This window comes from Phalacrocorax carbo, chromosome 1 (genome assembly GCF_963921805.1).
Source record: "Phalacrocorax carbo chromosome 1, bPhaCar2.1, whole genome shotgun sequence".
NCBI lineage: Eukaryota > Metazoa > Chordata > Aves > Suliformes > Phalacrocoracidae > Phalacrocorax > Phalacrocorax carbo.
The window spans coordinates 40,902,770-41,046,948 of record NC_087513.1 but is presented as its reverse complement, the minus strand read 5'-3'; the positions used below and the strand labels follow the sequence as shown (position 1 = coordinate 41,046,948).

The 144,179-nt window shown below is 40.7% G+C and overlaps 2 protein-coding genes across 4 annotated transcripts; both read right to left on the bottom strand.

Annotated features, from left to right (window-relative positions):
• Nucleotides 1–43,257: 43,257 nt before the first annotated feature.
• Nucleotides 43,258–94,828, bottom strand: TPH2 (tryptophan hydroxylase 2). Its single transcript, XM_064449699.1, has 11 exons — nt 94,422–94,828; nt 91,027–91,179; nt 88,418–88,601; nt 88,209–88,309; nt 85,014–85,081; nt 79,051–79,247; nt 77,488–77,623; nt 71,985–72,111; nt 52,936–53,031; nt 45,470–45,603; nt 43,258–45,384 (listed from the first exon to the last, which is right to left on the bottom strand). The coding sequence occupies exons 1-11, from the start codon at nt 94,524–94,526 to the stop codon at nt 45,210–45,212; spliced, it is 1,476 nt and encodes a 491-aa protein (XP_064305769.1). The 5' UTR covers nt 94,527–94,828; the 3' UTR covers nt 43,258–45,209.
• Nucleotides 94,829–106,641: 11,813 nt separating this feature from the next.
• Nucleotides 106,642–140,500, bottom strand: TBC1D15 (TBC1 domain family member 15). 3 transcript variants are annotated; one of them, XM_064449672.1, is made up of 18 exons: nt 140,346–140,500; nt 129,984–130,082; nt 129,671–129,745; nt 128,801–128,939; nt 127,757–127,813; nt 126,990–127,200; nt 123,622–123,724; nt 122,486–122,683; nt 120,822–120,950; nt 118,882–118,985; nt 118,493–118,587; nt 117,620–117,736; nt 114,927–115,027; nt 114,116–114,215; nt 113,652–113,749; nt 109,339–109,455; nt 108,671–108,757; nt 106,642–108,007 (listed from the first exon to the last, which is right to left on the bottom strand). In XM_064449672.1, exons 1-18 carry the CDS (start codon nt 140,367–140,369, stop codon nt 107,801–107,803), a joined length of 2,061 nt encoding a protein of 686 aa, XP_064305742.1. In that variant the 5' UTR covers nt 140,370–140,500; the 3' UTR covers nt 106,642–107,800. The 3 variants fall into 3 exon arrangements, with proteins under 3 accessions (XP_064305742.1, XP_064305748.1, XP_064305755.1); XM_064449678.1 differs by lacking the exon at nt 140,346–140,500 and adding an exon at nt 139,752–140,033; XM_064449685.1 differs by lacking the exon at nt 127,757–127,813.
• Between the last annotated feature and the right edge of the window lie 3,679 nt (nt 140,501–144,179).

Sequence of the window (144,179 nt, the reverse complement as noted above, 5' to 3'; positions counted from 1 at the left end):
TCCCCAGTACAGGAAAGGCACCAATAAACTGGAGTGAGTCCAGGGGAGGGCCACCATGATGGTAGGCGCTGGAGCACGTGCCCTATGAGGACCAACAGAGAGACTGGGGCTTGTTCACCTGGAGAAAGAATGGCTTTGGGGGGACCACACAGAAGCCCCCAGCACCTACAAGCATCTTATCAAGGAACTGCAGGCAGGATTTTCCCAGCAACCTGTGTCTGGAGGCTGAGACTCAACAGATACAAGGTCAAACCACAGAGGTTCAGACTGGACAGAAGAAAGGTTTTCCCACAAGGACAATCAAGCAGTGGAGCAAACTGCCCAGAAAGGCTCTGCAATCTCTGTCCCTGGAGGTTTTGAAGCCCACACTCTGGGTACAGCCTGGAGCAACCTGGTCTGACCTTGTAGCTGATGCTGCTGTGAGAAAGAGGTTGGGCGAGAGGCCTCCTGAGGCGCCTTCCAACCCGGATTAGCCCATAATCCTATATGTGTCAGAGAGGAATTAAGCTATGCAATATATTCCCTTTGTGATTGGGGCAATATGAAATGTCACTGATGTCCTTCTACCCCTCACGATATATATTGTTGTTTCAAATCTTGCAGGTGTATCATAAAGCTTACCTAAGAAAATCTTGGAAATAAACGGAAAAAAAATATTCCTTTTTTTTTTTTTTTATTCTGGAAGTTATGAAACATGAGCCTAAGATGAAATAATGCTTCACTAAAAGCAGAATAATTTACAACAGCACTCAATCAGATAGTTTAGGATGAAATAAAGCCCTAGTATTAGGTTATGCTAAATATAAAGAGCCAAACCAAGTCTGGGTGTAACTCTTTAGGGTTTTAATTCAATTACTTGGGATCTGAATGGAATACGAGAGTACTTTTGAGTTTTCCTACTACATACCTAATGCACTGAGACCTGGAAAAAAGGATTAGAAATTGAACGACATAGAGAGAATTGTGCCACAGCAAGAGTTTGGCTGTGGAGGAACCTCAGAGCATTTCATAGATGCTTTCACTTAGCGATCTGTCTACAACTAAATGTCTCCTCCAAACATACAGAACACAGAGGACATTGAATTAAGTATAAATGTCTGGCTGCCTTGGATATTTAGGCCATAAATTTCAGGTACACAACTTAGCACAATGGAGTCAGTGCTTGTAGATTCAATTTCTGAAGACTTATCACCAGACAAACAGTTAATTATTATTTATTGGTATTATTAGCATTCTGCAACACTACTACTAATTCTTTTCAGCTGACCTTTAGCTGTCTCTTAGCAGAATCTGGTAAGAACCCTGAATCTCAATAGCACCAGCTATTGAGAAGGTATGGAACCAGAGCTATGTAATCGCAGTATAATCTCGTTACTCTCCCAGCAAAATAATCATTCAGTATAAGCTATTGGAAGCAGAGATCCTCTCCTGTTAGCTAATATTAGCATTATCACTACTTAGCAAAAATATTAAAACAGGTATAAAAGAACCTTAGCCTGAAGTGAGAAAAAACAATATTTAACAAAACCCAATCTTTTCAGGTTCCGAACATGTGAAAAATAGTTAAATGCTCAGCAGTGCCAGCCCTAACTGCTAATGGGATAAATCTAAAACCTCATTGTCAATTAATTAACTTATCCCTGCTTCTCAAATTAAGAAATCAAATAAAGATAAACATGTAATTTTCTTTCTTTCCATGCTTCAATTCCCAAAAGTGCTGCAAGTATATTTTCTACAAACAGCCTCAAATGATGTAAAAAATGCAAAAGGTACAGTCGATAAATACAGCCAGAAAAAAACCTTTAAAATACTGTTCTCCATTTGTTTAAAAGAAGAAAATGGAAGTGTTGAAGTGCAGAGGTGCACAAGAGCAGGTGAATAAGACTCTGTCCCTGACAATTGTCACTGCAAAATTCCCACTGAAGTTATTTCTGCACAGAGAATGAGCCAAGTACAGAGGGCAGCCCCTGCCTAATAAAATGTCAAACAGTGCTTCTCCTGCCATTCACTTCTAACATAAAAAGCCACTTGCTATCCTCCTCCTCCAAATCCTTATCATCTCAGGACCTCCTCACCCGGAAGGGGCTTGAGCCCACATCTGCTGCAGGAGTCCAAACCAAGAGTTGTCCAGGAAGGTTGACAAAGAAATAGTGAAACTGGGACACTCTCACCCAAAAGGGAGAAGAATAACTGTTGCTATCAGTGGATGTTCTGCTACTCTTCCCACGCAGGTGGGTCTCGGAGCCAGTGGGAAGAAAGGCAGTCTCAGGGGTCTTTGTGATGGTGATGCCCAACCAGGGCTGCAACCCTGTGCTCGGGACTTTCACCGTGGAAACAAAGCCATAAATTTGACTCCTGCTCGTGGGACTGGGGTTATTTTTACACAGATCTCTCTCATTAATTCCAAATTTCAAGGAAAGAGAAGCTGTCAATCCCATTCTTTGATCAAATGGGTGTCAGGGACTATCCAAGAGAGACAAATTTAAGCTCAGAAAGGTAGTGCCTTTCTATCACCTTGAGTTCAGCACTGGAGCTCCAGGCTGGTGTTGAAAAAGTAGCTTTGAACTGGTTCCTCTTGAGTAACTCTGAACTGTTCCTGTAACTTTGTACCTGTACTCTGTTCCTGTAACTCTGAACAGAGTTCCTGTGAGTAACTCTTCTTGGTTTTCCAGTTCAGTGGGGGGGCTTTTCGGTTACCACTCTGGGGCACAGCGCGTGGGTGAGTTAAGCATTGCACTTCAGCAGCCGGGAACAAGATATCAAAAAAATTGCAATGTGGCACCTGACCCTTTGCCAGTCGTGTCCACTACCAACAAATAATTTATATCCTCCCGGTTAATTCCGTACCTAAAACTCAAAGATCGTAATTTGGCACAAGGGAGTTCAAATATTGTGAGATTTTTTTTCTGAGAAGCCAGAAAGGAAGATTATGGAAAGGAAAAGGACTTACGGGGGGAAAGTATTTGCTTATGAATGAATACATAATCAAACAGAATGGATTTAAATGTGAAAATCCATCTGAAGAAAATACATTCTTAATCTGCCTAATTTTGACAAGATGTTGATAGGTGGTGTAGATTTTTTTCTCTTCAGGGAGCCCATTTGCCATTTCTTCTGTTCACCAGAAGCCTCCATCAACCAGGGGTTGTTCTTGAGATATCTCCCTATCGCAGGGAGATCCCCCGTTGCCATTTAAGCCATCTTCTTTTCTAACATGCAGAGGACAAATCTGAAGATGCAACTCCTCTATTTTTCAGGGTAAGATAAAGATATAACTAATTCGCATCAGCGGTCACTATATGGAACAGAAGTTATTTCAGGTTCCTTTAGGAATTCTCTAAGCCTAAGCCTATCAGCCCAGCAAGGTATTTGGACATCCTACCTTAAAGCATATGAGCTACCCTAGGATTTCATGTGATTTAGGTAACTTGAATTCACTTACTGAATTAGGTTGGCATATAACGTTAATCCTTCTCTTGCCTCCCTCCGACAGGTATTACTGTGGACGGCAGGCACTCTGTTTCATAACTGGGCACAGAATTGCAACAGTAGTTGTGGTTTTCAAAGAAAATAGCATTAAAATTCACACTCAGGAACATTTTTACCTGTTGATGCATTTAAGAAAGGAACATACAATTAATACCTAGTGAAAAATTGTACATGCATTACATGTTTGTAGAAGAGATCATATTCTCTAGCTATTCAGTTATTTGTCACATCAGAAGAGGTGATCCCCAGTGTGAACTGACTCCCTCAAGGTATCCTTGGAGATAGCTTCAGTTTATGTCTGGAGTAACTCCTAAAGCCCCACTTTTTTGGAAGATCCCTTAGACCTCAGCCTTGCTACCATTCTTCATTGCTTTTTTCTTTTTTTTTTTTCTTTTTTTTTTTTTCCACCGAGACTTCACTTTACTGACACCCACAGAAAGAAGCTGTGCTGATGGGCACAGGCTGGGTGTGCCAGCTGCTGGGCTGTGGTTTCTGCAGCCATGGCATGCTTGGGGCACTAGGCTGACATCTGAAAGGTGAATGATGATGCTGCCTGGGCAACTGCTGCCTCCCCACCTGGCCTGGGTGTCAGACAGGCTCCTCTGGGTGCTCAGGCTGGGGCAGGCTGTCTGACCAAAGGTGTAGTTAAGCAGAGATTTGGGTTGGGTTTTGTGGGTTTTTTTTCAGGGGTGAGTGGCCCTCTCTTATCACCGTATTTAGGCACCTGTTTCTAATCAGTTTTTGGCTGTAGCCTGTGCCTGCCTAAAGGTGTGATCTGCAGGATATTCTTGATGTCATTAATTACATTAATTATTAGCTTTGCTTGTGCCCACTTACACCCACTTACCAGCCCCTGGGTACTACCATGTTGTTAGAAACAGACATGCAAACTAACATTCTCCCTGTGTGGTGTTTTTATACAATGTTTATCAGAGCATAATAGCTGAAATAATACTAAGAAAAATGAGGAAGAATCACAGTACACCTGCTCAATCTCTCTTTGTGCATTAAAGTATAAGAACAATACCCCTGAAAAGGCAAACCACCACTGATGGGTACCTCACTGTGCATCGGAGCTAGCAACCACCAGTCCCTATGAATGGTCTGTTCAATCATGACAACTGATTTCGGCCCAAGACCTGATCCTGTCCCCTCTCTTGGGATATTGAATTGTTTTGCCAGCCATGCTGCCCTCTTTCCCCATAGCCCCACACCACGTCTTCACATGGCCAGAAGGAAGTACCTTCTCCATATAATCAAAGTACCGAGGCTGGCTGGTAGGTGCCAGCTGCATGCTGCATTCTGTGGCCAGGACTGCTTGGTGCCCTCTCACCTGGCTGGAAACACAACACTTACATTAAGATGAGTACATGGGTGAGTTTCAGGGACCTTCCCATCACAGGGGGAGATGACCACCAATCTGCCATCCTGATGGAAACACATCCTGGCCTGTGATGACAAGGGGTTGGAGTATACCCCAGAAAACCTTATCCGACCTGCTCCAGTTGAAAGTTTCCTGCCAGTGATGCATAACCTGATGTATTTTTTTATTCTGTTGTCAGCTGCTTCTGAGTCACTGCTTACCACATACTTTTAGTGTAAGTTCATCAGCTTGATCCTGCACACAAAAATACATTCTTACCTTAAAAGTCTTGTTTAGCCATATGGGAATCACTCACATGCTTGGTTCCTTGGGTGAATGAGACCAGGTTATTCATAGAATGGTATGATCAAGCCCTACAGACATAGTCAAAGTCACCCTTTCTAGCCCTCCTCCTCCACCCACTTCTCCACAGAAAGGAGGTTGCATGTTTGCGCTGTAAGTGGATGGGAGCCTCTTCTCTTTTCATCAATGGGCGTAGCACTTAAGCAGAATTCCACACAGGCCACATACTTCACGCCATTCCCTTAACAAGTGCAGACCACTTAATGGGAGAGTTTGAAGGATCAAGTAACTGAAGTGAATTTGTGAAAGCAAAGGCAGAGATATTCCAATTAATGATGGTTGGCATCACACAAATTGCTCCTTTTCTGAAATACATGCTAAAAAGTATCTTCAAAGGAATTATTTGATAGCTTCATTTATACATTTCTATAATTATAGCCCCCAGACTTACGTTTCAACCTTCTTTATTTCCATTCACAAAAAAAAAAACCAAAAAGTTGTAGAGCTTTTATTTTCTGCAGACAGATGTAGTTTATATCTCACAATTTATTTTGACCAAGTAAGAATCAGGGCGAGCCTAGTAAACAGTACAAAAGAGCCTTGGGTTTTGTCCCTACAAGGGGAGGAGGTTCCCTTGCTAAAAACTGACAATTATATAGCACATGAATATATTGATTCAGGACACACTATGTCACGTACATCTTCCTTGTCAGATACAAGTAAGTGCCTGCTTCTTCATGCATATGAAAATCTTAAAATGTTCTCTTTTAGCAAAAGAACATAATCTTTCTTCCAAAGCAAGTGGGCTGTGGTAGCCTAAAGTCATCTGCAAAGCAGAAAACCCTTCAGTATGAAGTCTTCTGTTATTCCATGCATGTGCACAGTTTACAATATGTACTAAGTGCATAAATATTTATTATAGCTTTATAATTGTGCTTTTACTGTGTGGTTCACTGACATGGAGCTTAGAAGCTTTCTGTTTCTGTTTTGCATTTAACAAAATGCAAACCTCAAATCAAATAGTGCCGAATGAATTGAGATGTACAGACAGTTATGTCTGGTTTTCCATGCACTACATAAAATCACCAAAGTCTATTTACAAGACAGAAAGAGAGCATCTGTGCTGGTTTTGGCAGGGATAGAGTTAATTTTGTTCACAGTAGCTCATATGGGGTTGTATTTTGGATTTGTGCTGAAAACAGCATTGATAACACAGGCATGTTTTAGTTGCTGTTGAGCAGTGCTTACACAGAGTCAAGGCCTTTTCTGCTTCTCACCCCACCCCACCAGTGAGCAGGCTGGGGGTGCACAAGAAGCTGGGAGGGGACACAGCTGGGACAGCTGACCCCAACTGACCAAAGGGATGTCCCACACCATAGGATGTCATGGTCAGCAATAAAAGCTGGGGGAAGAAGAAGGAAGGGTGGGATATTCGGAGTGATGGCGTTTGTCTTCCCGAGTAGCTGCTACATGTGACGGAGCCCTGCTTTCCTGGAGATGGCTGAACACCTGCCTGCTGATGGGAAGTACTGAACAAATTCCTTGTTTTGCTTTGCTTGTGTGTGTGGCTTTTGCTTTGCCTATTAAACTGTCTTTATTTCAACCTACATGTTTTCCCAGTTTTACCCTTCTGATTCTCTCCCCCATCCTACTATGGGGGCAGTGAGCGAGCGGCTGTGTGGGGTTTAGTTGCCCTCTGGGGTTTAAACCCCCACAGTATCTCAGAGGAGCTACTCTCTCATGTCTCCTAATAACACTGCAGATTTGTTTCAAGTTGAAACCTTCCTCACCTGATACTTCTTCAAGAACTGTATATATAAGCAAACAAGTTTAGTAATGACAAATGTTGCCTTCCAAATTCCAATCATATCTGTTCTCAGTTACAGCAATTTCTACCAAAAAAAAAAAGTGCACAAACCATTGGAGCTATTTAGACACTTATCATTTTTAAGACTTAGAGATACAGACCTGGAGTAAAGCCAGTCACTTGAATTGTTGAGATGTCCATTCCAAGTATATCTTTTATAGTGATCATTGCTGACTTGTCGTCAAGATCTATTGGCCTTCTCCAGTTTCTTTACTGCTGAAAAATAATTTTATTTTTCAGTATTTATCCTGATCCTTTTATAAGCTTTCTGCTTTGTTCACAGTATTATTTAACTTGTTCTCCTATATAAATCTGGAGGAACCTTAGCCTCAAAATCACAATGCCAACTTTATATCCTTTATCATCCTTGCAGCCAGAATATCGTCTTTCAGACCCAGTGACTCAGATTCCAAAGTTTCTTGTGGCACATTGAACCATTAGTTCTTAATGAATCTCTTCACCAGCAGTGAAAAAAGGACTTTAATGCAATTCGCTCTGACACATATTCAGAGAATAGTGACTGCATGCACTCACTCAGCTCAGAACTGGTCTGAAAAGGGAACCTGAAACGCATTAAGCAGTTTCCAATCTTTATATCTGAGTCTGACAGTTCATGATTAATGACCAGTTGAAAAAAGGTCTGTGCTTTGCACCTGTGAAATGGCAGCGAATAGGGAGGTGTCCAGGCATCTGGCTGCCACTGCAGTAGCAGGAATGCCTGCCTTCACATGCAAGTTATAAATCGCTAAACAGTTAAGTCCCAAAAATACTCAGTGAACAAGAGAAAGGATGAGGAAATGCAAGCAGGCGCTGTGGCAGAGGATTGATGGAGATTGGGACTCCTGGAATGTGAAGTCCATGTGGATGTTTAAAAATGAGAGGCTTACATTTGCTGTAAGGCAAACCTGTGCCTGGAAATTGCTGTTTGCCAAATAAAAAGACTATATCTTCATCCTCTGCTTTGATTTTCTTTAAAATTAATGGAATACATTAAGCAAAAAAGAAAAAGAACTGAAGTCTTAGGGGCAAAACACATATACTGCCTCCAGAATGCTCTTAAAATTTAAAGCTATACGAAAAACAAAATCATAGCAATGCACAGCAACAAAAACTCTTAAGTAATTTTGAAAAATTTATTGACCATGGTATCTCTTTCCCTGCAAATTCATCTACTCCTCCTGAGAGGGGTCCTGTGTCAGTGAAGGAACCATCTTCTTCGACAAGCCAGCTGTATTTTTGACAACAGTGTATCAATGAACATAGCTTCCTCAACTGTCTTTAAATATTTCTATACAAAGATTTATATTTAGGCACTGTGTAGACAGTGCAAATGAATGATTCATCTGCAGAAAGATGCTGTGATACTGCTGGAAGTAGTAACTTCTTTTGCTCTGCAGCCCAAAATCCATTGATTTCACAGAGGGACATGAACATGAAGTAGCCACTGATCTAAAGCACATAACTGTTACTTGCTCATTAAACAAAATCCATCTCGGATGTTGCCCACAACCCAGAAAAATCTCCAAGTATTTCTGAAGGGTAAATGGAGACACTCTGGATGTTGTAAGGTCTGTTGGGCCAGAAAGAAGGTACAAGATGGGCTGTGACAGTGGAGCCACGCAGTAAGGCCACTGCCAGAGGAAATGCATGGGTTTCATGGGCTTCCTTCTCTCTGGCTATAGCTGACAATATTTATAACAGTTTGCAACACTAATTTCCTGCAGATCCACCTGGATTTTATCAGCCTTTATTTTTCCCCCCAAAGCATTATTTAATTTATCCATTTTACTAAAATTATGATTTGCAGCAATTGGCTTTGTTTTGATCTTGGGATTTCTTAAGTCTTAACTTCTCATGCTTCCTCAGATATAGATTTAGTTCTACAACTGAACATACACGGAGTGCAGCTTGTGGTCTGGTGATTGTATTGTCACAAAACTATTTTTAAAGGCAACAAGTAATCATTGAAATCATCTTTTCCTTTCAGAACCACTTATTCTTTCAGCTCTGCTCAACCCAACAAAGACAGCTTTTTTATTTAACATGAATAAAGTACATGCAAACAACACGAGCTGCCAATGTTACCTATGTTTTTACTGACGTGTGATTACAGAGGACATTTTCATCCGTTCCTTCTTTCCTTACTGTTCTTTAGAAGTCGTGTGCAAGAATAGCACCAACTTTACTTCAGTAACATTTACTACACTGGGAAGTAAATGAGAGTCCCACTCAGCAGTAGAAAATTGATGTGAAATACCATCTGACATGTTTATAGCAGCATTTAATTATTTAATCAATTTAATAACAGAATATTTAAACCAGCATAAAAAAAAATCACCGGGCATAACCAATTCAGTCTATAAATCAGACATTTTGCTCTTCTATTTTCATTCTTCAATTACATTCTGCAAACTAATCGGCAACACTTGATGGGAATATAGGATGTAGGCAGACTATTAGAGGTGAAGCAATCAGATCTTCACAAGAAAATTAATTTGTACAGCCACTATTACTGTCTCATACACACACATTCAGATTTGCACACACAGCCAAGCAAACAGCCCTGAGTATTGCTAATTGTGATTACAGCCAAATGTCATAAAACACATTTCACAATATTCAAGGGGATGGTAGCTGTGCTCATTCTTTTATCTTTTTATTTGCTTTGACACTATCTTTGCAATCTTCAGATAGGCTTTTGCTTGTTTTTCCCCTTGATTTGTGAAAAAAAATTGTCTTGTATCCCAGTATTCATACCGGGTTTATTTGAACTTCATTAAAACCACTCTGTTAATTTCTGAATCGAATAGAAAGTATGTCAAAATGTCTAACAATGGTTCTCATGAGACATAACGAGACACTTCAGTGCAAAAACTAATAATAAAATGTTTATAAGGATATTCCATCAAAATGAAATTTCTCCTATCATGTATCCTCATTTCAACCAGCTAAAATTCTTACTTTCAGAAAAGCAAGTAATTCTGGCTCTGGGAAACTCTACTACACATTAAGATTACCTCTCTGGGTGGGATGTTGTCTTTCTGAAGCCCCCAGGTACTTCTTTGCACTCATCACACGTGCACTGCTGGAGCTGGTGACTCTTCCATGGACTGGGCCTCCTCCAGCAAACACTAAAATCTGGCAGACCCTGGCTGTAAATGGAGGTTGGGAGGATTCATGCAGCTCAGAAGAAAGCCTCTCCCAAGGCAAACTGTAATTGAACCTCTTTTTCAGAGAGCTGTTAAAATCAGCATACAAAAGATAGTCCTACATACAAGGTATACTGAGCTGTGTTTGCTGCTCCCCAGGGCTGCACACTTCTTAATGAGCTGAAGTGGGAATTGAAGGATTGTCTGGATTACTTAAATTTTAGGGATGACTTCAGGAGCACTTGTTTAGTTAAAGCACCTTGAGCACCTGCTGTGGGCTGGCTTCTCATAAGTTCAGCACAAGGAGCTGCCAAACAGACGTTCAATGTGGAATTAGACAGGAATGCTAAAATATCTGTATCCTGAATAAAAACTAGATTTCTCCTTTGTGCAGCATCACTAAGCTGGAGAAGGGCTGCAACAGAACTCTTGAGATCCTCAGAGGAAAGAACAGGTACAATTTGTATGATTGCAGCCCAAACGAAAGGACTGGAAGCCACTCATGGTACCTAACATGCACTGTCTCTTGTGCACCCGACATCCCTTCTCAGCTCATCCATGCTGCACGCCTCCTGCCCGCGCAGGGACTCTCTGGCAGGAGGGCTTGGTGGGACTTTCAGACACCTGGAGGGACAAAATCCTCTGCATCCTGTGTTTGAACTGTCTGGTCCCCTGCACCACCCAAATATGTCTTGTCTTCAATTTATCATCACTGTACAAGAAAGAAGAAAGCATTTACCTTATAATCGGCTGATTGGGGAACAAAAAAACACACCAGGCATCAGTTTTGTATTTTGTATTCCAGCATAGTTTGAATCACAAGACATCCAATTACCCAGACACTCTGGGGCTGCCTTTATTGGGGTTTATCTTTCATTCTTCCTACTTGCCATTAAGAAAAAGAAAATGGGAGGGGTACTCTAATACTCTATGGGTAGAAGGAAAAAAAGGAAAGAAACAGAAGGTGATCAGCACTCCTCTGATGCAGCAGGAGGAGCAGGAAATAATTCTCAACAGAGCTGAGAAAAAACCAGCTCTTTACCATAGGTATGTGTCTATCCAAGTTCCCAGCAGAGCAGGGATGTGTCACCAGGAAAGTTGTATAAAGGGGTGCATGCACTTTCCACTCAACTGTGAAAGCTGTGCTAGTAGGCAGTGGTAACTCACATTCGGCCACAAATTTGTTATCGCCGTAGCTCAGCAAGATGCTCTGCCTTCCTCTCTTACAAGCCTCCCATTTTGGCTGACATTACTGACATTTCCAAAGCAGTCAGAGCTGCAGACAGAGCCTGGCTGGTAGTCAGCTCCAGTTCCAAGAAATACCTGCACTGCTGAGCACTGGCTCCCAGAAGGCACTTCCAGCAGGGCCTTCTCAGCATCAAGCATCGCTCTCCCATCATTTGGTGGTCAATAGTTCATTGTCCTCCAAAGCATAAAGTGAAGCCCATATGTCTGCTGTCAGGGAAAACAAAAAAAAAAAAAGAAAAAAAAAAAGGCAGAATTCTCTGGTAATACCATCCAGATCACATCCATCCTCGTGGCTATGTTATAATACGCACAGCTTATTTGTTAAGAAGTAATCAGTTTTTATAACCACATTTATAACAAGTGTTGGAGCACCTACAGCAGAGAATCGAGGCTGCCTTTTTTCATTTTATGAGTGTGCAAACGCAAAGGAATACATTTGGAACCTGAATTTACAGCAGCTGCAATAAAGGCCTTTTGTTTTCACTTTCGACTAAGCTCAAAAGGGGATGCAGCACAGCCAAGCTAACTTACTAAAATTACTTTTGTACTTAATTAATAGCAAACAGAACGGCTGCAAGTGATAAATCATCCAGAGCCAGGAAAGCAGAGTGAAGTCTGACATGGTGTCTCTGCTTCACACCATTAAGTTTTTGTCACAGCTTTGGAGGTTAGAGACAGACCATCAGTCTTAGCTTTAAGATAGGAAATATGTCTCAACCTTCACATTGTTTCAGTTTAGCCTTTATATTTAATTGTAGATTACCCTTCTTATGCAGAGAGCTTATTACAGTTTTCATTTTCTCTTGTTTACATTTTCATATCAATTTTTTCCCACCAATCTGCAATTTAGAGACTGCTCAATGACACTAATGTTAATGGCATATATTACGCTTCTGTTCCACAACAGTGCATGTTTTTTAAAAACATGAAGTGCTCATTTTGCAGATGCTCTGACAGTCTCATACTCTTATCCCTGCCTCCACTCTGCAGTTATACAGAACCTTGACTTACCCAAAAGGTACATCAACAGACCAAAAATATCTAAATTAATTCCATCCAAGGTCTTCCTTCACAATCTAACCATTCGGAGGGTGGTTATCTGTAGTCTTGTCGTTGCAAGCAAACGGCATCCAAAAAGCTAAGCAAACAAGAAAAAGCAGATGTCAACAAGAGGAATTGTTCCCCAATTTATCACTGGGGAACAGTCCTGTGTCAGGATGTCATTGGAGACCATGGTAGGGACCATGAAGGGAACAAGATCCAGGCAGCACATGTGTCTTCATAGCTTAACATTCAAGCAAGGCCAGGTGGGGAGGGCTGTGGTGTTTTCAAGAATAAGGTCTTCCCTACTCAAACCCAGGTGAGGGTTTTTCCTAAACAAGCCTCTGAAAACACACAGCTGTCAATCACACTGCGCTTTATACACCAGAGTGAGAGCTTTTGTCAGGCACTCACAAAGCTTTCTGAGAATTTGTAGAAGTCATTTCAGAAAAGATCCTCATTACATGGGATATTTTTAAACTTCCATATGAGGCCAATACAAAGGGCTTACCCGCTGCTTGCTGCAAACAATAACAAGGACAAATGTAGATCTGTCGTGCTAGCAATGATGGGAGAGCTGTTGCTGTTCTTACTGCTGAGCAGCAAGGTTGGGTCTGCTCACACTGAGAAAGTATTCAGAACCTGTTCCAAGGAAGATGGATGTTCACCCTTATTGCTCTTCTCCTGGAAAAGTAACTTCTTGGTTTCTCCGGCAGGACTGGTCATAACTTTTGGTCAAGCCTTTTGTTCCTCTACAGAAACTTGAGTTTCCAAATAGGTTTGTGTAAAAGAGAGTGGGAGGGAGATGTTAGGAGCTATTGTGAGGAAGAACGGGCCAATAGTTTCGTAAAACTGTTTTTTTCATTACAAACTGGAACTCCAAAACATTGAAATATTTTGTATCCAAAGCACTAAAATAAAAAGTCCATTCTTCTGCCCATCCCTTCCATAATCTCTTTCTTTTTTGTCTTATCTTTTTCAATATAGACTACATAGATTCCTTCCCTTGTCTCCTGATGCTCATCAGAATAAGCAGGTCTACAAGAGACAGATTTATCCCTTGGCAGAGGAGGTGGGATTCCATTTTTTCTCCTGCTGAATCTGGAAAACAGTTTGCTTCATGTCATTTGTGCATGTCACTACTAATAGGAGGTACTTTGGCTAATTGTAGATACTTACTTTTTCAGAAATATGATTTTTGTTTCCCTCCCATGAGGAAAACTAGTGGACTACCTCAGTGGTTCAGACTGCAGTGTAGAACAATGTGGGGAAAGGATTGCAGGGTGCATGGACAGACTAAATGTTCTCCAAAGACTTGGTCTCACCTCTCATGAATGAAAATACGAGATCCCAGCTGTGCTAGCACTGACCAGGTCAAGCAGGAGAAATGGTATTTGCTGGTTTACTGATCCAGTTGCAGATTTTTCAAGATGTTCCTTAAAGTATGAACAGCTGCCTGCATACACTCACAGAGGGCTTGACTTTCTCAGTTTTCATAGCTACCTGCAGCCCTGGAGCACCAAACTACTGATTTTACTGTAACTTTGCACTAAACTACACCTTTCATCCAGGTTAGTTTTGAGCTAGATGAGGCCCATTAGAGGCAATAATTAAAACAGTCTTATTTTAAGGTTACTCCAGATACAGGTAACTGGGAGGATTTTTGTTCTTTTAAAGCACAATTCAATTCCTACTACTACTACCGTAAAAAAAATTGTTTACTGCCCCACATTTTTTCATCATTTTTCTTGTAAATCTAGTAAAGGCAAAGACAGGAAAGTGATATAGTCTGGTCCACCCACTACAGCAAGATATAAACACTTGATTGTGTCCTACCAAGAGGGCTATTTTAGGCTTTAATTATATGAGCTGTCCTTGCTCATTAGCTGTATACTAGTGAAGTGCAACAAAAGTAAGTGATTCATTGCTGACACATGGCATTTCATGAGCAGACATTAATTAGCAAAGTAGCACTTGGATATAAATTGGTGAAGAGCATCGGTAAATGGAACTTTAATCAGGATCTCCCTCAACCCTTGTTCTCTCATGTGCCTCCGTGGCGTTCAGAGGCTGAGCTGAAGTGGAATACTGTGCTTCCCCGCAGCAGCAGAGCACTCATCTCCAGCAGAGCCAGTCACGTAAACCACCACTGATCCAGCTGCAGCTCTGCTGATTTACACCAGCCAGGGCTGAAAACCTAATGGGATGGAGAAAGCCCACTGAAGAAGGAATCAGAGTGTTTTCTTCTTGAAATCAATGAAATTTGCTGCTAGTCTGACACCCTGCATCAGCAAAGTTTGCAGGCTGGAGGGGAAGAGGTGCAGTGGGTTAGCCTGCTGCACGCAATCCTTTGCTCCTTGCAAATCCATCTGAAGACTGGCAAATGTTTTCGTTCCACAACACTTAGTGTATTTGCAATTTTGACATAAAGTGCATTGAGTTCAATGGGCGAGAACAAGTAGAAGGGTTCATAATCTACCTTTCTAGGTTCTTTACAAGGCACATAAGAGTGCTTTAAAAAAAAATGTCGAAGTATAAAAGCAAGAGCGCAAGAAGAGGGCTTTCCATGCCATGGCATGTAACCTTTTTTGTTAATACAAATGGATTTCAGTTTGATAAATTTCACTGCCATGAGAATCAATGGAATGAATTATTTGTCAATTCTGCCGCAAGGCTAGGGCAAACCTGTATTTTATTTTCCAGTCCCAAGAATTAGAAAATCAAACTTTTACAACAACAAAGCTTTGTGGTCCCCTCCCGATTGGTAAATGAGGCATTTATCCACATGACAGATTACAAATTGGGACAATGTCATTTACTTGAAAGCACTACCCTTTAAAGGTACATTTTCAGAGCACTTCATAAGTTCCTGTGCTGATTTCTGTGTATTCCTGTAGCACAAGTACCCTTCTTAGGAGTTGTATTACAAGAGATATGTGAAACTTGTGCTGGCTTCAGCATAGGCTGATTATGTATTCAGGATATATTTGCAGATACCTAAGGCTGCTGGCTATTAAACCAGAAGAGTATAAAAATCAAATTCTCTTTCGAAAGTTACTGTTATTTTTCTCAGCTGGAACATCAATTTAACATTTTAGGGGAACTGCTTTCTTTTTAAAGTGATGCTGCGAAGAGAAATTTCTACTGGTAGGTGACTGAAAGCAATTTACTCATCCTGTCCTGGTGTGCTAAGTTCTATGACAGATGAAGAGTTATTAGACAGCAGATCCAGGTGACCCCTTTTCTGGAATGGTCCTACAGTCTCTCCAGGAACATACCTGAAATACTTTATCAACTTCACTCATAAAGATATTTTAGAGACAACTTATCACATAGAAGATCTCAGGGGGATTTTTGAGAGGAGTCATGAGGAGCAGGCATTCCCTTAGAAGAAACTACAGGTTCCACTAAAACAACAACGAACACAGGAGAGAGCCCCTAATTTGAGATGGGACTTTTGGTGATTCCTGCCCTGAGCCTACCTGTATATGCTACAGTATTATTCTGGACTCACAGGGGCAAGAAGAAAGTATTTATCACAGAATCACAGAATCACAGAATCACAGAATCACAGAATCACAGGTTGGAAGGGACCTCAGGGATCATCTAGGCCAACCTTTCTGGGAAGAGCACAGTCTAGACAAGATGGCCCAGCACCCTGTCCAGACAACTCTTGAAGGTGTGCAACGTGGCCGAGTCAACCACTTCCCTGGGGAGATTATTCCAATGGTTGACTGTCCTCACTGTGAAAAATTTCCCTCTGGTGCCCAATCGGAATCTCCCCAAGAGCAACTTGTCTCCATTCCCCCTTGTCCTCTCCATGTGACTCCTTGTAAAAAGGGAGTCTCCATCTTCTTTGTAGCTACCCCGTAAGTACTGATACACGGTGATGAGATCCCCTCTGAGCCTCCTTTTCTCAAGGCTGACCAAACCCAGTTCTCCCAGCCTATCCTCTCATGGCTGGCTTCCCAGTCCTTTGATCATCTTGGTGGCCCTTCTCTGGACCCCTTCCAGCCTGTCCACATTCTTATGGTACAGCAGGGACCAGAACTGTACACAGTACAGTACTCCAGATACTCCAGATACAGTACTACAGATGCCACAGCATACTGAGACTGCAGGGAAAGAAAACTTCTGTTTGTTATTTGAGAATTCACATTTGTAATGCTAGGGCTGTAAATGTAAGATGAGGGCTCTAAAGCAGGGATACTTAAAAAGGACCTATGCAATAAGCACTGGATCACGGGTTTCAGCAAAGGCAGCCTCGGGTGCAGCTCGGAGGAGACTGCCCAGTCCAGTCCGACAGGGATGACCAAAAAAGGTCAGAGGTGGTGAGGCCTAGATCCATCAGCTAGATCAGTTCAGATCCATAGCAAAGTTTAACATTCACCATGAGATGTGGCCCAGCCTGGGGGGCTCAGGGGATCAATAAGCAAATACAAAACCCTTTGCCCTCAGGCAACCAGTTAAATTCTTGTTCCAAATATTGCCAGCAGTTGACCCAAGCCCTTCATTTGCCTTCTGAGCCAGAGTGACGGTAATTGGAATTCAGCTTCACAGACAGCTGCAATGTCATGGCTGCAGACCCTGAATGGCAATTGTAAGACCAAGGCCAACAATTTAACAATTGCAAAGACACTTCACCCTCTATAGTGGATAATGAAGAATAAAGGTGAAGTTTACACAGCCAGGCATGGATTCAAATTGGGCTTCCTTGCACTGTTACCTTTCTTTCCTAAACTGTGTTGCAGTACAATTCTTCTTTTATGGCTCAGGAGAACAAACAAGCCCCTGTTACTAACTCTCCAGTATCCCCTACAAAAGCCAAAGGTAGATAGGAAACACTGGTAAGGAACTATGTAAGACTTTTATTTAAAACAAGCCTACTGAAGAGTGAAATTGAATTACTACACACGGCGCAATGATTCATCAAATAGTTGCTATTTACTTCAATGCAAGAAAGGAAATCTTAATCTTCTTGTGTATTATCAACTTTCAAAACTAAATAACATGCAAGAAAGATAGGGTTTTTTCCCACATGCTGACCAATCCTATGAAAACCTGGTAAGTCTTATGATTGCAGTTCCACATTAACTGAAAAGTGTACTGTCCTTTGATATAGCCTGAGACACATTTAAGACATCAGAATAACAGAAGATATCATTAGCCTCACCGCTAAAATGGACCACGAATATGATCAGGCCACTAATTATTTAGACAAAGTAATAAAAAATATAGAATTTAGTAGACAACAGAATAGATAATTTCTAAATTTGCATTAAAATTTTGACTAACAGCTAAGTTCAAACCACTGTGTCTTCTGAGAAGGACATAGAGCAACCTTTGCAAATTAGTAAGAAATACACTACATACTGAGTAAATTTTTGTGCACATACATTACAAAGGCTGTTAGTTTATGAATCCATCATTTACAATCATCCTTAGAACAGCTCTAAGAATATTTTTACCATTCAGACAAACAAATCAATTCCAGACCTTTTAGAGGTGACATCTGACTTACTTGCTTCTAGTTTATATGAGCTTCTAATTCATGCTGCTAAATTACATTTGCGTTCTGTTTGATGTTTTTATGTATTTCTGTGTCACAAGAACCAGGTAACATTTCACAAAATAAAGACCAGAGAAATTCAGCTCCTCAAGCTGTAATTGAGGCTAAGCCTATATGACAGTTCAAAATATATTCTTCTATGAGTATGTAAGACCATTGCTTTAAGGTCATCCAGATCTCTATGCGAGACTCGGATGAGATATAGAGTGGGACCCAAGCCCTCCACCTGCTTGCTGCAGAATTGCTTCACCTGCTTTTGAGACACAGAAGACAGGACAGAGGACTGTAAGTCTGCTCCGATGCTCTTATGATCCTATGAAACGTATTGTTTCCATAAGTTGGATTATCTTGTCCTAAACCAGTCTTCAAACACACACAAATGCGAAACCACAATCACTCTCATGTTCTGCCCTGGCTGGCTGCTACCCTGTTCTGGCAAAGACATGGCAGGACAGTCTCACATTTGATGATCTACTGGAGAAGTTCAGTGCAGCTCCTGTTCCTATTGCAAACATCACATGTCACCTCAGGGAATTCGCTTACTCCATCTGAGCTTCAGTTCTGTTTGTGAGACTGAACAGAACATCCCACACTGACACCTGGAGACTACAGTCACTCAAGTGCTGCGTATATTACGAATACAAACAAGAAACAGGAAATGGGTAGATTGCAGTGTGAGTTTGTATCTGGTTTCAGTTAGAGGTGACTGTCCATTGCTCTAAAAACCATGATATATTTTAATAAAACTTATTAGAATTGTGAGTTTTAGGTAAAGTAGGATATGCAGAAATTATCGGCTTGATTCGTTTTTCTTTTACGGTAAAATTTTATTATTTTAAGATTCAGTGCATCAGTGTCTAATGAAATGCTGTAAGTTTTAAATCTGTGCATTACATCATTCTTCTTTCTTGACTACACGCAGTGACAGTATTGCTGCACTAAAGGTGAGTGTGCTGAGATGGTATAACTGAGCTGCAGCAGCGCTTGCCTAATTTTTGGAGGTGCCTCTAGCAAGAGCTGTGAATGCTGCCTCAATTTAGGATTTCTTTGCACTTCAGGGTTTGTGGTTTTGTCAAGAAATATACTTGGGCATCCTTAATTCTCAGGTAAAACTGTGTGTACTCCTCATCTGTCTGCAGCAGTTAGATCACGGATGAGGTTACGGGGGACCCAGCTCTCTGTCTGCAGTCCTACCAAAGGCATCAGTGCACAGAGGGACTACTTCTCAGAAGATCAAACGAAACAAAACTAAAAGCTGCCCATATCTAAATGTGGCACTTATCTAAGTACATAAGCCACTGAGGCCACCCTCCTGAAGTTAGCCAATAATAAATATAAACTGGCAGATAGACAAGAGCCACACTTTGATTTCTAGACAAATGGCTTTAAAAGACAACTCCTTCATAAAACTTCAAAACATATCATGCCTGTCTTTGCTGAAAAACTGGGCCAAGCTTCTTGTACTCCTCGATGACATGTCTCCCCCCACCCTGTGGAGGATGAAATGATGTATTAGCTCTGCACTCGCCGTGTCTTGAACACAGTGAACTCTGCAGCTACTCAGCCCAAGCTCAAGCCAGAAGTCACAGCAGGCAGAGAACGAGACTGAAAATGTGAAATGGGATGAAATTGTAACATAGGCAAAAATTCTGCCTAGAGTTCTGCCTCTGAAATGTTCCTTATCCCTACATCTCAGCTAAGGATGGTGAATTTCAAAGGGAAAAGCATGGCTACTATGAAATCAAATCAGAGTAAACCCCAAAGAAAGGAAATATGAAACCAGCACTGATACATTATAGATATATCTATTTTATTTCTCTGATGGAAAGCTGTATTCCCTGAATGTATAAAGCATTTTTTAACTCTCTTGCAGACAACTGATTTGGATTATACAGAGATCTCACGGGTATATGTATTGTTCCTCTTCTATATTTTTGATGTTTATGTCCTTATTTTCATCTGTGATATAGGAACTAATGTTCTGAGAAGCCAGATTTGCCACTAAGGGTCTATATATTTACTGGCCATATCCTAAGGAACTAGCATATATTCCCCCAGTCTCATATTTAAGAGTGATAGAGTATGTGTTGTAATTCATTGATCCATTTTGGTTTTTTCTTGTTTGCCTATTTTTATTACATTGGTTTTTTAAAAGAAAAAGGGGATACCACATTCTTCCAGCAGTAAATCATCAGTTACCATTTACGTATACATAGTATAGCTGCAAATATGGCTTTCTTTCCTTTCTGGGTTTCAGATTTTATCTTTATATAATGTCTGTACATTCTGAATTCAAGATGCAACGTGACCTTTATTTTCATAGTCTGCTGTGACCTCTGGGATAGAACCAATACCCTCTTTTTCATGAAAGCAAATTCAGATGTTAATTGAGCTGGATACAGCAATTGGCTGACTCATATAAGCGAAGTAAAAAGACATAGCTCTCAGTCAGGCTTATTTTATGAGTTTACAAAAGAAGAAACTATGAAAAAAATTACACGTCATCTACTACTAAACCCAGAACTGCAGTCAAGCAAATGAACACAATTAGCAGGTTGGATCCCAGCTTTAGGAAATGTCCAGATCTAAATCCACCAGCCACGACAGTCTATCTGGAAGCTCTCACAACTGCCCCATGAAAAAAATGACAGATGCTCATCAGAATCATTACAAAATTTCCTGGCTAATCCCTAACAATTTCAAAACAGATGCTAAAGCTCCTCCTTTAACTCACTCTGAATTCAACAACTGAGGATGTAATAAAACTGGATCAGGTGGGTATTTTAAAGTATAAATCATAAAATGGTATGTCAAAGTGCTGTTTTCCCAGTGATAAGAGAGTAGGAAAATATAATAGCAGATAAATGGGCTGTGTGGGAAGAAGATACAACACATTGCAGCCAGCTCCCCATAGATGTTAAAAATGAAGGGCATCAAATTTAAAGGAGAGGCAGCAGAAAATACATCTTAGAGGATTTAAATGGCACAGTCCAGAGACCATTTCATTAGCAGTTCTGAATTATCCACAGTTCCTTTTGCCAAAGTTTATGACTATAAAAAAATCAAAATCATTTACGAAACCATTATTAAAACATTTCAGCTCCTGAAAACTGCTTTTCTAGGGTATCTTTTTTTTTATTATTTTATTAGACCATAAATATGTCAATACAACTTCATTAAAGGCATAATGAAAGACATTACCAGCAACAGTGGGAAATGGGTTCATGTGACAATCTGCAAAATGAAAACTGTCAGTGTTCCTCTAGATTTTCCTGATGCCACTCTGGGCTTTGGACTACATCCCCAGGGGAAAAAGCAGATAAAATGAATAAATGGCTTCCCCCCAGTGATGTGAGAAGTCTGTTAAAGGGCCCTGTGACTGTGTGCTTTCTAGGAAAAGGCATTTGGCATAGCAGAAGGCACTGACTGCTGAACTAAAGCGGGTAGAATTCAGGCCAAAAAAGGGGCTTAGTTTCTGCCTCCGCCCTCAGTGCTGCCCTTCAAGGGGGAAGCACAGCAACACATTTCCAAAGGCACACAAAGCTCCTGGGTAAGGCCCCCGCATCAGCAGAGGAAAGGGGGGTTGGTGAGGGACGGCAGACCCGAAGGGCAGGTGCGCGCAGAGGCATTGCCCCGGGAGCTGGGCCACCAGCGCTGGGTGCTGGCAAGACTCCCTCAGGACTTGCCTGTTTTTTTTTTTACTCTCTCCCTGAGGACCCACTGCCAGGCATCAGCAGACACAGGATATTTGGCAGTCTTCATTTCTTACAACACCGTGGCTCGGTAAGGCAGACTATTTTTTCTGCCTCTGAATCTGGAAGCTATAGGGTGCAGCAAAAGAAGCACAGAATTGCTAGACAACATATTTGAAATCATCTCTACCAAATCTGTTGCATTTCAGGGGTCTTGTTTTGACAAAAATGTTCTTTAGTTCTTGACAAACTATCTCCTTTTCTAAATATACTCCTTCTCCCCACTTCCACTATGTCCCGGCGGGGAACCAGTCTAGGATATTAAACCACAAGGACTGAAACTACAGTATGGATATACTTTCTACTACCAACAGAAGAAAATGAGAGGAAAAGAGAGGAACACATATTAATTCACAATTCCTTCAGGAGAAATAGCTCCAGCCCCAGCCTCCCCCATATATACTATTACTTCAAGGGTTGTCTTCATTAAAGAATATTCCCAGTGTAAACAAGGAAGCCTATATTTCTTCAACATTGAAAAGAGACATTTTGGTTTAGTTGCATTCTTCTGCCCACGTCTAACCTAAGGAAAATGAAGCAAGAATACAGCAAACAAACAAACAAATCATCCTACTGCCACCCTTTAGACTACACATTTTAATCTTTCAATCACCAATTTTTTGAAACCTGCCACATCATTAAACACCACAAAAAGCCATGGAGAAAAAAATACTGTATCACTAGAGATACACAGCTCAAGCACAGTCTCACAAAGGAAAATGTTTTTACAATGTTTCCTGAAAAATCCACATAATTGGATAGACTCTGCAGTCAGGCTGCCTCTTCCCCTGCTGGGACTGAACAAACCTCTTCCAGCAAGGAATTACTTAGTGCCCGGCAGTAGGACTGGCAATAGTATCTCTCTGTGTCATTATGACTGAGATGGACAAGTCATTCATATTGACACATCTTGGGTTTGAACTCCTGCAGACTGCAGGCAGGCAGGTTTTGGGTTTGAATACATTCATGGAAAGAGTAGTTTGGGATGGTTTAGGGTTTTCTTTATGAAAGTTTTCTATTCCACTTACTATGAAATATATAGGAATTGCCTCAGTGCTGGTCAGACTATTAAAGAATTGACTGTTGTTCCTGCATGACCTTAAAAATGGACCTATTTCTGAGAGCTTTTCTGGTCACATGCAGGCTGGATATTAAATTAAATTGGAGAGCCTATTTGAAGTGCTGGCAAAGAGGGAATGTGAGCACTTAGATTGTGGGAATTCCTGAGATGGACCTCAGAATTGTTTGAACGTGCTGTCAAAATAAAGATTAGTCAAAAAATACCACATTCTGCAGCCTGGAATGTGACAGTCAATGCCTCTCAAGCTTTTGCTTAATCCAAGACAGCCCTCTGAGATCAGTCATCCTGATTGCTGGCACACCTGCCCCAGGCTGGAGATGCTGGAAGCTGTGTGGTCCCTCCTCTGGACCTAGTCTGCTGGTGGATCCCCCCAGAGTCCCATATGGTGGCAAGTGCCAACAGCTGCTCGGGGAAATTGGCATCACTGCCCGTTCGTGCTGGAGGTGGCAGTAAAAGTGACAAGAACATCCGTCTCACCGAGCTGAGATGCCCTGTCCTGGGAGCTTGTCATTTGGCAGAAATTTCAAAATCAGAAAAATGCTTCTGCCCCAAGTAACACCGAGATCAAACCCAGAGAGGGAGGGAAGGAGAGGTTATTTCATATTATGGAAGCTTCTCTTCTAGGCCAGATCTTCTCAAGGGTGACAAATAGCTCCACAGCACCTGTGGTTCATCAACATGCCCTTTGCCTGGCCCCACAACTGCCATAAGCGTCTTTCAGTTCCACATCACTTCTCTCCTCCAAGGATTCAAGAGTTTTCCAATATGTCATAAAATCAGTCTTGGCTCTTCCGAATTAGTTTGGACACAATGCATTTCAATTAAACACAGCTTCCAATAATGTATTTCAAACACTTCCCATTGAACACTACAATAAGTAAAAATGGCTGGGAGGAACGACAGAGATCTACTTGGGGAATTTCTCCTGCAAAGGAAATAAATAGAAGGTTGTTAGATACTTTTGCACTGCATAATCAGTTTGCACTGTTAGTATCCCCAGAGAGTGATATATGTATAGAGGGTACTGCAGTTGGGATCATTCCTCCTCACCAGCAACAGCTGCAGCAGCATCTTTCTGACACCAGTTTCCTGCAAGAGACCCAAAGGAAAGAACAGCGGTAGATAATGAAATTGCTGTGAGCATAAAGTTACTGTCCTCTCCCCAGAGCCTGAGCTCCGCAAGCAAAAGCTCCCTCCCCAGGCCCTGAAGGCACAGTTAATAAACTTCAGGTGTCTGTCCTGCCAGTGAGAGTGGTCTCCTGGAAATGTGGACCTCGGTCCTACTCCAACTCTAAGGACCATCCACAGATTTTACATGAAACAATCATTGAGTAAAACACAGAAACAGCCGGCGGGCAGAATGACGAGGTGCTGCCAGCAGTCGTCTCTTCCCATGCATCTCCCTCCTGCCCTGCAGAGTAACAGGGATCTCCCTGCTGCTTCCTCCCTGTTTCAGTACCAGCTTTGAGCCTCCTCCTACCTGGGGCTCTCTTCTGTGCCCTCTGTGGGGAGGTCTCTCCTGCCATCATACACCCTTGTGCTGGACTCCTCTGGGAGCAGAAGGAGGTTCTACAATGAACATGTGCATCCTGAGTCCATAGGAAAAGTATCTATATGCTGCAGCACAGCCTGCGATTTCAAAGCAGAAGCTCTTTCTGCATCAGAGTTGAAGCAAAGCTTTGGAGGCTTTTTGTAGTGCAAGGTCTCCCACGAACTGGAAAGTGCAGAATGGGTAGGAGCCGGGTCCAAGCGTTTCCCCAACATGCAGCAAAACAAAGCCTCTGCAAAAATATTCCAGATCTACGATGTCATTTACCTACATTGGGAAACTACTCCTATTTCATGACATTTGAACCAAGTCTGTCTTTAGAACAGAGACTTCCCATCTTCCACATCAATACAGTTAATTCTTCAGTGTTCTGGTGTCAGTAAGGACATTGTTTAAAACTGTTATAAAACACATCAGTAAAACATATGCCCATTACGTAAACTTACATGAATGCAGCGGAACTAAAAGCTGTGCCATTATGTTAATACTATTGAAAACACGTATGTATATGTATAGATCTGTTTGTGTGAGTAGCTATAATGATACAGTAAGTGTACGTGTGAAATCCAGCCCACTGCTGTCAGTAGCAGCACTCCCTGCAGATTCAAAATTGTATAGAATTTCATCTCCTATATAATAAACAGATTTACAGGTATTCTAGCTGAGACTTTGAAGACCACCAGGAGGCTTTGGCATCCAAATTCCATATGCAACTTCAGAAGTCCTTGCTTTGGTTTGAAAATGTGTATCTGTGTAGTCAACTGCATTAATTAGTTGCCATATACAACTGCAGGTTGTTATCAAATTATTGTTTATTAGCTGCAAATAATTGCATGGGCACATTTGTATGAACTTTATTTATGAACACGTTTTCCCAAGAAGGACACCTGTGAGTGTAAAAGTACACGTCCCATCCTGACAATTCAGTCCTTATCTGCTACTTGCTCTTTAGTCCCTAAAAAAAACCCACAAAACACAAACAAACAAACACAAAAGGATTAAAAAGCTTTTCCCCAGACTTCCCCTGGAGCAATATCCAAAATATATGGTTGGCTTTTTCCCTGATGAAATCTTGAAATAAAACAAGCAAAACCCTCAGATGAACTCCCCAGGCCTGAGTGGATTTAGTTTAATTTGCCACAGTCCTTTGTGGAGCTGCTGTTCCAGGGAAAGCAGCAGGTCTTGATCTTGGGCTCTAACAGATGGCCCCAACAATATGACAGTAATAGCATCTGACATGTGTTGTTTCAGTGATCTCTTTAACTCTCGGAGAAGTATGCAAGCGTTACATACCGTGTGCTGCTTCAGATTGTTATTTTTGGCATGCTTCTGCTGGCATATGTTATGATGAACCATTCACAACATCTTAAATTTCCATCAAAAAATAAAGGGGAAAAAAGAGAGTAGGTCTGTAAGCCGATCATTTAACCTTGTTCCCAAGGTAACATTTCCTTTGCATATGGGTCAGCTCCACAGAAACCAAAACCCAACTGTATTTTGAGGGATTAGCTGTATTGCAGGAAGTGGAGTCCTGGTGATGACAAAGAGACAAGTTGATGGAAATATTTATGGCCCAGCTCTTGGAGTGTTTCACAATGACACGTAATCAGACTTTTCTATAATATGCATTAAATGGTGGCAATCTACAATCTGAGTGGCACCTGCTGATTAGGGACCCGTGAGGAGGGGAATCAGAAGGGACCGAGTGCCCTGTTGAGCTGGAGTTTTCCTGCTAATTGCAGGGGTAATGAACACGGCCCTTTCAAGCCCAGAGGATTTTCTTAAGGAACTTGTGATTTTACTCACTGCCAGGTTTAACAAAATGGGATTTCAGGCAGTGAAATGCTTTCAACTGAAAGCAACAAAATCTAGCTAAAGCAGAAACATCAATGATTTTCACTGAGTGCAAGTCATTGAAATGTCTTAGCATCATAAACTACTCTTGATTGCTTTTTTCACAAATGAGCTGCTGCCAAATAAAGGACAGACAGCAAAAGGGAAACCCATCTCAGCTGCTTTCCTCCTCAATTTGCAGTTACACCCCCTACCATTTTTTCCCTTAAAAGCTTATCTAGCTCCTCATAAAATTATTTATTGTTGTTGCTCTGTGGGTTGTTTATTCAGTCCATGAAGGACAGGCTCCAGCAGCCCTCCCTCCCCTATCCCTCCAGGCCCTTACCTCTCCTTGACTTTAGCCGATGCTGCCTTTTCCCCTGGCTTGGCTCAGCCTCGCTCAGCTCCCATAGCCCCATCACAGTCCTGTGCCTTTTTAACCACCTCCCCTCCAAAGAAGCAGGGACTCCGTTTAGTGCATCTGAAGGGGCCCTTAAGTGGAGAGATGTGAAAAACTACAGCACAGAGAGAAAGGTGAAAAAAATCATGAGGTTTGGTTGTTAGGTTTAAAAGAAGAAAGCCAAACATTTCACAGCACAGCCTTGAATTTTCCTCTACATGAAGAGGAACGTTGTGTACATCTGTAACAAAGCTACCAAAGCTCGAGCACACAAAGCTACAGTGTTCAGAAGCATTAGAGAAGAGACATTTCAGGAGTCATAGCCCTCAAAAGTGGCCACTTCTCTCTCATTCTGGCTTTAGACCATGAGAGGGGCTTAGAAAAAAATGGAAAATAAAAATGGAGAGTCCCATCCCAGTGACAAGGGGAAGAGCGTCTGACTGCTGTGTATTGAAAACCTACTGGGAAAAGGCAAAGGGGAGAGCAGGGAAGGTCTTCTGCAAAAGCACCTGAGCAGAGAAGGAGCCGCAGTGATGGAGAAAAGGTCAAACCAGACTGGTGCTCTTTGGATACAGGGCTGACAGAAGACTTGAGCCCCCATGGAGCCACTGGGTTGTCAGTGCCAATGCCAACATCTCCAGTTAACAACGCTCAGGACATTTACGCATACTGGCACCAGTCTCCATGATGGCTTGGATTACTACACCAGAAAGTTGCACCAGGCAGAAGGACAAGAGGCAATCAGCCTGCTTTGCAGGAGGGACAATCTCAGCTGGCTTTGGGGAAAGATTTCCACCTTTGGCAGCAGTGCAACACACGAAGGGGCTGCCCTCTAGGGAGGTTGCAACGGGTGAGCTGGCCAGAGCTCCAGCTCCTATTTGCTCTGCAACCACCACAGGGGCTCAATCCATCACCCACATGCAGAGAATGGTTAATGCCTTTTTCTTCCTTTCTGTATAATTGCTCTTCTTTCCTGTATTTTCCTTCCCTGCATGTCCCAGCATGCCCCTTCCAAACCTTCAGATAAAACACTCAGCAATAAAGCAAGTGGCACATCGAGTGAAACCAAGGAGTGTGAAGCTGGCACTTCACTGAGATGAATGGGGTGGAAAGGTTCATGCTTTTCTGTTAAGCCTGTCTGCAGACTCAGACAGACAACATTACGGTAATTAGACTGTGGGAAGATTTTTTTTCTTGGCAAACAAAACAGTTAGAAATTCACTTGTTTTAACAGAAGCTTAGATTTGGTGCTCTATGACGCAGTCACGCCAGTCTTGTTAACTCATCAAATAGCTGAGTCTTGGACACAAAGAAGTTATTTTACAGGCAGTTACAGAGAAAAACTGCGATTTCTCCCTAAACAAAAGGAACTTTTCTAGACAGCTCCAGTCCATGCTTTTGTCTTTACAGTTCAGTACTCATTTAAGGGCAGTTCTAGTCTGAGGATTATCTTTGGAGAAAATAGCACAGTCAGACTCCATATTGGCAATTTTTCCAGAGACTTCCAGATCAACCCACCTTGTTAAAAGTAAAAAGAACATAATTTCTTTTTCCCAGAGTACTTGTCCTCCAAATTCAGCCTGGTACCTAAAATTCAAAAAAGGCTATTTTAGCTTTGCTCTTCCACTATTTCAGGAATCATCAATAATAAGGATCTAAAATGTAGTCAGGAGCTTTAACCATCTTAGTCATTGCTGTGGTGCCCCCAGGGTATGTGGGAGGACTACAACCAGCCTGTAGGTCCTTTCTGTACGGTTGCAAGGGCACACGCGTGGTCCTGCTGTCGCTGTGCCCACCTGCTGCTGCTCACGTGTGAGCACACGTGGTGCCCGGCACAGGTAGTGCCGCGGAGCCTGCCATATTGACAGCCACACGCTTTTTCCCTGACCCTCAAAATAAGGGGTTACCTCTTCCTCCTTCATTCCTGGCTGGTCACAAAGTAGGCTCATCCAGCTGCCAAACTGCCAATATCTCCATGAAAAAAACATACAGAACTCATTTTTTTTTTTAAATCAGGGTAAGATAGCTTTCATACTAATTCAAATTCCCACTGTACTACTGAGAGGAATACTCACTCTAAGCAGTGACAGTTAAGCTAAAGGAAAATAAATCAAACCCAAGTAACTATGTCCTAACACCAGGCTTCATCTTGCCCCCTCCAGTGCTTGATGCACAGAGCCAGAGTTCTTGGCAGAGATGGACCATGCATTGGTGGCTGGGATGTCCAGCCCAGACAAGAGGTGCTGGGCTCACTTCTTCCAGGCAGAAAACCTCTTATGCCTCTGGTCAGTTCTATTTCCAGCTGGCTACTGTTATTTGGAGGAGGAGGGAAGGGACTTTCCCTGCTTGAGTTTTAAAAGGAAAAGATCACACACTCCTGATTTTGTGAAATTAGTCCTCCTCATTCCAATCAACTTGTTAATGACTTTCAGGAGTCTTGCTCAGTGAAATGTCTGACCAGAAATCACAGTTGGACTTAGGCAGTCACCTAGTCCTGGAAACAGCACTTCTGGGTCTTTCTAGAGACTTAGGCACCAGGAAATGCTAGAGTCAAGCTTCGTGGCACTTAAGGAATTCAAATACCTCTAGAGTGTAAGCGGGAAAGGAGCTGGCATTTTCCATGCTTTTCGACTGAGGTGTCTATACTTTGCCCGAACTACACTTTCACTCCCTCTGTTTTGGTACTGATGCCTAAATTCAGGAAAAGACCTGCTGAAGACACAGATATTCTCCTGCCAACTGGCTACTACTTTAATTAACTCCTACATGAACAGAAAACTGACAGCCTGATGTCATGCCTGATCTCAGTGGTGGTGACATTAAGGTTGACAGTAAGTGCCTCTTCATTCCATAATGAGACTGATACTTTATTCAGTGCCTGGTGAGAGCTAGAGAACAGGCAAGATTAGGCTGGTGGAAGATGAAAATGTTACTGGGAGAAGCAATCAAGAAACATTATAAACAGCCTTTGGATAGAAGGAGCATTACTTTAGTTTGCAACTGAAAGGCCTGGTTAGATGCCTAGCCATCACCTGACAACCATGTAGCTGCATTGGCCGGCATGGGGTCTTTCAACTCCAGCTGGTCAGGAGCTTGCAAAACTACCATCCATTACATTTATTATCTCCTGATCATTCTATTAACAACACATTCTCCCCAAGGAGTCCCCTGGAGTCCCCGCGACGAGCTGCTGCAGAATCATCGAATGCAGCAGTTGTACTGTGGAGGTTCCTACTGCAAGCACGCACCTTGGGCACTCAAGAATCCGCACTGGCAAGCTGTTAGTTTTCACCTATAATAATCAAAATGCCTTGGGATCTGCCTGTCTGCAAGATGCTTCTCTCCCCAGGTGATCAGACTTGTCACAGTGGCACTCAGCGGATGCGCTCAAGCTGTCGCCAATTTAAGACAGAGCAGTACCTGCTTGCAATAATTTTGCTGAAGAGGGCTCCAAGCTTCAAGATATTTTCCTTTAGCCTGAACAGAAAGGTAAATTTCTCTGGGATCTCTTGACTTTTACAAATACCCCATAAAATCTAACAAAGCTTTTGCAGTGATGATAGCAGTGGTAAAGAAGGGGTGTGCAATCAGTATTTGTGAGTTGAACAGGCTATTGTTTAGCTACATTTCACTACTCAGCACTTAGTCTGTAAATAAAAAGGACACCACTGGATTATGCATCCAAATCAGCAAAAATGAAGGACTGTATCTTTTTGGAGAACTGTAAGGAGAGTGGGGGAGGAAGAGAACATAAGTCACTGACAGAAATAAATCAAATTGTGGTGGGTTGACCCTGGCTGGATGCCAGGTGCCCACCAAAGCTGCTCTATCACTACCCCTCCTCAGATGGACAGAGGAGAGAAAATATAACAAGAGGCTTGTGGGCCAAGAAAAGGACAGGGAGACATCACTTGGCAGTTACCATCATGGGCAAAATAGACTCAACTTGGGGAAATTAGCTTAATTTATTAACAACCAAATCAGAGTTGGGTAATGAGAAATAAAACCAAGTCTTAAAACACCTCCCCCCACCCCCACCTTCTTGCCAGGCTCAATTTCATTCCCAATTTTTCTCCACCTCCTCCCCACAAGCAGCGTGGAATGGGGGCTGCAGTCAGTCCACCACATGTTGTCTCTGCCTCTCTTTCCTCCTCACACTCTTCCCCTGCTCCAGCGTGGGATCCCTTCCACAGGAGACAGTCCTCCACAAACTTCTCCAATGTGAGTCCTCCCCATGCACAAACTGCTCCAGTTTGTGAGTCCCTTCCACAGGGCGCAGTCCTTCAGGAACAGCCTGCTCCAGCGTGGGTCCCCCATGGGGTCACACGTCCTGCCAGCAAACCTGCTCCAGCCTGGGCTCCTCTCTCCATGGGGCCACAGGCCCTGCCGGGAGTCTGCTCCAGCACAGGCTCTCCCTGGGGTCACAGCCCTCTTTGGGTGCACCCACCTGCTACAGCAAGGGGTCCTCCACGGGCTGCAGGTGGATATCTGCTCCACTGTTAATCTCCCTGGGCTGCAGGGGGACAGCCTGCCTCACCATGGTCTTCACTACGGGCTGCAGGGGAATCTCTGCTCTGGTGCCTGGAGCACCTCCTCCCCCTCCTTCTTCACTGACCTTGGTGTATGCAGGGTTGTTTCTCTCACATAGTCTCACTCCTCTCTCCAGCTGCAATTGCGCAGGGTTTTCTTTTTGGTTCCTCCTTAAATATGCTATCACTGTCACTGATGTGCTCAGCCTTGACAAGCAGCGGGTCCATCTTGGAGCCGGCTGGTATTGGCTCTATGGGATACGGGAGAAGCTTCTAGCAGCTTCTCACGGAAGCCACCCCTGTTGCCCCCCCACTAACAAAACCTTAGCAGGCAAACCCAATACACAAATTAACGGTAAGATTTGCACTGGTAAAGAGATTTTACATTTTAGAGTGGGACATGACAGCCGTCCACATTTTCATTAACAAAAGATCTCACGACCTACTATTTCCAAACAACCCGCCCACAACGTTCAGATCAAACACCCAAACTATCAACACTGTTAGAACAAAAAATGTAGCTTGAGCTGAATTTGGTTATTTTTTATCTTTGTAAAACACCACATATCTTAGCCTGATACTCATTTTGCCTACACCTCTCTACCTGATTTACATTCACATGGCAATATACCTGCTATCAAATTTGCTCACACCATTTCCTTGTAGACTTCAAGAACTGAGCATAGAAAGTTAATGTTGGTAGAGAGGGAGAATTAAAAGCTGTTCTCCTGGCATCAAATTAACCTCAGCTTGTTTGAATATAAAGTATATAGCAAGGGGTGAGTCCCTTGATCCTTATCAGACAGGTGAGCTACGCCCATATGTAAAGAGATTGAGATTAGCATGAATTTACATAAAACAGTATGGCCCTGTGTGGAAGAGTGGGCTGAATGAGGAGATACAAGCGCACACACACTGCCCATGGGCAATCACTATTCAGCAGGAGTGGTCACGTTTTTTCCGTGTGATGGATGAACAACAGATTAACTGACTGTCTTGACACTAATTTTGGAACAGAACGTTGAAATTAGCTGAAGTTCAGATAATGGGGTCAAAGAGATTGAGGATATGAACTTATTGACTCCAGATAACAATTTTCTCAGTTTTTACCCTGTTCATAAAGCCATATCCTTGGTGTATGTCCTGCTTTACCACCTCCAGAAGTTCAAGAGAACACAGTCCCATCTGTGGCTTTCTGGAAGCTCCCCTAATCCAAGAGATTTCCAACAACTTCAGAGCAGGGAAAAGTGACCTGGCCTTTGGAGTTTGGACTTTGACACCCAAAGCACTAAGGAAATTCTTCTGATCTTTGTCCACAGTGGGAGGATTTTCACAGGATTTCTTTGCTGAGCTGTAGGGGCTGTGAGACTCTTAACTCAAAGCTGCAGCTCACTCTGAGTTCTTAGAGGAATAAGCCAGCAACAGGCTTACAAACTAAATGAGCTACAAGTTGCTGCCTTCTTTTGCAACATTTCATTCCTCCATGCAAAACTTTATTTTACTTTACATGCTTAAGTTTGCTTTGGCCCATTTATTGGAGATCAGATGAGATTTTACTCTGTCAGGAACAGAGCTTACTAGTTAATAATCAGTGATTAATGTCTCAAGCAAAAGCATGGAAGATAGGAATAGAAGAAAACATTGAGCAGACTGCACTGTGGACCCTACTGCAAAAATAAGATGCAATCTGCAACATTATCCATGTTTGGCTTATAAAAGAGATGGCAAAGCTTCCAACTGAATTATTACAATGTATTAGCAGCATTTGTGAAATGTCCTGGTCACAGTGTCTGAGGATGGAAGGGATGCCTGGACATTGACTAGTTCAACCCCCATCCCAGAGCAGGATCAGCTAAAGCAAGTTGCTCTGGGTTGGGTCCTGCCAGGTTTTGAGTACCTCTAAGGACACAGACTCCACAGCCTCTCAGGACAACCCATGCCAGTGTTTGGCCACCCTCACAGTAAAAATGTTTGTCTTCTGTTCAGGTTCCATTTCCTGTACAGCAGCTTGTGCCCATTGCTGTCACTGGGCACCCCGAAGAGGAGTCTGGCTTCTTCTTCTTCTTCATCCCCATCTCCCATCAGGCATGCATACCTAACAATAAATCCCCGCAGAGCCTTTTCTTCTCAAGCTCTCTTGGCCTCTCCTTGGCCACCAGATACTCCAACCCTTCATTGTGTACCGATGCCACAGCAGTGTCACCACTCTGGACAAGCACAAGATCATTTGACAAGGCCAGTGTCTCTGTTACACTTGCCCCGTGCGCCGCTTTGCTCCACTGTGTGCAGCACCAGCCGATCCAGCCCTCCGTGCCCCGCTGTGCCCCTGCCCCACGCGGGCCCTCCCTGCTCCCGAGATGGGCTTTCCTCCTCCTCCCTCTGGGACCACATGGCTGCCAGCCACCAAAGCAGGGCTGTCACCTTGACAGGGTCAGTGAGTGCTGGGAGACACCCTGTGCTGGAGTACGAGGGCAACTGCATGAGAGGGAGGAGAGGAGAAGGAAGTCCTGGTGCCACCAGTGCTATGGCACCTACCACAGGTGTAATATCCAGCTTCTCCTTCCCCCCCCTGCCTGACCACACCAGACAGGGAGCAGGAATTAAACTCCACCCATCCTTTGCGTGGGTATGGCTGTATTTGGTGGTTTCACGACACCAAAACACAGCCTGCGACTTTTCCTCCTCATGCTCCCGCACACAGGAGTATTTTCCTGGCCCTACCCCAAGTGAGCGACTGACGTCCAGGGACTGCCCCTGGGAGAGCCCCCCGAGCACAGCCCAAGGACATGTCATCAGTGGTTCCCTCAGGTTAGTTACCCCACTTTAACATAGTAGCTGTAATTTTTTCAGGATTATACAAACAATGCCTATCTCCTTACCTATTGAAGTTCCAATCTAGCCCCTCGTCACCATACTTTCTGAGCTGTAATTACAACATTATTAGTGGTTATCTATCCTCTGTGAAGTAAACTAAACTTGACTACACCAGTTAATCAATACTTGGACAAATGAACTGAGCTTTTCCCTGGGCTAGGACAAGTAATTGTGAGACGTGATCAGCTGGTGAAGTACGGTAACTAACACACACATCTGGCAGAGAAGTGAAGTTTTAAGTATCTGTCAGAAGGCTCTGGTTTCACAGAGGCAGTATTTCTTTAAGTCTAGTTAAGCACTTGTCAGAAACCATTAGCTTTAGCTAATCAGTTATCATCCTTCTGAGGAATGACAAGCAAGAGTCCAGTGGACTGACTATTGAGATCCCTTGCTGGCACCATTGTCCATCTGTCTGTGTGAGCACTGAGCAGAAGGCATCGCATTCGCAAGGAGGTCACAGGGCATCGAAGGGAAAAACATCAGAAGGCAGAGTGGATACAGACCAAAGAAAACAGTAATTTTCTGCAAGTCTTAAACACTTTGAGGCATCTGGTAGTCAATATGGGTTAGTTACGCTATGTTTGCTCTGTTTTCTGCATGAGAACCACACGTGCAACTTTGCAGAACCCTGGGCAGCAATTACAACATAGGACACCATGGAAAAATCTGCTCAGAAAATAATCTGGCCTTTTTTAAATTTACGCATACATACATACATACGTACATCCGAACGCTGAAAAACCGCATTACCTAACCGAGGAGCCACGCACAAGATTAATTAGGGCAAATGGTAATTTAAACACAGAAGGGAAGGGGGGCAACAAAGTATCAGCTTGCTTGTTTGCTTTAATCTTTTAAGAAGACTGGAATAGGTTAGTTTTTATTTAGGGCTTTACAGATCCCAGTACTGGGAAATGTCCAACAGTGAAGGACGTGTGCAGGCTGCAAGCACTTGGGCAAATGTGTGAAAGTAGATGTACTGTCTGTCATCTTACCACAAGACATTTTCAGGAATCTGCAAGAAATAAAGGTCCTTTCTGCAGTAGCAAAGATGAAGCCATCTTCTGAAAGGGAAACATGAGTCACCTTTCAACATGCTGTAGTGCCCCAGGAAACTGAAAATAAAGTTGCAAGAAGGAATCACAGGGAACAAATGCTGCCTACAACAGCTTCTGGTGTGAGAGTGCCAGGGAGGCTGGAAGTGGAGCAGTCACTCTCTTGAACTTGGTGGTGCCGGAAAGGGAAAGTTTCTGTTTGCACCACTTGCTTACCAACAGACGAAAAACATTTTTATTCCCAGATTGTCATTTCTTTCCCTTATGCTATGCCCAGTAGAAAGCAAAAACTCAGGAATTTAAGGGAACCCAGAGAAATCTGCTGTAGCTCCCCAGCCACAGCAACGGCTTTGTGTAAATTCTGCCCAGACTTCCTTTAAAACAGCCCTGGGGCCACCATGATCTATACTTCTTATCTCAGAGTTACCTAAATGCAAAGGGCCATCACAGCATGGTAACTCTTCGGGCAGATTCCTCCTCCTCCTCCAGATATGTGATTTATTCCAGAGCTAAACAAAATGGCAGGTTTCATTTAGATTCAGACCACTGCCAAGGTTTGCCTGGAGCTGCTAAGGTCAGAAAGATACGGGGCGAGAGCCACCCAACCGAATGGACACACCTAGTAATGCTACATTTGCAGTAGCTACCCAAGGCTACCTTTACAGAGAAAAGCACTCACAGGTTACATTTCACATCATCCTGAAGTAAACACTTCACAGGACAAATTTGACTCTGTTGCTCCATATTCACTCCTGCAATCCAAAGGGAATGCTGCATTTCTCCATTTTACAGGGAGTGGATTAATTTTACTAGTGCAAATCCCAGCCATGAAGCCAGTACTGCCAGCGTACCCAGCACACCCAGGCCCAGTGTACTGCTTCCAGAAAGGGCAGCAGTAAAATCACCCAGAGACTCAGCATTAATTTAACCGGGCACCTCTATCCCAGTGTCATTGAGGGAGGTAGCCCTGGAACTGAGGATGCTCTTAAGGTGCACAGACAGACGTACTTATATCTTAGGATTTATAAGAAACTAACAAAAACAGGCATTTTTTTTCCCCTTAATATGCTAAGATTAGATTAGGTAACTCCAGCCCTTCTGCTCTAGATAATCTTAAATCTCTCTCCCCTATCAAAGTCATGGAAGCTGTTTTTGTGTAACCTTCTGTCCCTTTTCCATTATATCCATAGGAAAAAGGCAGACACTTACCTTCTGCTATGCAGAGTTCCCCCTTGGGTCACCAGGAACAATGGGCAAAATGGGTGCTATGAAATTCATGCTCTTCAGTTGCTCTGAAGCCACGGACGGGTGCCATTCCCAACAAGGCAGGTCCCCTCTGCTGCCTGCCCTACCTCCTCAGCAAGATCCTAGATTTCAGCACCCACATTGCTGCTGCTGCCATCAATTTAAGCAGCTCTCAGGCTAAAAGCATTTTTAGCATCAACTTTATACTTGTTGTTTATGGTTAGCATAAGGGGTAGGCTCAGATTCTCCCATGAAGGGAGTGTCTCATCACCACCTAGCAGATGGGGCTGCAACAGGTAATTGCTGCTACTGACTTCTAATATTTTTATATTTTAGCGATGTAATTTGAAATAAGACTCCTAAATCCTCAACTATGCAGTCTGCTACCCTTATTAATAGGCTTCATAGCCATCTTTATAGCCATCGCCTTCTTCTACCCCACCCATTAACTCTCATTGGATTTTAAAAGCTCTACTGAATTTATACTTTGGAACAGGGATTGACCTTTTACAATATATTTGTCCAGAATCTCCTTCCAAATAGCCCTGATAAGCACTAACGTATCATAAATAGTCAATATTAACAAGCAACTAATTACACTCTTCCGGAAGCCTGTTCCTAGATTTTCCCTGATTCAAACACTCTGATTCTACAAGCAAGAAATGTATGCAGCTAGGGCTGGCTCACAAACATTTCCAGATTAAAAACTGAAGCTCCTTATAGCCCAAGTCATTTCTATTCTCAATAAAACTGGGGTTAAAGGCAGGAAAATGTCATCCTGTCTTGTAAAGCAGCTTAGCACATTTACCAAACGCCTCTGGGAGAAGCATCCCGTTTTCACCACAGTTTTATGTGGCCAATTCAGCTGTAACAGTTCTGGCTACTTTACTATCAACTACTGGCTACTTTACTATCAAATGTTTTGCGATTTCCTTTCACAAACCTGGATGGGGAAAACATTAAATAGAAACTGAAAACTGAGTTCCATTGGCATTTTTCTTTTGGACCTATTTTCCCAGGGAATTTAACTTCATTTTTAGAAGAGTGTTCCAACAGACCACTGGAAAGGTAACACTTGCTTTATTTCCCTTCCCTCCAGCCTTAAACAACCAGGATTTATACAGTTATTTTTATTCTTTTTAGACACCGCAGCCTTGCCTGTTTATAAAATGTAAGAGGTAGACAGATAATTGTACTATTTCACGAGTAAACAGGGAGCTGAATATGAAACTGAACTCAGAATTGGAAACCCTGTCAGAGTGTTGGTGAATCATTGTAAGAAACAAATTGTTCACTTTCTGCTCAGTCCATTAGCTACAAGGATGGAAAGAATTGCTCTCACAACGCATAATGCTGCAATTTCCTATATTCACTTAGCACTTCCCCTTTCCCTTCTGCAAATCAGAGGCATTACATTTGAGATTTAATTCACTCCCTTTAACCATGTTCTTATTCCCAACTCAGACAAACCAAACTATCACTCAGTGAAAATGCAACAGCTTTTACATAGCATTCATGAATACAGTGCCCTTCCTCTCTTTCGGAAATAAGGTAATGGCAGGAAAACACAGAGAATTAGATAGAGGCCCCTGTGCCTATCCAGCTGTAGAAGCCCCGTTTTGATTCTCCTGAGCTTTTTTGAGAGATGGCGTATCAAAACCAAGTTCACGTGAACCCTGTGCCATTTGTATGCCAGATTTCATGTCGACATTGTGATGAAAAAACCAATACTTGCCTACAGGTACCACATGGTTGCCCATGCCCTTTCCTCGTGTTTGTAAGTCTGGGGGAGCTGCTAACATTTTTAATAGTACCCAAGTGTTAGGCATCCTAAGCAAGCTATTTAAAGCGATTCTTCCTCTGACATGGGCCAAGGAAGATCGTACTGGTACAACTGAGAGCCCTAACTACCCTGCAGGGCTTCACTCCAGCAATGAGACAGGGCTTACCATCCCCAGTAGAACCGTGTGCTACCACGCTATATTCATCCCGAGACCTGCACTAGGCTGCCCACCTCTGCATGGCAATGTCCTGCGGGGAAACAGCCCTGGGTGTGTACAGCAGCGAGAGCTCAAAGAGCCCTTCAGATCCACTGTTCGCACTTACTGGCCTCAGAAAAGAGGGGTGCTACACTGGATGGCTGAGAATACCCACCTGCACAGTTTCTGCAGGACGACTGCAATTGGACGGAGGCCTGGAAAGGATGACTTTTCATTTATGCTCAGTATTTATAGGTACAGTGCTGGTGGGCCTCTACTGTGCACTTTTTACAAGCAGAAGGAAAGGTTCGAGAGGAGAGCTATGAAATAAAATTCTTGGCACTTTTCAGCCTCTTTACTAACTTTCCTGCACACATGACAGCACACGTTAATTGATCCTGCTATACACCCTCCACAGACAAAGCCTGGGGAGTTGCTCTGTAAAGACATGTCACAGAAGACAAACAGTGGTCATCTGAGGCCCCAAGAGCAGCTAGAGGTGGGAGTTCTTCTCTGGGACTTGGGTGGCCTCTTAACTTCTGCCCCTGTCAATTTGCATGGTCCAACAGTCCTCTCTTGACTGCATGAACTGTGCTGACCAACACTGGGAGGAAGACAGGAGATCTCAGAAAAGAACAGACCTCATTGCCTCTGCATCTTCTGCGTGCTGCATTTTTATTCTGGAGATAACATTGCAAAAGAGGCTTTTAAAAAATGCCTGCAAATGAAATAAGGAGCAGGCCTTGCGTGACTTACGGCTCTAGCTCCTGCTCTAGCAGACACAGATCTATCTCAGAAAAGAGTGGCTGGATTGAGACCTGGAGGTAAAATGTAGCCTTTCAGTCCAGCAACTATGAAATCTATTTTGAGCTGCTTCTAATTGAACTGACTGGCACCGGCACTAAAATGCCTCTTGGAACATGTGCTGCTTTTGCAGCAGTTGAGATTTCAACTTCCCGGTTCCCATCTGATGCAAGATGCTTGCTTTTTCATAACTTTACCTGCAAGTAATCTATCAGGGATAATCATTAAAAGGGAATTCAACCAAATTGATCCTCCAGACAAATTCTGCCACAGTGGCAAATCCACTCTGTGCATAACCTTAAACTCATTGACCGTTAACTGTCCTCATTCACATCTCTGAGGTTAGCAATTCACAAGGAGGGATGGTGAAGGAGGGTAGCATTTTAGGTGTACCCATCAGCTGTCAAGGCCTGGGAAATGACAGCATCACATCTTCAGCATCATTCTAGTTTCATTTAAAGTAGCAAGACAGGGTAGGGAGTTTGGTGGCAACAAGAAAAGCTTGAGGCAGAAAGTACTAAGAACATCAACCATTCCATAATCAACATACCTCTTTATAATCCTTATGGAAAATAAAATAGTAACACATTTCAAAAGGTATTTTGCAAAAGAAACAGAAAAAAACCACCCTGATTTAATAGGAAATAAAAGTGATTTTATTTGTGCCATGCTGGTCTCAAATCACCCACTTTGTCTCCTGTGGGGAAGCAGGGCTGTTTGGCTCCGGAATGCTTTATTGCTGCTCTGTTATCAGAATTGTGTTCACGCTGGAGCCCACGCAGAAGCCAGTGATGTACGCGTATTTGGGTTGTGTTTCAGGACATGTGCCAGTTTAACATGGACTGAAATCTACCTCCTGCTGCTTTGCAAACTCAACTGTTTTCCTCCAAAGGTGGAGAGCGGCAACCGCAGCTTCTTCCCCATATTTTCCTGGACATCTGAAATTTCTGATTAACGTTAAAAAATGTCCACCTGAATATCCTTCACCCACTTGCATTTTAAAGTACGTGACTATGTAACCCATTTCACACTTATTCCACCTGAATAGTCCACTCCGGGCCAAATCCCAAGAAGATGCCAGCACTTATTTTTAGCCTCACCTTAACGTCTCAGCTGTTGGCAAAGAAATAGGAGTTGTTACTCTAAGGTGTCGGAGGGCCTTTTTAAACTAACTGTAGTTGTTGCAAAATGTTTTGGAGAGACATCATTGAATTCTGATTATTTTGTGTTTACTTACCTTTTCTCTAGGACCAGATACAAAATGAAACGACACAGGTTTCAGGGAGTATTTAAACTGAGGAGGGCATTATTTAGCTCAGTTAAGTTACAGGAAATTGCCAGTAAGGGTGCCAAGGACATCTCTATAGCCTTCACTATGTCAAGTAGAGGGACTCATTACTAATAACTATTTGCTAGTATAACCAGAATCTATTTCTTAGCTCCACATCTCAAATGTACTTTGAAGCCCAGACGAGGAATATGTCACTGTTGGCCTATTCTTCACTGAGAAGGCAAGAATTTGTCTGTGAAACATCTCCAGGGTTGGAGTGATTGATACCTTGGAGCATAGCCATTATATAACAATACCAGAATTAACTCCTTCGCAAATCATTTGGAAATACAACAATAGTTCCTCCTGAGATAGAAGGGAAGCTGCCATACTTCTAAAAATGTATAGACTGTCCTGCTGAAACAAGAAGAGAAGTTTCCAGGTTGGGATGGAAAGCTCACTTCCTGAATGGAAGGGCATTGCCTTGATCCTTACCTGGCCCTTTATGTGGCACTGGGCTGAGGAGCAGGTGTGGTCCCCAAGTTCCCTGGCCAGCTACGTCAGGGGCCTGAACCAAATCTCCCTTCTGGACTATACCAGTGGGTTTCTTTCCCTTGGAAACCAGGGAGTTAGGGAGAACAGGCTGCTCTGTGCCCAGATTTCTCCAAGACACAAGGTTGATGTGTGGCTGGAGCACTCGAGCCCAGGAGCTTGGAAGAGCTCCATGTTCTCCAGATTGTTCAAGGGAGTACAGTCTTCCTGACAGCCCAAATGCAGGCACAGCTAGGATGAAATATGTATTTCTATTTTGTTTATAAAGTTGAGCAGCTTTAAACCTTGTTTACAAAAAGGACAAGCGCTGGTTGCTCACTATCAGTTTTGTGCCTCTGGGTAGCTGTAACTAGCAGGTTACTCATACACAGAGCTCTCTCAGATGGCCTAAGAAAACAGAGCACCACAGTCAGCATTCGGGGCTACACTCAGGCTAGGGATCCTATTCATTCCTATTCATCATTCCCCATGGAAAGATGAAGAACCACTTCTTAGGGTTATTCAATGACCGAGAGAGGAGGCAGAGGCGCAGATGATGTACAAATGCTCAGTGGTGACTGTTGGCCATTAGTACTTTTGTGTGCCGGCTGGAGGCCTTTCGTGAGCAGGCTGAAGCCTTTCCCAGGCAGTCGCTCTAAGGGACTTCAAGACGTCCTATAGCCTCTCTCCTGGTCTCACGATGGGACTGACTGTGCTAACATCACTCCTGAGACAGCAGCCTAACCTGTGCTCTTAAAAAATGGTGGAGGCTCTGCCATCTCCCTAGACAATCTGTCCCCCATGTTTTACTGTTACATAACTTAATGCTCCTTTCCTGCAATTTAAGTCCATTAGTTCTTAAGCCCAGAGAACAGTTTGTCCCTTCCATTTTGCAGCTATTTCTATGTGTTTGAAAAAGGTTATCACATCTCCCTTCAGTCTCCTCTACTCCAAACTAAGCAATCCCAACTTCCCAGTTCATCACACAGAAGCCAGGCTGCTGCTGGCTGGTGATAGCTTTCAGTAACTGCTGACTGGGCTGGATTTGTACCAGCAGCCTGTGGGTGAAAGTCCTCAGCAGCTTTAGCTCTCTGAGCCAGGCTGTCCTTTCAAAGATGTGAAACTTTCTTCTGTAATCCATTACAGCGCATCAGTAAATATACATTACGGTATGGTAAATGTCTGGAATTTTCTCCATCACATTAGGATATCAGAAGAAGAAGAAAGGAAAAGACACCTTATTTCGTGAAAGTGTACTGAAGCGCTGAACTTAAAACAGGCTTCTAAGCAGGTCTCGAAGAGTAGAGAGGGAAAACGCAATTTATTGTGTTAACACCTTCCCCACTCCATCCCCTCTACCGAACAAATGAAATGAAATGCATGAACCATGTCTTGGTTTGCAAATGAAACTTGGTATTTGTATTTGCTGCAATGTCTCACAGTGCTGTTTTTCATTTTAGACTTTGCATGGTAGTAAACACTGCAATGCTTTACATTCATTAAGCTGGGGCCCATTTACTCCATGCAGGCAAAGCAAGTGCATATATCTCAGACCCATAAAGCATCAGTTCAGAATTACACAGGAAATAAATGAGCCTAAGCCAGAAGTCCAATTTCCAGAGTCCAGCTCACTAAAGCTAAACAAGCACCTTAGATAAATATGGCCTATTTTAAATGAAACGTTAGTGTAATTTGATAACTGTCAATAATTCCCTCATTATGCTTAAATGAGCTTGTCATCCAAGGAGATTGCTGCATGGCTGATCTTAATTTGCTAATAAAAACCACAGAGAAGAATTTCAGCTAAGCTGGAACTATTTGATTCATAAAAGTGCAACAGTGCACTTTTTAAAGCATTCCTTCCCAGTCCTGGCTCCTGACTGGCTGAAGCCCAAAGCCAGTTTGCTCTGCAGCCTGTAAGAAGGCAGCTTTGCTATGTAAGAACAATGAGCAATTGTCTCTCTAAATCACTATTATTCCTTAGCCCATTATATTTAATTTATTTTTAATCATGTTGTATAATAGAAATAAAATCATTGGATTAAGCATATATCTAGCAGCAGGAGCCCATTATCCTTTGACAATGTTCTGTTTCATTGACATTATATCTTCATTGTAGACAGTTTCCTTGCCATCATTAGTCCTAAAATGACTATTGGATTTCAAGGGTTTCTCCCTAATCCATAATAAGATTTAGTTGCTAACAGCACAAAACAAAACAAAGATATGCTCCCATTATTTTACTGCTGTGGAATTCTTATTTTAAGCTATTCAGAAAAGTCAAGAGTAAATCCAGATATTGTAAGTATTTAAAGTTTTCCTGCATAATTCTGATTCAAGGGAAAGCAACAGTAACTTTGTAAACTTTGGATCTTTGTTACTCATCAAAACTTTATTTTACTTAAGCAATGTTTTTTTTCAGACCAGTTAAAGCAAATCTCAGTACAGTCCATTTTCTCCAGAAAGGGCTATGAGAGGTTCATCATATTCCATGAGAAGAAAGAGGGAGAAACTTCCATGCCAAGGTTGCCAGTGATTCCTCTGTGGTAAGTGCTAGCTAACAGAGTCAGAGCTAATATCAAGAAGTTGAACTCCTCCGGCATGCTGATCCCCATGGGATAATTCCAACAGCTCTTCATTTGTACCAACGGCAGTCACAGTTAAATCTAAAACTAGACTGTTCCACACCCTATTAACAGCAGCATTAGAATGCAGCAGGGACCATCCTGAGGAAAGAGCATTTTCTGTTATCTCATAGTTATCTCTGAGGAGGTGGCAAATTTCCCTGTGAAAATCATCCTTATAGATTGCCTCTTATTTAAGGATATGCTGGTACTATCAAGTGGTGCTCTTTTTATGCTGAAATTGCTAGCAACACTTAAGAGTATCTGTATGACCCTTTCAGCCAGGAGAGCAGCTTCAATAGATACCTATTTTCCATATATGTAGACCAGCTATGACACTTTCACCCATACTGACATGATCTGCATAAGCCATGTGGTTTCTATTAAGAAGGGTCCATACAATATAGTCAACTCTCCATTATCTTGGCTAATAGGAGAATAGAATAACTCAGATAAATGAAAGACATGCATAATTATTGCTTCCAGATAAGAGCCGGCTCAAATATTTCTGCACTGTGCTCCCCAGACAGAGCTTGTACTTCTGTCAGAGCTTGCTAACTTAGAGTTTATTAACTCAGGCATTACCTGCTTCCATCTGGTACATGCTAGGCAGCTTGGGTGTCTCTATGATTTAATCACCCCCCAAGTAATGTACTAACTGATAATCATCTTGGCTGTAATTAAATAACAACTTCCATATCCACCCTTTTATATGTGCTGATACTGATACAGCGTAGACCCAGTCATGCATGGCCATGTCAAGGTTGAATGTGGCATAATGAGGAAAGGCAAATTATGCATGAAATGCAAGAGGAGTATGTTCAAAAGACAAGGGAATGCAGAAGGCACACAGTGATGGAGAAGGGCTTTATATTCACATCTAACAACCTGGAATTAACACAAGCGCTTCCTTTCTTATCCCCAGGTAGCCCTCGCAGAGGAATTATGCTCAGGACCGTCACAGGTAACACATGCATGAACTAGAACTACCTTTCTACAAGAATTGTCAGAGGGTTTTTTTATTATTATTGTGTTGCAATTACTCGGCCACATTGAACGTTTGTCAGTTGCAAGTTCTCATAATCTGTAATCTCCACAGACCTTTTAGTACTGACACATAGCCTTCCTGATCTCAGCATTGGTATATAAATTGTATTGTTCAGTCACAAGACACACTCGGTTCTGTTACAGACATATGGGCAACACATGGTCTTCAGCACTACAGAAAGAAACACAGGTTCTCTTACAAAGAAAATTAAAATGTTGCAACCAATTTTTTCCAGATTCTTATGGGAGGAAAGGGATTATAAAGATATAAACTCAGACTTAATGAAAACAGTAACACTATTTCTTATACATTGAAGTGAATCACCTTATGGAAACAAAACCATTGCTAGGCAAGTTTTTAATGGTGTGCTAGTACATGTTGAGGAATTGATGATTATATTCTGCCACATTCCATGTTGCGTTTACTAATTAGCATTGCCTTGGTTTGTCTGCACGTTACAATTAGACAGAGCTACACAATGATGCAAGCCACAGGCCAAACCGTAAAGGGAAAATTGATGGGTTTGAGAAGTTAGCCAATATCATGTGATGTTACTAGACTGGCTACAGAAAAAGCAACTCACAGCAAGTCACAGTGCCACACATATCATATCCCTAAATATCTGTTCATTTTGCTTAAAGCATCACATACAGTGTTTAGATCGCTGCGGAGGTCCTGGACAACATTTTCTATACTCCTGGTATCCTTCAGAATCTCAATACTTTGTGTATATGGATTGAAATACACAGAGAAGGGACGATTGATTGACTTGGCAAAGTCCCTGAAAGAAAAAAGAAAATTAACACCCCTTTTTTTACCACTGAAGAAGAGAAAATTAGACTTTTGAGTCAAGGGAAATAATTTACCTCATCTTTTCTTTGGCTTCTTCAAAACTTTCTGAAACAAAGTAAGCCTCCTGGAAAGTAGTGATAAGGCATTCTTGCAAACAAGTTGTCTTTGGATCAAATGTTTTCACATTGGCCTTGTCAGAAAGAGCATGCTGCAAAATACACCACAGGATCTGTTAAAACGTGTTCTGATACTGCTGTGTATCTATAAAACTGTTCATATATACAGCTTTTATATCACAGTTCTGTACGTTCCCATTAGTTGGGAGCCTCTCATTTTACATACAGTGGTTTTTCAGATTAAACAGAATAAATCATTTGTTATTTAAAAAGCTCTTTTTATAAAAGTAATTTTTCCCCCAAAATAAGTAAAATAATAAAGATATTAGAAATGCACCTGACATGTAGGCATACAGACCTAAATCTTTAGCTGCAAACAGGAAATTCATTAAATAACCATTCCTAAAAAATGATCTATACAACTACAAATATGTATGACCCCAAAATGTCACTTAACTGACAGAATTGATCATTGTCTTGGTGGGTGAATTGAGTCTGACCAAACCATTCATATAATCTGTGCTTTACATTTTCAGGCCAAATCATATACTATTTTCCTGAAAGTGAGTTTAAGAGTGAAACTATCTATCTCAAAAACCATTAAATAGTGCCCATATATTGCATGCTGATAAAATGTATTACCCTTCTGCCACATACACCTGACCAATAATGCTCCATATCATACTGCAAGGAAAAAATAACTAAATAATAATAATAAACAGGCATAGACAAGTACAGAGCAGTCACTGGGCAGACAAGGCATCAAATGCTGCTACTCAGAGAAGGGATTTCCGATCGGCCTTTCTCCTCATGTGACTGGCACAAGCCACTAGAAAGCACACAGAGGTTTCAAAACTGAAAATCAGGTACTGAGACATTTTCCAACACAATCTTTTTCTAGCTCCCCTTTCTATTTGAATACTTGTGTCAGACTTTGGATCTACCTTAACTTTTAGAGAACACATATTTTCATTCTCAGTGCTCTGTACAGAAGTACGAGGTAAGGAAGGACAGTGTATTTAGGTCAACTTTCAACCTTTAGTCCCCTACTATCCATCCATAGTGAAGATGTGCATGAAAAGCATAGAGAAATAACAGGGAGGGAACAGATCCCTGAAGTCCGAAGGTGCCTCGTTTCTTTACTTTATTTCTGCACGGACATTCTTTTCAGCTGAGTAAGGTATTAACTTAAGGTATTCACCACACCTTTTACCTGGGCTCTTGCTTATGCTCATTCCTAAATCCCTGTGAAAGGCTCTGAAAATATGACACTAGCTCTCAACCTGCAGTCTCCAAATAACAGGACATAAAACTGGAACAGGAACCTCTTCCTCCCACCTCCACTCTCTCCAAAAATAAATACATGAAAAATTAATGCATGGAATCTTCAAATGTCAGGGAATTAACTTTTTTTTGGTACATGTATCTTTTCCTTCTCACAAGGTTTGCTGTTTCTAGTCAGTCATCAGTTAAACAAGTTTGAAAACAAAAATAAAAAATGGTCTGTCTTAACCAGCATCATCTTCTAAAAGGATTGCAGGAACAGACTCACTGTATTAGGCCCCTGCCTATATCCCTGTTGTCACTTTCTCCTTGCAGAGCCATGATGTGGTTGAGTGCCTGTAAATTTAGGCATTTACCTCCTTCTATTGAAATTAATTTGTTTTTCTTGACTGGAAATTTTAATAGGCTCCCTGGGAGGTTAACTATAGATAAAAACATCTCTTAAGGTGCCTTTGTACTTCCAAGTGTGACTTGACGTCTCATATGTCTAAAGCACAATGTTTTAAAACTCTGAGTGAAGCCCTGTGCAGGGAATCAAGAGGGTGATACAGGACATGTTTTCTTAGGAACTGAATCAGTAGATGACCACTTCTGGCTCACAGATTCTCTCCTGTACTGTGACAAATTCAACACAAAGGGTGACAGGGTTATCCTCTCCTCTTCTCGCTCAGTAATGGCCTCTGCTGGGCCAGGCCTACTCCTTAGGATTGAAGCCATCAGAGGCAAGAAGGGATTCAGCCTGTGGTTTCTACATTTTGAACAACTGCTCTAATCATTGAGCTGTAATTTTATAAAATGGAAGAGCTTAAAGAGAAGCAAAAGCTAACTCTTTATCACAACGGATATCCTCTGAGAAAGCCTTTCTGGCTTTTCTCCTCAGATTATATGAAATAAATCCTGCTTTCTGGATCCCAGTTTACGCACGAGCAGAGCTGCTGCTTCACAAAGCAGCTCTGCAGAGACTGGGATGTGCAAACACCAGGAAACATACAACCTGGTAACAGAGAATAAAGAATTCAGACATGTCTTCAAAGGTAGGTGACAACTGATCAATTATTCATAGGACTGCAGTTTAGGAATGAAGTGCCTAAATTGTGATGAATTCCCACCCAAGGTACCTACTCCCTTCTAGGATATGGTTTTTTCGGCTCTTAGATCAAGTAGGCATTGTCATGGCTACCAAAGCAATGGGAAAAATCTTTGCCAGTCTGGATCACTGCTTCAAATTCTGCTGCCTGGCATCTGTAACGTCTACTATTGAGTTGATATGCTGATACCAGCAATGCCAGAGTTCAGCAACTGAACTGAGCCTGCAGACAAACCTTCATACACTAGACAGTTTATGGTCTGTCTATTAGGATACTAAGGACACTGACTCAAAGCTGAACTAAATTTTTTTCAGAAACATTATAGTGCTCTAAAATGTTGGCATTCTCAACATTATGAAGTACAGAATCTCACTGAAAAACTTCATCTGGTGAGTCCAAAAGCTTTCAAGCTCAGACTAGGATTTTTTTTTAATGAATGCTATTCACTTATGTTTTGGTTGGACATTCGGTTCTTCAGTGAACTCGAATGATTAAGTATCCAGTACAGATTTTTCCATCACAGACCTCCTCAGTTATCTACCTCCAATGAGGTGAAAAGGCTAACAATCATATGGAAAATAGCTTTTGGTCAAATAGAGCATCCTACCATCTTGTGGATTTCTGCTAATTGTCTCTAGTGGCCTGTTCAGTACAAATTGTACTGCTTATGCTAATACAGCTAATGGTGATTCTCCTTCAGTTCAAGCAAGAAGAGTTTGGGATTAAACTTCCAAATGAATCACCACTGATACTCAGGAAAAGCAGCAGTATCAGACAACTGGACAGCTTAAGAATTAAGACAACTACCCATATTGGAAATAGGCATAGCACTAAAGAAATGCCTCCACTCCCTGCTAGATCAAAGGTTAAAAGTGTGATTGAGGTACCCAACCACAGGTCTCTAGGCCTAGGATGTCTGATGCATCTCTACAGGGATGGAAGATATAGCACAGGACCTAAAGAAGCCTTAGACATTTCTGGAGTGGCAGCTGGAGAGCTGGTCTGATATACTGAGGCATCTCAGATGGCACCAGGCATTTACACTGAGTGACCGTGAATCATTTTCTAAGTGACCACTATCACTGACACATGAAAAAAAGAGTTTGGTCTTGTAATTTCTCCTCTGAGTATAAAAAAAAAAAAAAAAGGAGTGTAATAATACAACTTGGAGTGTTTCAGTTTCACAAAAAACAACCACCAAAAAAAACAAACCCAAAGAGCAAAATCTTCAGCTAGCAAGGGGAAAGCTTGAGATGAGTTATAAATACTGCACTGTGTGAGGAGGGCAGGAGGGCAGAAGAAGAACACAGGTCAAGAATTGTCTGTGTGTCAGTACTGATTTTATCACCTTGTTATTCTGGGGGCGAACACAGAGTCTTGGAAAATCTGCTCTTAAAAGTTTTTCTGCTTGTCTACAACATAGGTTGCAAATCTGTCAGTGTCCTGATTTTACCAAAATTCTTTTATTTCATCAGTATGATTTTATATATTGTTTAGAAAAATAAGGAAAAGAGCACTAAAATGAGCATCTGGGATCCAGCAGTTGTCTTCTCCATCATCTTCATCCTCTTCAGAAAACAGAGCCAAAACTTGTACTTGAATCTTTTTGGTTACAAAGGCTAATGCTGGCTCTCCTTAACATACATTATCATTAAAACAAAATAAGACTGGATATTGTATTTGACTTTAAAAATCTATATAGAAAAATTTGAAGTCTACCCCTCTGTTAAATATAGAAGCATATAACAAGATATATGACTTGATCTACAGCCAACTGAAGTTGGCCTTTAATGAAAGAGTTCAAGAGAGCATCATACAAAGTAAATAGATTAAAGTTTCTGAAGACATTTGGACTACTTTTTAGAAATAGTTTTAATAATTGAAATGTACATTATTTCTGCCTTATCTCTATGCCCTAAATATATACTCCGTAATAGTGTTAGCTAGAGTTAACCTGACTATACTAGGCAGAACATTTTATAACTACTTACTGTATTATTTTTTCCCTCCAGGCTTCATTTTTAATCTTCTTTTTCTCCTTATTTTGTTGTGCTTTTAAATTTTTTTTGCTCGATGCTTCCATAGCATGCACATCAGGAGTTGCATTTTTCAGCATGTTACATTTGAAGTCTAAATACTGAGTGAGGAAAAAACTTGAAGGGAATCCTATATTGTTAGGCTGGTGCCCACATGTCTCTAGCTTTTATAGTTCTTTGTTGCTAAAGCTGTTGATCAGATTTGCAGAGTGGAGCAGTATAATGTAGAAATACGGATGACTGAACAAGCCATTCACTCATCTGAAAGGCCCAAATACTGCTGGCCACTCCCACTCTGCAAATAACATGACTCATTTATCTCTAGAAATTTCTAGATATTACACATAAAATTGACCACCATTTTGTTTTCTGTGAATAATGTTGCATTGAAAAGAGATCTGATAGGCAGCTGGAGAAAGAATTTTCTTCCTCCTGACAAAAGCATATTAACAATCAAACGCCTGTAAAGTCAAGGTAGCAAAAATGAACATTGAAACAAGATCTACCTTCCTAGTTACAAGGAAAAAATAAGTATTTTAACTTCTTCATAGAAGGGACTATAGGCCCACAGTCGCTGTTGTGTAAGAATAGCAGTAGATATTTCTGAAAGGGCTTCTTCACTCTGACTCCTATGAGAAGTATGGGTGTTGCACACGTTGAGGGTCAGACTTCATGGCCATGCAGGCCGAGTCTCCTCTCATCCCCACTCACCACAGAAACAGTTGGTATTGTTGTCATCATTTTCAGAGCAATTGCTCTCATCCATTAGCATTTCAGTTACAATCAGGATATTGATACCATCAAGATCTCAACTACAGTCTATTATATTAGCATTATCTTTCAGACGCCTTCCAGTCAAGGAAGAAATTTTCTCTCCCAATAGGTGCTAGGCCATAGGGGCAGAGGTAGGGGAGGTTGCTTTCCCAGGAAACATCAGAGACCGGCATGATGATGGCTTGATGCAAGGCTGTGCACCAATGTCATGAGGGCCCAGACATTCTCTTTGCTAAGCACCTGACAAGAAGCACATTCACTACCAGGTTTCCAGTCTAGAAGCAGCTTCTCCCATGGTCAGATTAACTGAGTAGTTAGTTATAGTACTTAGTAGGTTTTTTGTATTTTTTTTCCTTACCTTTTACCTTCTTTTCTACCCTGGAGCACAGTCCCGCAAAGACTTTCTGTACATTTTTCGCCTTATCAGTTCCTTCATGGAGACTATGGCTATTTGTGGTATGGTGCTGTTCTGTGCCTGCAGCACACAAGCGCTTAGTCTCTCAATAACTGAAATGTCTAACTTAAGTCCCTATGCTCAGTACATACAAGATCTGGTGAAATTTAATAACTTATGGTACATAACAGGTCAAACCAGATGATCTAATAGTCCCTCCTGGCTTCACATCTATGAAATATATATGTAGTGTAATAGAAAAGTTTATAACATTATTGATTTATAGCAAAATTATTATGATATATGGCCATACTTTTGAAGCAGATCAATATAGTCCATTAATGTGCACACTATTTAATTTTTACTGTTGCTTTTCAAAAGGATTATTCTTTGCATTTATACGCTGAGATTATTGCCGAGTGAAGAACACAGATTTGGGATCACAACTGTGTGGTAACAAAATATGCCCACTTGACTAGAATAATGTGTTTGTTTATAACATTGATGGTAGGAGATTTATGATGTTTTTGACTATTCATTTCCTCGGTTTTATGCCCTTAGATTTTGTAAATTACGTGATAGGTATTTTCAGGGCCATCACCTAATGACCGTAACTGTTAGTTTAAATAAAAGGCCTGATTCTCTGCAGAATCCCGCACAGAATTTGGGGCTTAGCACTGAATGTTGTTGGGCTAGAGGAAAACAACTGGGACGTGTTCATCTCTCTGCATTTACCCATCTTTGCACTGTGGGTATAAAATATTGCCAGGCTGATACAGAATGCTTCTGTGGCTGAAGTATTCAGTGAACATAGAGTAATTGTAATGCAATCAAAGAAAAAATATTGGAGAAGGTAATTTGCTTCAACCTTTTTTCTACTAATGAATGAATAGCAATTTGACTAATGAGCATCACCATGAACATTCTCAGTTACAGGTGAAACAAACAGCAAAAGGAGACTGAGATGTTCCTGTTAAACTGCCAAGTAGTTCACTGAAAGCCGGCCCAGGAGGGTGGGAAGATAGTTAAACACAAATCAACAGCAGATATATTGCAAAGCAGTTCATAAATACTGTTCTGTATATGCTTTCTAAAACCAAATGTCCCAGAAGACAGTACTCCTCCCTCGCCTTCCCCTTCCCTCCCATCTTGCGAGAGATGTGCTATGTCCCAAAATACTACACTTGTAGCAAAATACCTTTTGCTTGTTCCCTATGTTTTCTAGGCATAAAAAAGGCAATAAATGATCCACTACAACTACTCACACAATGCAAGGTTAAACACTTTCACCTTTATAAGTCTAGGGCTCTACCTATTGTTACATAGCCATGTACTTCATATCTAGCATGAGTTTATACGCACTCCTTAATTTTAAATATGATTAATCTACCGAATCAAGACCTTAATAAACGTTGTTCTTTTAATACCAATAATGAATCAATTGAAATACACTGGATTACTTACAACAGAATCACATCTGATTTCAAAACAATTTTTGTGTGGATTAAAAATATATGCTTCTCTTCTTAACAAAGCTTTCAGAGTCCAAGGCACCCTTACCTGTTAGCACCTAGGAGCCTCTTTTTACAAGAAACACAAATTCAAACAGAAATAAGTTTTGTAGTTTATAGTCGCTTTGGAACTTTGGACCTTATAAATTCATTTCATGCTTCAAGGGCCAGCTGATATTTCAAACAAAGCTTTTCGGTCAATATCACATTTTAAAAGTAAACTTTCTACCTTGAGAACTTCAACTGTTATTTGAAAGTCAAAATATTTACATCCCACTATTATTTTTTTAAGATTAAAAGCAAGTTAATCTTTAAAGTCTGCTTTAAGGGCATATACCTTTAATTCACCAATAGAAGACAGAAGTCCTGCTCCATAAGCACGTAGTTGTCCTTCTTGCTTGCAAAGGCCAAATTCAATTGTAAAAAAATAGCACTGTAAAATAAACAGATACAGAGATACATATAGTGTAGTTGCAAAGAGGTACTTGGGCAATGACAATTGGCACCATATTCACTTGATTGCCCCACTTCTTCAGAATTTCACGTCTTTAATATAAATTCAGATAAAGTATGTTATTACTACTAAGTACTTTAAATGTCATGTTCTGCAGTAAGGGAGCTTTGCACAAAAATGTGAGATTCTGCTTTCTTTCTGGGCACCCAAGCAGTTAACATGGATGGCCAGTTAGGAACAGACAAGCAAGATCATTTAGGTATCAAAGGCACTGATAGCAATCTGCAGAGATTTTTGAAACCTGGTGAAATAAATGAGGTGCCTTAAAATAAAATCCTGCAAGGTAGTTGGTCTGCCTGTCTAGGAACCACTGAAGATCCTGAGATCTAGTTCAGAGCACTCAGCTTTAAGCTCAAGCTGATGCCACTTCAAAGTCTGGCACATATTTAAGTGCTGCCTTGAGTTAGAATGAACTTACTTACATGTATGTATTTAAGAGCCTTCTTGAGCCGAGGCCTTAGTCTTCACTAGATTTTACTCTGCCATAAATGAAGAAGTAATATGCTACTTGGCTTCTTAAATTTCAGAAAGAAAATTACAGTCAGTCGAACGAGTTCACTTGACCAATCCTTTAAAATTGTTCTTTAGGTCTACATTCAATCAGGTAACATATCTGAGCTGTAAAACTGATGAGAAGCTGTGAAAGGGATGCGCTAACTCAGCATACCGTACTGTATCCAACTTTGCTGCATCCACCCAGCAAACCTAAATATTAGGAAGTCAGTAAGAAGCACAAGTAGCCCACTGTCCACTAAATGCAAACAAAGACAGTCAATTCTGCTTCTACGGTAGTGAGTTTTAGTTTGGTTTTGTCATAACACATCAAGATTGCTTTTTGCTGTTAAATCAAGCAGTTGAGATTAAGCTAGTAACTATTTCTACATATGAAGGCTTTAAGAAGGTGATTTCTAACTTACAGAAAAATACTGCATGTATCTATACACACACCCCTATATACATGTGTGAGTTTATTACATTGTCTGACAATTTCAGTTTTTATGCAAAGGGACATAACACCACTGAACCTAACAGATTTACATGTCCTTGCAGGAAATACGAATTTAGGATAAGAAACGACCCAGTATTTGGTATAGGGCCAGCGGAGGGAGGGAAAAGAAATGCTCTCCACCCCCCTGAGGATGTGTGCTCATGGGGATGGCAGGGGCAGAAGGCAGAGAACTAACACTGGCACAGGAGACAGCAAGCCCTGCTGCCCAGAGGCAGGGTGTTCACAAGACAGAGGGAGACCTCAATTTTACTTCATCCTTGACAGACAGACAGCACACAAAGAGGAAGCTTTTTTATGTAAGTTCAAAAATTATTATAGCTGTTACTATTATAAAAGGGAGTCATATTTATGAGCCAGCACTTGCTGATGAGAGCCCGTCTTCAATATTGATATGACTAGCACTCTCAGTATAACTAACTCAAATAAAATGCATACAAACTGACCAGGTGACAAAATGTCTGCCTACTACTAACTTGTGGTATTAAACTATAGCATTAAGAAAAGTCCATCAAATGAAAAGCTGATTTTTTGATAAATTTGCCATATGCAACAGCTACAGTTTCTGTATTTAAGAGAGCTCTGCTTATCTAAGAAAATGAGATAGCTCACCCAATGCTGCCATCTTCAGATCATTAGTCAGCAATACACGATTCCCCCCACACTCCCACTCACAGATAGACACGCAGAGGCGGCTTGGTGCATTATGAGACTACGCAGGCTTTGGCAAGCTGTGCTCTCAAGTCTACAAACATCGAGGCGTACTGATAAGGAGGTTAAATATTAACTATATAGAGACACTTTTTATAGACCAGACGCATAAATTCCTACTGTATGCCTCTCTTTGTATGGTAAACCACACTGACTGTGGTACTCTATATTATAGGTACATAATAACTGCACTGGAGTGGGAATGACTGAACACAGAAACAGCTTTTAAGATGAATAAATTTTTTAAAGCCTCACCTGAAGGCAAATACCTGATTATTACACTGTTGTCACATGTAGGCTGGTGAATGCAAGCACAAATGGGGGCATGCAGGCTCTCCCGTTCAATTTCAAATCTTGGACTCGTCTCTGGCATACTCCCCAGCCTGCAGCTCCAGACTTGTGGCTCCTCTACAAGCCACAGCAATACCCTGTTGTCTCTTTTACTTCCAGTTCCATCTCATCTTTGGGGTGAAGTGTGGCTTTGCTACAACCTATAGGTAGACTCTTGAAGTAGGAAAGGTGTCTTTCCGTGTTGTATAAATTCTGTAGTTCTTGAAGAGCCTTCAGCTAAAATGCCACCCCGTTAGCCAAATTGGCAAAATAAGATGAAGAATCAAAGTGCCAAATGAAGGATTAAAAATAATTTTTAAGCCAAGAGACATCAATGTAATGATCAAGACTGTGCCAGGAGCACAAAACAGTGTACAATACAATTTTAATTTATTTCTCTTATTTAACAAAAGTATATGAAAGGTACTTTATGGTCATGCTCATGAAACACTCTCTACATGGGTTCAAAAATTATTAAATAGATCCATGGAAGAAAATCCTAATAAGGGCTATTAAATACCAATATAGCAGATCTCTTCCTTCAGAGTCCCTGAATCAAAACTCATTCGCAGCTAAAGCAGTATACCAGGAAAATATCACCACCGTATAGCTTTAGACATACACTGTCCTCCAGGTGTCTGCAATTTGCCAGTATCAGAGTCAAAACACTGGGGCAGCTGGTCTGGCCCAGTACATGTGAGATTGTAAGAGTCAGATCAGTTGTCCTGCTATTGACAGGCAACATACAGAAAAGATCAAGCCCCGGCAAACTCCAAGCCTGGTCTCCAGGGTAAACACAATGTCTACTCTTCATGTTCAGGTACCGTCCTGCATTAGAAATTGGATTACCAAAAAGAAAAGGAAAAAAATCAGTGACAACTATGACAGCTAATAATAATAAGAAAAAAAAAATCAACACAAACCCCACCACGTTATTGAAGAGTGTTTAGAAATTTTCAAAGGCAGGAAAAAAGGTCTGATAAGCTCAACTCTCCTCATCTGACGGGTTTCTAAGGCTTTGAAAAATCACTCCTCACATCACTTCAGTTTGCATTTGGGAATCTCCCTCCTGCAACCTCTGCAAAGAGCTTGTGCCCGGTGCTGGGTGCTAATGTCACCGAGTCAGTGCTTCAAAATCTGACTTGTTCCATAAAAAGGTCTTTCAAGCCATTCCACTTCACTTAGTTTTCTTATGGTATAGCTTAGAGACCGATATTTGTGTTCACTTGGCAGTTTTCAGCATGATGTGTAACATGAGATTTTATCTGTTCTCTAAAAGTACCTTTTAAAGATGTTGTCGGGATGAGTCCTGAGAACACCAGCCATGACGAGAGCTGATTCACTTGCACTCCCTGTCGCAAGGGGGAAGGAGAAATTGAGTAACTGCATGACTGCAACCCTCGCACGTGGACGGGAGTATTCACCACTACCTGAACTGCTAACGGGATGTGGTTACAGCCCCAAGCTGACATGTAGTAGCACAAACAATCATTTTACATATATATAAAATTAGTTGCCACGAAGACAATACAACTCGTAATGTGTGTAAATACTTGCAAGACCAGTGCCAAATAAATATCCTTAAGAAAGCATCTTTACATTCTTTCTACTGGATTTAAGATTTCAAAGGATATATGACTGGATCACTCTTAATTCAGATGCGTGTGATATGTTCACAACATGCAAAGTTTAATTCCTTTTTCTTTAGGAGACCTTTGATATTTTAGCTCTAAAATTATTCACCTAAAGATTAAATCTCTCATATACCTGTAATTATCTTGTAAGAAGACAGTTATATAAAACTGAAAGACTTCAAAATCCCATTGTTAGAAATGAGTCCTAAGAATTAATGAAGTAAAAGTGTTTTATTTCCGCCTGTAAAAGTTGCTCAGATTGCAAGCAAATGTCGATTCAGAGATATCGGTGACTCCTGTGTGTGCTTTCTTTCTTTATTCAGAGCTGGTACAAATAAATTTATGAAGAGTTGTTTATTTTTCAATCTCAGAGACATCAACAGTCGCCAAAACCCAGCTGGCATTTCACATTTGACTGAATTATTCAAAATTCACAGTCTGTTGAGTAGGATCAGGAATGCTCCACTACAAGAAACAGATAGATATAATATAGGTAGCGCAGGCAAACTAGCTAATACAGCCCAATGTTGGAGTCCAGACATCAAGCAATACCGCCTATCTGACAGCTATTCATGTGGGAACATTATTGAGTAGAAATGCAGGGAGATTTTGAACAACAAATAAATCTCATGATGAGCTTCGGAATAGATCAAAAGCAGAAACGAAGTAAAATTCAATACCTAAGTCTTTCATTATAGATAATTCACCTACCTCCAACAAAGGCAGTGACCCTATTCACAGCCAACAGCATTTCTAAGTAAGAAAACAAAGTTTAATTTTTCAGAGTTACCTTCTTGAGGTATTTTGTTTAGTCTGCCACTTTGAAATGTATTTAGGCTCACCAAAATGAGGTTTCCTTCACGGATTTCAAAGTGTATATATTTCACAATATTCTCCTTTTTCCCCTCATCTGACTGCTTTGCATTCAGACCTTTCTCTAAGACTGAATGCTTGGAACAATCTCTTCATAAACAGAAGTTTGAGTAGATGTGGTGCCACTCAGAGCACTCAGGGATAGACACACACCAGCCTTTGCATTTCTGTTGACAGGCATAGCACACAGTATCACTACACGCAAATTCCTCTAACGCAGAGGCTTGACATACTCAGAGAAAGCATGCACTGTAGTGAGCAGAGCGGGCTTAACCCCTTGTGACTACTTTGAAATTATATGTTTCTTCTTTCAGGAGTTTCTGGAGAAAAACTCATAATGGTAACCAAAATAAAATTATCATCATGAGTTTGTATGGAAGCAGAAAATGTACCTCGAGCAACACCATGCTACAGAAGTATCAGTAAGGAGGTAACTCTGTTCCTCCAACACTGGGGAGCCCAGCCAAGACAAGACAATGTGTATTGCAGTTCCCTATCTTGCAGGTGCAATACGTCTTCTGGAATAAACTCTGGAGAACATCCCTCTAATACCTTTGTGTCTCTTGAGAGAACGTGTCTTTCTGTTGTTCATTCTCCCATGAAGAAGGCCCTCTTGCTACTCTGAAAAGCGGGCAGAGAGAATGGAGGATGAAGCACTCCTGGGATCTTTCTGCTGCTGCCACTCCAAAAGAAGTTAGTTCCCACAGAGCTGGAGCCACTGGATCTCTCACTCCATGTTTGCTCTGCACAATGATGATGTCTGTCTAGCCCTCTAATTTTATGTCAGTTGAAAACCTTGGAGACCTTTGGAGCTGCAGAATCAAGAACCTCAACACTTAAATGCAAAGTGTTTCTGTATAAAAGGTTGGTGTTTCCTGGCAAGGCAAGAATTCCCCTCCACCACAGCTAGCAGTCACAGATGATGCGAAAAAATCCACCCACAAAACCACACTTGTCTCAACTTGCCCAACACTGTCAGAAAAAGAACTCTAGTTTTGTCAACATAATTAACCAACAGTGCTGAAGCTTCACATGCAGCTAAGGAGACAAGACCATTGAAACTATGAACTGCTGCTTAGATCATTTGTTAAACATAAGGCATTGAAGCCCTAATGCTTCACCCTTCCTATTTCCCCTTCCCTATCATTTGACTCTTATATTGAACAACTTCTAAAACCTGGAGTTTTAAGGTTTATTAATTTCATATGGAGTTATTAAGAACAAATGATGTGCAGTAATGAGCCACTCTTTTTCCACTTTATTTTACAACATGCAACGTGAATTCATGTTCAGCACTCCCTACGGTAGCTGAAGTGAATATTTGCTCGTTTCTTTTTCAAGCTGTTGCTTCAAATTTCAGCCATCTAGAGATATCACACAGTTAACATAAGAGGCACCATCAGGTCTTTCGACATCTTAGCTGGGACTCCAAGAGATGGAGTCCTCTGAAAGTCAAACTAAAAAGAAAAAACAACCAACCAACAACTGAGTAGTATGTCACTGCTGTCCAACCAGACTCTCCTGTCTGTGCTGCCTTATGTGACACACTTGATCCACCATGATCCTTCATAAGTCACAGACTGCAAGCAGGGGCTGTCTTTAGGGCTTTGCCATTCCTGTTTTCCAGATCTTTGTTGGCTACTCGTTCAAATGAGGACTTTGCATTAACAAAACCTATCAAAGCAAGAACAGTCCTGATTTTATGCACAACATGGGCAAGGGCTGGCACCCCAGAAGCGCTCCCTCAGCACTGAGGCTTATGCTACAGCACAGAGAGTATGGCTCCTCTAGCAAAGTAGCCAGGGACTTGGGCACTGACAGTCTGGCATGACCTAAACGAGAGCAGAATTTCGAACAAATACCCATACAAGAGATCATTTAGCTGTCCTCCGCCTGACAGCTTTCCCATTTAATGGGGAGTCATCGACGCTAGGACTGTTGTCCTAATTGTGAACTGCACTGCTTCGAAGAATACCCAGAGAACAGACAAAAACAACCTTAGACACTTTTCTTCCTCCAGCATCCAGAGCCAGCATCTCTACAAAAGCCTAGCCCAGCTCTTGGGACCCATTTCCCACAGTTACCCATAGACCTCAGCACTGATCCAACATAGTTTCCTCTCCTCTAAAAAGACCAACTTCCATTCCCCAGCAAGCAAGCTAAGAAGGAGACTCAGAAGAGAAGGCATGAAGTTGCAACACTCCCTGAAATACCAAGAAAACCTCTTCAGGCTGGGGAGGCAGTCTGTCCTTTTGAACATGCTGCCATGCTATAAGGAAACTGCGTAAGGGGAAAACTAGCACGGGAGTCTCTTCCACTTATCCTGGAAGAAGCTTTTGAGCGACTGGTAAGGTAAATCCAGAGATTAACAAGAAGCAAAGGTGCAGCAACAAATCACAGTACAGGCAATCCTCATTTTTTAAGCAGAGAGTTTACCAAATCACTGCCCTACGCCAGTCTGTCAAAATTAATTACTGCAGGCTGCAAGGCCTCTTTAATAACTATCCTTGGCCAGTCCAGAGACATACCCACAGTGTCCTCCCTAACAGGCATTCCCCTGGGGAAGGCACCAGGCGCATGTGGTGCTTCTCATGATGCCATTCCCTGGAGCAGGCTGTGTACCCCCCAATTGCCAGGCCAGTTACTGCATATGGCAATTACACTGCAGGGAGTGATGCAGAGGAGCCACTGAGCCTCCCATGACATTGTAGACGAGGAGGGGTATGAGGTTCTTGTGTACATGATCAGCGGCAGAAGTCCTAGTGTATCTGCTAATGAGGGGAAGTCGTACCTTCAGAAAAGGGGATGCAGCCTCCTGGTGCTGGAATGATCTCAGAACTTTTGCAAGCCCTGAAACTGTAGGGGCAGAAACACAGTGAAAAGACAGGGACAACTGGCTAGTGAAGTTTTAAAATTCTTATTCCAAGGAAAAAAACGAACTATTTCTTCACAGTCATATCCATTTCAAATTTATTTTTGAGAAGCAAAAAAAGGGTAGAACTTCATTCCAAAAATAGCAGCATCCACACTAATTTTCTAAACATTTAAGAAAAGGAAATTAACTTCTTCCATCTATTTACTGAAAACCGATTTAATAGCTAAGACTTGTTTTCAAACATCACAGTTTCCAACAGCAACACTGCATTTAAACTCAATGGTCTTCTAATCACATAAATGCAAAGGGACTCCCAAAAGCTTCTGTGGCTCTTAATGCATTTGCTTAACCTGACTTGCGCAAAAAAAAAAAAAAAAAAAAAAAACACACCAAAAAAAGATAGTAGGCATCAGCACAAAAGTGTAAGTTCTATTCATGTCAAGCTGACAGATCAAAGAAGAAAAGTAGCTCAGGGGATTTTAAATATCCATTAATTTTGCTACTAAAAATATATCTAAATTGAAGATGTTTTTCACAGCCCCAAACAAAATCTTTTTCAAGTATAGTTGAGCATCTCCTTGTAGCTTCCTGATTTTCAGCAGTGAGGACATGTAAAATGAGTCTATCATAATCACAGTCAACTGAGTCACCATCGAGTTACCTGCCAGAATTCTATAAACACAAAGCGAATCACAGCAAGGTGAAAAAAATTTATACTGAGCAAGTACCTGTGAGCAGAGAGATCACAGCTCTTCACTGTACCAATGTCCAAGGAATTTACAGTCTCTGTGGTCTAGGAGTGACTTACCAAACACAAAGATCGCTCTGAAATGGTCACTAGTGATCAGGCTCCCACTGATCTGCAAGATTTCTGTGCTGGTATAGGTCCTAAATTAATTGCAGATGTATAATATGGATCTGTTAAATAAACTAATCTGATTATTCAAAGTTGAAAAATTAATCCTATAAAGGTGCTTACATTCTAGAAATGTAAAATGTCTTGTTAAACTATAATTTTAGCCACTTTTATACAGTCAAACTATATAATTGTAACAGTTGCAGCCTACTGCTTCAAGGGAGGGAAGAAAAACCTTTAGAAAAAGCGTATTATGTTTTATGGGAAAAAAAAAAAAGATAATCTGGGAATACCCACTCTTTCCAACATGTCTTGAAAAATCTCTGAGTTCAAACTGTTTTATCTAGCACTATTAGTAGAGACCATCTTTATCAGTGCCACGTGATGAAGTATAGAAAGTTCCCTATAATGTGCAGAAAATATAAAACTTACAGATGCTAACTGAAGCAAGGTTATCTTGTCAAAACTGATGTTTTGTCTGATGCAAAAGCAATATCCCAAATCAAGCTTGAACCTAACAAACAGATTGAGGGAGTTGTTCAAAGAGTGCCTGAAACAGCACCATTGTGTTGATGTTCTGTTCACGTTGCACTGCAACAACTTCAGCAAGAGCTGGAATCAAACCAAAACAACCTAAATTAGAAGACTAAAGGTCCTTCTCTGTAAACTCTTCTTTGGCTTCAACAATGCTCTCAGGTTTAGAGTATTTGCTTTAACTTTCCAGAACAAATAAAAAAACCCTTTATACAGTAACACCAGAAGGCCTGCCAGCTCTAGGAAGTAGCTAACAGAATTTGTCACATGCTGTACCACGTGAGCTTTGTTTGGACAGAGAAAGAGACACAACTGCAAAATCATGTGTCACCCAGAGTCAATTCTTTCCCTGCAGAAACACAAACCCCTAAATAACAGGTTTTGCCAGGTAAATTATTAATATTAATTTTACAGCCGCAGATCCTACTTTCATTTGCATGTGTACAACCTTATTGACTTTTAAGAGACTCTATGCGTGGAAATGAAGGTTGTATTTAGCCCACAGACCTAAACTCATTGAAAGAAATGGCAGACCTCCCCTTGGCCTTCTGTAATATCAGAGTTGGATCTATAAATATATAATTAAGCTATACTTACAAAATCATTATGGTAGATCACCCAAAAATATCTCAATTAAAAATTTATGGGACCTTACTCCATCCAGCACTTTGATGCCATTTGATAGAAAGATGACGACAGGCACAAGAACCACTTCCAAGGCTGCAGCATTAAGTAATTCAGCCCTAGGCATAGTTAGCTCTTTATGGATACCATAAATCTTAATTCCACATTTTTATCTGTGCGTACAAAGAATATACCCAGGAACATGCTGGGTGAGAGAATCAGACTGAACACATGTGGTACGCTCGGTCCTTGAGCCAGCATTTGAAACAATTCAGGTTAGTGCACAGTTGTGAACATTACGCTAGGATCTTTTCAGCTCTGTACAGTCAAGAATTTGAAGATTCTTTCCGTAAGATGGCATTTGGGTTATGCATAAGAGCTACATGTCCCTTCTGGAAGCAAACTTATTTACTGAAATATTCCAGACAATAAAAAGATAAGTGCATGGTTTGAGGACTTTCTTCTTTACACCTAACTGGTTTATTTTCTGCCTGAAGGCAGAATCTCCTGTTTTTCTTCTCGTGATGGGCCCACTGACCCCCAAAAGGAGGCCCGGGCATGCAGTATCGCAGCCACCATTGCACTGTACAGTGCAGCAGGGTACACAGATCCCTGAGCGAGGGGAACCTGGAGCCGGCCCACCCCAACAGCACTGCAGGTCCCAGGCAGGAAGCCGGGGAGCTGCTCCCAAGAGAACCCCACCTGCAGTCACCAAAACTTTTTTTGCAAAGCACTCCTCAGCTGCTCTGGCTCCATGGAAAGCATGGATAAAGGCAGCTCCTCCACCTATTCACCCACAGCACAGGCATTCCCTCAGTCCTAAGTGAGATTCAGACATGGCTGAAATGAGTTGCCACATGCTGAACTCCTTCACTTCCCCCATACACCTGTGTGCTCCTGCCAGAGGATCTCCACATCTTGTACAAATGACTCAAATAATTACCATTCTATGTTGCAGAATCTTACAGATTTAAGTATGTAAACAAACACAATAGAAAAAGCAAGGAACATTATAAAATTTGTTAGTTTGCTTCCACACCTATACATTCCTCCGAGGCTACTTCTTAATGTAGTATGGGATGTCCTATGGTACACAAACAAAGCTTTAGTAGCATGAAACCCCCACAGTTCTGAACTGTACATGAATGCATTTTACAAGTAAGTTTAACACGTATGTGCTATGACCAAAGAAAAGTAAGTGTAGCAGTGTCAGTGTGAATATCTACACAGAGCCTAGGGTTATCTCTTTCCTTCAACACATTGGTGAAAGCACAGGGGCAGCCAGGAACAGCAGCAGCAATATACTCCCAACCTTTCCTCTACTGCTTTTTTCCCCCCATTTTCTTTATTTAAACCTTTATTCCTGTAACTTACGTGCTTTGTAGTTGGTACCCAAAATGCTTGTGCTACTGCTGCTCACTGGAAGCTTATGCTGGGTCCCTTCTTTCATCCCCATTACTTATGTTCTATAGAAGACATTCTATGCCTTTTTGGCCATACGTTTCCTACTCTAGGTCAAGAAAACAAATTTGCAAAAAACGCTACCAAAATTCATAGACTCATTCCACCTATTCCTCAGCTTATCTCAACTGGATCCCACACCAAAATGGTAAATGCTTGCCACTTCCGTGTACTCCTAAATTCCACAAAATTCTTCCTGAGCTCTTTTTTTGAGGCTCACTTTCATTACTGTTGTAGAAGAGCACATGTTCAGAGTGTGAGCTATTGAACTACCAGCAAAGATTACTACTGCAGAATCTGCAATTTCTTAATGAAAATGAAGTTGTTTCTGAAAATAAACAAATGTAATTAGCAAGCTAGTGCTGTGTGAAATTTGCACCATTCTCTTGTTAACCTGTATGTCAAAACGTATTACCTGAGTGCATGTGAATTTGCATTTGCAGTTCAGCAACCTCACAGATTATGATCTAACCACTTTTGGAAACATAATGCTACAAGAAATAAAAACAAATCCAGTGTCTGGCTGTGATTTGTTATTTTATTAGAGGATTTTTCTTTAGCGTTTCTAACTGCTTAGGGCTTGATCTTCATAAACTGCATTTTTTCTAAAAGGAGCTATATTATTTCTACAGAGAAATTTCTAATTCCTTCCTGGCTCCCAGTTAAGTCAAATTATTTCTCTCTTGCGCCTAGCTTCCTCGTTACAGGGTTGGGCCCCAGCATACAAACATACAAGCATGTTATACAACAACACTATTTCCTGTTACTTGTGAGTGCAAAATTTTGTCTGTTAGGGCAACCTGAGATCCTGTCAAGAAGCAGGTCACTGACCTGACCAGCTGGCCACCCTCAGAGCAACACTCCTTCACGTTCTTACCTTTGAGTGACACGGTACAAAGCACGAAATGTTTCATTTCCAGATGTAAGATGTGCTATGTTGACCTACTAAGCCAAGTAATGAGGTAAAGGAGGAGGTTTGTATTTAAAAATGTTTTGCAAACCAGTATTTTATACTGCCCTCTACAAATAAAAATAAAAAAAAAACCCAAAACACCACAATTCTGACATCAGTAGTCCAGCTCCCCGCCTTCACTGCAGTGGCTGATGCATGAATTCTCCACCATCTAAATTACTTCTCCTATCCCCTCACAGAATTTGCAGCAGCAGAGTCACCCCTTTGTACCTTCTGCGGATCAGAAACTCCAGGGATTCGTATCGTTGAATAGAGATGCTGGTTGATAAACATGGATCCACTGAAACCTACTTCCCCACTTCTCCCGTCCCTAAGCAGCAAACCACATCAGCTCTACAACACCAGACCCACTCTTCCTGCCATACAAAAGGCTCCCATTTCTACAGCAAGCACAACCAAAACCAGCTTAACTCCACAGTGCTTTTCTTAACTAAAACTCAGATTATGGTTCAAACTGCTCATTTGCCCTGTTCCCCAGCCTGGTGATTGAGATATCCTCCCTCTTTTCCAGTTCTAACTGGAAAGGTGGAAAGGGTTCAGGGAAGGAATAACATGATCAAAGTTACAGAGCATCTTCCACATGACAAATATCTAAAACAATTACTTTTCAATACAGACAAGGAGACAACTAAGGGAAAGAAAAATGAAACAGTTCTGTAAAGCCATGATGGCATAGAGAAAGCGTGCAAGGATGATTTGACGGTTCTCTCTTCAAATACAAAGAAGCTACTAGGAATTAGGTTAAGATTCCTACTGACAGGACTGAACTATCTTCAACAGAATGAGATAGTTCAGACAGTGAACAGTTGAGCCATAGAGCTCTTTGCCAAAGTTACTGCAGGTACTAAAAATTTACATGTCTTCACAGATAAGCAGCTGTCTCTGGACAGAAATCCATTCAGGATAATTAAATGCATAGAAACCACATTTGGCTCAAGAGTTCCCCAAGTTTCTGAGTGGTTAAACTCTTGGAAATCATTTGAAAAGAATCAGATATGCTTATCCTCTTCTTACATCCCTCCTAAGCAGTTACTTATGACTGTACTTGGCCAAAAGGCACCAGTCATGTGGCCTGACCAGCAGAGCAATTCTTACAGATCCAAACCTGGAACCAGACTCTCCCCAGAACAAAGGCTTCAACAAACTGTCACAATTCCTGCAGAAAACATTGAGCATTTGCTCCCATTTCAGCAACAGAACTCTTCAAATTCTTCCTGTAGTAACTTCCCTGGAGTGCTAGCTTATTTTTATGTAGTACAGAGCCAGTTGGTTTTGCACTACAAAGCTAGTTAGGTATCGCTGCTGAGATTTTGTCCTTGTGCCATGAATCTGTGATGTGATGATCATGAAAACGCACTACAGGGGAACACTGCAGTAGTCTAAAATATTAAACATCGATCCCCAAAATCTACGAGGGTTTTTCACCCTTTAATCCTGTTCTGTGATATATGTACTATCTTTTCTGCTTACCTATTTGATTACACATACTGTGGGAAAGACTTGATACCAATGCTTCAGCTACTTCATCAAAAAGTATTGCTGAAAGAAACCCTGAAAAAGTGGAGACTATTACCTGTTATTAACTCCTTTAGAATATTTTACAGAGCAAACCCGCGAATTAGGGCATGCTTTTATAGCAGCAGTCACTGAGCCCCGCAACACCTCACCAATCAAAGGAAAGTAATCCATCAGCAAGTTACCTTCCTTTCCTGATTCAAACAGACCTGCATGACTTTGTAATGATTAAGAAAGCCACAAGGTTTCATCAGCTTTCTTTTCTGCTTCTTGTATCAGTTTCAGGTTTTACACTTGGGCAACTTCCAAATCCATCCACATATGGGTGTTTTTGCCTGGTCAAAGTCAGGAACAGAAACATAGCTCAGGCCATCTACTGATGAACAATACACATCACAGTATTTCCAGTCTCATACTGTGTGGCAGGACAACGTCTGGCTATAGTGATCCATCATACCTGATTTCAGCTTTATAGTCCTAGCTTTTACCCTGGGAATTGGTTCATCTTCCCTAAATGACACACATCCCAAATCAGAGTAATTTCAAATGTCTCCTGTAAGTCCATCAAAATTTACTCAAGTGGTTTTTAAATCATATTCAATCCTGGCTCTTCCTACTGCAGCTCCTTTATTCATTAATTACATGTGTAGTTGGAAGCGACTCCTTTGCAAGAAACCCCGTTACGTCACCACTGGACTCAGGGTACTCACCGTGCTCACTCTTGGCATTCGTCACACAATCATGGCATGCGACTGGCGTACAGGAAAAAGACCAAGCAGAGATTTCAATGTTAAACTTCAATATGCTCAGTGAATGACAGAGCTCTTGGGCTGTAATACCAGGTTTCAGTTGGCCAATATGTAATTATTTTTATATGGCAGAATAGCTTCAGCAGGAGAGCTGATCACAGACTTAGCACAGTGCTTAGTTCACTGTCTATCATTCTGCAGCTATAAATGAGAAGCATTCAAGCAGTCTTAATTTTTCAGATGCACAGTGGGAATGTTCGAAATCTCAAATATTTTCATAGTCTTCTTCTCAGCTCCATTTGTTCATTCATGGAGGAAGACAGTAATCCAACTCACAAGCTGTACTTACAGCCTAGCACTATCAATAGCCCCTCTGGGAAATCTAATCTGTTGTTTGTGAAGATGAGAGACTGCAGCCTTCTCTGTCTAGTGAGACCACAAATGCTTCGTCTACCCGAAGTTACCAAATGCAACTCAGTCTTTATCTGCAACACTCCTGTTTCTTCCATTCTGGTTATCTCCTCAGCAAACATAATGTGTAATTGTCCTGAATTATGTGCCAGTTGCTCGTCACACGAGAAGAACTAGAATGAAGCCAACAAGACCAGATAACGTAGATCCTGAGAGGAGACTCACATGAATTCTGACTGAATTCTCCCGTTGAGGGGGTTCTGAATATTATTTTTATCCCAGCCTATATATCTAAAATATTTTCTTTGTGATACATATACAGATAAATTAAAGTCAGCTTTAGAAATAAACCATTGACCTCAGTCATCATCCAGGCAAGGTAAAACATTTAGATTTATAACAAGCCTGAAATGCATTTACAAGACCTCATCACACACAATTCCTTCAAATTCAGAAGCAACTCACTACTGTGGTTTTTTGCATAAAGGCAGAGAACAAGATAAATTTCTTTATTTCTACTGTCCCACACTGTTAAAATACCAGAACAAATATCAAGAAAGATTAAAAGGTAGCAATTTTACAGTTCTAGAAAACTGAAGGTTTAAAAGTAACTCCCAGTAAGCAACCACTGGGGGGAGACGGGGGGGATGACTTAGTGTGACTAATTAGTCCCTAATGGCCAAATTATTAAGCAGAAAGATTTGATGACAAACTGCATACAAACCATAGACACTCTGCTAACCTCCTCTTTTCTGAACCATCACCAGTTAACATACCCCCCTCAATTTTATATACGCAAACATATCCTATAAATACTGCATCACGAAGGGGCAACCTGCGCTGTGCGGAAACAACTTCGCAGGAGTTTGGATTAATTTCTGCCGTTAAGAAGACAGGATCCTGCTTATCAACTTACAGCTTTACAAAGACAGCTGCTCCCTGGCTCTCAAGTCCACAAATTACAAGGTAATACTGAAATGTAAACTGAGGTATATTTTTTGCACAATTTTCCTGACAAAACCTTACTTTATGTGCTGTTAAACGTGTTGTAAATGATATATTATAAAAATTAGTTGAAACACCTTATGTCAAGTCCTTCCTACAGCTTATGGTTTGATAGGTAAGCAGAAAAGATAGTCTTTGTTTATTTTTGTACTATGCAAAAGTAGATAGGCCAGGCATGCTTGAAAAACCAACTCAAAAACGTTTTTATGAAGTCACACAGAGTAGCACACAACATTAGTGATGATAACAATTAGCCCCCAGACATGCAGAGCCAATATTGTATTTCCTCAGCTAGTACCCACATTAAACCACACTACAAGTGAAAAAGTGGATTGTGCAAGTATTTTGTTTTATTTCAGCAACGTATCTCTCAGTCACTTCTTTGTTGTGTCTTCCCTCTTTATTAGTCTCTTAGAACACTGCAAAGGAAACAGCATCTCTCAAAAAAACACTGTAGAGACAGTTGCTTGGCTCTTTCAATATTCCTCTTCTCATAGTAAGAATGCTTAAGTTTAAAAAGGAGCAGAAGGCATTCCTTTCTCCATGCCCCAATGTCAGTACCAGACTCAAGCAAGAGGATGAGGGGAGCTCACATCCTTCCTTTTTCACCCCTCCTACCCTGCAGCCATCCTTCCCCCTCCAGCTGGCCGGCACCAGGCCCTCTACAATGTTTTCCCATTTAATCCCTGTCCTCAGTGGGGCTGCACAGATGTGACTAATTGCAATTTAGCAAACACTTCTAGTCTGCCCAGGGACCAGGCTCCAGCTTGCTCTACATCCACTGTGTCAGCTCTGCAGGGACAAAACCATCAGCACATTTCCTTTGCAGCTCAAGACTGATGGGGCACAAAGAGCAGATCTATCAAGGCTGATACGTGGTGGCTTTTGAAAGCAGATGGAGTGAAAGATGACGGAAATCCCATGTAATTATTCTTCCCTTTCTGGTCTGAATTCCTAAGAGGTGTTTTCCTCTCTTCCTAAAGCCATTGTCCTCCCTGTAATGTCTCAGCTGTTAATGTCACTATCTTTTGAAACAGGTCATGCTAATGGCAAGCTTGCTTTGGGCATATTGCTTCAAGCTCATTAATATGCATGTTCTCTCTCTGTTCATTTGTTTCTCTATTTACTTTGAAGTTGCCTCCCTGGAACCTGCACTGCTTTTCTGTGTTAAGACTCTTGGCTGGCATTTCTCAGCTTGCTGCGTCTCTGGTTGTTATCTAGGACAGAAATGGGACTGAATGTTGCAAAAGTCAGTTAATAGCACCTCAGGTGACATTTGGTGCTCAGCTGAATGAATTTCTTGGCCTCCTCACCCTCACTGCTGAGAGACGTTCTTTCTACTTGCTCTCAATTCGACTGTTTACATTGCAAATTCTAGGGCAAGTAACATCTCTGTATTTGTCAAGTGCTTGCCCCACTAGAGTACAGCCCCTCATTGTGCTTCTGTAAAAAATAACACCACCTGGGTTACCCTAAATGTCTCTTCCACCTGAAAGAGCTATTTCCAGCATGGGAGGAGAAATCAACATTGACTCAGATATCAACTTCTCAGTGTGATAAGAGAAACTGATTCAGCTGTCGTCTTTTATTTTTGGCTTTGTGATTCAGGAGCAGCTCATTGTTCGGATGACACAGTCAGTCATAACAGGGAACTTGTGTGAGGGGGAGGAGTAAAAGCATTTATGTAATATTCAGAGGTCACTTTATATTAATATCTCTCCCCAAACAGATCAGTCCTAACATTGTCCTCTCCAACAAGCCCATGTCATCCAAGGTTATTTTGGGGTGAAAGACTTGCACATGCTGTTTTCCTCCAAGTACCTATATGGACGGCCAGTTAGCTAGTCCTGCAGGTCATGACAAGGTAGGTCTGCTTCCCACTAAGTTCCTTCCTCACAAATGTGCAAACAGACACACAACTTCCATCATTTTCCCATGCAAACAACAGTTTCTTCTCACTAGACATCCATTAGAAAACCAAGGAACACACCCTGAAGCGTGTGAGAGGAACTAGCCATGAGCAAGACATGGAGCCTGTCTAACTAAGGAGTGAGGCATGTTTGATTAAATAAATTTGGTGGCTGCTTCAGGAAGGCTACAGAAAAAAAAGCTAACAAATGGGTACAAACTCCTTTTTCAGCAGCTGGGACTCTAAGCCACTGCTAAGCTAGTGCATCAAAAATATCAGTTTAATTGAACCTGTTTTGAATCTCGCCTTCAACACTATCTAAATTATTTTGAACCCTTTAAATCCCCACTGCACTTCTCATGTAGAAAAGCAGTAGTGTGCTGGATAAGATTTAGAGTAACCAATTCTTTCGCTGGTTGTCACAGAGTTTTTCATGAGATAAAGTATTTAAATATGGAGTTGTTAATACAATATAGTTCATTAAATTATTTGCAGCATTAGTTTTAACAGGATCCACAAAAGGAAGCTTACAGTAGGTTAAAACAACTGAACACAGCAAGTGGTATAAACCAGGGGTCACCAACCCATGACATGATGCAAAGGGCTCCATACCAGTTATCTGGAAATGGCAAGATGGCAGGGCTGACAGGTGGACAGGAGCTGAGAGTCCTGGCAACTTGGCAGGGCCCTTCACTGCAACCTGAGGGTCCCTCACACAAGGACCAAGAAGGCTGCATTTGGGTGATCTGCAGTATCCAACATCTTTAAGGCTCAGCCTCTTGCAGTTCACACTATCTACTGGTGCATGTCTCATCTGATGCAACCTAAAATCTGTCTCACAGCCACTAGCTGAGGCACTTAACCTAGGTCTGCATCTACTACTGTACAGCCTTAGCTTAGTAGCTACATTTTCTCCAACAAGAGCAATAGCAAGGATGCAATGCCATCTCAAAATCCATCACATACTACAATACAGTGAACAGCTGCAAAACAGAACAGTGAGTACAGAAATAGCAGTGCTACGAGCCAAAGTGACCACCTGTGGAGGAGCTAACAGAATAGAGCTGAGAGCACACACCGAAGTGTTGGGTTTTTGTGCTGTTGTTTTTTTGTAATTACCTTGCTTACTTGTTTTCAGCACCTTAAAGCAGACAAAATCCATCTCAGCTAGCCCTGAAAACTGGTGGTTATTGCACATAAAAAGTAAAACTGACTATCTGAAGATGAGTGTGTTCAGCTTTGCTCTTATTAAAACAATGGAAAAATACCTAAAGCTCTGTGATTGTCATATCATAGTCATCTGCAACCTGAAAATGCAGTCAGCTCTAATAAGACAATGCACGTCACTTCATCAACCAAAGAGGAGGACAGATGAGAGAGCATGCCACAAAAAGATTTTGACTCACAGTGGCTAATTTCTGAACATCTTCATCAGATGCTCCCAGTGAAGCAAGTCCTATCTCTTGTGAAAACTGTGCAAACTTGGGATCAGCAAGTAGAGGCACGTGTCCCAAGAGTTCATGGCATGTATCCCTAAGGGAATAGAAATGAGAGTATTACAGAAATTAATTCCATAATCATTCCATAATTAATTTAACAACAACCATTTTACATGGGTTTGACCTCTAAACATCTCACCATGAAACATGTTTTTTCAGAATAGTTGTTCTTCCCTGTGTATTTTTCTATACAAACATACAGATTTCCTTCTATTAAATGGGTTATATGTCATTTAACCCCACCTGTTCTGTGATTTTCCCATCATTTCCAGATTGAGTGGGAGGGCCCAATCACTGCTGTCTTCCAAGCTTAGTACCATGAAGACTGAACTGCCCAAAGGAAAGGCAGATGTCTCCAAGTACAGTTTTCAGCATTTTTCTTCACATGAATCAAGTTCAAAATCCAACATATTCCCTCCTTCTCTTCTCTGTACCCCTTTCCGCAGCTGGTTACCACTCCACAGCCAAACACTTTGCCACGTGCCACTAGAAATTCAGGGCAATATTTACAGAGGTTTCTGTGTGCTTAATTCCTTGCTTAGTCCTGACTTCCTACTGCAACTATTGAGTATTTCTGTTACACAGTCTACTTTTCACCAAGCTGATTTCAGTAAAAGCAGAGAACCCGAATCATTTTAGAAAGAACTACTGTCCACACCTGTAAGTGCATTATTAGTCACAACAAAGTGCAGATATAAGTCTACAAAAAACTGCTAACCAACCTAAAGAAAGTGCACATGCATCATCTACAAAAGCTCTCAAACAATTCGGAAAGTTTTGGTGCATCTGTTCACAGAAAATAATGGACTTGGTAGTAAAGTTCACTTTAAAAATGAGATCTGACATTTCCTTTGCTTTTGTCTCTTCAAAAGACATTTCTCTCTTTTTTTTCTAAGCTGTAAACAAAAGTTTTAAAGGCAGGGAGAAAACATCAAGTTTTCTGTCTTCTATCCAAAATCATCCAATTTGTCTTTTAGAAACTATTTTTGTTTGAAAAGACGCAGAACCTGACACTTCCGATAAATCATGAACAGAAAAACAACCCTCTATATAATATAAAGTCTCCTTACTCAGTGCTCTTCACCAACAAGTCTGGCCAATTGTGACTAGGTAGACAGTAGCTTCCGAATGTGTGCAAATGAAGATTAGCATTTTTGGCATTCCTAATTTGCTTCACCAAAAGCTCGTCAAATATAGTTCCAGTATTGGAGGGTTACATACAAGTCTCTCACCCCAGATGGCCTCGCTGACAGACATTGACCAACATTTACTCATGTTATATTCACAATTTTTTGGCGAGACAAGCACTGCTCTCAGGTTGTGCGTGACAAGCCTGAGCCAACCTCGTAAGTACCAAATCTCACTGCTCTTCCTTCCCAGACATACATATTTCCCAAAGAAGCAGGGAAGGTAAACAGATATTCTTGTGCCTGACATGATAAAATGAACATAGTCTGTGGACATTGACTATTCAGTTGTAGCAATACAGGCTGAGTGCTCAAGTTTACTGTGCGCCAATGTTTTTGGTCAACACCCAGGAAGCATGTTTGATACATACAGCTGGCTAGGAATAGTATCAGACATCATACTTAGATAAGGAAAATTGTTTGCATTTGTTTTCCACTGCCCGGTAAAGCTTGTCCTTCCTCCTTAAAGTCAGACCTTTCCTCCCTTGTTTCTACATCATTCAGAGCCTGGGAAATTCCCAACTTCTTCAAAAGTGGCTGGTAAGAAGCCCTTTTTTTATGATCTCCACATGCCCTTTGGTGATGCTCTGAGTCTTGCAAGATGGTCAAAGTTCCCTACCACAAGATTCATAGCTTAGATACTGCTCCATTCCACACTGGAGCTCAGACTTGAAAAATTGGCCAGCTCTGCAGGGTATCCATTTCTTTGTTGTGACTGGAACTGAATAAATAAAGGAGGGTTATTAACCTTTGATGATTATCCACTCAAGTGATTCAAACCATCTCCTGAACAATTTCTTCTGTCATCTCCTGAAAGGTTTAGCTTGCTAATGATACAAAGGACAGCAAGAAAATAGAGTTTGAAGTTTGATAGATACACTCAGAGAATTCCTAGTATGAAACAATTCACTGGAGGAACCTGACTCCTCCAACCATCACCTTCCAACACAGAAATGGGCCACAAAGCCCTAACTCCACTTTCCATCTTCACCAGACAAATCAACACTGATTGCTGAGCACTTCACTTATGTTGAACTGCATCAGTCCAGATACATTTAAGGTAACGTCAGTAGTTCAAATGACAAGGCCAAAGAAGATACAGTGGGACTGGCTTCAAGTTCCTGGCTTCAGGTAAGCACACTTGTCTCCAGACATGGCTTCTACAGCAGCATCACCACTATTAGTAGCTGAGTGAGTGTCTACATCTCTATTTTCCTGTGCTGAGGTATCAACTCCCAGAAACAAATAAGTGAGGACATGTTATTTCAAGTTCTGCACTGGGACACAGGCTCTTTGTGTCCTTCCCATCCTTGCAGACAAAATGAGTATAGACAAAGCCTAGCCCCATTAACTTGTCTCTCCTGGCAAGGTGAGGAGGCAGAAGATATTTCTCTCATGCCTTTAACTTGTGGTTTCTTCCATTAAAACTATGCAAAATAGTATTTTGAGCATGCAGTTATAAAAAGGGGAGCTTGAAACAAAAACATATGAACATAAAACCCCACAAAAAAAGTCAAATCTTCCAATCAGAACCATGAACCAGCATTTGGGATTGTCACTGGAGTCTTAGACTTCCCTGCCAGTCTGGCCCTTTATAGATAGTCTAAACAATATAATTCTTCACTTAACTACAAAGGCTTGATTCTTTTGTTTTGTTTTATTCAGAAAATAATTAAGTTCCTTTAATTTATTCACACACATTGCTCAGAGAAAATAAGATTTTTGTAATTCACTTTTCACAGCAAAAGATTTTTCTTGGACTAAATTAGTTAGCGGAACAGAGGAAATCTATATAGCTCTGTGAATGTAGTAGAAACATAATGAAACTCAGGAAGAAATGTTTTAAAATGCATATAGTAGTGATACAGATCAAACCAAATGAACTCCCTAATTTGTATCTGGCTCTATAGCCTGGGTGTTAAATCTGATGGAAAGCCCACTGAAGTCAAAGGGAGTCTTTTTACCACATTTATATCATTGAAATGCAGCATTCACCAAGCCAGGGACCTGCAGCAAATCTCATTATGGCCCCATATATCAACCAGCAGATCTCAGGGCATTGCAGCAACTGTGGAAGATAAAGAGCTGTCCCCACTTAAGTCAGTTTAGTTTTGCTACCGATTACAAAAAAGCCTGGATTTCACTCTACATTTCTGGTAACACTATATTCTCTATCTTACCAAAAAAAAAAATGTAAACATGTTTTAAAAGGGATTTTCAGAATTTTCCTATGGACCTCCTGACAGTACACATTATTTAATTTATTTGGTTTCCGAACAAGTAGCTCTGCAGGAAGAAAGTAACATCATTAGAAAGTGACAACTTAATTCCTCCGTTAGTCATATTTAGGGCCGTTAAGACCATAACCTGGAATTCCAAGTTCAACCCAAATAAGGGATAAAAATCTTCATTCTAACTGAGCTAGTACTACTACACAGTGACCTTCCAGACACCGTAACCAGTAGTAACAGCAAGTACTTTTTTGTAACCTTTCTAAGGATCAGCTATGCATATATGGTTACTGCATAATTCTGAATGTAAGCAGCATCCTGAAAAAAGGGTCTCAAATATACAAATCAATGAACCAGAAAACATCAGCAAAAACAGATGCACTTAATTGTTTCCTGGGAAGCGTTCCTTCTTTTGTTTCTGTTGGGGTTATGTACCCAAATCCCCTGTCAATAGATGAAAATGTTCTCCTAGTTTGTATTAAGTTAATAAACGTCATTATTCTTTTGCTGAGTATTGGCAGGTGCTGCAATCGGAGACACTGGCTTCCCACAGGAGAGGTAATCATTGGTGCAAAACCTGGTACTTCTCAAGTATAATTCCTTTTTTTGAAATACCTGCAGATATTTTCAGAAAAACCAGAAGAGGTCCAGCATCACATATTCAAGCTCTTCTTTCAGGATTTTACATTGTAGCAATTAGCCTACAAATTTACGAGGTTAAAGTTCTAATTATAGAAGTTACAGAAGTGAGTGAATTCCTTCAGGGATTACCACCACTTTCCCAATAAAAACACACACGCAAAACTAGCCTCATAGCACTTTAGCAAATACTTTGCCCAGTTCACATGCTGAGGAAAAAAGTAGATATGTGTGTAACAGCACCACCTGGTGACTCCTGCCAGAATAATGTTAGGGCATTTTTAGGGACAGCTTAAAATGCAGTTCCATTAATCCTTTTATATCCAAAAATATTATTCCATGGTTTCAGCAGTCTATTCATGAAATCAAAGTTAGGCATGGGTCCAAAAGTTTACAGGACTGGAGCTGAATATATATATGTGAACGCCTTGTGTAAATTTTGGCAAAAATAAAACACACCAAAGTAGTACAAGCTGAATAAACAACAGTTACAATTTCATGCTAACCGCCTGATGACTGATGCGCTGAGAAAATGTCACTCTTGTGGTTACAAGATCAGTGGATGCCTTTGGTGAAACCACCTCCATGTGATCTAACTGACATGTATTGTTCCCTTATCATTGCACAAAGCACACCATATATATTACAAGACAAGTACTACAACCCCTTCGATCTTTCCCACACACACACCCCCCACTTTTCATCAAGAGACCAAATGCCAAAATATTTCATCCAAACTCGCAATATTCTCTTTTGGAAAAGCTGCAATGCTGTCCCAGGAAAGTCATAATTAAAGCATCTCTTATTTCTATCATGTTCCCTGTAAGAGGCTTCATATCTCATACCCTCTCTGGGTGAGAGAACAGCGCCTCATGACTTGCTTGCTTTGTGTTATACGAGAGAAACTAAGTTCAGCTGTGGAATCTGGCCCAAAAAAGATAAGTGAGGACACAAGAAGACCAAATTATAATTCTGAAAGAAATTTTTTTTCAAGTGATACAGGGCTTTTTTCCAAAATTTTTCCATAGTTGTCCACCAGAAAATAAAATTTTAGATACTTTTTAAAAATGTTTAGTTGAAAACTCCATTTTCCACTGAAAAATAATCCAGATAGACGGAATGTTTTGACCCACAATATAAATAGCCTAGTTATTTAAGAAAAGTAAAAAGTCCAGAAGAAGCCTTTTACTTAAATTCTGGCTCACCAATGTGAAGGGTTTTGTCATCAATGGTGTAATTAGATTTTTAGCTTTGTGGGAAGGTTTCTCTTTTCAGTCTTGGCAAATTCAACTGGGTCTTTTAAGAATCCAGCAATCATATTTTTTCAGCACTAAAGCAAATGCAGCAACTTACGGTTCTGGTGTGTAGAGAGGATCTGAGCCATGTCGTATGTATTGAGTACAGTGAAAAACTCTATATGCTAAGCCAGCTAAAAAATCTCGGGGAGATAGGTATCCAGCAACTGGTCTCACTGTGAAGCCAGACCTTTCTGAAAGTGAAGAAGATAATAAAAGACCATATTATATATCCCTATAACCATTACTGAGGACAGGTAATGATCTATAGTTGAATGATCTTGGTTGAAGATCACCATACATCATTTTCCCTATTATGTACAAGAACTATTTTGCATTGCTAGCATATGTTTAATGAAAACAGCTTGAGATATGTCAAAGTTTGTTTTAATACCTTTGCCTAGAAAAGATGGTAAGGTATACCATAAGTGATGTTCTCAAATCACCAAGTGTCTGATTTTCACGTCTAGTACCAAACAGGAGACATGTTTCCAAAACAGAAGATGACTTCTGTAAAATACACTAAAAACTAACAGCACATAATAAGATTAAATCAAATCTGTCCTTATTTTTACAGATGTGACAGTAAAACACCAACTTCTACAGCTGAGGACCTCATTTATTTAACAGTGTCCCTTTGTCACATTAGTCCCAGTGGGGAATTATTTCAGACTCAGTGACTTTGAAAAGGACGTTTCTCTCCCAAATTCATTCTTTACTCTTTCCACGTGTTTACATGAGAATGTTCCAAATTTTTTTTCAACAGACACTACTATTGTTGTATTTAGTCTGAAAACATATTTCTGAAAGAAGTGTGAGGGTTTGAGGTTCTAGTTAGGGAAAAAGAACCTGCACACTCTGGCATCATTCCTTAGAGTCCATAACACAACAGATGAGAGACACAGAAGAATGCAACCAAATTCAGAGAGTGATTAGTCAGTTATTAGCAAATTCAGGTGTCTCTCAAACGAGAGTTACGGATGAAGCAGAGACTGGGGAAAGTAAGCCTTTCATTACAAATTTTGTTTTTCTCTTAGTTAAAAATTTTCCGTGCACATTTGGGACAAACCACTTTTTGCTATTTTTTTCTCATAACACTTAACAGCACATAACCTTTTTCCCCCAAACAGCTGGCTGTCTTTATAATATTTTAGTTCCTGAGCCCCAGAAGCTCCTGAGCAAGAGGATTAAGGAACAAGTCTATGTATCTGAAGGGACCCCTGAGAAGAGAAAATCTTAACTGAACTCTTTGGCAGATTTTTCTCTAGAGTTAAAAACTACGTGTTCATGTCTGCCACTTCTCCTTCCATATGGGATACATTTCCATTACAGATGAAAAAGAAGAATATTTTCAAACTTAAAAAATAACATGAACATCATATGATACATGCTTAGCTGTTTAATTCCTCCCAGCTTCATACCTGCAGGTACATATATACAACTGTCTTGACTCAACAAACTCTCTGCCATGGAGAATGTCAAAAACAGAATGATAGTTCAGACTAAACGAAAGTCCACTGACAAAGCTGGGACTCTTCATTCAATGTGCTTTGTATTTCGTGCTAACAGAAAAGTGTTTTCATGAAACTGTATCTATTGACAAACCAAATATGAATCTCACCTTTAAGAAAAACAGAAACATCTTCCAGCTGAGGCACATTATCTTCTCTGTATCCACAGTATTTGGTCAGCAAAGGGAAGTTTTTTAAATATTCACGACAAGCATGGGTGGGATAGAGTTTACTGAGCTCCCTAAATACCACCCCCCATGTTTTAATTTCTTCAGCTGTGTACTCCACTCTGGGAATGGGTTGACCACTGTAAAAAATAAAATAATACAAAATACGTGTGAACACAACCAGATTCAAGGCAGACTCTGGATGGCAAAATTTCTGTGAAAAATATTATTTAAATAAATAAAGGCAGACAGAGCCTATCAAAACTATTAAAAACTATTTTAAAATGACAACTAGATGCTTTTTTCTTAGCATTTCTTCTTGATGTTATGTTGTACATATTACATTTGTTTCTTTAAGAACTGTACTTCTTATTCAGCAGTGAGATTATTTCTTCATCTCTTTACATATCATAGTAGAAAGATGGATTTCTTATATGTCATAGAATCATTTAGGTTGGGAAAGACCTTTAAGATCATCAAGTCCAATGTAAACCTAACACTGCCAAGTCCACCACTAAACTATGTCCCTAAGCACCACATCTACAAGTCTTTTAAAAACCTCCAGGGATGGTGACTCAGCCACTTCCCTGGGCAGGCCGTTCCAATGCTTGATAACCCTTTCGGTGAAGAAATTTTTCCTAATACCCAACCAAATCCCCCTCTGGTGCAACTTGAGGCCATTTCCTCTCGTCCTATCACTTGTTACCTGGGAAAAAGAGATCGACACCTACCTTGCTACAGCCTCCTTTCAGGTAGCTGTAGAGAGCAATAATGTCTCCCCTGAGCCTCCTTTTCTCCCGACTAAACAACCCCAGTTCCCTCAGCCGCTCCTCATAAGACTTGTGCTCTAGACCCTTCACCAACTTTGTTGCTCTTCTTTGGATACACTCCAGCATGCCATGTTCCCATACCAGAGTAATATTTCTCCATTTATTGCCACTGATGCCTTCGCAAGAGAAGTGGTTAGCTGAAGATCCTGATTCAGTCTAACTTGTAGATTCAGTAAGATCATCAGCAGACTGCATGCTCTATGCATTCTTTAAAATACATAATACTCAAACGTTTTACAAAATGAAGATTAAGCAATTACATAGGTGTTTAGAAATGTCTGAATCCAATTAAAATATATATATAGTTATTGTTTAGACTGTTGCTTGCATGTGCAGATATGTTTGGAACCCCAAAATTCGTGCAGGACAACATCACGAGGAAGCTCACCTCAGAGCCAAGAGTCTAGCACAGGCGAAACTAAGCTTCCAAACACATCTCTCTCTCTTTTCCTTTGGCACCGTTCCTCTGCCTCCTCCCCCTTAACACAAATGCACAGAAATTGCAAAGCAGAGGTCTTTCAGGGTACCTGCTAATCTGTCTCTGACATCCAAGATTTGCCTTGAGTGGTTCAGGTAATTGAAAACCAAATGACAGTGTTAAGAGTATGAAGGGCTCCTTCCAATTTGCCCTGCCTTGTATTTAGCTGTAAGGAATTTCGTATGCCACGGTCACGGGCCATCATCTCACGTTATCAACTTCCCCTAGGAACTTCATAATCTTTCTCTGGATTTAACGTTCACAATCTATAGTATGTAATCTACGCAATCCGCCTTCTCCTCAGGTATCCTCTTTTCCCACACTGTAACGAAGTATAGATTGGCAAAGGGATTCACAGGATCCCCTTCCAGCCCATCAGACCCTACCTCCCACTCCCCTGCCACAGGGCTGGCAACATGGGCACTCCCAGCCCAGTGCTGCAGCTTCCCCAGTGTCACAGCCAGCCACTGAACGGGTGTATCCAGCACAGGGAATCTCACTGCAGCAGAATTGCAGCACTGGGCTTTTGCTAGGGATTGGCTCTCCATCTCAACTGTCGCCGGGTTCATAATCCTGCCTCCACCATACAAGGTAACAAGGAATGAGCCCACGTCACAGGTGATTGCTGCTCTGCAGTCCATACATGCACAAGAGAAGAGCATCCACCCTACACGCATTGTGGTTGTCCCCTCACCTTTACTGCATACTATTTAATCCCCTTGCCTTTCACGATATCAAAGTATTTTGATCCATGACAGTTATCTTTCGGTCAAAGGCCACTTTGTACAAGGTACTCATACTTGTTAAGGACTCACTGATCATCCAATACATCTGCTAGCTCCCCTTCAGCCACTCTTTTGCTGACATGACAAGAATTGCAACAAAATTTAGTGAAGCATTTCTCATGAACAGAAGCTGCATTGGGTCCATGCGCATTCTGCAGTGGGAGTCAGTCCTTCGGGTCTAGTATCTGTCTTCACCGTTACACTTTATCAGCCTTAGGCTGTCTGCCAGCTCACAGAAAGCATAACACAGCTATTCTAAATTGTACCGTACACGACAGACACAAGCAGGTTGCTACTCCATCCAGCTGGGGTTGCCAGAAGCTTCCTCCCTCTTCCTTACACCTGACCTCTACTACAGATACTGCCAGTATGGGTCAGCACTGGCCCAGCAAAGCTGAAGAAATCTGCGCACCAGTGGAAAAGCTCAGGTTTCCATTTAGCCTGTCACCAGAGAGGTATAAACACAATCAAGGATCTGAAGCTTGTTCACTGCTCACTAAAAGGTCTATAACTTAGTTATTGTTTCAATTAATTCATTAGTACTGAAGTAAGGTTCACTAACATTAATTCCTTGATAAGATTTTTGCCTAGGAGAACTGATCTTATTTCCAGCTGATCATGATACTGCTCTCTTTATCAAGAGGATCAAGGCAGCCAGACTTGAGGGAGGAACTATGCCTTTCTCACTCAGCTCTGCAAATCTCATTTTTTTCACCCTCTTACTTCAACAAGCAAGACCCACCTTGCACTCAAACTCTTCCATAAATCACAAGAATGGCCAGCCTACATAGCCAGTTTTTTTGTGGCTGAGTAAGATGACTCTTCAAGCTAACCTATGCTGAATTTTTATTTCCCTTTATTAAAATAGGGTCTTTCCATTTTGCCATGGTCATGAGCTATCAATTCGTATTATGAATTCCCTCTTAAACCTCGTAATATTCCTCCAGATTTAATTTTCTCAACACTTTTGCAATCCCTGATCAATCTCAAAGGACTAATTAGCAAGATTAACACATTTTCACTATCTTTAGGATAGAAGCTAAGTGAAGGAGGGAGGAATTTTTTTTTTGGTCCATTTATTTCATACACACATTTTCACTGCTGTGCTCTGTTAACATGTCTTTCACCTTAACATTCAGCACCAGCAAATACCTGTTCCCCCAAGTTCACTTCTGAGTACTTTTTTCCTCTCTCCACTACAGAGGCCTCTTTATTTTCAACCAAAGCAGAACATCTACCACTACAGAACAGTAACAATTCATAAAGGAAATGCTGATCCAGGATTTTCAACTCAACGATTTTTTTACAGAGCCAATTCTTTACAGCCAAATTTCTTTGTTATTTTTTTTAAGGAAACAAATTTGGTTTGTTTTTTTTTTTTTACACTGGAAAATGACAAGCAGAAATGCATCAAACCTCAGTAAATGATTAGGAAGGTCACTGACCTGGAAGACACTGAGAGGTTCAAGACAATGCTCTGAATTTATCCCTGAGGGAAGCAGTCCTTACAACAGAGCTGTGCTTTTTGTATAAATAAGTAAACAGTCATTAGACCACAGAAAAGAGTGTGATGACACTGCAATGTAGCGTCAGACACCTATATTAACTCTGAGCTCCCCAGCATGGGTAGCAGAAACAGCTTAGCTGTAGCAGCATGGAGTCCTTCCTCCCTGAGCTGATCTGCCTTTCCTCAGAGTGGCTTAGGCTGAGCTGCAGGATGCTGAGGGTAAATATCTGCCTGGGCTGTCTCTACAGGCATACCTGGAGACAGACTGACTGTACTGCCCAGTAGATATGGCACATCGCTCGGGTTAAGATAACCACTGCAGGAGAGCTGAGGAGTATGAACGAGATTTTGCCACATCTTAGGTAACTGCCCTAATCACTGGCCTGTGGTCCCTAGCTAAAAACATGTGAAGTATCTTGTTTTCCCTCTGCTGATAATAGGAAGAGTTTGAAATCTTTTAAAGGTTTGAAAAGATCAGTGGGATAAAGGAGTACTTCTGAGCAGTTTTGCTGAAGTACAAGACCTGGCCCCCAAATAACCTCTGTTTTGGGATGTTTGCTTTTTGTAATGTGCCTGCAGAAATGGTTCTCGAGCCTTAAAAATCTAAAGAAGATTTTTCCTTTCCTTTATCTGTTTTTCTGGGAATATGCATGATTACTCTATGTGATTTTTGTGAAACGACATTTCTCACTGGTTTCAGGAAAAAAAAAAAAAACAAACCACACCACACCTTTGTAGCAGAACATCAACCACTGCTTAGTGAGCCAGCAGCATGATCTTTTCAGCACTTAGGCAGCTGGGAAGGAAGGTATCTCCAGCAGCTTAGCAGCTGTGAAATGCATGGCACTACTGCTGCCATCACAGGTAAACATAGAACTATCCAAGATTACTGAAAGAGCTCTAGGAGCACACACAGTCTGCCCTTATCCACAGGTGCCTGCTTGACATTTCACACTGCAATAAATGCTAGGCAAGAAGAACTAACTCTACACCAAGCATCAGACTGAAAAAAAGGGAATCAATCAGCTGGGGTTTTTTTTTTGTTTGCTTACAAAAAAAAAAACCACACAACACAAAACTGTTTCAATTTACATTTGTAAACTGTTTAAACTTAGGACTTACCTGGTCAGCCTAGGAAGCTTCTCCACCAGCCAGCACCCTGCCCCCAGCAGGCAGCAGCTCAGTGTGCTGGATGAATGTCACGAGCACCCAGCTAAACAAATGCCACCATGGGCAGGAAAAAAGGGGAACCAGCACTAGCACTTACACATTTATTAGATTGGTCATAGCTTAATGGCAGGAGTGGGACAAAAGTAAAGGAAAAATGTAATCAGGATTATATGGTCACAAAGCAGAGTTAATACTCCTGTCCCCCCAGCCTTCTGCAGCCTGTATATAAACCTTACGTTAAAAAAAAGAACTGAAAATCCTTCAAAAATCCTTGTTTGAATTGCTTCCTGACAGGACGTGCCTTCTACAAAGGCAGAAAAAATTGTTGTGCTTTATATTCTTTCAACAACATAGGTAGAAATCTCAAAGGAGAAAAATTAAAAACCTGAAGAAGTGTGGTAAAATGGAAAAGAACATGAAATTAGTATGCTCTTTCCCTTGAGAATAAGGGCATAGGCCTGTTGCAAATAAAACCTAAGGTATGATTAAAATTAGTTGAACACTTCTGTGATAAGAAAATTGCAACACAGTAGGTATTTGTAGGTAGCACAGAAAGTTTTATAACTGCCAGTGATGGTAGCAAATTGAAAATACTGACTTGACATGTTTAAAAAATAAAAAAAATCAAAATAAGAAAATACATGCAGTGTATTTGTGCACAGGCACCAGCTGCACTAACTACAGAGAAATCCACTGACTGGATTCTGAGCAGTCCAGAGCTCTGTTGGCAAAATTGATAAATGGCATTTTGCAGCATCCAATGGAGTTAAGTGCATGAAAAGAAAATAATAATTTCAGCTTTTAGTGACCTCATCCAACTACGCAGGGATGTGCGATTCAGCAGTGCATCAGTTTGTTATTAAGACATGCAAGCATTTGTAAAAGAGTCTCTTAAGTTTAAGCAGCCACAAACAAAATGCTGGAGAGACAGTGCTTACCTTTAAATGTTTTACTTGCCTGTATCTGTACTGAAAATGTAACAGGGTTTCAAGCATCAGGTTTGTCACCTATAGCCTACACTAAACTAGTCAAAGTTTAAAGGATGATTTTGTCTACTGTTAAACTTCGTCCTGCAGAATTAAGTAGAGCATGAATCGCTGGTCAGCAGCATGGGAAAGAATTATGCCAGTACTTACTATTTATAGCTCATGGCTACATCCACGAAGTACTTTCTTCTCTGTCGATAGACATTGTCTTTAAATCCCTTAAGCAAGGAAGAAGAGAGTAATTTACAATAAGGACAGAAAATTAGCTGCAAGAATTATAAAAAAAATCATTAATGTGTTTATTTGGTACCTAATTATATTGTATTTTGATCTACTGTACTGCAAGAAGATGAGGACTTCTTCACTTTTTTCCCCAAAGTCCCACAGGAGTTTTTTCAAGATAGTTTTGTGCATATGTGCAGTCATTCACCCCAGATGTTACAAAAAGGGAAACTTTTTCCTTGTCATTTTGTCTCACTCAGGTTTTCCTTAAACTGAATGGAGATCTACACACAGACACAAAGCAGAATAATTTACCTATCCTCAATATATCTTCCTTCACTAGAAGGATCAAGTGCCCAGAGTTCATATGCAAATCATTTTGCAGATGCTACTTCAGCAATTGCCACCTTAACCAGCACATTAGGGACTGAACCATCAGCCTCCAGCAATAAATATGCATACTGCTCCAATTTGAGTTACAGAGGAAGAGCTCTACCTCGTGGGCTACAGTAGGCTCATACCTTTTCCATATTAAGCGCAAGAGAGCTATATAACACATATGCACCAGCCAGTTACAGCCCTTTGAGCTATTCAAAATTAAAACAAGATCTCTTCTATACCTGTAAGAGATGTAGACACTTCAGTTTTTTGGACTACAAAGAGAGTTATCTGTTTTGAAGGCAGAACTGCCAACTTCTTGAAGATGAAAAAGGGTAGAGCTATCTAAGTTCCCCAGTTAGTAGCCCAGAAGGTGCATTTAAATTTTCCCTAGTCAGGGCGGAAAAGTAAAATGCACTTTTTCCTTACTGCTCATGTACACAAACGCAAATCACTGAAGGGAATGAAAGTCGTCTGATTTGAAATATCTGTATGAGCTTCCAGAAAACTCAGAAGGTATTTTACTGCCCCATAACCAAAGCTGCGCTGCTGGGGCAGAGTAAGGGTGGATATCAAAGGACTGAGGAAAACCTTCAAGCTTCCACTCCTACACAGAAAAGCTTTTTGACTGGCAAAAATTTGCTGTAATCTGGGGACACCTCCTTGTCTGCTTAATACCTTCTGATGTAAGCACAGAGTTGCTCAGCTGCAGACTGTTCAAGAGCTGAAAAGTGATGGAAGACAGCACAGGGGATTTAAACGCCTGTCACATGTAGTAAAACTGAGACTGAAACCACTGACCGATATGGATTAGGGCTATGCTGCTCAAGTGGTGCTATGCTACTTCTGTAATAGGATAATTCTCTTTGGTCGTCTGGCACCTACACGCCGCCACTAAGGAACAGGGCAGGCACCATAAGTGGCCTTTGAAAGACCAGTCACAGATTTTACAGTTTTTTCCCCCATCTCTAATAACTAACATGCTGCATAGGCTAACAAATGGTGCGTAAATTATGCTTATTAGAGTTCCCCCACGTGTAAAATATATATTCATATAATGCAAATGTCTTTTTTCATTGTCTGTAAAACTGACGGCAGATTTTCAGCAGAGCACTCAAGTATTTAATGAAGGCGCCAGCTCAGAACATAAAACAGTATCAAATGGCTCATCACAGTCATCGACTCAAGGCTTAGAATGAGCTACCACTAAGGCCTCTGTTTGAACCAAATTACTGTTAATGGTTGTAGGTAATCAACATACTTTCCCATTCTGAGAAAATGCTAGGTAAATCCTCGTTTGTCATCAAGAAGTACAAGGCAGAAACCAGGATCCAGGAACGTGCTCCCCAACTGTGGGCCTACAGTGTGGAAAGGGCTGACAAACAGTAGAGATGGCTAAAAACCAAGCAAAGTGATGCTGCTTATCATGGCTGATATGCAGGCAGGTGACACCAAAGACAGGTAAGCAGGGCTGCCAGGGGACATCGTGATGGTGTCCGTTTGCTTGTATATGCAGGCATGAGGGTCTGTGCCTGAGCCCCCACCACGCACAGCATGGCAGCTGTAGGAGCTGTGGAGCAGATGAGACATAAGGCAGCGGTCTGAGTGCCATTTCTGCAATGACATAGAGCCCCAGACCCAAGGCCACAGGAGTACCTGCCTCCCCTCAGCCAAGGCAGTCATCAGGGAGGAGTCTGCACAGGCACTGTAGTACCATGGTATAGAACAGATGCATCGCTAGAGAGTCCCCTACACCGAACTGATCTTCCTGCCGCCACTCACAATCTCTTTGGGGCCATTTTTCACCACCTTGGACAATACCAACAAATATGTGTGTGACAAAAACCAAAGGAGACTATTGCCTACAGCTATGATTCGATCTGATTCTATTACAAGACAATCTTACGGTCAGATATCTTAGTTCATTACCTACTCCCTTTCAGCTGAAGTTTCCTACAATACTAGTTTAATCCTGACTATTTTACTTTGGAGTAGGAATGAACACAACTTGCTACCACCAGTATCTTTCAGCCAAATGGTCCAAAGGTAGAAACTTGGATTTATAACAACTGAAAATGTTGTAACACAAATGCTTTCCATCATCTGCCATCTAGAGACCCAGAAGTTAAGCATTTATGGAAATCAGCCAAAAGAAATAAAACAATAACAAATCTATTTTCTTGCCTTTTGCACTGAGCATTTGGTAGTACTGCAGATACTGTTTGTGTGAAATGTCTCCTGTCACCAAAGTCAGGAGACAAAGCGAGACACTTTCCCATATGCTGTATTCATGCAGAAACAGGAACATGTTGCTCCGATTTATTTTGCAGTTATCTTTTGAGTGCCCAAGGAAGTTCTCCTTCATAATTCTTTCTTCTCTGACACCTAGGTTATTATCAATCCTTACCTTAGAGCTGTGACAGAAGGGAAGATCACATTGATCTAAACTCTTCAGAGTCTGAAAGTTTCTATCAACCAGTTAGTTAAAAAAAATAAATTAAAGCATTACAAGAGGGGACATAGTTGTTCAAGAGTGAGTAAGTTTTCTGGAGCACCTTCTTTTTGGGTGTCCTGCTACAGAAAAGAAAAATTAACTCACTGAAACCACTGAAGAGAACTAAATGCCCATCTTCTGAACACCGCATGCTCAAAAAATTGCTCAGAATCAGCAGTCAACAGGCTTTTTATTTGACTGGCAAATAACCTGAACAAATTATCTACGATACAATTTTATGTTATACTTACGGGGTGATCTGCATCCAGCTCAGATCCATACATCAAAACTCTCTGTGAGCATTTGTCTAATTCAGATATCTTCCTGGGGAACCAAGGGACACAGTCGAGATCTGCAGAAGACAGAATGTGAGTTGAAGGTACTGGAGTATAAGACTATGGAGATACCTGTGCAAAACATTTGTCAGCATCTAAGCCAAGTGATACAAAAGCAACCTTACCTTCTTCATCAGTCCAGATATTTTCTGGTGGATTGAGAGATACAATATTAGTTTGGAACTTGAGCAACTGGATTAGTTCATTAAATTCTTTCTTACTGCAGTCACAGTCCACAAAAATTTCCACCTCTGAGTTCCTTCTCTTCGATTTTCGCGATTCAATATGAACCATACTCACATGTTTCTCCTGTGGGAAGATGAAATAGCATATGAAATGCAGACATACCAGCCAGAAGGGGAATATTGATGGCATGTTCCTCAGGAAAATTTTTCCCAGTTATTAAAAAGTGTTTTCATTGAAAGTACTCATTTTGGACCTACATAACTGGTTGGTGATGCTTAATAAATAATAAAGACAAGTTTGTATACTGAATGTAAAAATAATACTATTGTGTTTAATGAAGAAAGTTTAACTATGATTTAATTTTATCTAACAAGGGAATCTTTTATAAAGGATATTATAATTTTTGAAAAGAAAAATAATTGTAATGAAATTGTATATTTACCTTTGTTAAACATGAAATACAATTTTATTAGGCAATGTGCCTAACAATACTGTTAATTTAACTGGATTTGAGTGTGTTTACTTAGACACTATTAAATATGTACTACTTCAGCATCTCTCATGAACACGAGGGAGAAAATATTTTAAGGATAACTGTATCAGTCCTCATCTGCCTTTCTTACAGCAATTATGAATTACTTGAAGTGGCAATAATAATAAAATTAAAATCTAATTCCATTTATTCTCTATTATAATGTCCCCATCAAAACTAAACACATGAGTGTGTAAATAGTTCTAGCCTTAAAATTTTCCTATAGGCTATCCCTCCCACCACAACTACTGGTCTGCCAAGGGTGTCGCACAATGACAGACAACCATAACGTGTTACAGCTGACCTGACCTAGTGTTGTGATAGCCTTGCTTCATAACAGGAGGTCAGGCTAGATGATTACTTTCAACCAGTATTTCTATTGACTCTTTGATTTTTCCTTTTCTTGCCAGACACAAACTGTCTGTTACTTTTCACAACTATCCTTCCACTTACTCGGTGAAGCCAATAAAACATTTTCTGACTTCCAAAAGGGGAAGTAGTGCCTGCTGTATTTTGCAGAAAGGTCTGTTTCAGGTGAAGGTCCCCTCTGGTACAGCCAACCAGCAGTCTCTGCTTTTACACCTCTGTACACATACATAATTCTGTAACTGCATGCTCCGTAAGGTATGTTTATGGTGTATCTCCTTAGTTAACCCATTCACGTAACAAATTCACAGAAGGAAAACCCTCCATCTGCTGAGGGGTTTGAATCTGCCATTTGTAAACTGGCAGATTACAAAGCTGAGCAGGAACATTTTGATGATCTACTCCTGAATAACAGAAGCCACAGGACTCCACTCCATGTTTTCAGATGACACAGAGCTACCAGTTTTAGACATTCTCTTGGGAAGTCGGACAGGTGGCTTTGATCTGCCCTAGGTTGACAAGGGAACAAAACCCTTCGCTCTCCCTCATAGTACTGAAATCACTAAGTGACTCCGTGAATGGGGGTGATACCTCTGCCACATCTTCCAGACATGTTTTAAGAGACCAGAGTGAGTTATATGGCCATTCCCAGGAAGGGGAAGTCGATGTGTAAATCCAGGATTTCAGGTGTTAACCCATTCAAGCTTTTAAGCCAGAATTGCAGTTAGCCACTTAACCCCTGGAGAGAAGCTGCACTGAAAACATGATTCCTGCCATTCCTATCAGCTTTCTGTCAAACACCCTGGTTCCTGGCAGCTGCCCTCCCAGGGGTCTGACTCACCCCTCTTCCTTGGCTGAGGAATTTAGGTATCTACATCAGCCTTAGGAACCTGTTCCCAGAGCCAGCTCCTGTGAGTTAGGATTGGTAAAGCCCAGTGCTCCCACACCTACACCTTTCTGATGGTTTGGCCTTAGAAGTAGACCCCAAGCCACCCACTAACTTTCTCGTCACTACACTGCAGTGACTGACCAACCTAAGGCTTTTCTCATACTGCTTTTCTTGAGCTACCCTCAAACATGCCCCCAAGCCCTCTTCAATTTACTAATAGGGGAAGCAGACTGCATGCGGTACCAGCAGTCTGACTGAAAACCACCTACTCCATGGGGATCTATATGGGAACCACAACTTCACAATTTACATTCTGGTTAGACACATAAAGCCTTGACCCTGCAAGCACTTAAAGGTGCATTTAAGTTCATGACCAAACATTGTCCTGCAGCAAGGCGGCCACCACCACCTGATTGTATGTAATTTAGATTCTGAACTGCTCTTTGAAAGTGCCTCCTTTCATTGTGGCCTGCACAGACAACTTCAAATCTAATTTACAGTGTTGAGAATCACATGTTGGAAATCTAAAGCGAACGGTGCAAAAATCAGCGTCACCGTTAAGCTTTATTCCAGAAAACCCTTCACGAGCCCAAAATGCTTTGTTGAATGGTCCATAAAATTTTAAGTTACTGTTATTCAGTTCTGCAGAGTGTAACTGCACTCTATTCCTTCCACCACAGTCCATTAGATTTATACCAACAAACAACCTGACCTCAGTAGCCTTCCTCATTCCAGCTAGTGTAATGATTTGTAAGCTTTACCTGGAAGAGTCGGAGAGCTTTCACCAATCCACCGACTTCATTCTTCAGGGAAAACACCACAGCTGTCTTTCCACCTTCAGAAACAGACTCACTTTTCCCATTTCCCTTATTCCCTTTCTTTTCCTCATTTTTCCCAGAACTCGATCTGTTTAGCTACAAATGGATAAAGAACAGCATCATTTCAGATGCAAATGGGCATTTCCTAAAATTAAGTCTCTTTAGGCTTAAGAGAATTTTTTTGTTAGAAAATACTGAATAGAATTCATCAAGACTTAATTTTAAAGGTAATGTATTTACTTGAAACCAGTATCACAGGTCAAAAGCTGCTGTTAGAGACAACTGTGAAAGAGGCCAGTCCATAAAAAAAGCATAAGAAAAAGTATATGAATGTTTGGGATACAAGTATGATTATATTATTAGGGCAATGCTATCATTAGTAATAAACATGAAGCAAGATGAGATGGTCTGAGTTACTGCAAAGCTTGCAGTGATGCTATTCTAATCTGTACCAGCCAATTCATGATGACTTACACCGGTCTGCATTTTGGTAATAACCATTAAATTTAAAACAAAGTTTATATTCTCTGTGGTACTACAATGAATGTTGCCATGTAATGTCATTTTTCCTGAAAAAGCAAAACTTCTGCCAATTATACAAACAAGGACAGAAATAGCAGCTTAGACTGTGCGTCCCTTAGAAGATGAGTTGGCTGAGGAACTCAAAAAAAATACAGAAAATTACACCACCCTTGGCCACTCCTGCATTCTTCTCACAATTTGGGGGTCAAAGACTGCTTTAAGCCAAATTTCAGTCAGTATTTTCAAAAAAATGTAATCGGCTTAAATCTTATTGAGAAGCCTACAGTACAGTTTTTGAGACAATTTTAATAAGATCAACCATGATTTTCAAAAACCAGACTGCATTTTCCAATGACCAAGTTGTGACTCACAAAGAAATGAAATCTCCAGTGAGTTGCTAACTGCTTTTTCTAAAACAGTATAAACCATAGTATAGTCACTAAAAAGTAAGTAAAGACAGAAATTAAGCATCATATACAACTATCCCACACGGACTAATCTTTTTCTTTGGTAAACTGTAAAGCAGCATGAAAGGAAAATAACCTGAAAATAGATTAAGTTTTTAAACAGGTCTCACAACACTTGATGGCAGCCAAGTTAACACCGTATTCTTCTTTTTTCCTTACAGGTAGGTTATCCTACTTCCATGATGTCTGTGGACCTGCACCAATGGACTTTACCAAAATGTCTCCTTGTGCTTCTAGAAAATTTTACAAGATTTCATCAAGTGCACCGTGACCCAGCAGAAAATTAGCAAGCGTCAGCCTGATTCCTTTTTAAACTGGATTATATAAAATGATTTTCTTAAAAATTGATATGGCTGACAGTGACATGGTATTTGCATTACAGCCATCTCAATGCATCCACATGGTTCATGTCAAATTGGCTTACTTTTTTACCTGATCCTAGTCCACTCTGAAATATCCACTGAATAGAGAGCCCGCAGCTCCCACATCAGCTCCCACTGGATCTGCTATTTTTCTTAAAGGTAGAAGAATGCACTGAATTAAAAAGAGGGCTGGTTTAAATGCATCATCTTACCAAAAGCCACTCTTTAAACAGCACAGGTTAAACTAGCCACACTTAAACTACTTACTGGACATGCTAAAGCCTCTGTGGTCTACACAGAAAAGGTCTAGAAAGCAATTATGTTTGTGGAATGATACATGAAGTGTTTCAAACATATTTATTCTTTAGTAATTGGGCTTACAAGATTCTGCTCGGTAGGAGGTTTGCTCACAGGTAGTTTAGGAGAAGGTCACTTTGTCTTAACTTCAATAATATATGGGATTTGGCTGAGCCCTTTCACATACATCAAGTACACAATGCCTACATGAAATTACGAAGATGCTATTTTTATAGCATCCTTGATTTTTCACTGTGTGCTGCTTTCTAGAAGCTATGTACTGAGGACCATGTACTCAACTGAGTGCCTGAGAGTCCAAATACCATCAGTTCCTCTGGGAAGTGAGAGCACTTGGGACCTTCCAAGACTGTCACAGGTTCCCTAACACTCTCAAGCAAGCGTTACCTGAAGTGATGACTGAAAACCTCTCAAGCATTTGAAAACTAGATTAGCTAATTGTCACGAGCCCAGTAGAAGAGGCTGTGATATTGCAAGAACTCAAATCTTTATCAGCTGTCCTCATTAGTACATTTCATAATTAAATAATGACTAGCAGATCAACTTTCCTAATGAAAATTAATTATCTGGAGCAAGCACAAGTAGTCAGGAAAAAATTTATCTACAGCAAACTCAGTGAAGAAAGTAACTCAAATATAAAGACAGTAAAACAAACCTATCCTGTTTAATTCAGTATTTCCAATAGAAGCAAAGCATGTACAAATAGGGATATTTCGCATTTTACTATAAAGACAATAGGCCAGTTCACAACTGGTATAAACTGGTGCATTCTGTTGGTTCTACTCAAGTGATCTGAATCTTCACGTGTTGCAAAATTTTATCGGAGGCAAAGTCTTCCTAATCCTAAATATTTTGCATGTTCAGAGCAGGTTGCATTATCAGTGCCTATTAACATTCTTTATTCTTATTAAAGTACACCTATTCAAATACATTTACCTGTAAGCGTGCAGGAGTTTATCCCATTGCTGAAATCACCCAACCACCTGTTGCACCCACACCATCATCTTAGTGAGAACTGTCCCTGCCTCCTGACAGCGTTTTCAACAGGGAAATTACACATCTTCTGTACGATGCCCCTGCATGTTGTCGCACTCCTGCTAGCTGCCAGAAGCTGGAAAACCTCATGGCCAGCTGCTCAGCTATGGAAGTGCCACCGGCACCAAGGCAGCGTAAGTGCATGCAATGGATGTATTGCCAAAAAAACCTGTTTTTGCATACCGTGCTGCAAGGTTTGTAAGTGCCTTGAAAAGGCAGATTCTGCTGGCACAGCACTAGTGCACACAGTCGGCAGGGCCAGTCACAGGCTTTTAAAATTCAAGCGCTTAAAACCACCTGAACTGGACCACCCCGATGCTTTGATATTATTCCAACAGCAATATGGTTAATCTCTGCAGTAAGGCTTTAATTTCTAATTAATCTTTCGTTATTTTCTGAAGAACATTTAAAGCAGACTGCAAAGTTAGCTTCATCGGCCCCCGTAACTGCTGAAAAAGCGTTCACCGGACCTTAAAGTTCAGAAGAAGGTGTTCGGCTCCCGGCAGCGGGATCCCGGCCGAACCCGACCCACCCGCGGCGGCTGCCCCGAGCCAGCAGGGGCTGCCCCTCCCGCCCCCGCCGCCGCCGTCCGCGGAGGGTCCGCCGGAGAAGCCCCGCTCCCGGCCCTGCCACTTACGGTGAGGCCGCCGACGGCGGGGCGCTCCTCCGGCAGGGCCGAGTCCAGCGAGAAGCCCCTCCGCGCCCAGTACTTACTGGAGAACATCATCATGGCGGGCTGCATGGGGCCGGGCGGGGGGCAGCGCCACGCTCTGCCCGCCTCGCCCCGCGCCGGCTCCTTTTATACGCCCCCGCGGAGACTGATGGAAACCCGATTAGGGGAGCCCCGTCTCCGGGTGACGAGAGCCGCCGGCGGATGGACGCTCACGGTCCCCGCTTCCCTCAGCCACCGCCGCGCAGCGCCAGCGCCGCCGGGGCGGGACGGGACGGGAGCCGGTGTCGCCTCCGGGCGCTGCCCAGCCTCGTCCCCCGCGCCCCGGCAAGAGCCCACTCCCCCCGGGCCAGGAGGGCTGCTGCGCCAGCCTCAACCCCCGAGGCCCCCGCCCGCCCCGCAGACCGCGGTCCGACTCGCCCCATCGCGGGGCGCAGCCCCGGGCGGGCGGTGGCCGTCACCCGGCCCCCCGCGGCCGTCACCCGGGCCCCGGCCTGCCTCGGGCGGCGAAACGGGCCGGGACGCCGAACCGGCCTGCCCTCTCCCCCGCCGCGGGCAGGGGAGGGCAGGGCAAGGCTCACGGCCCCGGGGCGAGCTCCACTCGGCTGCCCCCGGCACCCGTGGCTCTGGCGGCTCTGGGGAGGACTAGGCCCAGCAGTGCCGGCAGGGGGGACGTGAGGACAGCGTGCCACGGGAAAGGCAGGGGCCGAGTTTCCACGCAGAAAAGTTGCCCTGAGATTTTGACGTGAGGAATTCTTTGATGTAGAAACTCATCTCTCTCCCTGGGAAAGTTATGGAACGAATCCTCCTGGGGGCCATCACAAGTCCAATGAAGCACGTTGATAGGGAAAAGCCAACACGGCTTCACTAAAGGCAGATCGTGCTTGACAAACCTGGTGGACTTCTATGAAAAAGTGACTTGCCTGGTTGACATGGGGCGGGCGGTGCACATTGTCTACCTGGACTTCTCCAAGGCCTTTGATACGGTCCCCCACAGTCTCCTCCTGGAGAAATTAATGCGCTATGGCCTAGACAAGTGGTCTGTGCAGTGGGTGGGGAATTGGCTGACAGGCCACACCCAAAGGGTGGTGATAAATAGTTCTTTTTCCAAGTGGCAACCTGTCACAAGTGGAGTCCCTCAGGGATCAATATTGGGCCCAATGTTATTCAACATCTTCATAAGTGATCTGGATAACGGCATCAAGTAGCCTGATGAAGTGTGCTGATGACACCAAGTTGAGTGGGGAAGTAGACACTCCAGAAGGGAGAGCTGCTCTGCAGGGAGATCTGGATAGGCTGGAAGAGTGGGCCAGCAAGAACCTTATGAAGTTCAACAAGGACAAGTGTAAGGTCATGCACCTGGGAAAACATAATCTGGGAGTGCAACACAGAATAGGATCCACGCGGCTGGAGAGCAGCTCTGTGGAAAGGGACCTGGGGGTGCTGGTGGACAGAAAACTCAACATGAATGAACATTGTGCTGCTGCAGCCAAGAAGGCCAACAGGATGCTGGGTTGCATCAAAACAGGCATCACCAGCAGAGATAAAGATCTCACTCTACTCAGTGCTTGTCAGGCCACACCTGGAGTACTGTGTACAGTTCTGGTCCCCTCTATACAAAAAGGATGTGGACAGGCTGGAAGAGGTCCAGAGAAGGGCCACCAAGATGATCAAAGGACTGGGCAGCCTGCCATGAGAGGATAGGCTGGGAGAACTGGGTTTGGTCAGCCTTGAGAAAAGGAGGCTTAGAGGGGATCTCATCACCGTGTATCAGTACTTACGGGTTAGCTACAAAGAAGATGGAGACTCCCTTTTTGCAAGGAGTCACATGGAGAGGACAAGGGGGAATGGAGACAAGTTGCTCTTGGGGAGATTCCGATTGGGCACCAGAGGGAAATTTTTCACAGTGAGGACAGTCAACCATTGGAATAATCTCCCCAGGGAAGTGGTTGACTCAGCCATGTTGGACACCTTTAAGAGACGTCTGGACAGGGTGCTGGGCCGTCTTGTCTAGACTGTGCTCTTCCAAGAAAGGTTGGACTAGATGATCCGTGAGGTCCCTTCCAACCCATGATTCTGTGATTTCCCTGCTCTGAAAAACATAGGCTGGTTCAGAGAAGATGGATTAAGTAATAGGAATTATATCTTGTAATGAAAGACAACACACGTTATGTATTGAAGGGTGGCTGGTGACATGCAAAGGGTACTTCCACCAAAAGAGAAGGCTTAGCTGGAGAAGGCTTCTTAGTCAAGACAGCAATGGCTGTGGCTTCTGCCTGAGCTGTGGTAACAGCCAGACTCCCATCATAAGACTCTCTTCTAACCACAACATCAAGAAAGGAATTAATCGCCTGTGAATGTAAAACCTCATAAAGTGGTTTTACTGTTTTTGTGGATGGTAAAACCACCATACAGATCCTGGAGGTCTTTTATATTCACATGTGTATGACAACTTCACTTGCCTCTGAATGACTCATGTCTCTGGGGTAAAGATCTATATATACTTTTTTAAGAATTTGCTTACTGCTTAATTTCAGACTATTGGCTCAGAAGTTTTAAGTGAGCAGAAGGCAACTGCTGAAACAATAACTTGACTGCAGTGTTAAGGTACCGTCTCAGTCTCTCAAATCTACTTGTGAAATTGTTTTAGGATTTATAATTTCCCTTACGCTAACAGGCTGAGGTTGAACACTCATTTTGTCACCTGCTGTCATCACTTGCTCTCTCTACAATTTTCCTTCCTGCTTCTTCCCCTTTCCAAAACTTTTCCAGGACCTGCTTTGAATAAATAGGTTACCTTACAGAGTGTAGGACTGAATGGCACGTCTGGATTGGGAGCACTATTTCAGTAAGTTTCCTTCAAATACATAGACAGATTTATCTGTTCCAATGCACCAGGCAGGGAAAACAGTCACCGCTTCCCCTTGAAAAGCACCATCAGTGACTTGCCCTGCAGCCTCCCCAAAAAGGGACAGCCTAGCTGAATGTGACAGCTGGCATCACATGGCCTTAACTTGGTATCTGTACAGATCACACAGATTGACAGCAAAAAGTTAAAACCAGATCCACTGAAGCTGAGACACTGAGCAAGGAGCTGCACGAGGCAAGTAACAGGAGGTATCACTCATAATACTGTTTCATGTCACATCTAGCTCAGTTGCAGACTGCCTCCATCACAGCCTCATGCCTTTAGCCTTGCTAGACTCAGCCTTTTATAAGTACCATTTACATATCTGCATCATCAGGGAATTGGTTTTGCTCTTAAAAAGAGACGAACACAGAAGCCCATAAACAGAAGATTTGAGACCATTTCGTAGCTCCCGTGGATTATTGTGGAATCTTACCATTTATCACGACTAACAAAACCCAGCAAAAGCTTCCAGTCTAAACTGGCCGTTGTAGTCAGATGACCCCCTTAAAAATGGATGGCCATACTTGATGTTCAGGACCCAAATGGGTCCACAGCTGCCTCAGAACTCATGGGAGGCCTGAAGAAAGCTCTTTTCGCCTTGCTTTTCCAAAGTTTCCCATATGTAAAATGTAATAAGGATCCTTTCTTCTGCTTGACAATAAGATTGTAATACTATTTGCTTCCTCTACCTGCTCCTGGGATGCAAATCAATCATTTTCATTATGCTAACCCACGAAGTTTTACTTCATTTTCCCAGTTAGGGGAAAGCATATCTACGTGTGATAGTTCAGTCGCATATCCTAAGTTATCAAAAGATATTGTCTGTCATGTTTATTCATTATTTTTAATAATGGGAAAGTGAGTTGGAGTCTTTGGACTTTTATATTCCTACCTGCTGCACCTGAGATACCTGGACACAGTTCCTGCACAGTTTCTTATGAGAGTGAGATCACTTAGCACTCTCCGAATGCTCCAATGACGAAACCAGGCTCTACTGAGCAGGCTTTTCTCCTACCGGCGTGACAGAGCACGATTTTATCTACTGTTAGATGCAGCTGGAACATGACACAAATCAGTGACCCTGTAGCCTCGCTACCTATCACAGCTCTCTGTGGTAACTAGAGCATGGCAAAGGTTTTCCATCTCTCATACCCTCTTCAGGATGATTCATGAACACAAAACAAACAAAGGTGCATTATGTCAGCAGGGTACTGTGTAACAGGCAGGGAAGACTCAAATGGTTCAACTATTGTAACCATGCTGCCTGCCCATGAATCCCGCAGAGACTGAGTCTCCTTGGAGAGGAATTTCTTCTTTTGCAACTTGTATTTTGTAGGTGGACTTTCCCATATCAATGCCAGATTAAAGGACACACATTTATGGATGGCAAATGTCTATTTCTTTGTTCTAGCTACAGTACAACAGATCTGGTATATGGCTCTGGGATTACTGCTAACTACAGATTTTCTGTAGAGCTCAGCTGCAGTTCACAGTGCCGTATACATAACACAAATGAACACTTAAAATCCCTGGCCAAAAAATTGGAAGTTTATTGAAGGTGCTATTCAAAAATACCTGTTTTAGAACGTATGTCAGCGTGCCACACAGCAGTCTTATTTCACTTTGGGAGATGGAGTTAATGCTGATAGAAATAGAGGGAGCTGTCTAGCACACAGAGAGAAGTTTACTTTTATTTCTAAAAGGCATCTTTTTGCCTATAATCAGAAATCAGAAACTCCAAGATCATCTTTAGTTTACACACATGTGTTCCTTTCCTCCTATGACACCCCAGAGTCACTGTTGTCTGAACTGCTAAACTATGCACTTTTTAAGCTTAAAAAATGCAGAATTCTGAAGCGGAAATTTAACTCTACATCCAAAACAAGTCTGTGAGATGTTTTCAATGTCTGAGTAATTTTCCCCCTTCAGAGATATTGACTGTTTTAGCATAGTTTTTCTTAAAACTATTTGTGACATTTACCATAATTTGATGACATTCACTAGCAACCTCAAGACTTTCTATCTGATTTTAAGATGATTATAAAAATCACACTGCAGAGTAGCTAGCATACACCAAGAAATAATCTGACTTTACCTCTGGCTCTCCCACGCCACCACCAAGTCTAGAGGCATGCTACAGCAGGAAGGAGAACTTTGAAGTCATAGTGTGGCAGAATGGGGAAAGAAATGAAGCTATGAAAAAAAGTATCAGAAAAGCATGAAGAAAGGTGGACTTCACAAGGATCTAAAAATCAAAAGAACATTACTCAATGTAAGGTCAAAAAGGCAAGGAGGAGAGCAGATACTCTTATTATTAATGCAAGAGATTGACACAAGCAAAAAATAGTCTCAATACCTAACCAAATCATCATTTATTTGGTAAAACAAGGACTTTGTGAAATAATTGACAAGTGGACTAGCCAAAGGAGCTTCTTACATCTAGGAAAGAAGGATGTACAATCTGTTCCCAGATTATCAAAGATACACACACCAGCTTGAAATTCCATTTCTCTGAGTGAGGTGGGTCTGCTGAAAAATCTCTGTTGAGAACATCAACCTAACTTTTAAGTCACGAAGATACGGGAAGCACAGATTTGTAAGCAGCCAGCAAAACCATCCCAAGTTCTAATAGCACAAAGAAGATTTTGATCAACCAACAGCTGTTAGAAAAGGACGTCTACCAAATGATAGACTGGCTGGGAAGAAAATAACTAAAAGAGGCTGTGGTAGATTTGATCTGAGCCAACAGAGAGGAGCTGGTTGAAAATATTATGCAGAAGGTGGACTGTGTGAAGAACGAACGTAAACTAAATTCATGATCTTCAGCCAAAAAGAGAGTCAGAGAAGGAAGCAGAAACCGACAGTTTCAGAAAAGAAGACTTCAGTAAATTCAGTTATCACAACATCCAAGGGGAGAAAAACTAGTGCAGAAAGACACTTCTTTCCTTGCTTCAGGAAAAAAAAAGTCTCATCAGGAAATTGTTTCACTGTAGAGGAAGTCTAGTCTTCTACTCCACTTTTACTAGTAGTATCATAAGTCATTAGTCTGTCATTACCGTCAATTCAAAAAAGTGGCTTACAGGAGATGAAAACTAGGAGCAAGCTACTAAACACAGGTAGCCTAACACATTAGCTCATAGACAAAGGCTGTGGTACAAAATTCAAAGTAATTTGTATAAGACATCAAGAGAAATTTTTTGCAGCAGCCAGGAGAATTTAAGTATTAGACTACTACTGAACAGGAGGAAAGGATGAAACAGAAAAAAACTTTAAAATTATCTTAGTATTTCATGGTTTTGTGGGTTTTTTGGTTTTGGGTTTGTTTTTTTTTTTTACATCATTCTTTGCTAAAAGAATCAACTGCGACCAGGCATCTATCATAATTAATAGCAAGGGCAGAGAGGTAAGCTCTTTGCTTTTAACAAGATAAAACAATGTTGGAGAATACTTGGGATAAATCTGATCGTAGCAAATGACTTGGTACAAAAGCCGCACTTACAGAGTAGGGTCATTAAATCTCTGCCATCAATAACTATTTTAAGAACTCAGGGGATGGACAAGTGACAAAAGACTAGGAAAAGACCAAAATTATGTCCATTTTCAAGAAGATATTGGGGAGAAGGAAAGGCTGAAGAACAACAGACTGGTCTGATTTAATTTGTTTGAGAAAACAGAAGTACCAAAATTATTTGTAAAGACCTAGAAGATAACAGATGATTAAACAGTCAAGATGGATTTGCTGAGAACAAATTGAGTCAAGCAAATCTCATTTCCCCTTATGACAGTCCTGTGGACCAAGGCAAAACAATACATGTCATTCATCTTGATGGTAGTGGAGCATTTAGTGTGGTCTCATAACATTCTCACAAGAGAGATAAGGAAACCGAGTCCAGATGAAACGAACAGACTGCACGAAGGGCTGGGTTCACTGTTAGATGGAAGGGCGCAGAGAAGGGGAGAGTCACGAGTACCTACCCTCACTCCCAGACTGTACCTACCTCAGAGGTGCTGTGACAGTTATGAAGTTTAAACAGATCTTTGCAGGAAGAGGGCTACTTATAAATGACCAGCTGCACAATTACAAGAGAAGGCAGAGCTCATATGAAGGGAGTCAGAAGTTACAGAAAATCACCAGCTGCATGTGACCATTCAGTCTACCCTGGAAGTCTACAAACACCTGAAAAGTGCTTGCATAATAGACTGCAGGATCTACAACGGTAGCCTCCAAAAGGATTAGACAAGCATCTGGCAGAAGACGGACATGCCTGCCAGCAGGAGGTAGTCTAGCTAGTCTGTTATTCATGAGCTTTTAAAAGTGCCTTCCAATATTGCAAATCCATGATTTTAACAGACTTGCTGTATGTGTATACTCAGGTATATACCTCATGGTGAAAAAATGGGTGGTATGATTGATATGATTGATCTGCCTAAAAGAACTGGTTAAGTCTGAAATTTATCACCTCCTTTATGTGGCTGCTCATACACTGCACAAATTAATCATACCAGCATAGAAGATGTAGCGGCACAGGGCAGAGAACAAGGAACCTGTAGTGCCACTTTTGGAAGCAGTAGTTGTACTGTTTTGATGCTTGAGGAATTATCAAGTCCCTGAATCCAAATATCTGTACTTCAGAGATTTTCTTGGTCTCCTGCATCAGTTACTTTAACAGTAAAACAAGAATAGTGTGTGGAAGCTCTCCAAGACCAATGCCCAAAGGTGGCACACACCCACGTAACCTAAAGGACATCTGGACGGATTCATATGTCAAGAGTGTTTTGGAAAAGTTCCTGGTGTTGCATCTCGTTGAACAGAACAGCTGAATATAAGGTGGTGCTTACATGTAATAAATATAATTTTTGTGTCAGGTCTAAATGGGCACTTAAAAACTGTCACCTTCAGTATGAAGGGTTAATTTCTTCCTACCACGATCTCAGACACCATCAAGAATGGTTGTCATCACACCAAACTGGGTCAGGCTGGGATGGAGTTAACTTTCCTCATCACAGCCCGTATGTGCTGTGCTTTGGGTTGGTGCCTAAACCAGATCTGAAAACACACCAGTGTTTCGGCTGTTGCTGAACCCTGCCAGCACAGCATTGAAGCTTCTTCCCCTGAGGGTGGGTAAGATGTTGAGAGCAGACACAGCCAAGGTGGCTGACCCAAACTGACCAGAGGGATATTCCACACCACATGCCATTGTGCTCAGCAATAAGAGGTCAGGAAAAGGAGGAGGAAGTGGGGAAATTAATAGTCACGGCCTTTATCTTTCCAAGGAACCTGTGTGGAGTCCTTGCTTTCCAAGAAACACCTGGACATCTGCCTGCTGGTGGGCAGCAGTGAATGAAGTCCTTTTTGTGCTTTGCTTGCAGGAGTTGCATTTGCTTTCCCTGTTAAATTGTCATTCTCTCAATCCATGAGCCGCCTTAGCCTTCAGTTTTCTCCCCATCCCGTGGGAGAGGGAGGTCGGCGCTTGGCTGCTGGCTGGGATCAGCCACACACCACATGCAGAGAGGAAACAAGTGACCACCATTTGCTGAACTGCTAGCCCGGGCAAAACATTAAGCTCTACACAGTGGGGCTCTGCTGTTAGTTGGTTAGTAACCAGACACATACCTAGAAAGAGTTTAAGAACTAATGCTCAGGTAGGGTACACATAGCCTGTATAATCAAAATACATACTATAATTGAATGCCTTCAAAACATAATTCATCTAGAAGGCTTCATTTATTTGAATTACATGGACAGTTCGACCTATATATTTGATTCAACTGTGAAATTCGTTTTGGATGAGGCAAAAAGTGGCATCCTACAACATATTTTTTTGTTTGCAATTCATCAGAAAATTCAATTTGTGACAAAGATACAGGTATTCAACACGAAAAAAGAGCACCCATTCTTTAAAGAAATATTTAAGATTAAAATCCCCACTTAAATGAAAAATGAAATCCAAGCTTAATTTATGAGGCCTGCACTACAATAGCATCACTTAATTGAACAGCAGACATTAGCAAGTCCCACTAAACACGAAGCACAAATCCTCTTTTAACACCACTAAAAAAAGCATTTGAAAACGTCTTTAAATCAAATATAATAGCACACATACATGAAATCTGTCTGTTAAGTGCTCAGTTATGTGTCTGTGTCTCTTGTCACCTTACCAGTGCTATGGAGCTAGATGCAGGTACATAAATGCACATTGAGAACAAAGGGTTAGGATTTCCTGCTTTAATCCCAGACACCGTAGAGCAGCTCATGGAATTTCTCCCATAAGAACAAGCACTGACCTCTCCGCCACGAGTCTTTCACACAGACGGAGACAGCGCCAGCCACCTACTAGAAGTGTTCAGAAAACTGTCAACAGATCTGAAAAATCTATTAAGATCTTCAGCCAGCCACAGACAAGATCCCGTTACCAGTTACTTTTCTACAGGCCATGGACCAAACTTCAGTTTTATGTTGCACCTATACAAGAATATTGACTGAGGCTGAGGAATAGTTAACACATTTCCTAAACAAGGCTGAGGAGTAGTTAGCGTGTTTCCTAAACAAACAATTACTCCTGCACACAGCCCACTTGATTACCTTTTTCCACTCGTATTTGTAATGTGAAACAATGCTCAGATGTGCTTTTAAAACGTCACTAACCTCTTAGCATTGTCATTTCCGTTGTCTAACAAGGAACAGTTTGAGGAGAACACAGATTTTACCCACAGAAATTCAGTCCCAAACTTGGTAGGCCTTAACTTGCATCACGTTAGCATGGATGAATCGTGCTAGCACTACCAAAACTTGTTCGCTGTCCAAATTCTGAAAGCTGAATAATTTACAATAGAATCTTTTTTCAAGTTAGGCAAGAGTCTTGTAACAGAAAATTTAGAAAAGTGAGGAAAAAGTGCATCACTTATTTTGAACTAAAACATTATCTCAAGAAGGGGAAGCTAGAATAATACTTTTTATGGCTTTCTGAAAAGTTTTAGCAATGGAGCTTTGATTCGGTGCTCAAAATATGTTTGAAAGTAGTGAGGAATCTGATTCCTCACTGCTTTGGCTGACCGGGGCCAAAGAAATTTGTAGGGTAATGTGTGAGGAAAGACTGGAGAGAAAAATTGAAGAGATGCCATCAGTCTCTCAAATTTGTCCACTACAAAAATGCAAAGGTTTTAAGAAAAAAGTTGTTAGCGACAAAACTGGGCTTGTTGAACATTAGCACCATGACTTTAATTAAGCTACAGATCAGAACAAAACCCTTGCTAATACAATCAACATCACAGTATTTCCACATCTGGTTCTTGAAGCGATCAGGACCTGTTCATAACATATACGTAGCCTTCATATTCTTTAGGAAGATTACCCACAACAACGAATACAAAACCTCCACACCTGATATGGGTTTGAAGGCCACTGGCTACGAGGTTCACCGGGTGCAAACGCAGTCATTCTAGATAAGCACGACAGGCACACATTTGCTGAATGTAGTCAGTAAAACTGAAGCGTTAAGTGATTGCTGTGGGCAACTTAGTTTAGTTTTTTTTAACCTCCCAGTATCAAAACCATTCTATCAACATTCACAGTGGTCCAAACTTTAAGCAGCTTTAGCCGATTCTCTTTTGTAAGCTATCCTCTTGCCCTCAAACAGAAGAGCTCAAGAATGTACTTTTGAAGTAAGTAAAATTGCTCGAACAGGGAAAATAAGAAAAATCTCTAAGGAGAGACCTACCTCAATGTAATTTTTACCTTGGAACAGATAACACTGCAATACTGCTACAATTGAAGAGTATTAAGTTTTAAATACATACCCCCAAAAGATAATTATCTTCAAGTCAAGCACTAAAAAACTAAAACAGAGTTTGCAGGAACTATACAAGTATTGCCTCTTTTATAGCCTGACAACTGTAACCAAAAATGTATTGAGAGTTAATTTGTATTTGTTAATTCTAATCAATCTGAATCATTCACATAGAAAAGAACTTTACACGTCCAGAACCTCCAACCCATGGCATTTCCTCAGCCATCATGGCCCTGATTAAGGTCTCTCACAGTGTTCATAGTCTCAGACTAAATCCATCCCTAACAATCAGGAACAGTTTGGTGGAGGATGAGATTCCTCTCGATTGCAACTCTTTGCAAGGCTGCCTGGCAGCAGGAAGGAAGTGACAGGTAACGAATGCTGCAAGGGGCATTTGATCTTATTGTTGGGAAGCAGAGCAAGCCTTCCCCAGCAGCTGCTCACTGCCAATTCAGGAGGAACCTGCTCATCCTTGACATCTGAGTGCTTAATACAAAGGCTCAACAGTTATACCCAAAAAGGAAAGGTAAACTTTACTGTAATAGCTGGTAGTAGTTCTTAGTAGCCATAGCTGTAATGCTAAGAAATGAGAGAATTCCACTTAAATATGCTTTTCCTAAACATTTGTATATTCACATTCAGTCAATTATTTTCTTCAAGATCTTAATATGTTGCGTGTCCTTTTTTATGGCTGCATATCCCAAATAACTGCAGACCTACCCATTGCATTTTCAGTTTTAGACATTTCCCTCCCCCTTCCATAGTTTCATTTTAACATAATTTGTCAAAAACATTTTGCAAGTACACTTTACAGTGAACTTGGTGCTCCAAAAATACTGAAACTAACTTGCTTAGTGTATTTGAACCGAAGTGTTGATTATGTAATTTCTAATGCCTTTATGTGTTCCGTGCCTCGTTAAATGAGCTGCCAAGAAGCACAATGCTCAACTGTGAGGACAGGCATGATGCTTCACAGTAATTTCCTGGACAGGAAATGAAAGGCTATAGATACGCTGAGCTGTGAATCCTTGACTTTCACCACATAAGACTCTTCTTTATTAACTGATGAGAGATAGCACTTTGACGATATTAAAAACAAAATCTATACTGATTCAGCTCTCCAGTGTTTGTTCACAACTGGTGAGAGAAGTTTAATCGGGCCTCAAATTATTGTAACAACTTGATTTATCTATTAGAGCCTTTTTGTATTACTTGTATTTGCTTTAGATGGCACAAATTACTTTTACAAATGTTAACTGCACCAGAAAAGCAGCAAGCTCCAACATATCCCACACAGCAACTGCCTAGAGATGAGAGGCATGCTCCGCTCTGTACTGAACAGATATTCCCACTGCTCTTCACGACTCACAAAATACATAATATCGATGGACTAACCATTGTTAGCTATTCCCTCTACCTCGTGTTCTTATATCAACAACCAGACAACTAGATTTTTTTCTCTAAATAGGATTTAATTAAAAACACTAAATCAGCTTTGACTTTTATTTTATATATGTACAATAGTTACCAAATAATGAATACACTGAATCGGTTATGTTAAATTTCACATAACGTCAAAGGACATCAGCATGGCATGGAATAAACTCACACTGCCTTTTGCATATACAAAAAAAAATGCATTAATATTAATTGTGATTACTATTTTGGTTTGTGGGTTTTTTTATAACCTGCTTATTAATTCTCCAAATAATCTTGCCATAAAAACAGTGTAAGTAGTTAATTGATCAGTTAATATATTAGCAAAGATAAACATTAGTAAAGTTTGCAAGAAATCAACTGCAAAATTACCTCAAGGGTAGGACTGAATGTATTCACATGGAAGTTAGCTTCACTTAGAAAAGTTTGGAAAAGAGCCTAAGTTGGAGCTGTGCATTAATTTGGTCAAACTGATTCAGATGAATGAACAGTCAAGTTTATTCAGATATTGAAAATATGACTATTCTTTTTAGTATTCACAAATATTTGTGTATATAGTGTGTACGTGTGTAAATATATATATGCATATATAAAGTGAAGATATGTTAATGTAAAAATATACTGTTCGTCCACTCCCAATTACACAAAATTCAGTATTTGGACATTAAACTGCGTACGTATAAATGTCCATTTCAAATCTACATTCAACCAGCAACAAATACTTAGAAGTATTTTTGTAAACATTTGAGATAGGGAAAACCCATTCATTTACAAAACGATCCTTCTTTAACACATCAGCATCTATTCAGCTTGAAAATTTTGTACAGCAGCTTCAGCTGGCCTATTGTGAATCTGCCCAAATCAAAGAGCTCACACGGTCTTAGATCAATACACGTGAAAGCTCAGCAAATGCAGAATTTTCAAATTCATTCTTAATCACCATCCATTTCCAGTTCACCAGCAAAAAGAAAATGCACTTGGCTACAAAAATATTAAGGAATGTTATTGAAAACAAAAGGCTATTTTGGTAGAAGAAACTACAAAAATAGTTAAGTTGAGTCATGTTGTAAAGCTTTAATGCAAGAGCATTACAGTACAGATTTTCTTTCCAACCTTAAAGCTTAATCAACACCAAATTTAAATATCCATCTCTCAAGTGCTTGAAAAAACTGTGCTCAGTAAAAGTCTTTCTTCAATTTAGCCAACTGTAATTACGCAGGTGCCAGGCTCTGCGTCTCAGACATCTGTTGAGTGCTGTCTCTTGTTCCATTGGCAGCAATTACAGGTGTTGAGATACTCTGATATGATGACGTCGGACAACTCAACACAGCTCCACTTTCATCCTCTCCAGTATCTGAATCTGGTGTTACAGAACTGCTTTCTATCCCCAGGATCTCACTAACTGCTTGCGGCAATTCCTAGAAAGGGAGGAGGGGGGAAAAAATTAAAAATCACTATAATTAAAGGGTGGGGGAAAAGCTAACAACAAGGTCCCCCCAGTCTGTCCCCCACCCCCAGTAAGTAATCGTTCATCTGAATTAAGCTCTACTGAAAGCATATCTCTCAGCATTAGTTCCATTAAACTTACCACTTTCTGTATGTGCTTTTTGAAAAGACAAAGGGGACAGCCTCAGGAATCAACTCCTGATTAACAATATGATCTTCATTACATAAATAAAAGTCTAAGCAACTACTATAATTACACTTCATGTTATTGAAATCAGTTTTATTGATTGAGCCATTAGCTTCTGCCTAACAAGTCTGGTATGCTTTCAAAGCAATGTGCCTTTCGCCTCATTTTTCTCGAGCACACTGAACATCAGATTACTTGTACTGAGGTTATCAAGTAAGAGTTCAGAAATCACAGCCAAAAGGTACAATCCAGCTTCCCCTAGTAAGCGATATTACTGTATAAAATCAATCACTCTTGCTTACAGATTTTTAGAATATAAGTGCTGTATAGATATAGCACATCCCCGGGCATTTAGGTATTTCACAAGTCAGTCATACATGTACACTTACAGACAACTACATACTTTGACTATAAATGCTTACAGTAGATATATTCTAAATATCTTTACCTTGCAGTTCATCATCTGCATAGAAATTGCTTCTGCTTTGCAGAGTATATATTCCACATCAATTTTCATAGACAGTTCATTGATATGCTGAAAATATATTCACAAAGAATAGGAAGTGTCATAAATGGTAGATATGCTTTATTGTGAAATACTTATTAGTGCAGTACAGTATTGGTGTATTAGCTTATAAGCCTGCCCCTTAAGCTATGAAATGCTAATCATACTCTGTTTGCTTTGACAAACAGCTACTGAAGGATGTAGTATGCAACAGCTGGCTGCCGCCAGTATCCAAGACCTGCAAGGGGAATCCGTGGTACTCCTAAATGTGACAAACTATCTGGCTGTCCTAGGTACCCCCCAGCTCACATTTGCAAAGAGGCAACAAATAAGAGTACAGAAGACAAAGCAAAAATTAAGAATAAACGTACTAAGCAGTACTCTAAGGGGGAGAACTGTTTTTCATCTGTTAATGATCTTAGCACTAAACACAGACACTGAACACTCAAGAAACCATTTTGAAAACACGGAGGATAGACATTCAGTTCACATTTAACCCTTCAGAAGATGGTACGCACCTTTTCCTGAAGGTGAAATACATGAAATGCAAAAATATTGCATTAACTCCAAAAAGTTGATTAATATTTAAACAATGCATAAGAATTCCATACCTTTAATATTTCATTAAAGCCATAGTGCTTGTCCATTATTTGCTGTTTTTCAGATTCTAAGATAGCACAACAAAGGAGAAGATGAAAATTCTGGCAAGGCAAATCCGTCCACATGACCTGTTAAAATATTAAAGACGCTTTTGAAATGCTTATGCTTTTCCTGAGAAGAAAAACAGTTCTTGGAAAAGAGCTAAGCCCTCAAGCCAAGTAACTTAACTAACAATAAGCTGGTTTTGAAGGCAACTAAGTATTTGTACAATTATTTGAAATTTTTCTTTGGTCCAATTCGTGACAACTCCAAGTCTGAGTCACCAAATGCTTATCTGGTTCTTTAAGACTTGGGTGTCTACCAGGCTGTCCACTGTAACGCTATTAAGCTGCCTGAGCTTGCAGTCTTGTGAATGCATGTTCTGCCTCAGCTCACGTGAGATTCTCCTACCCAAAATTACTAACTACAAAGAAGTAATTAAAATTAACAAATTATTTGTGTGGCTTAGTGTGTCTGCATTAACTGCAAATTGTAGAAGCTCAGCGATCCCTCCAAAAGGTTCTAACGCTTATAAATAAGGTGCTGAAGTTGTTCTCAGTCCCCCCACTACAAAAGCCCAAATACACGGACACACAGGTGTTGGGGGTGGGCGGGCGTTACTTTCTCACTGCAGACACATTGGCTTTTGGTCCCACAGAGGCCACAGATCATTCTGGAGTTCGCTGGGACTGAAATGTGCAACCTCAAAGTATTAATACCTTATTTTAGCATGTTCTTGAGAGTCAAATCTTGGGGGAAAAAAAAGTATTTGAAGAGAATGTGTCGTGGGCAGAAAGCTGGATAACAGTTTTGACAACATAAAAAAGGAAGGAAACAAAAGTGTTTGCATAAATTACTCTGACAAACAGATAAAGGTATTTAAGTCAATGGATTTACTCTCAAAAAAGGCAGGTAAAAAAAGCACAGTCATGAAGATTCAGTCCTACTTCACTAGCAGAAGTTCTCGTGCTTCGTTATTCACAGAACACAGCCTTAAAGCTCAACAAGAGCTTACTTATACTTGAACTTTTATCACTAGTACATGTAGCCTCTAAACAGAACTGCATAAATCTGAAAGATATCCAAGTTCACCCAAAATAAAGTGCAATTAATCTTGAATGTTTCGATTAAGATCCAGTCCAGAGTTACATTTCGTATTTTTTTCAGGTATCCAATATTCTGTTAAAGCACTCGCACTCCAGGAAAAGGGCTGGAATGCAAACAGGCTGACAAACAATAACAATCATGTGAAAATGCCTATAGTCTACCAAATAGTCTGTCTACACACTGTTTGTTTTTTTACTCCCACTTCATAAGAAGGAAATATTGACAGCTGTAAATTGTTTTAGTTCAACATCAAATTTGCACAAAGAGGGCAAACTACTGCCTACGCATTTCCAGTACACTGAAATTCTCGTGGTACGCATACCATGAATCATCTACAACAATCACTAATGAAGCGTATCAGACAAGAGGCTACCTCTTGGCGTGAAATCTAAACCAGAACATAGATGACGGACACATGACAATGCAGGCTATGGGGGAAATCGAACCAAAATATAGGTCTGTGTAACAGTTACCTTTTTATAGACATTAACAGAATATTTATCATTCATATCTACAGTTCAATGCTACCCTACTGGAATATCTACTTTAAGAGTATTTACTTCAACCTGTAACTTCAGTGGAAGCTGGATCCGGCATCAAGAGTGAAAAAAACCCCAAAATACTAACAAGGATGTTTACAGATGTTCTCTCTGCTCTGAGGAAAATCGGCAGCTGTCACCAGCTGCTAATACCAGCTGCAAAAAATTCCATGCTTTTTGCTGTCATTTTTGATATACTTTCAAAGTCTGGAGCAGAGCATGCACTTAAGTTTATGTATGTAAACGCATAACAGGAGCATCACAAAGTGCTTGGAAAAGGATGAAAGAAAACCAGCATTTAAATTAATAATATAAGAATACAACACTTAAGTGAGGTAACTCTTTTGCTCCTGTTTCTTTCTCATAAAGCTATGCATGCAAGGACTCATTTGTTCTAGCACTACCTCAGCATCCATAAATATTTGTAACAGATTCTAGCATATATGTAAAGTATGGATCACTAGGTCATTCTGGTTTTATACAGTGTCAGCTCTACTAGCATAACACTGGAGGTAAGTGTGAGCTAGCTGTGTAATTTTGTTACAAAGTTTTTCTTTTGGGATTTTTCTTTTTCTACCTAGTCTTCCTGCACCACCTTGAGAATGAAGCATCTCACTGTGCAACAGAAAGATTAAAAGCTGGCTGGAATTACAAGGTAATTGTCCCTCCAATGTGAAAGAAGGACTGAGCTGCTCTCAATGTTGCAACATCTAAGCAGTGGCTCAGTATGCTGTCTGTCTGGGCTGAGTTTGAGAGGCACTGCTACAATATACTGCAAATAATCCCACCCACAGACAGAGCAGTTTAACCCGCGTTCGTGTTTCTGGAAAAAGGTGTTGCATATAGCACTGCAAATACCTGCGATCACACAACGTGGCCCAACTTCCCCACACAAGGTGGAATGCCACCCCTCTAGTGCATGCGCTGCCTTGTGCACCCTGCTGCACCATGTAGCGGCGATACAACCACCCACATTTTCTACCGCAATCTGATTATTATGGCTCTTGCTCAGTAAGCGGGAGGGCTCTGTTTTAGCTTCTACTCCAGCTGATGGGGACTGGTATCTCCCACCTCTAAGACGAATGTCTAATAACATGTCTAGAGAAGAATCTTCTTCATGAAGCCAGTGGGAACAGGGAAAAAGTATGCCTTAATTTGTTTGTTTTAAAAAGGGAAACAAGATATCCCCTTTCCCATTCCATATCTCATAGCAAAGAAATTGAATAGTTGTGGTAAACATACATTATGACATGCTAGAAGAAACCTACAAGACTAACATATATCAATAGGTTACCATCATCCTCCTATGACAGAAAAAAAATACTTATGTTAGAAATATAGCATATTTCTTTTCTGTATATACGCATTAAGGCAGAGGTGATAAAAACATGCTAGCCTGGGACTATAAAACTATAAATAAAAATACTGTTGTCATCGATTTAAAAAGAAAAATTAGTCTTTAAAAAATACTGAGAAGACAATATAACACTGAGGGGGAAAACCAAGATGATGGGTGAATTTTTTTCCCCCAAATCATTATGATTTTATGCCTTGGAATAACAATTATTTCATACATTTTGGTTCCCTTATTTATGGCTGTTACTCATAAAGTTTTTAGTCCTCTTCAGTTAAAATACCACCTCAATACTCTATGATAGTAAATTCCACCAATGATGATACAAAGCTAAAAAAGATTTACTTTAGGCAGTTTTAAATACTGGTCCTCCTCTTTACGTGACTCCTTTTTCATTCATGGAAAAAGTGAATAAAAGCATCAATATTATTTTTCATTATAGTACAAATTTTATGCATCTCAGTCCTGTTCTTTTCATTACCCTTCTGTTCCCAGCACAACTCTAAGTGATATTATGTGCTAGAAAATACTCCTTCCGTTCATCTGAACATTTATTTTATTGTTTGGGAGTTTTCACTGGATACTGTGCTCTTGTTAAATGCATGTTAGACAGTAAACCTGTACTGTTGACACATTTCTAAATTTTCTGGGAACGAAGAATTAAAGAATGTTCAACAAAAATATTAGTTTATCTTAACTGCTCCATCTGATCCCAAAGTCACCTAAATCAAAAAAGAGGTAATTAACATGGAATTATCAGAATGCCCACATTGTGATGTTTTACATTATGTTACTTGGCATTGTGAGGTCTTATCAATATTAACTGGGTCTTCTGACATCATCCTCTTTATGGTTTTGGCTAACACAAAAACTACCCTGCCAGTGCTTCATTCCACTTAACAGATTTAAGTACTACCAATATCAAGGAACTAACTGGAGACAGGCACAAATGCTGTTTCTTCTAGCATAAGCTGTTTTCCATTAAAGGTTAACTGATATGCTCTACTTACTGTTGTCACTTAAGAGCCTCATCTGAAGGATCTTGTCTAAACTTTTAACAAGCCAATTTATCACCACCAGCTCTTAAAAGCATTTTTTTTCATTAACTTTGCACATTGTTTTGGCTAAAAAGATGTAACATATGCTAGTATGTCCTCACCCCATTGCACTGAATCAGTTTTTAAGAAAAATCTATTCAGTTATTAATCACTTTGCAGAACGATCCATGCTTTCTGTTCTAAAGTGAAAAGACTGCTGGAGTCTGTGTGATGAAATGTCTTCTTACCTCCCAGAGTCGAAGAATATCTTGAAAGCTAAATTCCCTTTTAAATCTGATAAGAAGCCATCGGAAGCAAAAATAAAGGTAGCCCGAGTCTTGAGATTCTAGGAATAACAGTGTTACATTTCATAAACATAAACCAGATTTGGTTAAGACAACAAGGGAAAAAAAAAAAACCAATGGATTTTACAGGTACCCAATCGTACCACTGATTTTTAAGGTGGTAGCTCCTTTTCCAGAATCAAAGATATTTGCCAGAGGATAGCATATTTTTAAAATGAGCTACAAAACAAGCCTGTTATTCAATAGGCATGAAGCAATTATTGAAATCTTTTAAGCATTATTAATTTACAAGTCCTGTATTAATATAATATTACTATTAGAATGATGTTGGAAGACTGGTAAAGATATCAATGCACACAGAATGCAGTTAAGTTGTTTTAGTTATTGTGCATGAATAATACACCTACCTAAATAACTGCAAAATCCACTGTCTAGTAAACGAAGCAAAGTACTCAGCTGAATTAGTTGTGTCTTCATACCCTGCATCTGTTCTTCAAAATTCTGATGCTGGATAGAATAAAATATTAGCACTGTCATTTTTATTAACTCAATGATAATTGAGATTTACAGCTATTTTTAGTTTTTAAAAAAGTTATTGCAACAGTCATTCTCATCCTTTAGGTATTTAATATATGGATATTTAACTGTACTTCTATCTAATGAAATGTCTGCCTTTTACTGAAAGGTTTAACTAAAGCAGTGAACTGTGTTTCTTCCGTAACACTTTTGTATGTAATAAATGATATTTTAAAACAGCCTATGCTCGGTACCTCCAAGCAGCACCACTGCACTCAAACCAAAAAGACGGCTTTTTTTATTCTCATACCAGTCACATTGTTTTGCCACACGCACAACTCAAAAGCTTCAGTTTGTGGAAAGTCTAAATTGCATTTAACAGATGCCAAAAGCTAAAGTATTGCAGGGAACCACCAGCCTGAATAAAACCCTGCTACACGACTCCTAATTAATGCAAATTTGTCTGTGATGTCTCTGAGTTATTTTGGAATTTCCAAGGAGCTGACATTGTATTGCACAGTAACAGTATCAAACGCACCATCACCATAACCTGTGTCAATCAGGAAACACATATTGACTTCAATCATAAGATGATTTCTTTAAAAGAATTCAAAAAAGCAATTAAACTAATAACATAAAATTGACCCCAAATGCTACCCATAGCTTATCTGTTTATGTGGGCTAAAAAAAGCCTTAGTTTACCATTTGATCCATGTATGATACAAAGCACCAAAAGGCATCTACTTCATTCTCCATAACATACAAGACAGGTGAAAGCAAGTCACTCATCCCCTGGACATAACCTTAATGGAGAAAAAGGAAAAAAAAAAGGCAAATAGGAATTTAGTTAAACTCAGCAGTTAAACAGTAATTTTTCAAATGTGTTGAATGACTGAGTGAAACAAGCGTTTACATTCAAACTTTGTACACATACTATCATTTTCCAGCTCAACCATCAGAAAAACATTTTTGTATTAATAACCAACACACAGCAGATCTAACAAGATTTAGCAGCAGTTTCTGCCAATCTAAAGAGAACATAAAACACACACATTGGTTTTGTAGTTGTTAAAATATGTACAAACTGAGCTGACATCAGAATAGATTTTTAGTGAAAAAAGTTCCCATTTAGAGCTCAGGAGCATATATCGGTATTTTTAGGAAGATTGAATATATACCTTGCACCATCACGAATACAGACTCGTATTTATTCTTCTCTCCATTTGTAATTGGTTGCTTTCATCCACACTTACCACATCTTTTAATGTCTTCCCACTCCCTGGCACCCCATCCCCCCCAGCTGAAGATTTTATTTTCAAATAGATTTGAAGAAGAGTTGCACCATATGTTTTCCTGGGATTGAAACAGATTTTATGGAAAAAAATTCGCCCTTAACATTTCTTTTTTTCTGGCACTGAATATACTGTAGATATACTGTATTTAGGGAAGAAGGGACTATTCTGCTTGGATGGTATTTTAAATACAGTAAAGCCTAAGACCATCTATGTAACCAAACAGCTACAAAAAAAAAAAACCCAAAACAAAGCCCCAAAACCTACTGCTTATCAAACCATGGAAAGGGATTAACAGCAAAGTATTGCTTGTGAGAAGCATGAAAGAAACACATAACCAGCTTCCTTGTTTGTAATTACAGCCCCATTAAGAAGAGTATATACGTATATATAGGACAAGGAGTTTTAGAGCTCATTTTTCCCCTTCTTCCTGACTCTTCCAACTGATTTACCATTGATGCACAAGTCAGCTTATCTGCTGCCCTGCTGCTGCTGACCTCTCTAAGTAAGGGAGAACATGATTTATGTGTATGACTATCATCACTGGTTGGTTCAATATGACATGACATTTCTCAGACTCAAGCTTGGCTGATTCCATTTTTTAACGATGTAATTATAACTGAATAACTGAAAAGATGATTGGAGTAATTGACTGAAAATATGGAGCAGGTGTGAAGAAAAATAGAACAAGGAACAAAAAACAAATAATTAAAAGGTCAAAAGAAAAAATAAGTTTTACTCCCTACACATTTAATACTATAGCCAATTAAAAATAAATGCAAAGGAAATTCTGTTCCACACAGTTTAAAAGTCTCTTAAAGATTAAAACCAGTTTCATTAATGCAGATTTGAGGAATTCATTCAGAAAATGTTGTATTAACAGCTGCTCTGTCCCCTCCCTTATCTGGCAGTTTGTGGCATTATTCAGACCTCTCTACAGTTGCTGTAGAAGGATGAAGAGCAGCATTGTACCAATGCTTCAGTAGCTTAGAAGCTTGGATGGATACGATGTCAAATGTACTATACTTCCATTATTCTTGCTTGTTTATAAAACAGAAGACTTATCCACTGCATACATTTAAGCTATCTAAATAATGTTTTCATTAGAGTGGGTGGTGAACGTGCTTTAATTTTACTTCCATGTCACTGAATGTTAATGCAGGTTGAAGTCTGGAAAGACATGTGGAACAGAGCTACGTGTTTAAACAGTCTCAATCAGTTTTAGTTTTCACCTTCTTTTTCAAGCCAAAGATCAAGTCTCTCCACAGACTCAACAAAGGACAAAAGCTAACAAGTACTATGCTCTGCAGCAAGCTTACTAGCAATTAAAAATTTGTTCCTACTTTTTGCCTTCAAAATCTGCACAACACTTTTCTGAGACAGAACACCAAAAAACCCCCCAAGCACACAACTGCCAAATGCCATGTCAGGGGTGGCAGGGGAACCAGATAGACATATTTTTCCCTCCCTCCCTCACAAGACAATTAACAGAAGCCAAGACTTAGGCATCCCATATACACTGTGATTAAAGCAAGAAGTTATATGCTCTTCCTTCTGCAACAGATGCATATACTAAAGTGTAATTTTTGACAGACTGTTAAGTGTACTCCTCAAGAACAAGCTTTTCAAGTATTCAAAAGAACACCCCTGTTTACAAACAGCTGGTTCAGCATGCTGAGCTGTAATTACAGCAGTGGCAGCTGGTTTATCATTTTTATTGATGTATCAGTCTTAAAAAATGGATAACACTCAAGCTCAAAGACCCAAACCCATTTAAAACTCTGAAAAGCAAACTTGCTTCAATATAAAAACAAAACCAAAAAATCAACAGCAGGGCTATGGTGAAGACAAACTGCCACTTAATTCCCAATCCCGCCTCAGCTGATGAATTCAGATGCCTGTGATAAGCATCAGATAGAAGAGAGGAAGAAACTCTAAGGATGAGAAACTGAACTGTTATCTACATTATTAGAATATGCATCTTGAAATTGACAAAAAGCATTGTAATCAATACAAGTTCAATTGTATTAACAGGCGTTAACACACACAAAGCTGCACATCAGAAACTAAAAAGGCTTTTACCTTCAGAGGAACACAACTTACCTAAATCAAAGTCATACATGCAGTAGGTCATCAAAATATCATGAAGTAAAATCAATCCTGGATTATCTTCACCTTCGTAGAATTTATTTGTTCTATCTGTCCTGTTTACATCTTTTTCTAAGAAAACAGTACAAATTTAAAAACATTTTTGAAATAAGTTCTACAGAGCCAGCATCAAATGAATTCAGAATGGTTTTAAGCTGCTGATTTTTTCCTCAAACACTGTTGCAAAGCTTTGAAGTGTTTAAGACAACTGCATAACTGAATGTAATTTCAAAATAAATACTCTTTTAAAAGAAAGAAAATCCTTCCTATCTGGAATAAAAAGATTTTCTTATAAACAGATTTTAAAGCTTTTTTGCCTTTTTTTGTTAATACTTTTAATGGAAAATTTCCTGATTATAATTCAGCAAAAATGTTGTACACTTAGAGGGATTAAGAACAATTTCACGTGAGTTAGCCATGCAATGCCATTTATGAGTACTTATGCACTACAGCATAAGCCGCAGTAAAAAAGGTACCACATGATCAGGTCAAAGACACCGTGACACTTCATGACAGCACGTTTATAAATACTGTTTAACAAGTTCCTATAACCCATAGTGAGCTGAAACTGCCTGTCACATCGGGCAGTTTTCATGTTTCAAACATACCAAGCACACAGCATTCTCTTCAATAACGTGAAATTCAAGACTGATGTACTGAAATAAGCAAAATTGAGGGCATTATAATAAAAGGGGTATTTTGTAGTTTTGGATCTATTTTACAATGTAAGCCTAATTTTGTCACTTACATTTCAAACACTTAAAAAGGACGGACTTTAAAAAGTGTGTGAATTTGTACAGTCAGGTCTGTTTCTAAACCTAAATTTACCTATAAGACTCCGGTAATCTCTTAATCTTGAATTTCGTTTTTCCTGTTCCTCACTGACAGATTTCCACTGCAGTTTCATCCTGAAATATTCATCCCTGAAGAAGAAAGATAATTTTGAAACCAAAACATGCTCATTCATTACATTTTTTTTCTTTTTTATTTAAGCATTCATTCATTCCATTTGTTCTTTGCCATAAATAGGATAACACTGTGTTTATACAGTGTTTTTACTTCAGTGTAACTACCATTTTAAAGAAAGTCTCACACACTTCTTTGCATTCAACAATCTTTAGCAGGTGTCTTTCAAGTTTCCAAAATGCCTTCTGCATGACTCTAGGAAAAAAGCAGCTTTTTAATTTATTTTGTAACAAAACCCCCACTGTACTCACGTTTTCCTTTTTTGCAGATTTGCTCTCTCTTCTTTAGTGCTATTCCAAGGAAAATACCCCAAAAGAAATTTCCATGCCTCTTTTCTTAAAGTATGGCAGAGACCCTGGGGAAAAATGGATATGAAACATTAACAAAAAGACTACTTTGATTTTGTGAGGAAATATTCCTATAGCGATACAATACTTCTAAAGTAACAACTTGAAAAGAGAATTTTTATAGAGTAAGCTTCTTTTTACATTGTAGCCAAATCTTATCTGCTAAGTAGGTATCACACTTGGAGAAAACTGCAGGAAGAGAATACGATTAAGGAGTAAATTGTAGAAGCACTGGATTCATCGTTAGAAGATAAAAAAGAAAAACTTTACATAAGATATTTCTTCCTATATTTTTGTTTCACTGCTGGAAATAAAAACCTTACAGTCATCAGATTTTAAGAAGCGAAAAAGGTACCTTTAAATTTTATGTATTTAAACATCACGCTGCTTAACTGCCAAACTTCTGGTCTCCCTACAATCTGATCTTAAGGACTAGACTTCCATTTACTTTTTTTTTTTTTAAACAAGTATTTTCATCTAATAAGACATGGCCAACATGCAGACAAATCTTCCAAACAGTCAAAAATACTAGTGTCCACTCAAGGACACTATCTGTCAGAAATCCTTCCAAGTAATGCTCATCATCTGTAGATGGCAAAAATGTACTAGTTCAATCATATCCTGCTCTCAAAAGAGCTTCTTCCAACTCCTGCAATACAGTTGTGAGAATGAGGCACTTTTGCTACCAGACTCCCCAGTTCACCCCTCCAAGGCCAGCCTGATTCCTCACTATATTTGTTCACTCACTGCTAGATTAAAGCAAGGAAGATGGTGCAGCAAATAGCATCAACCACTGCAAAAACAAGTAGCAACTGGAACTTTTCCAATAACAGGCAAACAGTTTAAAAAAGGCATTTCAACTTTTTTTTTTCTTTAAAGAGGATCTGCACTTGATGCACTGGAAGTTATTTGGATCTTAAGTCATAAATAAAATCAAGCACTCACTCCTCTGACAATGGACAGAGATGACAGGGAAATGAGCTACTGGAGAAAAGGTTTGTAGTAATTCTCATGATTGCAGAAGGGTCCTTAACTGGGCACCTCAGACACAGGTATATTAAAGAACAGTCACAGAAACTGAAAAGGGCCTCAGTTTCACTCTATCCCTTTCACAGTATATTACTTGATACATGTAAGTCTTCAAAAAACTGTAGTATCAATGATGATATTCTCTACTTCTGCCCAGACTCCAAGAGTGCAAGACTGCATGCTTGCAAACATGCATCAGAATGCATTAAGGCAGCTGGATTCCCACCAAAAAAGAGAAATACTACAGTAACATCACGTAGGAAAGCTACAGGACATAACTAACGTTTTCAAAATTTCTACCACTGAGACTGAATTCACATTCATATTGCAAAAACCCTCAGCTCAATAATAAATATCAGCAAGAGTGTTTAGGGCTGCTCATATGATGAGGGCCAAAACCAGGTAGACTGCTGGGCAAAGAAGAGAAACTTTGTTGGAGAAGGAAAAGAAGATACCCTCAAAAAGAAAATAATAAACCTGATATCCTAACACTGAAGCACTGGTATTTTCCTGAAAAGCACTTTTCAGTTCTCTTCTAAAGCCTTTGTGTTTTCAACACATTCACTTTAGCCAGCCACCACAAGATCTTTCTCCTTGTAGAGCACTCTGTATGTTTGCAAGACTGTTGAGGTATATGATTAGCACGACACCATGCTTTATGAAGTCTCTCCAACAATACTGGCTGGCTCATGCTCAGAAGTCCTGCACAAAGCATTACAAGTATAATGAAAACAGCATAACCATGGTTTGGAAAGGAGAGAAAAAGGTGCCACAAGCAAGCCATAGGTCTTGCTGACTTCAGAAAAACAAGTTACCCCTTTGAATATCAATTGCTTTATGTAGTCGACATTTAAAATTCTTCCTTCAGAATCCATATTCTTAGCCCATTCTTCAGCTGACACAGGCTCTCTTCTACTGACTTCAGGCTGTTTTCCTAGATCGATCTGAAACACACACAAATGTTATATGAATCCCATGGAAGCGCTTGAGTAATTTTAAACAACTGCACAAATAGTACTAAGCTTGCCAGTTTGTTATATTCAGTGCAACTACATTTTCACGTGTGCCTACCTCATTTAGCAACTCTAAGGATCTAAGGCTGTGTCCACATCAGCAAGTAGTGTGGACCAACACAAGCAAGACACTTTAGATCTTTAGAGCAAGACACTGTGCTGAGGACCTGGGTATACATGTTAATACTTCTGATTTTGGAGGAGGATGTACATGTATGTTTTAAATAACCTGTACCCCTACAAACACCTCTGAACTAGCTTCCCATGGACTAAGTCTCTATGCAACTAGAAATGTATTAGGTATGTGCAACATAGCAAACAAGGACAATAGAGAGCTTCACTTCAAAAAGCACATTCCTGATACGCACTAGTACATCTTAAGAGAGAACTGAAAAACCACTTCAGTTCAGAGATGCTATACCCACACAGACTGCACAGTGTGACTGAAAGATCAATTTAAGTACACTGCCCCTTAAAAAAAAAAACACCAAACAAACCCAAAGCTATCTGTGCTTTCAGAACTCCTAACACCCACCAAAGTTTCACAGTTTGTGGTTAGTCTCTCTGTTCCCAAATTCCTTGTTTAAGCATGGCAGAATTCAGCAGACAGTAATTCCTTACTTTCTAAGAATATTTTGATGGCAACCACCAAGTCAATTTGTGTTTCAACTCTTTAGAAATCTAAGGCATTGCCAAATTAAGACTAGGTCAGTGTTATTTTTAATATGTACCATTCATAGTTTTTCTCTCTGATAAATTAACCGATTAAGTGTCTTAGAGTTACAGTTCTTACAGCTACCGCTAAGTTACTAACACTATTTTGAGCTCAAGGGAAAAAAAGTAATATTCAAAACAGTTCAACACTAAAAACATGAACTGCTTAAATAGTAATCACAAGTGTTTAAAAATAAACCTTTTCCGCCAATCTGTAAAAGACATGAAGAGGAGCTCACAAAGTGATTCATGATCCAATTACGAGTTCATTCTAGCTTTGGTTCAAGTCATACATAAATCTGTACATTTATAAATGCTAGACATTAATCATCCAATTAAATACTTTGTTTTAATCTTCTTAGCCCCCTTAAAACAAACCAAAACGTTAAAGTGATTAGCCAAGAAAGTTGGTTATTAACCTGTATACCCCAATTTTACTTAACATAGAGCTACCTGACCACAGAGGAAACACTGAACATGAAATAGGTCACTTTTCAGGGTAGTGACTCTAAGATAACGATAATCCTCATTTCAGTAATGACAAACTTTCTTTCAAAGCAGAACTCATATTTGCAGGCATAAACCCAACATATTCTAGAAGCAGCTGATAATGATCTTACTCTTGTGAATAAACGGCAGAGCAGCAATCACCAAGCATAAACAGTGTAACTCACCAAGCTTCAAGTCCTACCGTTCCTTTAAAGCTGTACAAAAAAAGAATTAATACACCTGTATCTTATTTATACACTCACTCGTGTAATGACTTCAAATCCTGGTTCTTCCTGCTGGTTTATCTTTAGCCCTGGAATAGCATCATTGAGAAAATCTGCCATTTCTGATGGTGGTCGTCTTTGACTTAAAGAGTCACTTAAACGGAAACTGTCAAAAATATAGTTTGTGACTTTGGAAAATCTTCCCATTGTTACTGTGTATGGATCTTTCTTCAATTTCTGTGTTAGAACAAGGAAAACAATTAAAATACGAAAAGCCTCAGATTATTTGGAGTTCCTGTACTCAAAGCAAAACAACAGGAAGAGTATTGTAGGTCTCAGTTATTGAAGTTTCATGTATCAGTAGTTTCATACAATAAATTCATTACATGATTTAAAAAGATATCTTAAGTATTAAGATAATACTACTGATTGATTTGAAAGATTGGATAGCAGTGCACTCAGTGAGCCTGACCTACGTATAAAAGTGGATCAGAACTATTGTTTACTTTTCAGTGACTACTGCCACAAAATGTCTTCCTTATGCCTAGCTTCTCTACCTGCATAGAGAAAACACGTCTTGAATTATCATGTACTCTGCTAGAAATCTCACACAAAACTTGATTTGACAATTAAGTCCAGAAACGAATGTAACTCACTCATGAAGATTTTTTTTCCATTAAACAGATCAGTGGGTCAAAATTTCTGGCCTCATTCAAGTACTGGAACTTTTGCTGCTGACTTTCATGAGTTCACAAACCCCACCAAATGATACAGTTTTAACACAAAAACCCTCTTTTAGGCAATATTGTGCTCTTTGATGCTCTATTTCCAGCACCCCTTCAAAACTGTCAGAAAATATGAAGAATATTTAGTCAGGGAAAATTTAGAAAATTCTAATTAATGTGTTTTGGTAACTCCTAGAATTTTTCCTTCCTCCCCTTCCTAAAACTATCTGCACCCAAATGTATAGAATCACAGACAACACTAACTTGAATAGGTTTGAAATAGTATCACAGGGAAGTTAATTTATAAGTGTACTTTCTATAGTAAGCATTTGTTTTAGGATATAGTCAACGCTTCTACAATGGCAATGATTCAGGAGAGACGTGTGACATGGTAGGGTGAGGATTTTTAATAAATGTCACCAGAATAAAAAATTCTAAGATAATACATACTTGTAATAAGCCATATGATGGTTCATCAAAGAGATTTTCAAAAGACTGAGACAGAGACTTGTTCTGAGAATTCACAAGAAGAATCTGTTTATCTTGTGGAGATCTGCAATAAAATTAAGGAAGGGTTTCTGTAAGTACCACCAGTTTTTTCCTGAAAATGTTTTTGGAACATTTACTGTTTTTTGAAGTCACATTTCAGGTTTTGTGCAAATGAAGAAGGTTTGATGCAAGATCACTCTTAGTTCTTGGCACAAGCTAACACACTACATAACAGGACTTTCATTTTTCACAAGATTAGTCATCATATTAATTCTGAATTGTACTCTTTCACTCTTAAAAATCATGATGCGTTTGAGAAACTTTTGAGAATTACTCTGGAAGATAACTTTTGTCACCCACATGTACACAAAGTTTTCTTCAACCAAGGTTATCTATATTTGACATTGGCCAAAAGAAAAAAAAAAAAAAAAAGAGGTGACACGGGAAAGGAAATTTAGTGAGACAGGGTCAGCCTCAACACATATATGCTGAAACACCTTTAAAATAACAGAGGATGTGAAAAGAGCCCATGTCAGCATATACATTAAGGAATTCTTTCTACTCGTCAATGGATCTTACATTAAGGCACCCTCTAAAACAAAGGAACACCGATTTTTCAATGTATGAAAGCACATTATCAAATATCTAACCAACAGCTATGTCAGAATAATTCTAAGATTCATACTCACAGGAGCTTAAAAAACACGACAGGCGTATTGTGAAACAGAACCATCTCAGTACAGCCCTGCAAATGTGTTTCTGTGTAGACTCCAAAAGCTAAATGGACAAAACCCAATTTGCCCTAACTCACTGTATTTGTACACTCTTGTTCTTCAATATAACATTTGCTTTTCTGACACAGTTGCACAGGCAGATCAAAATGATAACAAAGACAGTGGGTCTGTCCTGCTCCTAGTATTTAATCTGTTCTTTTGCCGTCACCCCCTCCCCACAACATCCCATCTTCTCCCCTCCTCACAACATCCCATCTTCTCCCCTCCTCCAGCACAGATACCTCATCAATTTATTAACCAGCTCCTGAATCCCCAATTTACAGCTCAATATGTGACAGGAGAGAGAAAAGCTCAGAAGCCAGGCTGACATTTGAGCCTCAGAGTCTGTAGCCGGGCAGAGGAAAGCCAAGCACTTTGCCATATGACTCTAATCCATCACACAGACTTGCATTTATAAAAATCTCACCCTATTGCTCTCTCCCAAAGTTTAAATCCTCTATTTCCAGTCTTTGAAAGAAAAATGACTTTTATTTTTATTAGTACCTGCATCATCTACCATGTTATTAAGCCAAAGATAAGAACTTTAATAAGGCTTATCTATCCCCCATTCCAACAGGACAGGACACTGTTAACACTGACGGATATGAAATGCAACAAGAGATCTCATTTTGAGACAGCCAGACACCACAGTCATAGTTCTGAGGCAGCAACAGTTAATGAAGCTCAACTGGCTTTTGCTAAAAAGCAGCACAGGGGCGAAGGCTGAGTCATGTATTATGTTTTCCTAAACTAAAAGAATGAAAACTTTGTACCATATCTCCATTTTAATTAAACATTCTCTCTGGACAGCCAGTTGGGTATCAACAGCTACTTGGGTAATGTTCAAAAATTTGTGAGCTAGACACTTTATTAAACACTTATAATATTGTGAGTTAGAAAGTGTCATCCATACACACAGTATTTTCTCAATATTAGACTGGTGATGCCAAACTAGGAAGCAGGTAATCTTTAAAGCAATAAACTACAAACATTTTGTTCAAGTTTAGTCACTTCACACACACTGATTTAATCAATTACGTGACACTTTATAAGGAATGGTTTCAGAGAAGGGCAAAAAGCTTTTGAGGTAACAGGAAAAGCAGAAGAAAATACTTACGACAGAAAGGTATTTTAGAGAAAAGCGAAACTTTCTGCCTTAACATCAATATCCCATATATTACAAACTAGAGGTTGGGATAACAGGTAATTATGCTGCCAAGTATTTGCTTATGGCATCCAGAAAGCTGAGTAAACACCTCTTCCTAAAAGAGGTTGTTCAGCTTAGATACATCATGTACTAAAGCATAAATAACCATTAGGAAACAACAGAAATGTACCGAGACCAAAGCCTGCCACTTCCACAACTCGTGGCATGTTTGTGCCAGAAGCAGAACTTAACTGGAAGAGAGGAATCTAAGTGAGAGAACTAAAACTGTAAGTTCCTGCTCAGCTCAATGCTTAACATCATTCAAATTCGATTTCCATAGCTGCCTCAGTTTTTTGCAGTCAAGTTCCCAAAGTAACTGCTCTTGCATTCATCAACACTTAGAAGTGTTCAAAGTGGCAATACTAAGCAGCTCAGCACGTCCTGAATGCCTGAACGTCACTTCAAGTTTCCCTGTTTTACCTGAACAGGGAACTCAAGCTGATAAGCACTCCTGGACACCCCAGTGCACAGCTGCTGGGTCAGAATGCACAAACCCTATGCCACTGCCTTCTTTTAACATCAGATGCATGAGGACATCACTGCCTCTCTTCATATGGTTTCTTCATTGTTTCTTAGTGTTCTACCTACTCTTATTTACCCTGTTGCCTTCTTAAATTATACTTATGCCTACATGGTGAGAGCAGAACATTCTTTTATTCTGCATTTATGCTATGCCGATCAAAATTATTTTTATCCAAGTGAAAAACTTGGAGGTAACAATATACATACACAACAAAACCCAAGGATTTAACACCATGATAGGGTCTATCGATGTTTACATTTAGGAAGTTGATTTGAAGAGTAAAGATAAAGTGTGAAACATTCCCCTCAGCAAAAATTTACAGGGGAACAGAATTCTGGGGGAAAACTTTTATACACAAATTGATTTTTTCTTTGGTACTATAAGTTACCATAAGGTACTATAAGTTACCTCACACACTGATGTCAATACTCAGACACTTCACATAAAGCATATGATCTCAAATTTTAACATAAATTATCCCATTTAATAGAAGTGGTTCATGAAGAAGGATTTAACTTTATTTACAGAGCGTTCATGAGAAGCTTCTGTACTCACTAGAGGGAGCTACTGAGGTATTGTGGAGTTAAAAACACTTCCACAGATTCTAAACTAGTTCATAAAGTGATCCAACAATTTTAAAACTTCAGTATACATTCCAAATGTGTACGTGAAATTACAGTTCAGTCACCTTGAAAATCAATTCTACTAATAAAAAGGGGAAAAGAAAATACATCAGGAAGCATTAATCTGAAATTCATTACAGAATTAAAAAAATAAACCAATAATCCATATTTTAAATCAGAACGAAGAGTTGTCTGATACTTACTCATTCAGCACAACATGCTTTTCAAGGCATTCAATCAATAGTTTGCTATCTCCGTGATGAAAGTGGAGAGCTGGAAGCTGCACATCATCCTTCAGACAGAACACCAAATAAGACCATCCCATGCCTTTTTTGTTTTGTCTGATTGATTTCAGATCTGCCAAACTGAACAGGAACGACCACTTGCTTTCTCCATTTGCATGAGTTGTAGCATCTTAAAAAAACAAAATTACCACATGATTTTAGTTTGAATTCCAGTGTTCGCAATTACAAATGCACTGTATCTGTCGCTGTTCCTAACAAACAAACCCAAAACTAAAACACGTAACCCAGCATTGCTTCTGACAAAATGTGTACCATGACTACTGTAGCTGCTATTTCTGGATTTCTCTTTACGCCTCCTCATCTTCTACAGAATTCTAAAACAATGAGCAAATCCATCAGATTGCTCCCCTAAACCTATGCCTACGGTTTATAAAAGTAATCCAGCAGTTAAATGTACAACTGCCATATCAAATTCCAGCAGCAAGCTGAATCCCATCAGCGTCTCTTACCAGGTAGTACTACTTACTCAAACTGAACATGATATATATTACAAAACTGTATGCTATATATTGCACATGGTATTAGCCTCATGTTGTAGGGCCAAAGAAAGGGAGAAAGAATTGAAAATCTCCCCACCCACCCCTCTCTCCCATACTGTGCAAGCATATACACACTCTATAGAAGACCATATATATTTGAAGAGAAGGGATTAAGTTTTACTGTACCAGAGGACACAAAATTGCCAGCATGCCTGGAGGGAATCTGCACTCCCTGATCTGTCCCTGTCAAATTACAGCAATGCAAATAAGCAAGAAGTGGTAAAAGAGCATAATCCAAGTCATTAGTGCTCACTGACACTCACTTTGGATTAAGACATACTCTTGACACCTGAAGATGAAAAAATCAATAAAAACCAGTGACGTAATAAACCATCCTATGCCTGACAGAGATGCTGGGTCTAGCTGTATATCATGCTAGCACTATAAGCTCCTCTCAAACACAGTATTCTAGGAGCAAGGACTGTGCTTTACCCAGAAACATTCATAATCTTAAATCCAAACCCCACACTCAATACATGACACAGATGACATTTAAAACCATAACAGATATGGTGAAACAAGCACAGTGGTCCCCAGTTATAGGCTAAGAAACTATACAGGAAAAACAAGTGTTATAAAGAAAAATACTACATGAGAAACAGAGAAAAAAGATTACTTGAGAATCACTGTCCTTTCTCCCCCACTTTTTCTTTAACAACATATCTACTGAGACACTATAACAAAGATGATGTAGCTATAAAATTATTTTGCCAAAGTAAAAAAGGCCATATTAAAAAAAAAAGACTCACTCACCACATAACTGTACATTCCATCTCCCCCTGCTGTTGCAGTATGGAAAGGCACTTGAGTAGTAAACCACTTACGTTTTCATTTTCCTTTCTAACATGACATCTAGTTCAAATTCCATTTGTTTGAAAGAATGCAAGAGCCCAATGCAGATAAAACTGCTACATCATCTAATGATCATCACAGCAAGAAGTTAGATTTAACATTTATTGTCAATATAATTCTCTAGCAATCTAAAGAAAAAATTAGATTGGAGGCAGATGGCAGCTGTTCCACTGTGAATTTTTTTCCACACCCAGAGATTCACCTCTTACCACAAACAACTCCCAGCTTTTCAATTCCTAATAAAATCCATTTTACTGTATGTAAAAGGCAATTCTTCAGTTACAAGTTACCATAAAGAAAAGACAAAAAATTAAGTACCTCCATTTGAATGAGGTTTCTTTTTAAAAGAGACTGTGGTGACCATGTCCCATTCTGCTTCATAACTACTTGGACGGTCTGCTCCTTGGGAACATTTTTCTTTAGGAATTTGAGTCCACTCCACAACGGAACTGGAATCCTGCAAAGAAAAAAATTGACTCTCAAAAACCACAAGGTATTAAAATTGAGCTAGTTTCTCAGATTCAACAAGAATAAGCATCTTCATTTTCACAGATTAGAAGAATGTGCAGTATTAAAATCCTGAGAAACTTGATACAGTTCAACACAGGGAATTTGGACTTATGACTAAGAAAAGAGATTTTATTAAGTAAATTCAACATGGTACTAAAGTATTCTAGCTTCTCTTCCAGACTCTACCAAGATAAACTTCTTCATTTAAGCGTAGAACTTATATTTCTTCTTTAGTCACATCCTCTTAATATTGCTGAAGTGTCATGTATCACTGGATCTTGGAACCTCCATAGACTTCTATTTTTATTTTGCATTAGAACACTACCTCTCCGGTTTGAGTCTAATTATGAAGAGTGATTCACAAGACTACAACAGAGTAGATGCAGGGGGACCGGTGACCACAATACACTCGTTAGGAGGAGACTATCTGTACAAATAGTAAAGACCAATTTGATGTATGAACCAAGTAAAAACTAAATACAATCACCTACACATGTATCCCAATAACCTGACCCGGGCTGCATTCCACAAGTATGATGCTTACATGTAGCTATTAATACCAAGGATAATCTCAGCAATAGATTTTGCTTCCAGTTATGAGATCATCTATGCTAAGTTAACACAAAATAAAATCTCTAGAGAAACAGAATGAGCACCACTGATAACTAACAAACATACCTTTCCAGCACAGAGGATATTAGAATTACCCAAAGTATCATCCAGTGGTCTCCAGTCTACTATTACTTCATTTTCCTACAATACAAACAATCATAAAAAAATCAATATTACACAGCAGAGTACATATCCCTATTTACTCATGGTATGATAATGGTACAACTTACACACATATATATAAACGATGCAGACAACGTCAAACACTAGGATTTCATAAATGAACAAACATCACATATAAAGACATTTAAGATTTGCCAAACCTTACATGCTTCACCAACAAATATATGAAGTTCCCATAACTGTATTATGCAAATACCTTTTCTATGACACGCAGTACTCCTGATAGTAAGTTGTCCTGGTCGTAATTTTTTCCACAGAGTGAATGAATGAAAACTCCTTCTTGCTCATATATAACCTATAACAAAGTGGGTAATGAAATAAAAAACAAGATTTTAAAATATTTTCTCTCTCCTGTGGTACTCATTATCATTTTGACTTGCCCACTTAAGTTGAAGTGAATAACTCTACCTTGTTAGGGGTTTTGTTACATCTCCTTCCCCCCACCCCCAAGATCTGAGTCACGTAAGTCAAGAAACAATGGAAAATGGAACTTGTTAAATTTACTCTCTAAGCCATATACCAACTATTATTACTTTGTCAGTAAATCACAAAATACCTGGTATTTTTTAAAATCAGCAGGCAGAGGTTCATATGGAAATACTATACACCTTTTAAAATATTAAAAGGCTTTCTTACATAGTCTGCCTTTCCCCCACTTGCCATTTATGCATGTTGAAAATATAACCTTAATTTAAATTAGAAAGGGACAGTCTAGTGTACAAAAGATGAACTCTACAGAAATAAAAAATTGCAGCCTTAGATGCAAATGGTCCAACCCTACATTCGGTGTGAACAGCAAAGGTTACATTTCAAAGGTAGAATATGTGAGTCAGATAAGAGAGGCTTGTAGGAGTACACACTGCCCACATAACTTCTGCATTTAAGCATTTACAGAACTCTTCACAGTATTCTGATCATGCTCTTAAAAAAAAGAAATTCAGAGAATTCTTGTCTGTCAAAATTCAGCAGGCTCTTCATAGCTACATGCTACACATACTCTTAAAAGCACTATAAACAACGTAAACAGGTTCTGTTTTAAACAACTCTAAAACAAGAGTGAAAAGTCCCTAACATTCCAAGCTTCAATTCTGTGGAAGTGAAATACATCAAACAGTAACAGTAATTTTTTATAACCATGTTAATTTTCAAACCAAGCTGCAAACACTGCCTTCAGAAATACATATTTTTGAAGGTAAAACCTAATATTTCTTAACTAATCAGAGACAGATGTATTTCTCCGGCACTAAAATATCAGCATCTCTGTTTCTCAACTTACTTATTTGTCAGATTTTTAAAATCATCACATTTGCAGTCACGCCAGTAAACTAAAAGTTTAGGTGTGTAAGCTTAACTAGCCAGACAAGAATACAGAGCTTAAAAATAGCAATAGAATTCAGTTAACACCGTCCTTTCTGATGTTGATTTACTGAAACTTCACTTTATGCAAGCAAGAAATTTCTGAAGTGTTCTGTTCAATCACTGAAATATCACTTGGAAGAGGCCTCTTGAGGTCACTTAGTACAATGTCCCTCTTAAAAGATTAACAAAAAGTTGGCCTTTCAAATATTGGAAGCCTTCTTTCCTCTACTACAGCTTTTTCTCTTTTCTATCAAAAAAGTTCCTCCCTCTATTTCTACCAAATACCTGGTTTTAAATTCAGTCCCTGTTTAAATAAGCCAACTTTGGAATTTATTTAGATTTTACCTTCTAGGTATTTGGACCTGATCTATCACCATAACTAGTCAGAAGTATGGACCAAAGTGGTCAATCACTGGGACAGCTGTTCCAGAAAAAAAGCACACCTACTTGTGTCGGAGTTATACTGGCAGACATGCACTTCTGCCAATCATGTTAGTATCAAAGTATACCTTTCTCACTCCAGAAGGTACCCAATCTAGTAATTGCTTTTATTATTTTCCATCCATTAATCTCTCAGAAGGACAAACATTTCTTTTCATGGGAAAAGAAAATATGTTCCCAAAGCTATAGTTGTCATGCAACTGATAAATTCTGCATTGCTCTGCATAACAGATCCAGCTCCCTACTCCATGCTCCACCAAAACAGGTGATAAAACTGAAGGAGCAACAGCACGCTCAGAAGTTTGGAGGGTATCTGTAAAACAGACAACTTCTCACACTGCAGCTTATTTCCCTCCCACTGTTACTCAAGATAAAAATTTCTCTAGGTTTGAAAAGCCAGAAGGCCAAGCTACTGGGATTTATTCTTACCCAATAGCAGGTGCAATCTTGTATTTATTTTTTCCAACTGTTGTCAAGTATTTCATATAAAACAATTACACTTTTTAAATTCCATTATATCATTGAATAAAAAAGTTGAGTCACACATAGATGGGAATCTAGAAGATGCAAAATCTAACTAATGTGAAGACAGACATGGCATTCATCTTACAAAAGATTATCTAGGAAGTGCTTTAACAGCTTATCCCACTGCAAAACAGTTTGGAAGTTACATCTCTGAATAATCTGAAATATTGAGCTGTTCTGTTTAGTGGTACTTGGTAATGTAACTATATAACTGAATTTGAATAAGCTGATGTTGAGAATCTGATTTTATAGTGGTAGCACCTGAAGATTAGCTACACCGGGTGGCTGTATTTCATACAATATTCTTAGCATGCTGAAAATTCAAGAATACTGCTAAGTATTCTTATAGCACCTTACGGTAAAATGTAGGTTTTGGTATATTTTCGTTTTCTGGTATTACAGCACTGGCAAGCTATCAGTCAATTCAAAGAGGGAAATTTACATTAAATGACACAGACAAGTAGTAAGTACTAGAGTATCATGTTGAAAGATAGTACACCAATAGTTAGATTTTAATAAAAAAACGTCCATTGGCAGACAACTGCTATAGCGCTGCGTAGCTCAACCCCGCACACCATGTGGACCACAAAGGTATTTGCTCAGTACTTCCACAGTCAAGGCAAATGTCTGGTCCATCAGACACAGACCTCTTGAGCAGCCAGGAAAACAGACATTTCAAAACAGGCAATAGCAGCAAACACTGCTGCTTGCCTAAACAGCAGGTTACTGCAGAACATGTAAGATGAGTATCTTGAAATAAGATGTGGGAGAACAGAGAACAAATGTTGGAGGGCAGTCAGAAGCATCATTAAAATACCAAGGACTTGTGTAAGGTGTACATGCAGAATCTGTGTGGCGAGATCCTGGTATATATGGAGACAGTAGAAGGAACTAGATCTGAGCAGGGCAGGATAATGAGCCCGTTGCTCCCACATTAGCAGTTAAAGTAAATATAACCCCCCAAACCCAACCAAAACCTGCATCAGTATTACTTGTCAACACCCCCTGCATAGGAAAGCAACCCGATCTCCTTTAAAGCCTGATAACTTATTTACTTCAATGACAGAGATGTGTGATCTAGGAAGGCCTCATTATCCACCGTGTGAAAGAATTCAAGAGTTTTAAGAAAATCATCTGTTCTGTTAGTTGATTATGATTCTTGTAATACACAAGACCAAAAAGCAAGCTACTGGCTTACCTTGTTTTTGTACTATTCATTATTTTACATATTTCATCATGGTCTCATTTTCTAAGGTGAGAAGTAGGTGGAGTCAAGCTCAATCTTTCTTTTCATATGATTAGAGCCTACACAATATTAATAAGCCCATCATGAAAAGACAAGTTCATGTTAATAAGCACACACCACAGGTGACTAGATAAGGTGACATGTCCTGAGGATTTTTATCAAAACCCAAAGGTATTCCTCACCCCAACATTACAGCCCTTCAACCTATCCACCCAGTAAGAAACCTGTGCTCTGCACAGTCAACCAACTGGTCATGGAAACAGAACCCCAGGGAAGAAAAACAGCATGTGCTGCTTAGATGCTTGAGGCCAGAAAGTTGCCCGGCCATGACAGGCCTAACTACAGATTTAAACAATGGTAGTTTTGTTTTCTTCTACACCTATGTGCAAACATCTGTTGAACTGTCCAGAGATGCACATTCCTCAGGTTTAGATGTTATTACATACATGACACTCAGACCCTGCTTGCCCCAGAACAAGACACAAATGAAAAAACAACAGAACAGTGTTTGTCAAAAGCACACATCAACACAACCAAAGCAAAGGAAGATGCCACGTTACAGGAGCTAAACAACTTTGAAAATTACTCAATTTCCAACAAATTTTCATTCTGTCTTGTAGTTGTACATGTATCAGAATTACTCAAAGGTTTTCAGACATCTTACTAACTTAAAGCTACTTCTATGCAAAACAGTTTCCAGATTTATCCATCTATGGTACCCTTCAGTTTCTCAAATGCTTCAAATCATAAGCATGACTCTCTAAGGAAACTTATCACTGTAAAAGGACTGCATTGGTAACTTTTTTCTATAAAGAAATGATGAAAAAGTAGGGAAAAAAAGAAGTTTGTATAATTTAAGTATTACTTTTTAATAATCTCAAAATTTCAAGTTTGAACTAATATGTACCTGAGAAGTTTATGTCCATAGGTCTTTCCTGCTTATCAAGCAAGTCCATGCTTGCAGACTGCAAGCATGACTTACACCACATTTATATTTCCAGTTCTAGAGAATAAAAACTAGTTCCATTGCCTATTTTATTCAGAATCCTACCAAAACCTAAAAATTGATGCAAGAGTTTCCAAATGCTGCTAAGCCACCTTGACCTGGTTTTTTTTCCCCCATAGGTGCTACAGAAGTTAAAGGCGAATTCAGAGTTCATTCTAATCAGGCATTAAAAGCTCAGTACCACACAGAGACTGCAGCTATTCCATCTCATATACTGACAGAGGGTCTGTGAAAACTGGGAACCACAGCACAAAATTCAGGGAAGCTGCACAAAGGAATAGCACCTCCCATTAAAAAGAAAGAAAAGAAAAAAAAACCCAACAACCCACCACAGGGAAGCAGCAGGATGTAGGCTCAGTTTACATATCATGCATATGATAGTTAAGGTTCTGGAAAACTGTTCAAGTATTTATAGTCCATGTCCAGCAGAAAACAACTTTCTGAAGTCCCACTGTTATCCTAATAACATTTTCTGATTGGTATCATTCTTAATACTGTAAGGACAGAGCATGGACAATTCATATCTCCAGCTTATCCTGCTGTTTACAACAAGCAGTCAACCGGCAACGTTTGTATCTTTTTATTGCCAGGGACATGTGCGAGCAGGCAGCCTTCAACATAACAGCAACAATTACAATACGTGCCACAACACAAGCAAGGTTTTGTAATTAAATGCTTGCCATTTAGTGGCAATTTACAGCCCTGTGCTACCAGCTAGTGAAGGGTGACAACGCTACACCCAAAGACAATGAGGTGTAGGCAACAAAATAGGAGAGCTAGAATCTGGGGCTACCATGGAATAGGATGGTCCTGCCCTCCTCACCCATATATTTCCCACCCGACCTGTGCTGGGCACCTAAGTACTAGCTGATGTCATGTGCACTGATCACTCATACCTTATACTCTTGCTCCTACCTCCATCACACACCAAAAACCTGCCAAATGCAGGACATTTGAAAGAACGGAGAAGCACTGCAACTCTCCCAGCTAGTTAGACAGTCCCACCTTTCACACACTTCATACTCTCTCCCCGTGTTCTTACCCAACTCACTCTCCTCTTCTGCCAGAGAGCACACCTCAGGGCCAGCATCACTCTGCCAAGAAGCCATCCAGTTTCTCATGATAAACGCAGCTTGCAGCACTTACACAGTGAATCAGCCACTGCTCTGGGATCATTAAGTAACTATGGCACTGTGCAAACCCTGATTTTAACAGCTTCCCAATAGCAGTTACTTCATTTTTGTGTCACATTAGAGATTCAGGTAAAGGACCTCACTATGGATTCAACAGCTGAAGCTGCAAGCAGGCAGCTCATGAGAAAGTGACCGAGTAAGAAAGTCTGAATGCTCCACAGACTACAAACTAAGGAAAAATTTTTCTGCCACAAACATTAACAACAACAGATATAGCAGCTGCACAGCATCTTATTTTCAGATTCTGACAGAGGTAAACAGAACAAAAGAGGCAACACAGTAAGGAAACACCTACAGGCCAGTAAAATAAATTCAATTTAGGCAATGGTTGTCCTGAGAGAACTTACATCCACAAAATAAAGTACCTTAGTTTAGAATTGTGCTTTAAGTTAGAAGAAATATAACTCAATTTAAAAATCTGCATTATGATGCTTTAATTTCCATCTCCCTCTTTGGAATAGCTGAGGTCTCCCCAGAGTTTATTCACATATGCACTGCTAAACTGCCTCTGGGCATGTCAAAGTACCTACTGCATCAATAGTCTGCTTTCAATGACCAGAGAGCAGCACATTTGGGTGCTCTGCAAAGCATGAAGCTAATGTTACTTGACCAACATGATCTACTGCTCCACAACAGACATCCCACAACTCCCAGCATTTGAATTGCAAGAAAAATATAAAGCCATTCCTTTGTGACTCATTTACTGAGCCTATGGCTCAAACTTTTTCTTAAGACAGTAACCTTTCATGCCCTGCTTGTCTTACAAAAGAGTAAAAAAAGTCTTAAAAACACCAAGTTTCTGAGCAGGGGAAAAAATATCCCACAAATACTGTTCATATTGTGACAAATATGAGAAAGCTCACAGCAGCGGGAACCACATATCATTAAGAAAGGTTTCCTGCTTGAATATAGTAAGTTTTCCAAGTTCTGGCTTAGGTGCACTGAAGATTTCTTGAAAACCACAAAGCATTTCTGCTACTTATGCGACAATAGTGGGATACCAATGAAAATACAAGTCTAATCAGGGCACCGAGAGTCAGCTTGGGGTGGTCACACACTATTTCTACTGTGAATGCTTCTGCAAGAGAAATCCTTAACGAAGGGAAAACAGAAAGAATATACAGAAATTTCAGAATTATCAGTGAACTGCTTTACATTCAGGCGTAATAAACCTTAACTAAATTTGAAAGAGGTAAAGGCTTCTGTTCACAAAGAAAACCTGTGAATTACAAAATATTCACAAAGGATTATGATTTTGTATATAGTAAACAATAAAGGCTGAAAAAGTTACCATGAAGATTTTAAATCAGGTGCTTAATAAAATGGTACAACAATGTACAGTGTAGAAGTCTCTGCACCCCCAATTATAACTAGTAGAAGGTGCAGGAAGACACTGCCCACACCACCAAATAAATATACATCTAAAATAATCCACTATATCTGTGCCAAGAAACTACCTGAATGTTGCAAAGCTCACTGTAACAGACCATATTTTAAACCTCTTTGCTGGTCCTGGCTATAAAATAAAATAAAAAAACCTCAACAACAAACACCCCCACCCCCAACACTACAGCATTTACAACATTGTTTAGTAGTAACTACAGCACTACTTGAACACCAGTAGTTGTTGAACTGGCCAAACATCTGAGCTTAGACCTGAAGCTCAGATGTTCAGCCTATCAAAGCTCTGAAGCTTTAACTTCAAGAGCAAGGGCACAGGCAAGTGAAAAATAACTTCTCTGACAGCCCACGTGCCAACTGGTAACTTGAGAAAGATCTGACAGCCCATGTGCCACCGATACTCTGAACTCCAAGAACATAAAACAAAAATCGTTACTGTCTTTAGACCAGATGTAATAACAGCCTATATGCCAACAGACCAAAACTGAAGTTTGTACTTCCCCACACATGTAACTTTTGACCTCATTTTCTAACATGGTTTTCTGCTATAAGAGTGAGTCCAGAGTGGGTTCTCTGAAATAAGGAAAACTGCTATTTGCTAAGAAACAAAAAGAGAGAAAATATACCTGCTTTCATGCATAAAGTCAAAAGCACTGAAATCAAAAGATATTACTGCCAAGTTACTTGCAGTAACTGGCAACTCTAAGAAAGGGCAAAAAACCCGAAGCTTACACTGCTCTAGTGCAGATGCCATTAATAAAGAATGAGTCAGAACTCAACAGCATTAACTTCAGTTTTCTGGAACCGAGTTAACTGTATAGAGAAAAACACTGAAAAGAACCCTCTGAAATATGAAACAGTAAGAAAAAACAAATAGGACAAAAATCCAAGTACAGCAGTACCTACAGTTACCTGAAGTAACCAAATTTATAATTCATATTCCACTAGTGTATGGAGCAGAAACCAGAGACAGTATGAAATATCAGTGGATTCACAACTCTGATATTAATGACGTCTGGGAAATTAAAAAAAATGTGATAGAGAAGGGGAGAAGGCCAACAGGGTAAAAATGTAATAGAAACCACAACCTTATATGGTTTGCTGAAACAAGATTTCATGAAAGCAGAGACAATGCAGGCTATCACAGCTGCTTAATATATTGCCATATGTAATCCATGGGAATTACTTTGTGTAGTATCTTGCAGAAAAGAACATATGCATGAAAATGCGTTACTTTCATGTGATAAGATCTGCCAAATGAGACTAAAGCACCCCACAAGTTAATGCCTACTACTCTTTCAGAAATTTACTACCTGAAACACCTCATTACAACACTGCTCAGCCAAGGAGAAAAGCATAATTAATTTAGGACACCAATAGCTTAGAAACACACCTAAGTACAAAATGTCTTAAGTGAGAATGCTGGGTCTGTACAAACTCCACAGTGGTTTATTCCACCTGGAGTGAAGTTTCACTAGTTTGGGAGGCCTTCTAAAATCCTGCTGCCACCCAAAGGTACAATTTGGGATCCAACACGCTCCCTAAACCAGTCAAAAGCTAACACAGCCAAAAATAAGCATACACACTCTTTGTATTATTTCACCTTGCTAATCAAATCACAGAGATCAAATGAGTACAGCATCCAAGCAAGCAGAAGTGCAACACACAGGTGGGAAGATCCAGAGAATGACAGAACTGCTCCTACTGAGAGCAGTGAAACCTCAAACCAGCCCAATCACCTCATGATTATTTGGGAAAACGCAACTGTCGTTTTCTTCTCTGCATCAATAGTGACATGGCAATGAACGTTACTGAATTAGAAGTTGCGTTAACAGGTTGCGTTAGTATTGTGGACGTGGTATAACTGAAATGGAGTTTTGCAAGGTCTTACAGATTTAGTCTCAAGCAAACAGACTTTTTTAAAGGAAAAATGAATACAAAACAAATTTACAAACAACTAATCCACAATAGTTTTAGCCTCTTATATCAGGTATGATAATATAGCTGCTTTCAGGAAAAACTTCCTGAAGAAGATTCTGATAAAATCCTACGTGGGGAAGAAAAAAACACTGCAAAATAAAAATATTTACCATCACCTGATAAACTGCTGGACTGAGCTTAAAGTGGGCAAAATCGGAAGAGTAACCTTTCTCTGTATACATGAAAACTGGATGTGCATAGCTAGATAGTTGGAAGGACAGTATGGCTACCTTTACGTTTACAGCACCTAACAGCAGTAAAGAACTTTAAGTTGCAACAACTCCAACTGAACAAACTGCCTGCTCCACCAGTGCTGGTTGAAATGGATATGGTAAACTGGCACAAGTGAGATCTCTACTGCATTTTCCTGCCAGCTAAACACACTCCTCAGCACCCTCTGAGAAGCACAAACATGGCTAATTACATATGTTCTCTTATGCCGAGATCAGCATGAGCTGAAATAATAATTTGCTGCCATATGCTGGGAAAGTGAAGCTGAAGACGATAATGCTCTAACCCTGGCTACTACACTCAGATTTTAAATCCTAGATAAAGGAGCCGCGTGCTCAGGAGCCCGGCATTGCAAAGTAACTTTTAGAAGACAGAGTCACAGAATAAAAATATTTCTACAATAAAACCATAGGGACGCAATTTGGATCCATTGGGGGGGAAGGAGGGAGGCAGAGGTGGTTGCCAACACCTTCCCTCCTGTGACCTCAAACCAGGACGGACCTCGGAATCCTTGTCAAGTTCTCCTGGTGCCTTGAAGAACACTCGGCAAGCATCGGCGGCATGTAAAAATCTTTACATTACCCGATTACCCGACTGCCATCGGGTCCAGCCGGGGCAGGCGCCGGGGCAGGCACCGGCGCTCCCAGCGCGCAGGCCAGGGAAAGGCCAGTAACGTCTAACGAGCACCTCGGGGACAGGCGGCCACGTAGACGGGACAAGCTCCAGCTCAGCCCCAGAGCCTGCGCCGCGGAGGCCAAGCCCCGGCCCCCGGCTGCTCCCCTCCGGCAGAGAGCGGCCTCTGCCTGCACCGGCACCGGCCGCTGCACCCGCCCGGCCAGGGCCCGGGTCCCGTCCCGTGTCCCCCCACCCCCCCTGCCGGCCACGACCTGCGGGGAGGGCCCGCGGCCTCCCGCACCGCCAGGCCCGCCCGAGGATGGGAGGGCCTGTGACCGCAGAGGCGGGCCCGGGCCCCGCCGTCCCGTGAGGGCATCCCGAAACTGCGGGGACGAAAGGTCCCCGCCCGGCCACGCAGGGGCCCGGCCGTCCCTTCCCGCGGCTCCCGCCAACGGGGAGACCCCAGCGCCGGCCACGACGCGGTGCCCCAGGGGAGAGGACGGCAGCCACCGCCGCCCCCCGCGGGCCCGAGACGGGCCCGGCCCGGCCCGCCCCCGTTACCTTGCCGCTCGGAGGTGCCGCCATGTTGCCTACGAGTGTTTATGATGACGTTACGCCCTTCACGTGCTTCCCCGCCGCTCCACAACAAGCCCCGTCAGCCCCGCCGGGCGGGCGGCGCAGGCGCACTCGGACGGGGACGCCCCCACCCGGGGCAGGGAAAGGCGCGATGGCGACGAGCGGAACGGCCGGGCACAGCTGCGGGGCGGGGCTCCGTCCGCGGGGAGGGCGGGGCGAGGCAGAAGAGCCCCGCCCCCGCCGCACGGACACTTCCCCGGGCAATGGCGGCGGCCTGTCAGCTTCATGCTGCGCCGCCAGAAAAGAGGAGAAAATGGCGGGTTTATTTCTTTTTACCACAGGCTCCGCGCTTTTTCCTTGGTCTTTTCGTTCATTTTCAATCCCCCGCAGGCATCTCTCTGCCAGACCGGTTGGTGCCCGGCCACGGGGAAGCGGCTTGCCCCTGTCTGCAACATTTGATCCTGCTGAGAGCCATAAATAAAAATGGTTTTTAAGACATTAATTGTAGTCCACACCTTGCCATAAAATATTTTGAGTAAACAGTAGTACCCCAAATATTGTTTATCTGAAACGGATGAAATACTCACAGGGAAGCAATTTGCTACTCTGGAGGAGGAAAGATAATGTCTTTTTTGTGTCTTATAAAATGGTGTAATTTGCTTCTGTCTCCCCAAAAAACCATTTGGCTAGATTAGCACCCATACTGTACTTTTTACCATGGAAAACCACATTTCCTAAGTCTCAGTACAAGTACTGATTTGCTTCAAAGTTCTGAGAGCCTGTTGTGACTCTGTATATGAACGTGCATAAAGATGAGAAAATAAAACTGCAGTCAGAATGCAAGTCCATGTAGTAATACCTAGGTCTGGAAAGCTGTATGGCCATAGCAAAAATGGACATTATAGCTACGGTGGTCCCTTTGAATTTAGTAAGAGCACAGCTGAGTGTTAAGGTGAACACAAGGAAGAAGGCTACACATTAAAAATGCATCATCATAAATGAATTGCTTTGGTAGGTGAAATTGTCATTTGCCAGCTTCCACACCTGCACTGATTTAATCTCATTTGTTCTCTCATGTTCATCTTCATCCTTTCCCTTTCTTATCACTTTCCTTTCTTTCTCCTTGCAATATAATCATATGTTAGTTACACACCAATGTGTAATCCCAGTCCTCCACTTCCTTTTCATCTCTCAGCTCCCTGAAGTCTGCAATGAACACCTGGGACTTCCTTCCCTTAGCTCCATTGCACACTCTTTCTGATGCTCCATTGAAACTGCTTTAGAATCATAGAATCATTAAGTTTGGAAAAGAACTCTAGGATCATCAAGTCCAACCACCCACCCAACACCACCATGGCTCCTAAACCATGCCCTGAAGTGCCACGTCTACATGTCTTTTAAATACCTCCAGGGATGGCAACTCTAGCACCTCTCTGGGCAGCATGTTCCAATGCCTGACCACTGTTCCAGTGAATAAATTTTTCCTAATATCCAGTCTAAACCTACCCTGATGCAGCTTGAAGCTGTTTCCTCTCATCCTATCACTAGTGACCTGGGAGAAGAGACCAACCCCCACCTCACTACAGCCTCCTTTCAGGTAGTTGTAGAGAGCGATAAGGTCTCCCCTCAGCCTCCTCTTCTCCAGGCTAAACAACCCCAGCTCCCTCAACCTCTCCTCATAAGACTTGTTCTCTAGACCCTTCACCAGCTTCATTGCCCTTCTCTGGACACGCTCCAGCATCTCAATGTCCCTCTTGTACTGAGCAGCCCAAAACTGAACACAGTACTCAAGGTGCGGCCTCACCTGTGCAGAGTACAGGGGCACAATCACTTCCCTAGTCCTGCTGGCCACACTATTCCTGATACAAGCCAGGATGCTGTTGCCCTTCTTGGCCACCTGGGCACACTGCTGGCTCATGTTCAGCCTGCTGTCAACCAACATCCCTAGGTCCCTCTCCGCTGGGCAGCTCTCCAGCCACTCTTCCCCAAGCCTCTAGCATTGCATGGGTTTTGTCAAGGTTCCTTTCAAAGTTCTTTTCCATGGAGAAGCTCAGAATTAAGGTTTCCATCTCAGCTTCATTAGCCTATATCACAGTCTACAATGGACTCCTTGAAGTCTGCTCTCCTCACTAGGATGGCTGCCATCTTTTAGTTCTCCTATGTCTTGGATGTCATTCAATCAAAGCCTCCCTCTCTTTGTATATAATTGTGTCAATAAATATATATTTATCTCATGATTCACTGCTTTATTTCTGCTAGAGACATTAATCCTGATCCAAATTAATTATTTGTTTTTTATCATCTGCAGGCAGCTAATGGACAAGATGGTTTTATCCTCCTGCAGACTCTCTTGGCACCCATCTCTCTCTTCAATATCAATACCCATCTGCCTCCAAGGCCTACAGCTTGGTAGGTGCCTTAGTCTTTGATATCTCTGGATTCTCTCTTTCACATTATAGCTAGCTCCCTTGCAGACTTTTTCTTGTAGAACAGCTCCAAAGCATAGCTAGCTTTTCCTGTTTATCCACACAGCTAATCATTTTTTTCTTGAAACGTTGTGTTTGCTGACACTGGCCAACACTATTTTGATCTGTTCAGACTCCCTGCAGAATGCTTTTGCAAAGGTCATTCATCTCGCCCACATGATTTTAACCCTGTCATCCAGCTCCTCCTGTCCATCTACCAACTCTCACCCTTCTCTAGGGCCAAAATAGCCTTCCTCACTTTGGGGAAGATTACCTCCCACTCTCACCCACTGCCAAAGACTCAGCTTCCACATCAGGTCAACTCAGTGCCAGACTCTGCCTATTATTTGTAAAATTTTCATTCAAGAAGTTGTGTGGAAGGCTTTTTCCTCAAGCTGACCTTCCTGCAGGGCACAAACTCCCTTAGAAGTGCACCAAGCTGTCTCATTATTCTTCTTTAAATCCTGTCCTCCCTTTTGCTAGAAAAGGTATCCCAAAAAACAGTATCCTGTAGATGGCTGATGAACTAAAACCACCATTGATGGTACTGACCACTATACTGTCCCATTGTTTCCTTACCTATTCTGTCTGTCTGTATCTGTGTGATGTTTCTTACCTATTATTTGATTGTCAGTGGGACTGGATAGAGTCGTTATTTTTTCATATGATCACAAAATAATTTAGTTTGGAAGGAACTTTTTTACATCATCTGGTCCACCTCACTACTCAAAGCAGGATAAATTTAGGAGTTGGGTCAGATTGCTCAGGGTCACTTTTGCTTTGTGGCAGAGCGTATGACCTCTTGGCATACTCAGGAACACAACTGCAGAGGCACCCTGCAATCAGCTGAGAAGCATGATTCTCAGCTGGACTTACAGAGGGACCAAAACCAGTGTGTGGGGGTTAGAGACATGCTCGGTGTGACATGCTTACAGAAGATCCTGCTCTGAGCAAGACAAGTGTTTTCCATTTTCTCCACTAAGGATGGCTGAAAAATCTTGTTTATTCCTAAGCCAAATGAGCGTTAATGGCTGCTTTTCAACAAATAATGTCATTTAAGGGAAAGACAGTTCAAGAGATTGCCATTCAAATTCACTTATTTACCTGAGTTAGAGACCAAGGTAAATAATCTAGCACAGAAGGATCTTGTTCCTTTATGAGATTTTTAAGGTACTATGGCAACACTACTACTACTACAGGTTTCTGCTTTCAGTTTTTTCATCACTAAAAACATGCTAATTAACAGTTAATTACAGTGTCTCTGTAGGCTCACTGAATGCTAACCTGTGCTCCTCTAAGCATTTCCAGGATTCCCATATCCGTTTGTACAGTCACTCAGTGAGAAAAGAAACAT

What these genes read in the sequence shown, in the direction of transcription:
- TBC1D15 (XM_064449672.1), bottom strand. Translation starts at nt 140,369, where the DNA reads ATGGCGGCACCTCCGAGCGGCAAG. An exon ending in AGATTACCGGAGTCTTATAG is followed by an intron (nt 117,737 to 118,492) that starts GTAAATTTAGGT and finishes CTGTTTTCTTAG; the next exon opens with AAAAAGATGTAAACAGGACA. An exon ending in TGCAGATGATGAACTGCAAG is followed by an intron (nt 108,008 to 108,670) that starts GTAAAGATATTT and finishes CTCCCTTTCTAG; the next exon opens with GAATTGCCGCAAGCAGTTAG.
- TPH2 (XM_064449699.1), bottom strand. Translation starts at nt 94,526, where the DNA reads ATGCAGCCCGCCATGATGATGTTCTCCAGTAAGTACTGGGCGCGGAGG. An exon ending in AAGCTCTCCGACTCTTCCAG is followed by an intron (nt 88,602 to 91,026) that starts GTAAAGCTTACA and finishes ATCTTCCCACAG; the next exon opens with GAGAAACATGTGAGTATGGT. An exon ending in CTTCTATTGGTGAATTAAAG is followed by an intron (nt 45,604 to 52,935) that starts GTATATGCCCTT and finishes TGTATTTTGCAG; the next exon opens with CATGCTCTTTCTGACAAGGC.